The sequence below is a fragment of the Strongylocentrotus purpuratus genome, unplaced genomic scaffold (assembly GCF_000002235.5).
Source record: "Strongylocentrotus purpuratus isolate Spur 01 unplaced genomic scaffold, Spur_5.0 spur5_scaffold_12, whole genome shotgun sequence".
Taxonomy (NCBI): domain Eukaryota; kingdom Metazoa; phylum Echinodermata; class Echinoidea; order Camarodonta; family Strongylocentrotidae; genus Strongylocentrotus; species Strongylocentrotus purpuratus.
In genome coordinates this window covers 31,909,927-32,054,105 of record NW_022145597.1, presented here as the reverse complement: position 1 = coordinate 32,054,105, position 144,179 = coordinate 31,909,927, and the positions used below count along the sequence as shown (strand labels likewise).

Genomic DNA, 144,179 nt, shown 5'->3' with positions numbered 1-144,179 from the left:
TTGGTCTTTATTTTTCTTCTTTCTGTGTATCAGCTCTAAATCAAGACCCATCCTCTGTTCTCCTCTCTCTCCCTCCCTTCCTATCTCTCCCACTTTCCCGCTTACTATTTATGATTATGACTTATCAAATCTACATTTGCTTGTTTGAATAGGATACATAAAATTCGAAGCAAGCATTTTAAGGGCCTTCTCCTCCTACCCCCCCCCTCCTCTATCGGTATCTCCCTCTCTCTCTTCCCCCCCCCTCTCTCTCTCTATATATATATTTATATTTATGATTTAACATTATTTGTTCATGGAATACTGTACATCTGATTTAAATATTGAATAGCTAGTGGAATACTATTGCATATCGCATTAAAAGCAGGAAATGTGATTCCTCCCTTATTTTTCTTTACATTAATTTATTTTTAAATCTAGATTATTCGAATACTGTACCATGAAACAGAAGGGATGAGAACACTTATGTATGTGAACAGCACGCCTAGTCAGGTCCCATAGTTTTCTTTCATTTTAAGACATTAAATTTTATCTTTTTGGGGTATTCATAGTGTAAGGTTAGGTTTTCACTGGCTAGATGATGGTGACATGTTGCACTGTCCCTTAAATTGTGGGCAAACGGCACGCCCACTTTTTTTTTTGGGGGGGGGAGGGTACATTATGGTACTAGGTTAGGACTTTACTGGCTGGGAGATAGTGACCTGTGAATTTTGGTATTTTCGGCGTTTCATTCTTTTTTATGATATTTACGCCCTTCAATTTTTTTTTTTTTTTTTTTTACTTTTTGTAAATTCGTACTCTTCTAAATCATTGTTTTGTTTTGATAATATAATCTCAGATCCACTGGTCAATGTGCTAGTTTCTTTCATTTTAAGATATAACTTCTTTCCTCTTTTTTTTGGGGGGGGGGGGGAGGGGGGGTATTAATGGTATTAGGTTAGGTTTTCACTGGCTGGGAGATGGTGACCTGTGAATGATGAGCCTACTGGGCAGTCATGTTGTTTGTTTTTTGTTTGGTATTATCGGCGTTTCACTTTTTTTTAGGATATTTACGCCCTTAATTTTTTTTTTTTTTTTTTTACTATTTGTAAATTTGTACTCTTCTAAATCATTGTTTTTTGATAATATAATCTCAGATCCACTGGTCCATGTGCTAGTTTTCTTTCATTTTAAGATATTACTTTTTTTTGTTTAGGGGCGGGGGGTATTAATGGTTTTAGGTTAGGTTTTCATTGACTGGGAGATGGTGACCTGTGAATAATGAGCCTACTGGGCACTGCCCCTTAATTGTGGGCGAACGGCACGCCCAGTCATGTGCTAGTTTTCTTTCATTTTAAAATATAACTTTTTTCTTTTTTTGGGGGGGGGGAGGGGGGGATATTAATGGTATTAGGTTAGGTTTTCACTGACTGGGAGATGGTGACCTGTGAATGATGAGCCTACTGGGCAGTCATGTTGTTTGTTTTTTTGTTTGGTATTATCGGCGTTTCACTTTTTTTTAGGATATTTACGCCCTTAATTTTTTTTTTTTTTTTTTTTACTATTTGTAAATTTGTACTCTTCTAAATCATTGTTTTTTTGATAATATAATCTCAGATCCACTGGTCCATGTGCTAGTTTTCTTTCATTTTAAGATATTACTTTTTTTTGTTTAGGGGCGGGGGGTATCAATGGTTTTAGGTTAGGTTTTCATTGACTGGGATTTGGTGACCTGTGAATAATGAGCCTACTGGGCACTGCCCCTTAAATTGTGGGCGAACGGCACGCCCAGTCATGTGCTAGTTTTCTTTCATTTTAGGATATAACTTCTTGCTTCTTTTATTTTATTATTTTTTTTTTTTTGGGGGGGGGGGGGGGGTTAATCATGGTGCTAGGTTAGGTTTTCACTGGCTGGGAGATGGTGACCTGTGAATGATGAGCCTACTGGGCAGTCATGTTGTTTTTTTTTTTTTTTTTTTGGTATTATCGGCGTTTCATTCTTTTTTAGGATATTTACGCCCTTAATTTTTTTTTTTTTTTTTTTTTTTTTTTACTATTTGTAAATTCGTACTCTTCTAAATCATTGTTTTGTTTTGATAATATAATCTCAGATCCACTGGTCAATGTGCTAGTTTCTTTCATTTTAAGATATTACTTCTTTCCTCTTTTTTTTTGGGGGGGAGGAGAGGGTATTAATGGTATTAGGTTAGGTTTTCACTGACTGGGAGATGGTGACCTGTGAATGATGAGCATACTGGGCACTGCCCCTTAAATTGTGGGCGAACGGCACGCCCAGTCATGTGCTAGTTTTCTTTCATTTTAGGATATAACTTCTTGCTTCTTTTATTTATTTATTTTTTTTTGGGGGGGGGGGGGGTAATCATGGTGCTAGGTTAGGTTTTCAATGGCTGTGAGATGGTGACCTGTGAATGATGAGCCTACTGGGCAGTCATGTTGTTTGTTTTTTTGTTTGGTATTATCGGCGTTTCATTCTTTTTAGGATATTTACGCCCTTAATTTTTTTTTTTCTTTTTTTTTACTATTTGTAAATTTGTACTCTTCTAAATCATTGTTTTTTTGATAATATAATCTCAGATCCACTGGTCCATGTGCTAGTTTTCTTTCATTTTAAGATATTACTTTTTTTTGTTTAGGGGCGGGGGGTATTAATGGTTTTAGGTTAGGTTTTCATTGACTGGGAGATGGTGACCTGTGAATAATGAGCCTACTGGGCACTGCCCCTTAAATTGTGGGCGAACGGCACGCCCAGTCATGTGCTAGTTTTCTTTCATTTTAAAATATAACTTTTTTCTTTTTTTTGGGGGGGGGGGGGGAGGGGGGATATTAATGGTATTAGGTTAGGTTTTCACTGACTGGGAGATGGTGACCTGTGAATGATGAGCCTACTGGGCACTGCCCTTAAATTGTGGGCGAACGGCACGCCCAGTCATGTGCTAGTTTTCTTTCATTTTAGGACATAACTTCTTGCTTCTTTTATTTTATTATTTTTTTTTTGGGGGGGGGGTTAATCATGGTGCTAGGTTAGGTTTTCACTGGCTGGGAGATGGTGACCTGTGAATGATGAGCCTACTGGGCAGTCATGTTGTTTGTTTTTTTATTTGGTATTATCGGCGTTTCATTCTTTTTTAGAATATTTACGCCCTTCATTTTTTTTTTTTTTTTTTTTTTTTTTTTTACTTTTTGTCAATTCGTACTCTTCTAAATCATTGTTATTTTTTGATAATATAATCTTAGATCCACTAGTCCATGTGCTAGTTTTCTTTTATTTTAAGACATTAATTTTTTGTTTAGGGGGTGGGGGGTATTAATGGTATTAGGTTAGGTTTTCACTGGCTGGGAGATGGTGACCTGTGAATGATGAGCCTACTGGGCACTGCCCCTTAAATTGTGGGCGAACGGCACGCCCAGTCATGTGCTAGTTTTCTTTCATTTTAGTATACAATTTCTTTCTTCTTTTTTTTCTTTCTTTTTTTTTTTGGGGGGGGGGGGTAATCATGGCGCTAGGTTAGGTCTTCACTGGCTGGGAGATGGTGACCTATAAATTATGAGCGTATTGGGCACTGCCCCTGAAATTGTGGGCGAACGGCACGCCCAGTCATGTCGTTGTTGTTGTTGTTTTGTGTTATCGGCGTTTCATTCTTTTTTAGAATATATACGCCTTCAATTTTTTTTTTCTTTTTTCTTTTTTTTATTTATGTAAATTCGCACTGTTCTAAATTCATTGTTTTTTTTTTAATGATATAATCTCAGATCCACTGGTCTATGTGCTAGTTTTTGTCACTTTTAAGATAAATCCATTTTTTTTTTCTTTTGGGGGGGGGGGGATGGAAATCATGGTGCTAGGTTAGGTTTTCACTGGCTGGGCGATGGTGACCTGTGAATGATGAGCCTACTGGGCAGTCATGTTGTATTTTGTTTTGTTTGGTAACTTCTTTCTCATTTTTTTTTTGGGGGGGGGAGGGGGGGGGGTATTAATGGTATTAGGTTAGGTTTTCACTGACTGGGAGATGGTGACCTGTGAATGATGAGCCTACTGGGCACTGCCCCTTAAATTGTGGGCGAACGGCACGCCCAGTCATGTGCTAGTTTTCTTTCATTTTAGGATATAACTTCTTGCTTCTTTTATTTTATTATTATTATTTTTTTTTTTGGGGGGGGGGGGGGTTAATCATGGTGCTAGGTTAGGTTTTCACTGGCTGGGAGATGGTGACCTGTGAATGATGAGCCTACTGGGCAGTCATGTTGTTTGTTTTTGTTTTTGGTATTATCGGCGTTTCATTCTTTTTTAGGATATTTACGCCCTTAATTTTTTTTTTTTTTTTTTTTTTTACTATTTGTAAATTCGTACTCTTCTAAATCATTGTTTTGTTTTGATAATATAATCTCAGATCCACTGGTCAATGTGCTAGTTTCTTTCATTTTAAGATATAACTTCTTTCCTCTTTTTTTTTGGGGGGGGAGGAGAGGGTATTAATGGTATTAGGTTAGGTTTTCACTGACTGGGAGATGGTGACCTGTGAATGATGAGCATACTGGGCACTGCCCCTTAAATTGTGGGCGAACGGCACGCCCAGTCATGTGCTAGTTTTCTTTCATTTTAGGATATAACTTCTTGCTTCTTTTATTTATTTTTTATTTTTTTTAGGGGGGGGGGTAATCATGGTGCTAGGTTAGGTTTTAACTGGCTGGGAGATGGTGACCTGTGAATGATGAGCCTACTGGGCAGTCATGTTGTGTTTTTTTTTGTTTGGTATTATCGGCGTTTCATTCTTTTTTAGGATATTTACGCCCTTAATTTTTTTTTTTTTTTTTTTTTTTTACTATTTGTAATTGCGTGCTCTTCTAAATCATTGTTTTTTTTGATAATATAATCTCAGATCGACTGGTCCATGTGCTAGTTTTCTTTCATTTTAAGATATTACTTTTTTTTTGTTTAGGGGCGGGGGGTATTAATGGTTTTAGGTTAGGTTTCATTGACTGTGAGATGGTGACCTGTGAATAATGAGCCTACTGGGCACTGTCCCTTAAATTGTGGGCGAACGGCACGTCCAGTCATGTGCTAGTTTTCTTTCATTTTAAGATATAACTTTTTTCTTCTTTTTTTTTTTGGGGGGGGGGGGGGAGGGGGGGTATTAATGGTATTAGGTTAGGTTTTCACTGACTGGGAGATGGTGACCCGTGAATGATGAGCCTACTGGGCACTGCCCCTTAAATTGTGGGCGAACGGCACGCCCAGTCATGTGCTAGTTTCTTTCATTTTAGGATATAACTTCTTGCTTCTTTTAATTTTTTATTTTTTTTTAGGGGGGGGGGGTAATCATGGTGCTAGGTTACGTTTTCACTGGCTGGGAGATGGTGACCTGTGAATGATGAGCCTACTGGGCAGTCATGTTGTGTGTTTTTTTGTTTGGTATTATCGACGTTTCATTCTTTTTTAGGATATTTATGCCCTTAATTTTTTTTTTTTTTTTTTTTTTTTTTTTTTTACTATTTGTAAATTCGTACTCTTCTAAATCATTGTTGTGTTTTGATAATATAATCTCAGATCCACTGGTCAAAGTGCTAGTTTCTTTCATTTTAAGATATTACTTCTTTCTTCTTTTTTTTTGGGGGGGGGGGGGAGGGGGGGGGGTATTAATGGTATTAGGTTAGGTTTTCACTGACTGGGAGATGGTGACCTGTGAATGATGAGCCTACTGGGCACTGTCCCTTAAATTGTGGGCGAACGGCACGCCCAGTCATGTGCTAGTTTTCTTTCATTTTAGGATATAACTTCTTGCTTCTTTTATTTTTTAATTTTTTTTTTAGGGGGGGGAGGGTAATCATGGTGCTAGGTTAGGTTTTCACTGGCTGGGAGATGGTGACCTGTGAATGATGCGCCTACTGGGCAGTCATGTTGTGTTTTTTTTTTTTTGGTATTATCGGCGTTTCATTCTTTTTTAGGATATTTACGCTCTTAATTTTTTTTTTTTTTTTTTTTTTACTATTTGTAAATTCGTACTCTTCTAAATCATTGTTTTGTTTTGATAATATAATCTCAGATCCACTGGTCAATGTGCTAGTTTCTTTCATTTTAAGATATAACTTCTTTCTTCTTTTTTTTTGGGGGGGGGGGGGAGGGGGGGTATTAATGGTATTAGGTTAGGTTTTCACTGACTGGGAGATGGTGACCTGTGAATAATGAGCCTACTGGGCACTGCCCCTTAAATTGTGGGCGAACGGCACGCCCAGTCATGTGCTAGTTTTCTTTCATTTTAGGATATAACTTCTTGCTTCTTTTTTTTTTTTTTTTTTTTTTTTAGGGGGGTGGGTTAATCATGGTGTTAGGTTAGGTTTTCACTGGCTTTGAGATGGTGACCTGTGAATGATGAGCCTACTGGGCAGTCATGTTGTTTGTTTTTTTTGTTTCGTATTATCGGCGTTTCATTCTTTTTAGGATATTTACGCCCTTAATTTTTTTTTTTTTTTTTTTTTTTACTATTTGTAATTGCGTACTCTTCTAAATCATTGTTTTTTTTTATAATATAATCTCAGATCCACTGGTCCATGTGCTAGTTTTCTTTCATTTTAAGATATTACTTTTTTTTGTTTAGGGGCGGGGGGTATTAATGGTTTTAGGTTAGGTTTTCATTGACTGGGAGATGGTGACCTGTGAATAATGAGCCTACTGGGCACTGCCCCTTAAATTGTGGGCGAACGGCACGCCCAGTCATGTGCTAGTTTTCTTTCATTTTAAGATATAACTTTTTTCTTCTTTTTTTTTTAGGGGGGGGGGGAGGGGGGTATTAATGGTATTAGGTTAGGTTTTCACTGACTGGGAGATGGTGACCTGTGAATGATGAGCCTACTGGGCACTGCCCCTTAAATTGTGGGCGAACGGCACGCCCAGTCATGTGCTTGTTTTCTTTCATTTTAGGATATAACTTCTTGCTTCTTTTATTTTTTTATTTTTTTTAGGGGGGGGGGGGTAATCATGGTGCTAGGTTAGGTTTTCACTGGCTGGGAGATGGTGACCTGTGAATGATAAGCCTACTGGGCAGTCATGTTGTGTTTTTTTTTTTGTTTGGTATTATCGGCGTTTCATTCTTTTTTAGGATATTTACGCCCTTAATTTTTTTTTTTTTTTTTTTTTTTTTTACTATTTGTAATTGCGTACTCTTCTAAATCATTGTTTTTTTTGATAATATAATCTCAGATCCACTGGTCCACGTGCTAGTTTTCTTTCATTTTAAGATATTACTTTTTTTTTGTTTAGGGGCGGGGGTATTAATGGTTTTAGGTTAGCTTTTCATTGACTGGGAGATGGTGACCTGTGAATAATGAGCCTACTGGGCACTGCCCCTTAAATTGTGGGCGAACGGCACGCCCAGTCATGTGCTAGTTTTCTTTCATTTTAAGATATAACTTCTTTCTTCTTTTTTTTTTTGGGGGGGGGGGGGGGGGGTATTAATGGTATTAGGTTAGGTTTTCACTGACTGGGAGATGGTGACCTGTGAATGATGAGCCTACTGGGCACTGTCCCTTAAATTGTGGGCGAACGGCACGCCCAGTCATGTGCTAGTTTTCTTTCATTTTAGGATATAACTTCTTGCTTCTTTTATTTATTTATTTTTTTTTTTAGGGGGGGGGGGTAATCATGGTGCTAGGTTAGGTTTTCACTGGCTGGGAGATGGTGACTGTGAATGATGAGCCTACTGGGCAGTCATGTTGTGTGTTTTTTGTTTGGTATTATCGGCGTTTCATTCTTTTTAGGATATTTACGCTCTTAATTTTTTTTAATTTTTTTTTTACTATTTGTAAATTCGTACTCTTCTAAATCATTGTTTTGTTTTGATAATATAATCTCAGATCCACTGGTCAATGTGCTAGTTTCTTTCATTTTAAGATATAACTTCTTTCTTCTTTTTTTTTGGGGGGGGGGGAGGGGGGGGGGGTATTAATGGTATTAGGTTAGGTTTTCACTGACTGGGAGATGGTGACCTGTGAATGATGAGCCTACTGGGCACTGCCCCTTAAATTGTGGGCGAACGGCACGCCCAGTCATGTGCTAGTTTTCTTTCATTTTAGGATATAACTTCTTGCCTCTTTTATTTATTTTTTTTTTTTTTAGGGGGGGGGGGGGGTAATCATGGTGCTAGGTTACGTTTTCACTGGCTGGGAGATGGTGACCTGTGAATGATGAGCCTACTGGACAGTCATGCTTTTTTTCTTTTTTTTTTGTTGGTATTATCGGCGTTTCATTCTTTTTTAGAATATTTACGCCCTTAATTTTTTTTTTTTTTTTAACTATTTGTAAATTCGTACTCTTCTAAATCATTGTTTTTTTTGATAATATAATCTCAGATCCACTGGTCCATGTGCTAGTTTTCTTTCATTATAAGATATTACTTTTTTTTTGTTTAGGGGCGGGGGGTATTAATGGTATTAGGTTAGGTTTTCACTGGCTGGGAGATGGTGACCTGTGAATGATGAGCCTACTGGGCAGTCATGTTGTTTGTTTGTTTTGTTTGGTATTATCGGCGTTTCATTCTTTTTAGGATATTTACGCCCTTCATTTTTTTTTTTTTTTTTTTTTTACTATTTGTAAATTCGTACTCTTCTAAATCATTGTTTTTTTTTATAATATAATCTCAGATCCACTGGTCCATGTGCTAGTTTTCTTTCATTTTAAGATACAACTTCTTTCTCATTCATCTGGGAGATGGTGACCTGTGAATGATGAGCCTACTGGGCAGTCATGTTGTTTGTTTTTTGTTTGGTATTATCGGCGTTTCATTCTTTTTTAGGATATTTACGCCCTTCATTTTTTTTTTTTTTTTTTTTAAAACTATTTGTAAATTCGTACTCTTCTAAATCATTGTTTTTTTTGATAATATAATCTCAGATCCACTGGTCCATGTGCTAGTTTTCTTTCATTATAAGATATTACTTTTTTTTGTTTAGGGGCTGGGGTTTTAATGGTATTAGGTTAGGTTTTCACTGACTGGGAGATGGTGACCTGTGAATGATGAGCCTACTGGGCACTGTCCCTTAAATTGTGGGCGAACGGCACGCCCAGTCATGTGCTAGTTTTCTTTCATTTTAGGATATAACTTCTTGCTTCTTTTATTTATTTTTTTTTTTTTTAGGGGGGGGGGGGGGTAATCATGGTGCTAGGTTAGGTTTTCACTGGCTGGGAGATGGTGACCTGTGAATGATGAGCCTACTGGGCAGTCATGTTGTGTGTTTTTTGTTTGGTATTATCGGCGTTTCATTCTTTTTTAGGATATTTACGCTCTTAATTTTTTTTAATTTTTTTTTTACTATTTGTAAATTCGTACTCTTCTAAATCATTGTTTTGTTTTGATAATATAATCTCAGATCCACTGGTCAATGTGCTAGTTTCTTTCATTTTAAGATATAACTTCTTTCTTCTTTTTTTTTTGGGGGGGGGGGGAGGGGGGGGGGGTATTAATGGTATTAGGTTAGGTTTTCACTGACTGGGAGATGGTGACCTGTGAATGATGAGCCTACTGGGCACTGCCCCTTAAATTGTGGGCGAACGGCACGCCCAGTCATGTGCTAGTTTCTTTCATTTTAGGATATAACTTCTTGCCTCTTTTATTTATTTTTTTTTTTTTTTAGGGGGGGGGGGGTAATCATGGTGCTAGGTTACGTTTTCACTGGCTGGGAGATGGTGACCTGTGAATGATGAGCCTACTGGACAGTCATGCTTTTTTTCTTTTTTTTTTGTTGGTATTATCGGCGTTTCATTCTTTTTTAGAATATTTACGCCCTTAATTTTTTTTTTTTTTTTAACTATTTGTAAATTCGTACTCTTCTAAATCATTGTTTTTTTTGATAATATAATCTCAGATCCACTGGTCCATGTGCTAGTTTTCTTTCATTATAAGATATTACTTTTTTTTGTTTAGGGGCGGGGGGTATTAATGGTATTAGGTTAGGTTTTCACTGGCTGGGAGATGGTGACCTGTGAATGATGAGCCTACTGGGCAGTCATGTTGTTTGTTTGTTTTGTTTGGTATTATCGGCGTTTCATTCTTTTTTAGGATATTTACGCCCTTCATTTTTTTTTTTTTTTTTTTTTTATATTGTAAATTCGTACTCTTCTAAATCATTGTTTTTTTTTATAATATAATCTCAGATCCACTGGTCCATGTGCTAGTTTTCTTTCATTTTAAGATACAACTTCTTTCTCATTCATCTGGGAGATGGTGACCTGTGAATGATGAGCCTACTGGGCAGTCATGTTGTTTGTTTTTTTGTTTGGTATTATCGGCGTTTCATTCTTTTTTAGGATATTTACGCCCTTCATTTTTTTTTTTTTTTTTTTTTAAACTATTTGTAAATTCGTACTCTTCTAAATCATTGTTTTTTTGATAATATAATCTCAGATCCACTGGTCCATGTGCTAGTTTTCTTTCATTATAAGATATTACTTTTTTTTTGTTTAGGGGCTGGGGTTTTAATGGTATTAGGTTAGGTTTTCACTGACTGGGAGATGGTGACCTGTGAATAATGAGCCTACTGGGCACTGCCCCTTAAATTGTGGGCGAACGGCACGCCCAGTCATGTGCTAGTTTTCTTTCATTTTAGGATACAACTTCTTTCTTCTTTTTTTTCTTTTTTTTTTTTTTTTTTTTTTTTGGGGGGGGGGGGGGGGGTAATCATGGCGCTAGGTTAGGTCTTCACTGGCTGGGAGATGGTGACCTATAAATTATGAGCGTATTGGGCACTGCCCCTGAAATTGTGGGCGAACGGCACGCCCAGTCATGTCGTTGTTGTTGTTGTTTTGTGTTATCGGCGTTTCATTCTTTTTTCTTTTTTAGAATATATACGCCTTCATTTTTTTTTTTTTTTTTTTTTTTTACTATTTGTAATTGCGTACTCTTCTAAATCATTGTTTTTTTTGATAATATAATCTCAGATCCACTGGTCCACGTGCTAGTTTTCTTTCATTTTAAGATATTACTTTTTTTTGTTTAGGGGCGGGGGTATTAATGGTTTTAGGTTAGGTTTCATTGACTGGGAGATGGTGACCTGTGAATAATGAGCCTACTGGGCACTGCCCCTTAAATTGTGGGCGAACGGCACGCCCAGTCATGTGCTAGTTTTCTTTCATTTTAAGATATAACTTCTTTCTTCTTTTTTTTGGGGGGGGGGGAGGGGGGGGGTATTAATGGTATTAGGTTAGGTTTTCACTGACTGGGAGATGGTGACCTGTGAATGATGAGCCTACTGGGCACTGTCCCTTAAATTGTGGGCGAACGGCACGCCCAGTCATGTGCTAGTTTTCTTTCATTTTAGGATATAACTTCTTGCTTCTTTTATTTATTTATTTTTTTTTTAGGGGGGGGGGGGGTAATCATGGTGCTAGGTTAGGTTTTCACTGGCTGGGAGATGGTGACCTGTGAATGATGAGCCTACTGGGCAGTCATGTTGTGTGTTTTTTGTTTGGTATTATCGGCGTTTCATTCTTTTTTAGGATATTTACGCTCTTAATTTTTTTTAATTTTTTTTTTACTATTTGTAAATTCGTACTCTTCTAAATCATTGTTTTGTTTTGATAATATAATCTCAGATCCACTGGTCAATGTGCTAGTTTCTTTCATTTTAAGATATAACTTCTTTCTTCTTTTTTTTTGGGGGGGGGGGGGAGGGGGGGGGTATTAATGGTATTAGGTTAGGTTTTCACTGACTGGGAGATGGTGACCTGTGAATGATGAGCCTACTGGGCACTGCCCCTTAAATTGTGGGCGAACGGCACGCCCAGTCATGTGCTAGTTTTCTTTCATTTTAGGATATTACTTCTTGCTTCTTTTATTTTTTTTATTTTTTTTTTAGGGGGGGGGGGGGGGTAATCATGGTGCTAGGTTACGTTTTCACTGGCTGGGAGATGGTGACCTGTGAATGATGAGCCTACTGGACAGTCATGCTTTTTTTCTTTTTTTTTGTTGGTATTATCGGCGTTTCATTCTTTTTTAGAATATTTACGCCCTTAATTTTTTTTTTTTTTTTTAACTATTTGTAAATTCGTACTCTTCTAAATCATTGTTTTTTTTTATAATATAATCTCAGATCCACTGGTCCATGTGCTAGTTTTCTTTCATTATAAGATATTACTTTTTTTTTGTTTAGGGGCGGGGGGTATTAATGGTATTAGGTTAGGTTCTCACTGGCTGGGAGATGGTGACCTGTGAATGATGAGCCTACTGGGCAGTCATGTTGTTTGTTTTTTTGTTTGGTATTATCGGCGTTTCATTCTTTTTTAGGATATTTACGCCCTTCATTTTTTTTTTTTTTTTTTTTTTTTTACTATTTGTAAATTCGTACTCTTCTAAATCATTGTTTTTTTTATAATATAATCTCAGATCCACTGGTCCATGTGCTAGTTTTCTTTCATTTTAAGATACAACTTCTTTCTCATTCATCTGGGAGATGGTGACCTGTGAATGATGAGCCTACTGGGCAGTCATGTTGTTTGTTTTTTTGTTTGGTATTATCGGCGTTTCATTCTTTTTTAGGATATTTACGCCCTTCATTTTTTTTTTTTTTTTTTTTGGAACTATTTGTAAATTCGTACTCTTCTAAATCATTGTTTTTTTTATAATATAATCTCAGATCCACTGGTCCATGTGCTAGTTTTCTTTCATTATAAGATATTACTTTTTTTTTGTTTAGGGGCGGGGGGTATTAATGGTATTAGGTTAGGTTTTCACTGACTGGGAGATGGTGACCTGTGAATAATGAGCCTACTGGGCACTGTCCCTTAAATTGTGGGCGAACGGCACGCCCAGTCATGTGCTAGTTTTCTTTCATTTTAGGATACAACTTCTTTCTTCTTTTTTCTTCTTTTTTTTTTTTTTTTTTTTTTTTTTTGGGGGGGGGGGGTAATCATGGCGCTAGGTTAGGTCTTCACTGGCTGGGAGATGGTGACCTATAAATTATGAGCGTATTGGGCACTGCCCCTGAAATTGTGGGCGAACGGCACGCCCAGTCATGTCGTTGTTGTTGTTGTTTTGTGTTATCGGCGTTTCATTCTTTTTTAGAATATATACGCCTTCATTTTTTTGTTTTTTTTTTTTTTTTTTTTTTTTTTTTTTTTTGTTTTCCTATATGTAAATTCGCACTGTTCTAAATTCATTGGTTTTTTTTTAATTATATAATCTCAGATCCACTGGTCTATGTGCTAATTTTTTTTCATTTTTAAGATAAATCCTTTTTTTTTTTTTTTGGGGGGGGGGGGTGGAATACATGGTGTTAGATTAGGTTTTCACTGGCTGGGAGATGGTGACCTGTGAATGATGAGCCTACTGGGCAGTCATGTTGTATTTTGTTTTGTTTGGTAACTTCTTTCTCATTTTTTTTTTGGGGGGGGGGGGAGGGGGGGGGGTATTAATGGTATTAGGTTAGGTTTCACTGACTGGGAGATGGTGACCTGTGAATGATGAGCCTACTGGGCACTGCCCCTTAAATTGTGGGCGAACGGCACGCCCAGTCATGTGCTAGCTTTCTTTCATTTTAGGATATAACTTCTTGCTTCTTTTATTTTTTTTTTTTTTTTATTTTTTTTTTTTTTACTATTTGTAAATTCGTACTCTTCTAAATCATTGTTGTGTTTTGATAATATAATCTCAGATCCACTGGTCAAAGTGCTAGTTTCTTTCATTTTAAGATATTACTTCTTTCTTCTTTTTTTTGGGGGGGGGGGGAGGGGGGGGGGGGGTATTAATGGTATTAGGTTAGGTTTTCACTGACTGGGAGATGGTGACCTGTGAATGATGAGCCTACTGGGCACTGTCCCTTAAATTGTGGGCGAACGGCACGCCCAGTCATGTGCTAGTTTTCTTTTATTTTAGGATATAACTTCTTGCTTCTTTTATTTTTTTTATTTTTTTTTAGGGGGGGGAGGGTAATCATGGTGCTAGGTTAGGTTTTCACTGGCTGGGAGATGGTGACCTGTGAATGATGAGCCTACTGGGCAGTCATGTTGTGTTTTTTTTTTTTTGGTATTATCGGCGTTTCATTCTTTTTTAGGATATTTACGCTCTTAATTTTTTTTTATTTTTTTTTTTACTATTTGTAAATTCGTACTCTTCTAAATCATTGTTTTGTTTTGATAATATAATCTCAGATCCACTGGTCAATGTGCTAGTTTCTTTCATTTTAAGATATAACTTCTTTCTTCTTTTTTTTTTGGGGGGGGGGGGAGGGGGGGTATTAATGGTATTAGGTTAGGTTTTCACTGACTGGGAGATGGTGACCTGTGAATAATGAGCCTACTGGGCACTGCCCTTAAATTGTGGGCGAACGGCACGCCCAGTCATGTGCTAGTTTTCTTTCATTTTAGGATATAACTTCTTGCTTCTTTTTTTTTTTTTTTTTTTTTTTTTTAGGGGGGTGGGTTAATCATGGTGTTAGGTTAGCTTTTCACTGGCTTTGAGATGGTGACCTGTGAATGATGAGCCTACTGGGCAGTCATGTTGTTTGTTTTTTTTGTTTCGTATTATCGGCGTTTCATTCTTTTTTAGGATATTTACGCCCTTAATTTTTTTTTTTTTTTTTTTTTTACTATTTGTAATTGCGTACTCTTCTAAATCATTGTTTTTTTTATAATATAATCTCAGATCCACTGGTCCATGTGCTAGTTTTCTTTCATTTTAAGATATTACTTTTTTTTGTTTAGGGGCGGGGGGTATTAATGGTTTTAGGTTAGGTTTTCATTGACTGGGAGATGGTGACCTGTGAATAATGAGCCTACTGGGCACTGCCCCTTAAATTGTGGGCGAACGGCACGCCCAGTCATGTGCTAGTTTTCTTTCATTTTAAGATATAACTTTTTTCTTCTTTTTTTTTTAGGGGGGGGGGAGGGGGGTATTAATGGTATTAGGTTAGGTTTTCACTGACTGGGAGATGGTGACCTGTGAATGATGAGCCTACTGGGCACTGCCCCTTAAATTGTGGGCGAACGGCACGCCCAGTCATGTGCTAGTTTTCTTTCATTTTAGGATATAACTGCTTGCTTCTTTTATTTTTTTATTTTTTTTTAGGGGGGGGGGGGGGTAATCATGGTGCTAGGTTAGGTTTTCACTGGCTGGGAGATGGTGACCTGTGAATGATAAGCCTACTGGGCAGTCATGTTGTGTTTTTTTTTTTTTTGGTATTATCGGCGTTTCATTCTTTTTTAGGATATTTACGCCCTTAATTTTTTTTTTTTTTTTTTTTTTTTTTTACTATTTGTAATTGCGTACTCTTCTAAATCATTGTTTTTTTTAATAATATAATCTCAGATCCACTGGTCCACGTGCTAGTTTTTTTCTTTTTTTAAGATATTACTTTTTTTTTGTTTAGGGGCGGGGGTATTAATGGTTTTAGGTTAGGTTTCATTGACTGGGAGATGGTGACCTGTGAATAATGAGCCTACTGGGCACTGCCCCTTAAATTGTGGGTGAACGGCACGCCCAGTCATGTGCTAGTTTTCTTTCATTTAAGATATAACTTCTTTCTTCTTTTTTTTTGGGGGGGGGGGGGAGGGGGGGGGTATAATGGTATTAGGTTAGGTTTTCACTGACTGGGAGATGGTGACCTGTGAATGATGAGCCTACTGGGCACTGTCCCTTAAATTGTGGGCGAACGGCACGCCCAGTCATGTGCTAGTTTTCTTTCATTTTAGGATATAACTTCTTGCTTCTTTTATTTATTTATTTTTTTTTAGGGGGGGGGGGTAATCATGGTGCTAGGTTAGGTTTTCACTGGCTGGGAGATGGTGACCTGTGAATGATGAGCCTACTGGGCAGTCATGTTGTGTGTTTTTTGTTTGGTATTATCGGCGTTTCATTCTTTTTTAGGATATTTACGCTCTTAATTTTTTTTAATTTTTTTTTTACTATTTGTAAATTCGTACTCTTCTAAATCATTGTTTTGTTTTGATAATATAATCTCAGATCCACTGGTCAATGTGCTAGTTTCTTTCATTTTAAGATATAACTTCTTTCTTCTTTTTTTTTTTTGGGGGGGGGAGGGGGGGGGGGGGTATTAATGGTATTAGGTTAGGTTTTCACTGACTGGGAGATGGTGACCTGTGAATGATGAGCCTACTGGGCACTGCCCCTTAAATTGTGGGCGAACGGCACGCCCAGTCATGTGCTAGTTTTCTTTCATTTTAGGATATAACTTCTTGCTTCTTTTATTTTTTTTATTTTTTTTTAGGGGGGGGGGGGTAATCATGGTGCTAGGTTACGTTTTCACTGGCTGGGAGATGGTGACCTGTGAATGATGAGCCTACTGGACAGTCATGCTTTTTTTTCTTTTTTTTTTGTTGGTATTATCGGCGTTTCATTCTTTTTTAGAATATTTACGCCCTTAATTTTTTTTTTTTTTTTAACTATTTGTAAATTCGTACTCTTCTAAATCATTGTTTTTTTGATAATATAATCTCAGATCCACTGGTCCATGTGCTAGTTTTCTTTCATTATAAGATATTACTTTTTTTTTGTTTAGGGGCGGGGGGTATTAATGGTATTAGGTTAGGTTCTCACTGGCTGGGAGATGGTGACCTGTGAATGATGAGCCTACTGGGCAGTCATGTTGTTTGTTTTTTTGTTTGGTATTATCGGCGTTTCATTCTTTTTTAGGATATTTACGCCCTTCATTTTTTTTTTTTTTTTTTTTTTTGCTATTTGTAAATTCGTACTCTTCTAAATCATTGTTTTTTTTTATAATATAATCTCAGATCCACTGGTCCATGTGCTAGTTTTCTTTCATTTTAAGATACAACTTCTTTCTCATTCATCTGGGAGATGGTGACCTGTGAATGATGAGCCTACTGGGCAGTCATGTTGTTTGTTTTTTTGTTTGGTATTATCGGCGTTTCATTCTTTTTTAGGATATTTACGCCCTTCATTTTTTTTTTTTTTTTTTTTTAAACTATTTGTAAATTCGTACTCTTCTAAATCATTGTTTTTTTGATAATATAATCTCAGATCCACTGGTCCATGTGCTAGTTTTCTTTCATTATAAGATATTACTTTTTTTTTGTTTAGGGGCTGGGGTTTTAATGGTATTAGGTTAGGTTTTCACTGACTGGGAGATGGTGACCTGTGAATAATGAGCCTACTGGGCACTGCCCCTTAAATTGTGGGCGAACGGCACGCCCAGTCATGTGCTAGTTTTCTTTCATTTTAGGATACAACTTCTTTCTTCTTTTTTTCTTTCTTTTTTTTTTTTTTTTTTTTTTGGGGGGGGGGGGGGGGTAATCATGGCGCTAGGTTAGGTCTTCACTGGCTGGGAGATGGTGACCTATAAATTATGAGCGTATTGGGCACTGCCCCTGAAATTGTGGGCGAACGGCACGCCCAGTCATGTCGTTGTTGTTGTTGTTTTGTGTTATCGGCGTTTCATTCTTTTTTAGAATATATACGCCTTCATTTTTTTTTTTTTTTTTTTTTTTTTTTTTTTTTTTTTTACTATATGTAAATTCGCACTGTTCTAAATTCATTGGTTTTTTTTTTTAATTATATAATCTCAGATCCACTGGTCTATGTGCTAATTTTTTTTCATTTTTAAGATAAATCCTTTTTTTTTTTCTTTTGGGGGGGGGGGGGTGGAATACATGGTGTTAGATTAGGTTTTCACTGGCTGGGAGATGGTGACCTGTGAATGATGAGCCTACTGGGCAGTCATGTTGTTTGTTTTTTTGTTTGGTATTATCGGCGTTTCATTCTTTTTTAGGATATTTACGCCCTTCATTTTTTTTTTTTTTTTTTTTTTTTGCTATTTGTAAATTCGTACTCTTCTAAATCATTGTTTTTTTTATAATATAATCTCAGATCCACTGGTCCATGTGCTAGTTTTCTTTCATTTTAAGATACAACTTCTTTCTCATTCATCTGGGAGTTGGTGACCTGTGAATGATGAGCCTACTGGGCAGTCATGTTGTTTGTTTTTTTGTTGGTATTATCGGCGTTTCATTCTTTTTTAGGATATTTACGCCCTTCATTTTTTTTTTTTTTTTTTTAAACTATTTGTAAATTCGTACTCTTCTAAATCATTGTTTTTTTTTGATAATATAATCTCAGATCCACTGGTCCATGTGCTAGTTTTCTTTCATATAAGATATTACTTTTTTTTGTTTAGGGGCTGGGGTTTTAATGGTATTAGGTTAGGTTTTCACTGACTGGGAGATGGTGACCTGTGAATAATGAGCCTACTGGGCACTGCCCCTTAAATTGTGGGCGAACGGCACGCCCAGTCATGTGCTAGTTTTCTTTCATTTTAGGATACAACTTCTTTCTTCTTTTTTTTCTTTCTTTTTTTTTTTTTTTTTTTTGGGGGGGGGGGGGGGTAATCATGGCGCTAGGTTAGGTCTTCACTGGCTGGGAGATGGTGACCTATAAATTATGAGCGTATTGGGCACTGCCCCTGAAATTTGGGCGAACGGCACGCCCAGTCATGTCGTTGTTGTTGTTGTTTTGTGTTATCGGCGTTTCATTCTTTTTAGAATATATACGCCTTCATTTTTTTTTTTTTTTTTTTTTTTTTTTTTTTTTTTTTTTACTATATGTAAATTCGCACTGTTCTAAATTCATGGTTTTTTTTAATTATATAATCTCAGATCCACTGGTCTATGTGCTAATTTTTTTCATTTTTAAGATAAATCCTTTTTTTTTTTCTTTTGGGGGGGGGGGGGTGGAATACATGGTGTTAGATTAGGTTTTCACTGGCTGGGAGATGGTGACCTGTGAATGATGAGCCTACTGGGCAGTCATGTTGTATTTTGTTTTGTTTGGTAACTTCTTTCTCATTTTTTTTTTGGGGGGGGGGGAGGGGGGGGGGGGTATTAATGGTATTAGGTTAGGTTTCACTGACTGGGAGATGGTGACCTGTGAATGATGAGCCTACTGGGCACTGCCCCTTAAATTGTGGGCGAACGGCACGCCCAGTCATGTGCTAGCTTTCTTTCATTTTAGGATATAACTTCTTGCTTCTTTATTTTTTTATTTTATTTATTTTTTTTTGGGGGGGGGGGGGGGGTTAATCATGGTGCTAGGTTAGGTTTTCACTGGCTGGGAGATGGTGACCTGTGAATGATGAGCCTACTGGGCAGTCATGTTGTTTTTTTTTTTTTTTTGGTATTATCGGCGTTTCATTCTTTTTTTGGAATATTTACGCCCTAATTTTTTTTTTTTTTTTTTTTTTTTTACTATTTGTAAATTCGTACTCTTCTAAATCATTGTTTTTTTTTATAATATAATCTCAGATCCACTGGTCCATGTGCTAGTTTTTTCATTTTAAGATACAACTTCTTTCTCATTCATTTTGGAGATGGTGACCTGTGAATGATGAGCCTACTGGGCAGTCATGTTGTTTTTTTTTGTTTTTTTTTGTTGGTATTATCGGCGTTTCATTCTTTTTTAGAGTATTTACGCCCTTAATTGTTTTTTTTAATTTTTTTTTTACTATTTGTAAATTCGTACTCTTCTAAATCATTGTTTTTTTGATAATATAATCTCAGATCCACTGGTCCATGTGCTAGTTTTCTTTCATTATAAGATATTACTTTTTTTTTGTTTAGGGGCGGGGGGTATTAATGGTATTAGGTTAGGTTTTCACTGACTGGGAGATGGTGACCTGTGAATAATGAGCCTACTGGGCACTGCCCCTTAAATTGTGGGCGAACGGCACGCCCAGTCATGTGCTAGTTTTATTTCATTTTAGTATATAACTTATTTTATTTATTTATTTATTTATATATTTTTTTTTTTTTGGGGGGGGGGGGGAATCATGTCGCTAGGTTAGGTCTTCACTGGCTGGGAGATGGTGACCTATGAATTTTGAGCGTATTGGGCACTGCCCCCGAAATTGTGGGCGAACGGCACGCCCAGTCATGTCGTTGTGTTGTTGTTGTTGTTGTTTTGTGTTATCGGCGTTTCATTCTTTTTTAGAATATTTACGCCTTTCATTTCTTTTTTCTTTTTTACTATATGTAAATTCGTACTGTCCTAAAATCATTGTTTTGTTTTGATAATATAATCTCAGATCCACTGGTCAATGTGCTAGTTTTTTTTTTATTTTAAGATATAACTTCTTCTTCTTTTTTTTTTTTTTGGGGGGGGGGTATTAATGGTATTAAGTTAGGTTTTCACTGACTGGGAGATGGTGACCTGTAAATTATGAGCCTACTGGGCACTGCCCTTAAATTGTGGGTGAACGGCACGCCCAGTCATGTGCTAGTTTTCTTTCATATTAGGATATAACTTTCTTTTATTTAAACAATTTTTTTTAGGGGGGGGGGGATTAATCACTGTGCTAGGTTAGGTTTTCACTGGCTGGGAGATGGTGACCTGTGAATGATGAGCCTACTGGGCACTGTCCCTTAAATTGTGGGCGAACGGCACGCCCTGTCATGTGCTAGTTTTTTTTTCATTTTAGGATATAACTTCTTTTATTTTTTTTTTTTTTTAGGGGGGGGGGTAATCATGGTGCTAGGTAAGGTTTTCACTGGCTGGGAGATGGTGACCTGTGAATGATGAGCCTACTGGGCAATCATGTTGTAGTTTTTTTTTTTTTTTTGTATTATCGGCGTTTTATTCTTTTTTGGATATTTAGCCTACGTCCTTCATTTTTTTTTTTTTTTTTTTCTATTTGTAAATTCGTACTCTTCTAAATCATTGTTTTTTTTTATAATATAATCTTAGATCCACTGGTCCATGTGCTAGTTTTCTTTCATTTTAAGATATAACTTCTTTCTCATTTTTTTTTTTGGGGGGAGGGGGGTATTAATGGTATTAGGTTAGGTTTTCACTGACTGGGAGATGGTGACCTGTGAATGATGAGCCTACTGGGCACTGCCCCTTAAATTGTGGGCGAACGGCACGCCCAGTCATGTGCTAGTTTTCTTTCATTTTAGGATATAACTTCTTGCTTCTTTATTTTTTTATTTTTTTTTAGGGGGGGGGGGGTAATCATGGTGCTAGGTTAGGTTTTCACTGGCTGGGAGATGGTGACCTGTGAATGATGAGCCTACTGGGCAGTCATGTTGTTTGTTTTTTTGTTTGGTATTATCGGCGTAACATTCTTTTTTAGGATATTAACGCCCTTAATTTTTTTTTTTTTTTTTTTTTTACTATTTGTAAATTCGTACTCTCCTAAATCATTGTTTTTTTTTTATAATATAATCTTAGATCCACTGGTCCATGTGCTAGTTTTCTTTATTTTATGATATTACTTTTTTTTTGTTTAGGGGGTGGGGGGTATTAATGGTATTAGGTTAGGTCTCCACTGGCTGGGAGATGGTGACCTGTGAATGATGAGCCTACTGGGCACTGCCCCTTAAATTGTGGGCGAACGGCACGCCCAGTCATGTGCTAGTTTTATTTCATTTTAGTATATAACTTATTTTATTTATTTTTATTTTTTTTGGGGGGGGGGGGTAATCATGGCGCTAGGTTAGGTCTTCACTGGCTGGGAGATGGTGACCTATGAATTTTGAGCGTATTGGGCAATGCCCCGAAATTGTGCGCGAACGGCACGCCCAGTCATGTCGTTGTTGTTGTTGTTGTTGTTGTTTTGTGCTTTCGGCGTTTTTATTCTTTTTTAGAATATTTACGCCTTTCATTTTTTTTTTCTTCTTTACTATATGTAAATTCGTACTGTCCTAAAATCATTGTTTTGTTTTGATAATATAATCTCAGATCCACTGGTCAATGTGCTAGTTTCTTTCATTTTAAGATAAAACTTCTTTCTTCTTTTTTTTGGGGGGGGGGGGGGAGGGGGGGGGGGTATTAATGGTATTAGGTTAGGTTTTCACTGACTGGGAGATGGTGACCTGTGAATGATGAGCCTACTGGGCACTGTCCCTTAAATTGTGGGCGAACGGCACGCCCAGTCATGTGCTAGTTTTCTTTCATTTTAGGATATAACTTTCTTTTATTTAAAACAATTTTTTTTAGGGGGGGGGGGGTAATCATGGTGCTAGGTTAGGTTTCACTGGCTGGGAGATGGTGACCTGTGAATGATGAGCCTACTGTGCAGTCATGTTGTTTGTTTTTTTATTTGGTATTATCGGCGTTTCATTCTTTTTTAGGATATTTACGCCCTTCATTTTATTATTTTTATTTCTTTTTTACTATTTGTAAATTTGTACTCTTTTAAATCATTTTTTTTTTTTAAATAATATAATCTTAGATCAACTGGTCCATGTGCTAGTTTTCTTTTATTTTAAGATATTCCTTTTTTTTTTCTTTTTTTTTGGGGGGGGGGGTAAATCATGGTGCTAGGTTAGGTCTTCATTGGCTGGGAGATGGTGACCTGTGAATTATGAGCCTACTGGGAAATGCCCCTTTAATTTTGGCGAACGGCACGCCCAGTCATGTTTTTTTGTTTTTGTTGTTTTGTATTATCGGCGTTTCATTCTTTTTTGTTTGTTTTCTATTTTCTAAATTCGTACTCTTCTAAAATAACCGGTCCATGTGCTAGTTTTCTTTTATTTTAAGATATTACTTTTTTGTTGGGGGGGAGGAATTCATGGTGCTAGGTTAGGTAATTACTAGCTGGGAGATGGTGACCTGTGAATTATGAGCCTACTGGGCACTTTCCCTTAAATTGTAGGCTAACGGCACGACTTGTCAGTTGCTAGTTTTCTTTTCGTTAAATTGTAACTGTTTTTGATTTCCATGGTGTTAGTCATTACTGGCCTGGAAATGGTGACCTGTAAATGAATTATGATTTCCCTTTTGATTCTTGTTTGTAAGTTTGTACAAATTACTTTTAGGGTCCGACTGACATGAGCGCTATACAAAAACCCATTATTGTTATTATTATTATTATTATCATTATTATTAATGCCAGATTCAAATCAATTTTTATTATGTTATTGTTTGATATATAATTTAATACAGTGCTGTAAAATGAAGCCAATAGAAATCTGTGTGAATGAGAACCAAATTTGGAAAGATTTTCACTTGACTTTCACCCAGGAATGTTAGAGACCCGTTCCATACCCCATCTTCATCTTAACAAAACTGAAAAGGGTCTGCATAAGTGTTGGGATCTTTATCTTCTCAAAAAATTGATTTCAGAATTTGTTTTCATTTACTAAAAGTTAGTGTTTTAGCATGTTCAGCTATAGTATTTTCTCGGTTTCACAAGAAATCATTATCTCTTTATCGTCATAGTTGTAATTTTACTCTTAATTATTTGCTCGTTTGAATAATTTATATCAGATTGAAAACAAGAATTATTCACTCTTACTCGCTCTAATTTTATTTTTAAGTTATGACTTCATTTAGATTAATTTTTTGTCTGAATAATGTATCATAACTGTGGCATCACTATTCATATTTAATCTGGAGTAATGCACATCGTTGTATTTCTTGTATTCAATATTATTTTATTTGAATTGATGGGGTCTTTATTATTCCTGTAAATTTTCTATTAGAATATCCCGTATTTGTTCCTATTTACCTAGCTTTATGTTAGGTCTGTATCAGATTCATAAGAATTTAATTCCCTTCTCTATTTTTATTTTAAAATGCTGCTATGTATATACTGATGAGCTTATTTTAAAAGTGAACATCAGATTCCCTTCTAAACAATTATTTTGTATAGCTCAGGACATGGATTAAAAGCCCATGACAGGAACTGCAGTGCTTTTTCAAAAGGCTGGGAACCGAAAAGTACATGCAAACGGCTATTTATGTTATTGTTGCAGTTATAGTAGGGGTGAGAGTAGGGTTGCAGTCTCACCTCCCCTTTGGTTCCATAGGCTGTCTGTCTCTTGCTCCATCAGTCGCATTGGCCGTAGTCTTTTTATTTTATAATATACATTTGCTCATTGAAGGCTTCATAATATAAAAGTGATGCAATATTTCCACTTCCAACACAATCGGAACTATAATGGAAAAAAAGAACCTGAGGCAATTTCAAATGTACGTCACCTTTGGAATGCATGAACATTGCAATGACATAGTTGTATCACATAATCTGAACAAGATTTCTATTAGTCAGGTGTCTTAGCGTCCAATTTATAAATTATCGTTATTTGCCGGATAAAAGCGCCATTTTTGGTAAAGGGCTTCCTTAGGACCTACTGAACGATATTATCCTAGGAGCCCTAGGTAAAAAAAATAATTTAAAGGTGTGGGAGCGTTGGCGTCACCCCGAGCCCCTAAATAATATAGGATTTCCCGGCCAAATTCGCGACTTTGTCATTCAAGTTCATTTGTCTTGCGTTCAAATTCGACGGTTTTAGTGCTGTCGGGTATATCTCGGATTTATATTCCTTTTTCTAGATTTCAAATCTATGAAGTTTTCGTTAGAATCTATGTATGTTTCATTCCAATTAATGAACAAATTGCTTCTTTCGCTATTTGGTCATTCGATTTAGCGCAACCTGACATCGCGACGGTGTACTTTTAGCATTCTAATTCATTTGTAGCATTCAAATTAGCACTTTGTGCACTAAAATTAATGGTCAATACACATTTCTCGTTTTTTAAACACTTTTTATAGCTCATTCTTTTAAGATCGTTTTTTCATGTGTATTTCATCCTTTTTTATTTTCTTGCATTTATACTCTTTATATACATTTAGATTTATCAGATATTCATCAGCCTTTAAGTTTGATTGTTAAAAAAAAAACTTACTGTACATCTACGGACTTGATGGTCTCAATATTTGTGTAAATTTTCATGTAAGGAAGTTGTTTGTCTTGTGTTTCATCATAAATTTATCACAATTTCATTATGGAGGAAGGGTACAATATTGTGACTGGGGTAGGTGTTTTCGTGTCCCCACTTTTCCGGGGTATATTTATGAACATGTCCGTTCAGAGATGCCATATCCCTTGATGTCGCCCCTTCTTTACCTAATGTCTGACTACAAACATATGCTTTGTCCTCAAAACTAATACATTGAATAACAGAAAAGACCCCAATAGCAAATCATGTATTTAATTGCATTTTTTTAAAATTGTAAACGTGTGTTGCATTTCTCCCCCCTAACATTCCTAACTTGAATAAACATAATTCGAATACGAATGACAGGTGTTAATTTGAATGATAAAAATGACGCCTCGACAAGTGACGATTAATTTGAATGCTAGTTGAGCAGTTTCTAAATTGAATGACAGATCTATGAAATCCTTCGACCAAAATCCTAAATTAAATACACAATCGGGAAAATTGAATAATAATTGGCATGGCAAAGCAGATCTGCGCTAAATTAAATGCAAAGTAAATGAATTCGAATGACAAACTCGCGAATTTGACCGGGAAATCCTATATATAAAGTAAAATAACACTGATTTGTTGTAGTACGAATGCAATTTTTGTTACAGGGCTATTTAGGACCTTCTGAACGATTTTAGGGTTGGAGCCCCCTCAAAAACATTCATATAGGTGTGATTTGGGGGCGGGGCGTCGTACCGGAGCCCCCATATTGTATATCGTGTATGGTCACATTGGTTTGTGGTAAAACAACAGCCTGTTTTTGTACATGGCTTCCTTAGGACCTATTGAAAGATAGTAGGGTATAACCCCCTGGCAATAAAATCATATGAGGGTGTGGGCGTCGGGGCGTCGTCCCGGATCCCCCAAATAATATTGAAGGTAAAATAACATGGATATTTTTTCTTGTACGAATACAATTTCTGGTACGGGCCTTTTTTGGACCTACTACACGATGTTAGGGTTTGAGCCCCAACAAAACATTTACATAGGTGTGATTTGGGGGCGGGGGCGTCGTACCAGAGCCCGTGTTAGATATTGTGTAAGATCACATTGGTTTGTGGTTATATGACAGCCTGTTTTGGTACAGGCTCTCTTAGAACCTACTGACCGACATAAGCAAGGAGCCCCGGCAAAACAATCGCATAAGTGTGAAGGGGCTCGGGGTGTTTTTCCGGATCCCCGCGTTGATGTTTTATCTTAATACTGTGCACTCTCTGGGGGTATAATGTTGTGAATTGCCAGTAATTAGTCTGCACAACAGAAAACGCTCATGTCAGGTGGCTAAGCGTTACTTTCAACTAATCATAGCCTAGGAGCCCTTCAGAATATTTTGGAAAAAATCAGATGAAAAAATGAATGAGTCTTGGAAGTCAAAACATATATAAATGTTTTGAAGGGGGCTCCAACCCTAACATTGTTCAGAAGGTCCTAAAAAGCCCTATACCAAAAATTACATTCGTACAACAACAAATCGATGTTATTCTACGTTATATACTATCTAGGGGCTCCGGGATGTTCAAAGCAAGAACTATCTCCCTCCATACCTCCTCCCTCTCTATATCTCTTCTTCTTCTTCTGCTTTATATATCAGATTCGAATAACAAGACACATGGCTTCCCCTCTTCTCTTATATTTCATAATTATAACATTGATTTGCTTGTTTGAATACTCCAATACAGTGGTTAGTTACCCCCCCCCTATCTTCTCTCTTTTTCTCCCTCTTTCTCTCTTTATGTTAATGATCATTTCTCAAATTTCTTGATTTTGCTTCTTTGAATACTGTTAATTAGAAAGACAAATTATCCTTGTTTCCAGTTTGGCACTCTATTATTTGTTAGATGAATACCTGTTAAAATATTGTTTATTAGATTCATTACAGGAGGTAGTGTATTCCCATTGTCTCCCACTATTAACTTGTGTAGTTCTTACTTGTAAAATTGATTTACTTTTGTGGATGTTCCATGTCCGGTTTATTTAAAATTATTCCTCTTATCCATTTAAGACATTGATAAGTAGACATAAGACCAAAAAAAATTGTATACATTAGTTTTAATGATTTTGAATTTCGATTTAATCGTTTGAATATTTTCTTTAATAGTACAATCCAGCAGATTAACAGCAAGCTCTTTTCTCATTGTCTTTGATTTGTACAATTTTGGGCTCATTTACCTACTGTTTTCGAACACTGTACAACATATTGAAAGGAACGGCCATCTCTCTATTAAATACTTTAAACTGTTATTTAGGTTTCAGATTAAGTAATAGCCCCCTCCCCCTGTTTCCTCTTACTCTTTGTAATATAGGACTTTTAAATCTAGATATTATATTTTAAAAATTCCTATACATGTAGATTCCATCACAATTATGGCAAGATTGCTAGTACCCCAATGCATGGACTATTTTTGACTCATTAACATCGATTTCCTGTTGAATATTTTATATTATATTCACAGCACCAACCCTCTCTATTTTCCTTTTATTTCTTTGTAATTATAACTCAAATGTCTCGAATTTTTCTATTTTTTTTAAAATTTAGTTACTACATATTTTCTTTATATTTGGGACGTGTATATTACTCGTCGATACTCAATCCAATATATCTGGAATTTGTTTAAAGCATAGCCTTTTCAGTTCCATACATACATACAAATGTATCTTACCAGTACATTATTGCCTAAAGCGATTCAAGTAGTTAATGATGAACAGACAAAACAAATAAAGAAGAAAATACTTTAAAAATCAGTAATCAAATACAGATTTATGCTAGAGCAACCTGCATATTCCTATTGAAAAGAGTACCATTTTGTTCACAGTACACGTTGCATTATTAATGAAAAAAGGGAACAGTTCCTGCCACAATCACCATATCGTAAAATAATCTCTAGCTCTGACATAATTGTGCATTGAGCCAGTTCACAGTTGCAGTCTGAGCATGAGCAGATAAAGGTCATTGCAGAACAAATTGTGAAATACACGAGACGAAATACTGGATAGTTGCTCATGAAAGTTATGTAGTCATTATTCATTCATGCACAAGCAGTGCACTCCATGATACACAGGTGAAAGTTTTCTTTGAAAAGGCGAAACAAATATGTAGCACCTCCATCGCTGTAGGATTGAATATTTCAACATGTACAAAGTGGGACCTCTTCATGTTTTGAAGATCTATGGATATTCGGGGTCGTTTCAGACTTATTGTATTAACCATGAACTGGTCTATTCGGTCACATGGCTGTGACATTTATTGTTTAATAAACCGTTTTGAAATAATCAAAAAAGTGTAAACAAGGCATGAAATTATTAAACCAGATTGATGAGATTGTTTTTAATATGTGATGTTATTTCATGATCACCTCGATAATTATGGTTTATATTTTCCATGTATTCTTTCATTCTATAGTGTAATATTTGTAAATGTAGGTAACTAGTATCAGTGCCATTATATAACTGAACAATTTTTTTCTTACTTTGTAGCAGTAATGCAAAATTCTAGAAATTGATATTCATATGTATGCATTTGTAAAGTTTTTTTGCTAAGGCTATGCAAAGTACATTGAAATGTAAAATGTTCTTTATGAATGTACGAATTTTCTTATTGTACGAAATGTCTTCTTTGTCTTGCATCTAAAGCTTAATCAGTTGATTTTTTTATTATTATTAAGCATCCTACTTGCAATGTTTAAGCAGAGAATTCCAGATAGAGGAATTTAAGGAAAATGAAAAATCACTAATCTGAGAAATTCCATCTCGGGAACGAAGATAGAATTTATTCTTAGTCACTTGTTGCTTATGAGTCTCGCACAATAATATGGAATTATACATGGAAGAACTGTTTGTTGAATTCTCGCTACCCTAAATAGGTACGAAATCTCGAAATCGCGAGACGAGGTAATTTTCACTCTCTCGGGTCGTCACTACAACTTCCGGTATAGAGTCCCATCCACTGGCGCTAGCGCCTGTGTTCGCTGTGCAGAGTTTCACGCACGCTAAAATCGATGCCAATCAGTGTAATTTGTACAATTATAATATGCAATGGAAAGCTTCGGGCAGAATTAGTGACTTTAGCACAAAAGGCCGTTAACTCTACCGTGAAAGAGAGGGTTGTGATCACGAACGCCTGCACAGAAGCTGTAATGTCGAAAAGCTATCCCATAATGCAATGCGCGTTTCAGGATTTTCCCGGATCTCGGCAGAATCGCTATTTGGGGTAGCGAGAATTGCAAACAAAAAACATTTCAAAAACTTTCTTTGTTTCAGCAGGTAATTTAATCCTGAATATGCAATAGGGTGTATGAACCCAGACGTGGGTGAGTAAACTCTTTTGCATCAGCAACTTATTTTTCATTTCCAGACGTGGAAGTGTTAATTAAGTTGGGTAATAAAACCATTACAAAAAATTATAAAATTGTGCATCATTGAGCCATGCTTTAATTCCTAGTATTGTGAGAGAACTAGAAATAAAACCTGCAACACAATATATTCCTGGCATGAAAAGTTTTATTGTACCTTGCAAGTGGGAAATCTAGTATATCTGTTACAACTCGTAAATATAGAAATAATACATTTTGTATCATCAATTTGTATATCATATATTCCAGTATTTGCTCTTGTACAAAAACTGCTCAGATATCTGATACGGTTTATAATTAATATTATGAACCAAGTTAGAGCACTATTTAAGTTGTTATCATCTTTAAGTTGTTACTTTCTGTTCTCCACTGGTTGTCATACTAGTTATCATGCTATACTTGTTACCATAATGTAGATTGATATTTAAAAAGCTGAATCCCTTGTTGTGAAAGAGCTTTGTCATTGTTAATTGTGAATATGAAATGATTAAAAGGCAACAAAAGTGTCCTGTTTGTATATACATGTATTTATATCTTTAAAGGGATGATTGCCATACCTGATATTGTATTAACGACACTTCTAATGTGCCATAGTATGTTGGGAACTCTTCTATCCCATATCATTCTATAATTGTTAGTAAAAATCATACTGTAGTATAATGTGATTATAGGTCCCCACATTCTCCTGTTAACATATCCAGGAGCCCTCATTTCGATGAGGATGGAGGCTCTTGAAGCCTGGCCTAAGCCTGCTTGTGAGCTTGGCTTGGTGTATGTACCATATTCATGGATGCATACGTGTGTACCACTGGTGAGTTAGGAACTGTCACAAGCGTAGCTATATCGCAAATTGCATTCGTTCTTTTAACCATGCCATACAATTTCACGTTCCCACTAAGCAGTCTCATCTGCTTCATCTTGCGGTTTATACCGGGAGATATAACAGGCAAGGTGCCTGTCCATGTAACTGGCAATTTTGTAGTGCTCCTTGTTTTGTTCATCTCAAAACAGATTTTTGCACTATAATGGTGATCATCAGATGGTATAATACCATAGTGTCTACACATCTGCGATGCTTGTAAACACTTTACAGAAATATGATGTATGAGGAACGTGGTTATATAATGGCTAAAAGATTTCATGAATATTTGTTGGTCTCCATGGTTAAAAGAATGTATGACTGGTATAGTGCCATCCACTGTATATTTATAGGAGAGAGTATAGGTTTATTTTTGGTAGACAGTTTCTTACCATACAACAATGTTTGTCGTATTGGTAATGAATATTCTACTATTACAACACATTTTTATGTTCAAGATGTGATTTAAAGATGTTAGCAGAATATTTGGGAGAGGGGAATAGGAGAAATGTATAGTGTTTCCTCAAATTGGTTGATATGTTTTTATCAAGTCAGTCCCCCTCTCTCATTTTACGACAATTAAACTGATGCTTTTTACATAACGATGAAGATACATTAATCTTGTAGCACATACCAGCTTGGTGCAGCCAGGCAAGGTATGTAGCCTGTTCTTCTGCACCTTTTCCCTAACTGGGTTTTGGTGGTTTTAGGATAGAAATATCCTTATCGTTTGCATACAGTGGATGGTTTAGCATTGAAATACCTGCACCTTTTTTCAATTTTTTTTTTTAATTGTTTACTACAGGTGGCAAGCAAGGTATACTGGGATTCTCTTTTACAATATTGGTGCCTTTGCCCTTAGAGGGCTGGGGCGTTTGGTCATAACAACATTTAAAAAAAAATTAATTGAAGGGGGTGAGGATGGGAGAACGGAGCACCCCCATCCTGAGTCAATGGATGATAAAAAAGGCAAAATGTGTCAGAATTTACCCCTCCCCTGTATAACCATTCTTAAACACAACAGATAGGGAGGAGCTTCAATCAATTGCTCCTCTCATTATCTGTTGTAAGCTAGAAGGGGAGGGGAAACGCAGAACATCATCTTCAAATGGGTCCCTCCCCTGCATACCCATGCATACATACTGATAGGGAAGAGCTTCAATCAATTGCTCCTCTCATTATCTGTTGAAAGCTAGAAGGGGAGGGGAAACGCAAAACATCATCTTCAAATGGGTCCCTCCCCTGCATACCCATGCATATATACAGTGACAGGGAGGAGCCTAGCTAGTGGCATATATAAGCAGTGCTCCTACAATGATGGGCTTCTCCAATTATTACACTATGGGGGAGGGGCAACAAAGTACCTATTCCCAAATATGCCACCTTCGACTCATGTGGGAGGGGCAAATACTCACATGAGGAGTATCATCACCTTCCCCCATCATATACCCCCTTATAATTCAATCAATAGATAAATCCTCATCAAAGTCGGTTGATGGTACAAGAATTCGATTTTGAGTTCACAATCTTAAGGATTATTTCCAATTGGTACTAGGATGATGTTTATTTGATTGGGCTTAATGATGGTCATTCTGTCCAACAGTCATCCAACATCTGTACTATTGCATGATAGTGTAGTTATCTATCAAGGTAAATCTACTTGCCACCTGTAACCATGGTAACTGTACTTTATGTGCTTTGTACGACCCACATGACAGGTATGATGGCGAGAGGAGCCATATATCAAATGTCTTCATGACATCTCAAATCACATCGATGTGGGTAGGGCGTCAATCCATCGTTCGGGCAAACATTGCATTATTATGTTCTGTATACAGACACTTCTGAAATTAGTTGCTAACCTTCGGATTGACGCCCCTGTGTAATATCATTATTTGTGTCTCAATACAATACTCATAACTGTGAATTAAGTGATGAATTCTACACTATTTACTGAGACTATTTGTTTGTAAACAATGTCAATGCCATTGAAACTCTCGAAAATGCAAATGTAATATATGCGTCAATAGTGTAATATTTTTATATTTTCCCATGACATATTGCAATAATGTAACAATATGTATAACTCTGTGATCGAATTACCAATTTTGTGAGAAAGAATGTCAATGTAATTCAAAAATAAGAAAATGATTTGTCATTATTACTCTTTGTGATGTAATACAAAATTTAATGCTCAAAGATAAATTGAAATTTTAAAATGTTTACTACTGTCTTTGTTTTTATTTCCAATGAAATAAGCTTCTCAAACGTTTTAAATTTATAATGAGAGCATGTGTGTGTTTGTGTATACGGTGAAAGTCTTTCATCTGCTACCTTCCTCTACATCCCCCTCCATCCACCCTACCCCTTCTCCATTCATCCTACCCCTACCAACCCTCCATCCACCCTACCCTCCAACCACCCTAGCCCTCCTCCATCCATGCACCTACCTCTCCTCCATCCACCCTACCTCTACCTCCCCTCTATCCACCCTAACTCTCCACCTTGCATCTACGTCCCCTCCATCCAACATACCCCCCCCCACGTACCCATCTCTCCTCCCTCCAACCCAACCTCTCCCACCCCTCCATCCAACCTACCTCTCCTCCATCCACCCTACCTCTAACCCCTCCATCCAACCTACCCCCACGTACCCATCTCTCCTCCATCCACCCTACCTCTTCTCCATCCACCCTACCTCTATACCACCCCTTCATCCAACCTACCCCTCACGTACTCATCTCTCCTCCATCCACCCTACCTCTACCAACCCTCCATCCAACCCTACCTCTCCTCCATCCACCCTACCTCTCCTCCATCCACCCTACCTCTTCTCCATCCACCCTACCTCTCTCCCTCTTCTACCTACCCTATTACCCCTCCATCCACCCCAACTTCTACCACCCCTCCATCCAACCTACCTCACGTACCCATCTCTCCTCCTTCCACCCTACCTCTTCTCCATCCACACTACCTCACTCCTCCTTCACCCTACCTCTCTCTTCTCCTACCCTACCTCTCTCCTCCTCCTACCCTACCTCTATTACCCCTCCATCCACCCCAACCTCTACCACCCCTCCATCCACCATACCTCTCCTTTTTCCACCCTACATTTACCACCCCTCCATCCAACTACCCCCACGTACCCATCTCTCCTCGATCCACCCTACCTCTCCTCCATCCACTACCTACCTCTACCACGTACCCCTCCATCCAACCTACCTCCCACGTACCCATCTCTCCTCGATCCACCCTACCTCTCCTCCATCCACCCTACCTCTACCCGTACCCCTCCATCCAACCTACCCCCCACGTACCCATCTCTTCTCCACCCACCCTACCTCTTCGACCCCTCCATCCACCCTACCTCTACCACACCTCCATCCACATACCTCTACCACCCCTCCATCCAACCTACCTCACGTACTCATCTCTCCTCCATCCACCCTACCTCCACCAACCCTCTATCATCCCTACCTCTCCTCCATCCACCCTACCTCTCCTCCATCCACCCTACCTCACTCCTCCTACCCTACCATCACCCCAACCCCAACCTCTACCTCCCCTCCACTCTACCTCTCCTCCATCCACCCTACCTCTACCACCCCTCCATCCACCCTACCTCTCCTTTTTCCACCCTACATTTACCAACCCTCCATCCAACCTACCCCCACATACACATCTCTTCTCCATCCACCCTACCTCTTCGACCCCTCCATCCACCCTACCTCTACCACACCTCCATCCAACATACCTCTACCACCCTCCATCCACCTACCCCTCACGTACTCATCTCTCCTCCATCCACCCTACCTCCACCAACCCTCTATCATCCCTACCTCTCCTCCATCCACCCTACCTCTCCTCCATCCACCCTACCTCACTCCTCCTACCCTACCATCAACCCCAACCCCAACCTCTACCTCCCCTCCACTCTACCTCTCCTCCATCCACCCTACCTCTACCACCCTCCATCCACCCTACATTTACCACCCCTCCCCTCCACCTACCCCCACGTACACATCTCTCGTCCACCCACCCTACCTCTACCACTGCTCCATCCACACTACCTCTCCTCCTTCCACCTTACCTCTCCTCCACCCACCCTACCTCCCATGAACCCATCTTTCCTCCATCCGCCATACCTCTACCACCCCTTCGTCAACCCCAACCTCTACCTCCCCTCCACTCTACCTCTCATCCACCACCCTATCTCTCCTCCATCCATCCCCCCTCTACCACCCTCCATCCACCCTATCTCTCCTCCACCCTACCTCTACCACCCCTCCATCAAACCTACCCCACGTACTCATCTCTCCTCCATCCATCCCCCCTACCACCCCTCCATCCACCCTACCGCTCCTCCTTCCACCCTAACTCTACCACCCCTCCATCCAACCTACCCCCAACGTACACATCTCTCCTCGATCCACCCTACCTCTACCACCCCTCCATCCAACCTACCCCCAACGTACACATCTCTCCTCCTTCCACCCTACCTCTACCAACCCTCCATCCACCCTACCTCTCCTCCATCCACCCTACCTCTACCACCCCTAAATCCAACCTACCCCCACGTACCCATCTCTCCTCCATCCACCCTACCTCTCCTCCTTCCACCCTACCTCTACCACCCCTAAATCCAACCTACCCCCACGTACCCATCTCTCCTCCATCCACCCTACCTCTACCAACCCTCCATCCACCTACCTCTCCTCCATCCACCCTACCTCTACCACCCTCCATCCACCCTATCTCTCCTCCATCCACCTTACCTCTACCATCCCTCCATCCAACCTACCCCCCCCCCCACGTACCTATCTCTCCTCCATTCACCCTTCTCCCCTCCTTCCCTCTTACCTCTCCTCCTTCCACCTTACCTCTCCTCCATCCACCCTATTTCTCCTCATTTCATCCTACTTCTAACTCCTCTCTACCTCTAGGAGTTTATTTTCTCATTATTTTCCCTCTTCCCTATCCATTATCCTCTCTCTGTTGCTTTTCCTTTCTCCCTCTTTTTGTGTTTACTTTCCTTCTCTATCTATAGAGATAAATACAGCTCTTAGCTTAGGAATTTATTTAGTAAATTTCGCACTTATTCTAAGTATTGAATATTGAATACCGGCCCAGGGGTGGCGGAGCGACTTCCAAAGTGAAAGGGCAGCAACAAAGAAGTGAACTTTAAAAAAAGGGCACCTACAAAGGGAAATCTCAAAGCGAAAATATACATTCTTTTAAACTTTAGTATATGCCCCTAATTGTGATTACTTATCAGGGATGATTTCAATATTTGATTATCTTTTCACATTATACAAGATATTGCTTAAGCATCATTCATTGCAGCTGGGTGTGTTTGTTTGAATTTGTGAAGTCGCAGTTCGAAAAAGTACATCTAATAAAGAGACAAAACCCCAATCCTGATGGGGTTATAAGCACATTCTCATAACGGAAGACTGAAAATACCTTTGATAAGTAACATATAATTATCTCATAAGGAACACGTGTCAAAGTACAAAGGAAAATTATCCCAGATGAAAATGGGTCACTTTTTACAACTGAAAGGACGCACTTACAGAGATGAAAAAGGCACTTATGAGAATGGGAAATGGGTGTTTGTCAACAGAAAAGAGGCACCCACCAGATACTGATAGAGGCATTTATAAGAGGTGAAAGGGGCATTTATGAAAAGAGGATATGTCCCCTATTAGAAAGGGGAAAGGGTACACGTCATTGTTAAAAGGAAAATTATCAGAGGTGAAAAGGGGAAGGGGCACTTTTGCAAAATAATAAGGGCTCTTTTCCTACGTAAATATGGGGACTTTGGGGGTACTTAAAAATGTTGGGGGGCACTGTGCCCCACTGTGCCCCACCGCCTGCCCCCTCCCAAACCAAACCAAACCAAGTAAATCATCCCTAACAACAGATCTAAGATCTATTTGTACGAAATTGTAAAACCCACGATGAGACAGATAATGTATGCTCACGAAAGTAGTCACCTTTCATAAAAAAAAATAATATTTGTTCCCACTCAACACCCCTCCCTACCGTAATAAAAAAAAGTAAAAGGTTTAAATTGTAGTTACCAACTTTTGTTAAACACTTTTGTTTGCCAGGGGTGAGGGGCCCGTCTTTTTTTGTTGATTTTTTTTTTTGCCAGGGGGTCGAGCACCGCTCCCCCCGTGGATCCGCGCCTGATGATATGCATAAATTGATTAAATATATAATGAATCTTTACTTATCTCTCATTAATTTTCAGAAATAATCTGATTACCCCTTCTAAAAGTTATCTCCCAATCTTTTTATAAAATATCTTGGATCCGCCCCTTATATAAAAACAAATCTATGGTAATGAAGATCATTGGCGTAGCGTGTATTTAAGGGCAGGCACTTGTGCCATGAGGAAGGGATGGGGAGGGCATTAATGGTACTTAGTAAATGATATGCCAAATGAAAAAAAAATATACTAAGAATATAATGGGATGTCGTATCCACTTTTCACTTTGCCTTCAACCACTCTCTCTCTCTCTATCTATCTCTGTCTCTCTTTCTCTCTCTCTCTCTCTTCCTATTCATCTATCTCTCTCTCTCTCTCTCTCTCTCTGCCTTGTCCTATCACCACATCTTTCACCCGTTCATTAGAGATAGGACACGTAGTATGATTTTAGTCGGAAATGTTTTGTCTCATCACAGGGTGATTGACTTTGAAATGTTTGCAGCAATAATGACTTTAATCGACGACATTTAGAAATATAATCCTTGAACCATCGTGAAAAACAGAATAATACTTATTCAAAGGATCGATGGAACCCGACAATTAACATCCCCAAATGAAGGCAAACGAAACCTTCTTTGAATATATAAAGGACTTAGTTTTACATGCTTTTAATCTTAAAATAGAGATAGATATCGGTTTATTACTCAAAATGAATTCGCAAACCGAAATCGATTTGATAATGACGATTGCTTTTTGGTCTATTTATAAAATGATTATTTTTCTTAATAAGTATGGGTATGAAAATAAAGATTTGAATTCGATATATTTATTTAAGAGAGAAATGACTAACATAATAAAAATAAACGAACATTACAAGTACAAAATATGAAATTTCCTGCGAATTTAATTAGTTATATTTGAACAAATAATTTGTGTATTATTGATGTTCCATTGTTTTGCTAAATTGTAAGCAAAATTATGTTATTGTTTGAATATTGAATAAACACTTCTAAGAGGCAAAGAGAGAAGAAGAAAAAAATCCCCCAAGTTAATAATTGATCGATTGAAAAAAAAAGGGTCTGCTCATCACAATATTCTCATGAAGAGGAATATTTCAGTTGAGAATGAAGGTAACGAACCTAAGTATAAATCAAATGGACTAGGCATGTCCAGTGGCTGGTAGTATCTTTGAGAAGTCAAGATCAACCCATGCGTCATTCATAGCCGCTTTCACAATCTCTTCAGGGAATTGCGGGAAGTAATTCTTATACGCAGCAACGATATCATCTAGTGACTTAAGATAAGATTTTTCAACCCGTCCCTCTTCTTTTTCAACCAATAAAGTCGTGTCTTTAATGCAGATGAATCGACCTTTAGGCCAGGTCATGCACCGAGGGCTTGTAAGATACGGTGGGGTGGATAATTTCTCTGTGTAGAGTGTTGTCATGACCTTATCGAAGTAGGAGATCTTCTGCGGCTTGTCGTAATGGATGTAGATGAAGGAATACCAGCCATCCTTGACTCTGTCTGGCCACAGGGAAGCTCTGGGATCGGTATCGGCATGATGTTGACGGATGATGAGGTCGCCTTCACGGATGAACCGGTAGCGGAGATAGGAATGATGGTACTCGGGGACACGAGCTCAAAATCGAACGGTATGGCCTTGAACGTTGGGTATCCAGTTCCAACATCCTCCATATGGATGCTGCCTTGAGAGGAAGCGTTGTGGACGAGAACCAGGGCGTGGCTGTCTTGGAAGCTGACATCGCACGTCACCAATGAGACGTCGAAACCCAGGGCGCGGAGGATGGCCAAGGTACCCAGAGAGTGATCATAACAGAGACCGCCCATCTTAGAGAACAGATCCTTCTTGATCTCTGCGAAAGATGGGAGATGACGTTCGGGGTGGGGCACAGAGATTGCCCTGATGGACTGGAAGGGAATGTGATGGAGCCATGCCATTGTCATTTCGTCCAAGAAAGCTACCCGATCCTTGTGAATATTGTCTTTCGTAGTCTCCATGCCAAGAACATCTCGCAAGAAGATGAGCGCCTCATCGGTAGTCATGGAAACTTCGTCTGACATCTTGGAGATTAAATGAGCCAGCAATTAGGAGGCTCAGATTAGTTAAGGTTGGTGGAACAGCTTGGCAAATCTGAAAATAGGTGTAATACAAGATCAGAAAACTTCTATTAATTGGCTCTATAGTTTGCATGCACAAACTCTTATGGGGCGTTGCAAGAAGGGTTGGGATATCACTGATTGCAAGTTGCAAAATTTGCAACTGATATTTGCAATCGCTTGCAACTCCCCATTAGTCTCCTTATTTCCTAGGATTTTGTTAAGATTAAAGTTTTAACAATTAAATTAACTACATCTGGCTTTTATGCCCCCCCTCTCTCTCTCTCTCTCTCTCTCTCTCTCTCTTACTAATGGGGCGTTGCAAGAAAGTTGAGTTGCGAACAATTGCAAATTTGCAATTAGTCGCAGGACTTACGCTTGATTTGCGGGATTTGCAATTGATTGTTTGTGACGTATAGTGCATAATAATATGGTCTGAACTTAGAGTTCATTGCATGTGCCATAAAAAGAATATACACCCTATATTTAGACACAGACAGTGTGGAGCTCGCTTAGGCTTCACTCAAGACATGGAAATTACTTTGTTAAAGTGACAAAGTAGACTCTGTTTTGACACAAGGGGATATAAAGGGGTATATGTTACCTCCTTGCTTTTAGGGTTTTTAATTAAATATGAACAGAGAATGGGGCTAGTGTCGGGAGGGGAAAAGGGGGAGGGCATAACAATGTGTTATGGATGGCTACGGGAGGCCAAGGGGGGGGGGGGGTAAGGGGGTATAAAGGGTATATATTAACTCCTTGGTTTTAGGATTTCAATTAAATATGAACAGAGAATGGGGCCAGTGTCGGGAGGGGAGAAGGGGAGGGTATAACAATGTGCTATGGATGGCTTTGGGTAGCCGGAGGGAGGGGGGAGGGGGTGGTAAGGGGTATAAAGGGGTATATGTTACCTCCTTGGTTTTAGGGTTTCAATTAAATATGAACAGAGAATGGGGCTAGTGTCGGGAGGGGAAAAGGGGGAGGGCATAACAATGTGTTATGGATGGCTACGGGAGGCGTAGGGGGTAGGGCTGAATAAGGGATATAAAGGGGTATATGTTACCTCCTTGGTTTTAGGGTTTCAATTAAATATGAACAGAGAATGGGGCTAGTGTCGGGAGGGGAGAAGGGGGAGGGCATAACAATGTCTTATGGATGGCTACGGGAGAGGTAGGGGGGGGGGTAGGGCTGGATAAGGGGATATAAAGGGGTATATGTTACCTCCTTGGTTTTAGGGTTTCAATTAAATATGAACAGAGAATGGGGCTAGTGTCGGGAGGGGAGAAGGGGGAGGGCATAACAATGTGTTATGGATGGCTTCGGGAGGCGTAGGGGGGGGGGGGGTAGGGCTGGATAAGGGGATATAAAGGGGTATATGTTACCTCCTTGGTTTTAGGGTTTCAATTAAATATGAACAGAGAATGGGGCTAGTGTTGGGAGGGGAGAAGGGGGAGGGCATAACAATGTGTTATGGATGGCTACGGGAGGCGTAGGGGGGGGGGGTTGGGCTGGATAAGGGGATATAAAGGGGTATATGGTACCTCCTTGGTTTTAGGGTTTCAATTAAATATGAACAGAGAATGGGGCTAGTGTCGGGAGGGGAGAAGGGGGAGGGCATAACAATGTGTTATGGATGGCTACGGGAGGCGTAGGGGGGGTGGGGTTGGGCTGGATAAGGGGATATAAAGGGGTATATGGTACCTCCTTGGTTTTAGGGTTTCAATTAAATATGAACAGAGAATGGGGCTAGTGTCGGGACGGGAGAAGGGGGAGCGCATAACAATGTGTTATGGATGGCTACGGGAGGCGTAGGGGGGGGGGCCGGGGTAGAGCTGGATAAGGGGATATAAAGGGGTATATGTTTAGAGCACAGAAATAAACAAAATGAAATGAATCAATAGGAGTGATCGAGGGGTGGAAAACAAAAAGGATGGCATCACGGGCATTCAATGTTGCCTTGACTGAACCCCGCCGGCCTATTGGCACATTCAACAGTATTGCATTTAATGGATGTCACGAACAATACACGGATTGACGCTTCCCCTTTGTTCCTCGACCACCCCCCCCCCCCCCCCCCTCTCTCTCTCTCTCTCTCTCTCTCTCTCTCTCTCTCTATTAAACTCGCCGTTCAAGAACCACAAAAGCATGCAATCGAATTAAGGAAGATGGATATGATATGTACAGTTCAGAAATAGACAATATGAAATGAAATAAAGGAATGATCGAGAGGGAGGAAAAAATAGAGGAAAAGAGAAACGAAGGAGATGCATGAATCAAGACAAAAATAATAGAATAGGATCGTGGGAGGGAATTTACTTAAACGATCAACTAAAAATGTGAGGAACAAACAAAGACCAAAAGTCTGTCAAAGTTTTGTCCCCAGATATATGAAATGAATATAATCTAACCAGGCGCGTACGCGGGGGGGTCCTCTTACCCCCCCCCCCCCCACTGAGCGACATTTCGGCTGGCTGAGTCGTTGCGATTTTTTTTTTTGACTCCCCCCCCCCCACCCCCCCCACCAAAAAAATTGTCCTCTACCGCCCCCCCCCCCCCCCCCCCCACCCCCACCCCCCCCACCCCCCCCCCCCCCCTCCCCCCCCCCCCCCCCCCCCCCCACCCCCAGACTCCCCCCCCCCCCCCCCACCCCCCCCCTCCGTGTCGGACATTCCGTGCGCGCCTCAAATGTCCGACGGACAATCTGTGCGGAAGAGGTCTCGCACCAATAGTCCGCCTGCCGCACCGAATGTCCGTACTCTAGTCCACACGTATACATATTCAATACAAGTATAAATATACTTAATGAATGAAACGACTGGATAACCCATATTCAGCTTTGCCAGATGACACTACAGGTCTTCCCGGCGCGGATCAAGGGGGGGGGGAGGGCCTTGACCCCCAACCGCCAACAAAAAATGAAGAGAGAGAGAGAGAGAGAGAGAGAGAGAGAGAGAGAGAGAGAATGTAAAGCGGAAAGTAAGGGAAAGGAAGAAGAGGAAGAAGAAAAGAAAAGGGGGAACAAAGGAGATCGGGGGCGAAAGGCCTTCGCCACCCCCCCCCCCCCCCTCAGCAAAAGAGAGAGAGGGAGAGAGAGAGAGAGAGAAGGAAGGAAATTAAGGGAAAGGGAAAGAAGAGACAAAGGAAAAGGAAGAAGAAGAAGAAAAAGGGAAAAGAAGAAGATCGGGAGGGGGGCGAAAGGGCTTTACCTCCCAGGCTGTTGCCCCAGCAAAAAGAAAGAGAGAAGGAAGAGAAAGGAAAGAAAAACGGGGAAAAGACGAGACAAAGGGAAGAAAAGAAAAGAAGGGGGATATCAGTTGCAGTTTACCCGCCAACAAGTTGGGGATCGGGGGGGGGGGGCAAATGGCTCTTGTCTCCCCCCCCCCCCTTCTACCACAAATTTAAAAGAGAGAGAAAAAGAAGAAAAGGGGAAGGGAAAGAAAAGAAAGGTACGAAGATCAATTGTGATTTTTCCCACCAACGCGGTGTGGATCGGGCGCGAAAGGCCTTCGCCTGCCCTCCCCTGGCCCCTCAGCAAACAAAGAGAGAGAGAGAGAGAGAGAGAGAGAGAGAGAGAGAGAGAGGAAGGAAAAGAAGGGAAAGGGAAAGAAGAGAGAAGAGGAAAGGAAGAAGAAAAGAAAAAGGGGTCCGACAGGGCCTTGCCGCCCATGCTGTTGCCTCCCCCCCCCCCCCGCAAAACAAGAGAGAAGGAAGGAAAGGGAAAGAAACAAAAGAAGAAAAGAAAAGAAGGGATATCACTTGCAATTTTCCTGCAAACAAGATGTGGATCGCGGAGAGAAAGACCTTTGCCTCTGCCCCCCCCCCCCTCCCGAACCACCACCCCACCCCCTCCCCGCCAAAAAAAAGAGAGAAAGAATGGAAAGGGAAAGAGAAGAGCCAAAATGGAATACAAAAGAGGAAGAAGAAAAGAAAAGGGTGAAAAGAGGCAGAGATCAGTTGCGATTAATCCCACCAACATCGTGTGGATCGGAGAGAGGGGGAGGGGGCGAAAGGCCCCTGCCTCCCTCAGCAAACTTAAATGAGAGAGAGAGCGAAGTAAGGGAAGGGAAAAGGGGGGGGGGAGAGGAAGAAGAAAGGTAGGGGAGATCAGTTGCAATTTGTCCCGATTTGTACCCCTACCCCCCCCCCCTCAACAAAGAGAGAGAGAGAGAGAGAGAGAGAGAGAGAGAGAGAGAGAGAGAGAAGGAGAAGGGAAGTGAAAGGGGAAGAGGAGAGAAAGGGACAGAAAACAAAGAGGAAGAAAAGAAAAGGAATTAAGGAAGATCAGTTACGATTTTCATTGGTTCTTCTATCATCATTGTACAACTATCATTGTACAAATGTATTTATATATTCATTTATTTATTCCTGTTTGATAACAAAAATATGAATATAAACTCACAACAGCAACAAAATTAAATGTAGAAGGAAGCTATCTTGCTGGGAGCAAGAAGCGCAAAAAATGATCATGCATTTGCATGTACATGTAAGTGTATCATTAATATCATTCATATTGTTTAATTACATCTTGTGAAATAGTATGCATTCAAGCTTTTGGGATTTTTTTTGGTGTATTTGTATGAAACAAAGCATTTTGAGCTTATAATGCACATGTTGCAATTTCAGGTGCAACTTAGTGTTCAAATATGGGTTACGCACGGCCAGGCATTAGTGTAGGAAATCTTCAAATGTTAAATCAGGTATATGACTAAATTACTTGTCTGTTGCCTTACGAAAAAAATTATATTTAGTTAGGCCTGAATTGAGTCACAAAACAATCATTGTGTTAAAAGGAAAAAAACATATTTGATGACATTCGAAATTCCCAAATAACCAATACGATTGGAGAGCGAGTACTCGTTTGTTTTTCTTCAAAAATTACTCAACTATAAATAGCTGGCCCGGATACTTGAGCCTCTCACAAAACGCAAGTATAGGCCTGATGTGTCGTCAGGGGCGTCGCTAGACCTTTTCAGTGGGGAGGGGGGGGGGGGTATAGAGGCCAACGATTACCGACAAAACAAGCCACCAATTATCGACAAATTTAAATATCCCAATATCTACAAATGTAACCCTATAAACCCGAGGCCAAAGGCTAAATTGTTATGCGCAAATGGTCATTTTCGTCGACGACATAAATATACAAATTATTTCGTCAACTTAGTAAGCATCATAGCTATATATTTCAATGCAGGCGCGTAGGTAGGATCTTATTTAAGGGAGGGGCGGTATTGAGCAAGCGAATCGCTTAAAGAGCACGCAAAGCGCTCCCTAGGTGGGGTAGGGGTGGGTGAAAGGCCTCCCGCGCGAAGCGCGGTAGCTTAGACTTTTCATTAAATTATTATGAAAAGAAGACGATTTGTTGTACCGTTCTCGACTCTCAATCCTTGTCTGAATTCAGTTTCCCCGTCCCACGCGAAGCGCGGAAGCTTAGACGTTTCATTAAATTATTATAGAAAGAAGACGATTTGTTCTATACCGTTCTCTACTCTTAACCCTAATTGCCTGAATTCAGTTTTCCCCCTCTCGCGCGAAGCGCGGGAGCTTCGACGTTTCATTAAATTATTGGAAAAAGAAGACGATTCATTGTACCAATTCTAAATCATTGTCTGAATTTTCAAAAATGTTTCTTTGTCCGGAAAAAAATTGCTGGCCGACCGACATAAAAAAAAAAAATCCCACCGGCTTCAACCTCACCCCCCCCCCCCCCCCCCCCTTTAGCGATGCCCCTGAATGTAGGGTGGCCTGAGCGGGTAGGCACAGGGCGTGGTTCTAAACTTACAGTGACACTTCGATAAAGACACCCTTATTTCATGATTGCGTGTGTTGAACTGCCCTGGGCTTTACAACTTTAAACCTCCAGGGTTTATTTTGCATTTATAGGTATTTACATGTTTATTTATATAATAAAAGGAAATCATGAATATTCAAATATCATAGGTAGCAAATAAGGGATGACTAACAGAGGAATGACAACAAATAGATAGGAGAGGATGATCAAGCATAATGATGTGTACCAATCTATAAATGTGAATTACTAAGTAGCCTGTTCACACTACAGCTCTACAGTAACAAAGCATTTGTAGCCTTAATTTTAAGCAGTTGAAGAAATTAATAAAAGTAGGCCTATTTGAAGAAATCGTTGAATTGTAAGATATTCAGTTTATTTTTATTAAGTAAGACAAAGTACTAGGTGTTAAAATAACACTCATTTAACACCTTTGGAAAAAATAATACTCCAGGAACGTGAAAAACAAAACTTTTATTGTAATGCCTATAAACGGACATATTTGAAAACTGAAATGTGGCACCACCCAAAAAATATAATTCTGAGATCCTCCTTTGTCTTTAATTTGCACCTGGAAATAAATTCTTTGTTCCTCGTCTATGTCATCGCGGCGAAAATTTTCAGACTTTTCTTCTTTTGAGGTGCACATGCAGCCTCAGACAAATGTGCCAAAGAAGTTTTGTCTTCTTGTGTTCCTGGAAACAAAGTTTTGGGCAAACTATAGTCCAGTTTATCTGTACGAGATTTATATATGAGTAATATTAAGCTTTGGTTGAGCTTTCTTTGGGTCATTGTACTTATCAGATAAGTTTTGATCCCTTTCAAGACAGAGAATGTTCTCTCGCAAGTTGTCGTTGTAACCGGGATGGTAAGGTAAATGAGAAGAAGAATGTGTACCTCTGAGAATGATCTCTTATAGATTGGACTGTTGTTGAAAATCTCACAGATTGTTTTAATGTATTTGATAGGTTTCCTCTCATCGTCATACACGTCTTGGAGGTTTGTTAGCTGCCGAGTTAATGCTACAAAGTCAATATCTCCGGCATACACTTCCCTCAACTCATCAGCGCGAACAAAATATTTGGGAGGGGGAGGGGGGGGGGGGGCTCATGATAACCGAGCCCGGCCGAAGTACTGGGGGGGGGGGGGGGGGCTCAATGATATCTGAGCCCCCCAATATATATATATATATACTTTTTTTGGTGGGGGCGGTGCCCCCCAAGCACCCCCGGTTCCTAAGCCTATGTACAGGTCAATGAAGTCTACGTTTTGAAACTTAAAGGGATTGGGTGACTTTGTCTCAGGTTCTGAAACAAAATCCTGGAATGATAGTAAGGGCTAGTTCTGATCGGAAAACGACTCAAATATCGGAGTATAGCTAGCTGCCCCAGGGCCTTGTCCTATATACGGATCAGGGAAAAAAATACTTTAAAAATTTCGGGGGCTACTTTTATGACTTTCGGGGGCTCTTTTTGGCATTTCGGGGGTGATTCACCCCGAGCCCCCGTGTATTTTTCCCCTGATACGGATAAGTGAGCGCCTTGATGGGCCCACTTCTAACTCGTGGTTTTAGCCCTTCTTTCTTTCCTTTTTCCTTTCCTTTCTTTTTTTTTCAAAGAGGGGGGGGGGGGGGCGGGTCCGTCGCCCCCCGTATGTCCGCGCCTGAGTGACACCCACATAAACTAACCTTATTTATTACCGAATAAAAATAAAGAAAGAGCCCCTCGACACCATGGGTCTAAGTAATCAGCCAGTTGCTACTCCTTCATTTTAACTCCTTCATTAAACCTCGAAACGCCCCCAAATACTTGGAGCGGGGCCTCTATGACGAGTATATACTAGTAGTGAGTTGGTTGATGTACGAAGCCACGTACAAAAGTATAATCGATTACAACAGTTGTGGGGCCGATATCACGAGCATGCCTTCATAAAATAAAGGTTCTAAAGAAAATATTCACTTCTACTTTCAAAAGGACTGGCCCATTTGCTTTAAAAAAAAATTAGAGTTATTATTATGTAATTTCTAGAAAAAAAAATGTCAACCACATGATTTGCTATGAGTCTAAATACATTGATTTGCCAAGTTGCTTCCTTTTATCAAATATACACGTAAAACAATGGGGGACAAAATGTGCGGATAGCAAACCGTGCGAGTCCGTGCGAGTCACGGACGATCCGTGCGAGCAGAAAACCCGCATATTATGTCCGACGGACAAACGAAACTGGTAGGACAAACGGCGAGGTCACACCGGCGCGATTTTCAAATTTTCCTTAGTCGTTGCGAAATTTTGGGCCCGATTTTAAACCCCCCCCCCCCCCCCCCTTGAAAAAATCCTGCGTACGCCACTGAATCTAACACATTTACACTGGAACAAAACAAATTTTAAATAAAACAATAACACAACAAAACGAAAGGGCAAAAGAACCTCTCAAACGTTTAGAGATTTTATGAATTATATCAGTAATTGCAATTCTTTTCTAAGCTTGATAAAGAATGGCCTTTTTCTCTAAACTGAAGACAATTCCACAGCTTTGGTAATTATGATTTGATAAAGAACGTAATTAAATGTTGGTATCAGAATATGAGTGGATCGCCAGGTGGAGTACAGATGCAACAAAACAATTTTCTTGAAAACAATCATTTGAAACTTGAAGCCAGGCGCAAATTGCGCAAATACGAGAACATAAAATTAGCTAATTGCAACATGTGCAAGCCTATATCTGGAACTTCAACTGATTAACTAAATAGAAAGATATAGGCACATTACCCACTTTCCCGATTATTACCAAATATGGCATAATAATATCTACGTTTCATTAAAATTGTGATTTAACATGTTTATCGAGCTTCAATGAAGTAAATGCATCGTTTATTATTTTGTGTAAAATGTTCACTGTCAATCATTTGATAGAAGGGCAATTATATACATGTATTTCGTCTTTCCATCACATACTATGTCCATCTTTGGAGAGCATGAACAAAGCCTAGGGGCAACACATATATAATTGGAACCCCTCAGAGCACGATCAAAGCTAGATGGCATCGGTCATATCTTTTGGGACCCCTTCTGAATAATGGGGGCTCCATCGCTATGTTTAGGAGTCCCTCAGAGCATGAATAAAACCTAGGGGCACTGCCCTTATTATGGAGCCCCCTCGGAGCATGATTTATGCCAGGGGCATCCCCCTCACTTTGAGGGCCCTTTTAGAAAACTGGGGGCTCTGCCTATATATTTGGAACCCCTCTGAGCATATCCGAAGCTATATTGCCACATTACAAATGTTGCACATGGTTTTCAAAAGGCTATTTCTTTACAGACTCACGACACAAGGATTAAGCCGGAGTTAAGATTACATAAAAACATGGATTACTATTGAATTGTGATGAAAGAAGATTATCTCCCCTTTTACTCTCATTAAATATGCTGATAGTAATTAAGCGGTGTACGTTACACGGCTCATATTAAACAAAGGATTAGTAGACGTAAGTCCGGTTTGATTTGACTCAGGCACGCGAGCGATAGCCGACAAAGACGATAAGGATTAATCAGTTCCTAATCCCACTTAGCAAGTGTGTACACATTTTTTTCAATGGAAACATATATAAAGCGCATCATGATGATAACGCTGATGTTGATATGGATGAACACAACGATGATGATAATCGGTTGAGCGATGATAGTGATTGATGATGAAGTTGATGCTGATGATAATGATATGATGATGATGACGATGATGTTGATATGGATGAACACAACGATGGTTACCATTGCTACGCAGATGACATCCAAATTTATCTTTCTTTTAAACCTACAATGTCTTCACTGTCCTCAGCCGTTTCAAAACTTGAAAAATGTCTAGAAGAACTGAAATCCTGGTTAGTATCTAATGGCCTTAAGCTGAATGATGATAAATCTGTGTTTTTATTATTAGGTTCCAAGCAGATGTTAGGGAAGGTTGACTATCAATCGTGTCATCTCCATATTGGAAAAACGTGTATCACTCCATCAAAAACAACTCGTAATTTGGGTGTAATATTTGATCAGGAAATGTCCTTTCGTAGTCACATAACACATGTTCAACAGAGTGTAAGGTACCAATTACGTAATCTAAGTTTCATAAGAAAGTGTTTATCTAAACCTGCGGCTGAGATCTTAATTCATGCTTTAATTTCTTCTCGTTTAGATTTTGCAAATTCATTGTTCTGTAACCTTCCAAAAAAAGATGTCACAAAACTGCAACGACTTCAAAATTCTGCAGCCCGCCTATTAACATTCACTAAGAAATCTGATTCCATATCACCAATTCTCCGTTCTCTCCATTGGTTGCCAGTTGAAAAAAGGATTATTTTTAAAATTATGTTACTTGTACATCATTCAGTTTACTCTCTTTCTTCCCCTGCATACCTGAGCAACTCTGTTTCAAAATACAACCCCACACGAAGTCTTCGCTCCTCATCAGACACACTATTACTTAATACACCCAGAATAAAACATGCTTGGGGTGAACGGGCTTTCTCAGCCATGGGTCCAAAACTGTGGAATAAGCTATGTTTAGGAGTCCCTCAGAGCATGAATAAAACCTAGGGGCACTGCCCTTATGTATGGAGCCCCATCGGAGCATGATTTATGCCAGGGGCATCCCCCCTCACTTTGAGGGCCCTTTTAGAAAACTGTGGGCTCTGCCTATATATTTGGAACCCCTCTGAGCATATCCGAAGCTATATTGCCACATTAGATAATTTTCTTACAAATGGTGCACACGGTTTTCAAAAGGCTATTTCTTTACAGACTCACGACACAAGGATTAAGCCGGAGTTAAGATTACATAAAAACATGGATTACTATTGAATTGTGATGAAAGAAGATTATCTCCTCTTGTACTCTCATTAAATATGCGGATAGTAATTAAGCGGTGTACGTTACACGGCTCATATTAAACAAAGGATTAGTAGACGTAAGTCCGGTTTGATTTTACTCAGGCACGCGAGCGGTAGCCGACAAAGACGATAAGGATTTATCAGTTCCTAATCCCATTCTGTCTTCCTCTCCTCCTCCTCATCTTCTTCTCTTCTTATTCTGTCTTTCTCTCCTCCTCCTCATCTTCTCCTCTTCTTATTCTGTCTTTCTCTCCTCCTCCTCCTCATCTTCTCCTCTTCTTATTCTGTCTTTCTCTCCTCCTCCTCATCTTCTCCTCTTCTTATTCTGTCTTTCTCTCCTCCTCCTCCTCATCTTCTTCTCTTCTTATTCTGTCTTCCTCTCCTCCTCCTCCTCATCTTCTTCTTCTTCTCTTCTCTTCTTATTCTGTCTTCCTCTCCTCCTCCTCCTCCTCATCTTCTTCTTCTTCTCTTCTCTTCTTATTCTGTCTTCCTCTCCTCCTCCTCATCTTCTTCTTCTTCTCTTCTCTTCTTATTCTGTCTTTCTCTCCTCCTCCTCCATCTTCTTCTTCTTCTTCTCTTCTCTTCTTATTCTGTCTTTCTCTCCTCCTCCTCCTCATCTTCTTCTCTTCTCTTCTTATTCTGTCTTCCTCTCCTCCTCCTCATCTTCTTCTTCTTCTCTTCTTATTGTCTTCCTTTAAATTCTGTTTCTTCTTCTCCTCCTTCTCCTCTTTGCTTTCTGTCTTCCCCTCGTTATTCTCCCTTCTTATTCTCCTTCTCCCTCCTTCTTCTTTTTCTTCTTCTCACGTTCTTTCTCATTTTCCTCTTCCTCCTTCTTGTATCAAAGGACTTCTCATCCATTTACCAAAATGAACTCAAGATTGCAAGTGGTGTGAGAGGAATTATTACTCCCCAAGCTGTTACAGTAATTTCTGCAAACATATTCAAACAACCAAGGATAAATAACAGATGAAATAATTCGTCACATATCTATATTTTAATTCTTGAATGTTCATCAAATTCTTATATTTAATACAAACGTTAGCCAAATGATATTAGTTTTCTCATTTATCACACTAGGAAAAGGAAAAAACTTTGAGAGATCAATTATGAAATTATGGGAAAGGGAATTACACACAAGCACATCTTTGGGTATAATACAACCCCACACGAAGTCTTCGCTCCTCATCAGACACACTATTTACTTAATACACCCAGAATAAAACATGCTTGGGGTGAACGGGCTTTCTCAGCCATGGGTCCAAAACTGTGGAATAAGCTATGTTTAGGAGTCCCTCAGAGCATGAATAAAACCTAGGGGCACTGCCCTTATGTATGGAGCCCCATCGGAGCATGATTTATGCCAGGGGCATCCCCCCTCACTTTGAGGGCCCTTTTAGAAAACTATGGGCTCTGCCTATATATTTGGAACCCCTCTGAGCATATCCGAAGTCAGTTCCTAATCCCATTCTGTCTTCCTCTCCTCCTCCTCATCTTCTTCTCTTCTTATTCTGTCTTTCTCTCCTCCTCCTCATCTTCTCCTCTTCTTATTCTGTCTTCCTCTCCTCCTCCTCCTCCTCCTCATCTTCTTCTTCTTCTCTTCTCTTCTTATTCTGTCTTCCTCTCCTCCTCCTCATCTTCTTCTTCTTCTTCTCTTCTCTTCTTATTCTGTCTTCCTCTCCTCCTCCTCCTCATCTTCTTCTTCTTCTCTTCTCTTCTTATTCTGTCTTCCTCTCCTCCTCCTCCTCATCTTCTTCTTCTTCTCTTCTCTTCTTATTCTGTCTTCCTCTCCTCCTCCTCATCTTCTTCTTCTTCTCTTCTCTTCTTATTCTGTCTTTCTCTCCTCCTCCTCCATCTTCTTCTTCTTTTCTCTTCTTATTCTGTTCTTCTCTTCTCTTCTTATTCTGTCTTCCTCTCCTCCTCATCTTCTTCTTCTTCTCTTCTTATTGTCTTCCTCTAAATTCTGTTTCTTCTTCTCCTCCTTCTCCTCTTTGCTTTCTGTCTTCCCCTCGTTATTCTCCCTTCTTATTCTCCTTCTCCCTCCTTCTTCTTTTTCTTCTTCTCACGTTCTTTCTCATTTTCCTCTTCCTCCTTCTTGTATCAAAGGACTTCTCATCCATTTACCAAAATGAACTCAAGATTGCAAGTGGTGTGAGAGGAATTATTACTCCCCAAGCTGTTACAGTAATTTCTGCAAACATATTCAAACAACCAAGGATAAATAACAGATGAAATAATTCGTCACATATCTATATTTTAATTCTTGAATGTTCATCAAATTCTTATATTTAATACAAACGTTAGCCAAATGATATTAGTTTTCTCATTTATCACACTAGGAAAAGGAAAAAACTTTGAGAGATCAATTATGAAATTATGGGAAAGGGAATTACACACAAGCACATCTTTGGGTATAAATCAAGTATATATTAATTTTCCCGTTGTCCCTGGTAACTGGCCGCATAAATAAATTTTGCTGAAATATGTGTAAAAAGTTTCTTTGTGAGAGCCCGAATACCGAATACAGTGCTTTTGGCTGCAATTCCTGAATGATCGATAAATTCAGGCAACTTTCCAGCGAAGATTTACATACAGTGTCTTAGATTTGCTGTGATGTTTTAACCAGTCTTTACTCAAGAAAAGGATAACGTAAGAATTCTTTGTAGATTTGTTTTTGAATTCGGTATTTAAAAGATATATGGACTGCTTTAATATTTGAAGCATAGCTGTTTCTATACTGGATCTCGGGGACATTACATCCTGCTAAAACGCTGAGGCGCGCCTATAGAAACAGCAATGCCTCTCATAGCAATCAATATATCAAAAATATATACTACTGGCGTTGGTATAATGCAATATATACTAGGGTATTTGTAAGCGAGTATCCTTTTGGTTGAAAAAGAATCACATGAACCTCAACATTTCCTTATATGTGCATGAGCGTGCAATGTAACAACCTTTTTTTTTTATGGTAAAAAAAGGTTGTTATACAAAAGTGGAATAGACTGCACACCTCTATCCCCTGCGAATGAATGCCCATGGTTTCCATTGTTTTAGCTGTGTGCATTTGTTGCGAGGACAGCCTGAATGCAATCGAGAGGACCCGATGGCCTTGTTACTCCTATTGGAATATTGAACTTGGAAGGGGGGAGACCTCTCGTTGCTCACATTATTTAGGTATATACGTGCAATTAGTTAGTATAGTCAAGGAACATGAAATAATTGGACTAGTACATTTCAATTAATTAAAAGAGGTGGCTTTCAAACTGATTGAATCTGTATCAGAAGATGATGCCTCACTGCCCTTATTTGATACCACAACAAACGTACCTATCCCCAATACTGTGATGGGATCAAAAATAACACCAATGATAATTAGTTAGAGAAATCAGAGAAATGAGAATAAGATTTGCATAATGGTAATACAAGAGGCAAACAATAGGCATCCCAAGAGGGGGAGAATGACCTCTTCCTAAAACTGAAAATCTGGTGCTGTTAGCAGAAAATTTAAATGTTTTGAGCCAGGTTTGCAAATAGATGTATTTTGTTTTCAGGGGAAGGATTTTCTTTTTTTCGCTTATTCACAAACTTGGAGGGGGGCTGGGGGCTATCTTGTCAGCTAATTCAGTACGTCACCCCCTCCCCTACCAGGTCAAAGTGGTCTAGTGATGCCAGTCTGTAATGGTGAATAACGATGTGATGAAGCAAGTCTTGATATAACCAGCTACAGGGAGTAAATAAATATAGTAGCTTAACTTGCTTTCAAATTACGCACAGAATTCACTTGCTTTTACATGCACATGTTGTATAGATAGTGTAAACTCACCTCATGTGAGATACAGAATCAAGACTCACTACACTTGTAAAAGCACCCAACAAAGACACTTAAGCCTTGTTCACATACAACTTATAAACCGTTTAATAGAGCGTTGTGGAAAACTTATACATGTACATATATATATATATATATATATATGTATAGGTATACAAAATTAATAATGTGGGAGGGGGGAGAAAAAAGCTGCAGACCTGCCAACCTCTGGAGTTCAAAAACTGCATTCTTAAATCCCATAAGTTGTATTTTAAATAAACACAGAGTGTTACGCGGATCAATGTCTCTTACAATTCCTACATATAGGAAGAATTTTTTTAATGGAACATTAGTTGAATATGCATGATTTCGATGAACCAATGAACATCTCCAAATTGCTAATGTGAGATGCTTGTAGGATACTTTACAAGAGAGAATGGGCATTTTGCCTTTTTGTTTTGTTTTGTTTTTGAAAATCTTACTGTCGTATTTGCTTTCTAAAAATCGTACTGGTTGGCAGGTCTTTAGCTGGCGCTACAAAGGCATTAATGTAATTTCTCATCTCATCTGTGATGTCTCAGATACTGGTATGTCAAGCGACCAACACCCTGACGTCTTGGTTTTCTTCTCCCCTTTTCTTTTTTGCTGGGTTATTTTTTCTAGGTGGTTTAAAGGTTCTCGATTTCTCAGTCCACTCTTAAAAGTGGACATCACAAGTTTACTCCATTGCAGACTCTTTGGGGCATAAATCTATGCTTCACCACATTCATGAAAAACAAAGAGAATCAATTCTTACCAAACAATCTTACCTTTGTAACATTTAAAACGATATGATGCAAAATCTGACAAAAGTGTAGTGGGCTGATATTAAGACAGGCATTTTCTCAAATTAACTTTGTAGAGAACGACAAGATTCATGGGAGGTTTCTGATTTGCATTCCCAAATGAGAAAACAAATGAAGGAGAGTTTCTTTTAAAATGTGACTTAGTAACCAAGGATCCCGTTGCTTCAACTTTGCAATATTCCACATTAGATTCTCGCTCTATGTATCGACACAAAAAACAAACAAAAAATGTTAAAAAGTACCTCTTAAGGCCTGTTCAGATATGACCAGGGACCTGTTTCACAAAGCCTTTTTTCAATGTCAAATGACAAATATCAGTGACAAATCTGCTGATAACCAATCAGTAGCAAGGATTTCAGTTGCTTATAACAAAAACTGTCATTTGTCACTAATGACAAGTTTTGTGAAACAGGTCCCAGGTAAACCTCCGCAATGAGTAAATAAATGGCAACTGAGTAAAACACATGTTGACTTAGCTCTGCGTTGCAAGATACAGTAATGTGAAGTGTATTACACTTTATGACATCAGAAAAATGAGGGAAAAAATGCTGCGGTGTAACGATGCATATCTGAACAAGACTTACGTTATATATGCCATAAAGACCATTGAAGTGGGGGGTATATTTATCGCAATCATTCTGTCATTTTGGTAAAAAATATAATTATCAATAGTACAATGCCTTCCCTTCCCTCTATTAAATATCTGCAAGTAAATAGTCCCTTTCAAACGATGAGTGACTGTGCAATCAGATGAAAATATAACATCAAAATATTCATCGTCAGTGAAAGTAGAAGAAATAAAATAATCGCTCGCGTTTCTGTTGAATATCCGACAAGATCTCGCAATCCTTTCTGCTTGCTTTGAGCGCAGGTATCCATGAGAGGAGCCAGGCAGGACGAAATTCACCTTGTAAGTCAAGAATTCAATTACAATCAACATTTCACAAATTGTTCTCCATCCAGCACGCTTGTTTTTCTTTCTCTCTTTCCACTATCTAACATTCCCCTTAGGAGGGGATACATTGGTTAGTCTCTGTACAAGTCTTGCAGGGTTTATGCAACGTAGTGATATTGGTTGGGGTTGTCCTTGTCACGCTCCATGTAATCCCGATCGATGAGACTCTCTATTCTCTTCTTTAGATCAGACGGCTGAAAGATAGGAAAGAATAAAAAAGAATAGCGTCAGCAACGTGGCATGATTCTCCCACAAATCTAAGGTGCATTTATGTCTATTGATTACGTCTTTCAAACATTAACGATGTACATATTATTTGTCCAATATCAGTCACACTGAAACAAATCTGCTCCTCTAATTTTCTGACTTTCTTTAGAGCAACCTGTTATTATGGTTGGGTTTCCATATAAAGAGATTGGTTTCAAATATGACAAATTCATCCATGTTGGAATGATTTACCACTTAGAATCAGGCAGTCTCCATCAGTTCTTACAGTACACGCCGAAAATCTCCGCAACACAATTTACACGATTCAAAATTTACACGATTCGACTGCTCGCGGGAATCGTGTAACCATTTATTTTTACACGATTCGTTTTTTGCCAATGAAGCGAAATTTGAATCGTGTAAACGTGTAATCGTGTAAAATTACACGATTCCTCAATTTAGGTCGAATCGTGTAATCGTGTAATCTGCCCGCCGAAAATCTCCGCAACACGATTACACGATTCAAAATTTACACGATTCGATTGCTCGCTGGAATTGTGTTACAATTTATTTTCAGTGGTGATGGTGAGCAGGTTAAGGACGTCTAGTTCAGTAAAAGCAAGAAGTTACTTCTTGGTTGAACGAGGACAACGTGGACGATACGAGGGGATAGCGAAGATTACGCTTTCTTTCTCTTGTATATATTTTTAATTGCAGTGTCTTGTCTCTAGTTTTATTATAGAATGTTTGAAAGTTAAAAAAATCAGTCCACTTCCCGAAAAGCACTCTCGGATTTAATCCTCGGTGAGACAAAAAGAAAAAAGCGATGAACGACGAAGGAAGGGGGGAATTTTGTTATTCCTAAGTTGTAAATAAGTAAAAATGATTACAAAATGTAAAGGAGGGCTAACATAATTAAGTATGTTGTGATACTCTTACATTACAAGGCTGTACCAATTAGAATTACCGTTCACCAGCTCATTCGTTACTATGAATATCGTTATACTTTTTTTATTCAATCATTATCCATTTTACAAACCTGGTTTGTAAAAACGCGTCATATGACGCACGAAAACCAATGTTTGTCGACAAACCTCCTTTGTGAATTCGGGCCTTAGACTTTGATCACTTATTGCTTTTTTAGCGTTCCTCATTTTCGTAAATTACCTTTTACAACATTGCATTATTCAGCTATATGTATAAAGAGCTACGGTCAAGGCTTAAGGGCACACTTCCTGTCACATACAAAAGAAGCTTACTCTGAATGTGGCCTGCCATTGACCCTCGCCGGGGACAAAGCCCGTTGCCCTAGCTACAGGCAGAGATCCTTACATAATACCTATTGTTCAGGGGGTTCCCCTTGAACATAGGATCCCCTTGAACAATAGGTATTACATGTACGTAAGTATGTAAGCCACTGGCTACAGAGTGTAGGGAACAGTTGCAAGCCGAGAATGAATAGAATAAGTGAATGGCCAACTGTCTTTGAGTTACGTTTAGCTAGCGGCACAGTGTCCCCCCACTTTTTCAAGTTCCCCCAAAGTGCCCCTTTGCATGTAGGAAAAGTACCTATTTTACTTTGACAAGTGTCCCTATTAATTTGTAAAAGTGACCCTTCCCCTTTTCAACTCTGATAAGTGCTCCTTTTCTTTTGACACACACCCCTTTTCCTTCGACGAGTTCCTATTTTCCTTTACAATAAGTGTCCATTTTCCATTCTCATTAGTGTCCTTTTAATCTCTAGTAAGTATCCCTCTTTAAGTACGAGAAGTGCCCCTCTTCACTTTTGATAAATGCCCCCATCAACTCCGATAAATGCCCCTATTAAAATCTGATCGGTGCCCCTTTTCTTTCAACTAAAGCTTTTTTTATCTCTCTCTCTCTCTCTCTCTCACTCTCTCTCTCTTTCTTTCAATATCTTTCCATTCCTCCATATCTTTCTCGCCTCTCTTTCCCTCATTATGTTCCCCTCTTACCTTATTAATTTGTCTCTTTTCCTCTCCGTTTCATAGCCTTCTCATTTCTGTTAATTTTACTAGGTTTCGCCCTTCTTTTTTTTATCACTCTATTTCACTCTTTCTTTTCTTCCGGTCAACTTTTTAGTTTTCCCTTTTTTCTCTCTTTTTTTCTGTTTATCTTAATCGTGCCTTTCAACCCTCATTTTCCTTTTATATGTTCCCTTCTCCTCGTAGCTATCTTTTTTCCTTCTATTTCATCTATCATGTCTTCCTGTTTCTGACGTTTTCCTACCTTGTCTCACGGATTAGTATACGATACATGTTAGTGGAAAGTGCTGAGGTTTATACACGAATATAAAGTACAGTAATTAACTGATGTACACTGAAGGTAAGTTGTGTATAAAGCAATTGGTGTAAGCAGGATACGATTTAACTATTGTTGCAGCTTGTCGCATCGTTCTACCAATGCTCTTATAACCCTAATAACTATTTACACGATTACACGATTCAGAGCAACATTCTTCAATCATGTAAATTTACACGATTACACAGTTACACGATTGTTACATCTGGTCGAATCATCCGACCAATGCACTTAACTATTTACACGATTACACGATTCAGAGCGACATTCTTCAATCGTGTAAATTTACACGATTACACAGTTACACGATTCAGGTGAATCGTGTAAACCGTGTAATCCTAAAAATAAATCGTGTAATCGTGTTGCAGAGTTTTTCGGCGTGTACTGTACCTTCAGAAAGGCCTTAAAAACACATCTTTTTTGCAATTTGTAGTTGTAAGACTGTTTTTTTTTTCTTCTAATTATATGTATTTATGTAATTTTTATTTTCATTCACTGTAAGCGCTTTGGGCCTTATGGGAAAAGCGCGGTATAAGTAATAATAATAATAATAATAATAATAATAATAATCCCACCCTAGAAGTAATCCAAACACAGCCCTAAAACCTTGTCAGTGCAACTACCTCTATCTGTACCTCTCATCCACTTCCTCCCTAACCCTCATACCACTCCATCTCTCCCATCTCCCTCTCCCCCCCCCCCCCTAAAAAAAAGACAAGCAAAATCCTAAAGATAACACAGTACATTACCATAAAGATAAACTTGAGTTCTGGTAAAAAAAGAAAATGAATTCCGACAGAATCTAACGAAACTTACACTGAATGTTCAAGATTACAAATAAATGTCATGTGCCAAACAATTTTGGAAGAAAATGTATACTGGCTGAGTAATGAGCATAGAAAGATAAGGAAATCAGGGTAGTACTACCCCGACACCATGTGTGTTGTCCCATATACATCTTTCTGTGTAAGTGATTGTTACTTTACAAAGACTCTGCCAAATTTATGATGATTTTGATGACTCCAGAACCTTGCATTACACACCATTACTTACATGCTACATGATCAACTTTTCTGATCCATTCCACACCTTTTCTTTCACAATGCAATCGCATTACCAGAACTCAAGTTTATCTTTAACTAGTATCCTCAGCTGGTTTTTATCTGTGAACTGTTCCCCTATAGTTATAATATAGGATTAGCTCCATTGCAAACCACAGCTACTTGTACATTTCAGAGACAAGGATGTTTGACTTTTTGTGGTTATACCTTTTCAACTGTTATTTGACCATTTAACTTTGACCTTTGAAATTTGGATTACCTTAACTGGAAACCTCAGCTGGTTATAGAGTTCAGAGACTAGTAGATTATGACTAAGCAACTTTTATTTGACCTTTTAACTTTGACCTTTGAAATTTGGATTACCTTAACTGGAAACCTCAGCTGGTTATAGATTTCTTAGACTAGTAGATTATGACTAAGCAACTTTTATTTGACCTTTTAACTTTGACCTTTGAAATTTGGATTACCTTAACTGGAAACCTCAGCTGGTTATAGAGTTCAGAGACTAGTAGATTATGATTAAGCAACTTTTATTTGACCTTTTAACTTTGACCTTTGAAATCTGGATTACCTTAACTGGAAACCTCAGCTGGTTATAGAGTTCAGAGACTAGTAGATTATGACTAAGCAACTTTTATTCAACCTTTCAACTTTGACCTTTGAAATTTGGATTACCTTAACTGGAAACCTCAGCTGGTTATAGAGTTCAGAGACTAGTAGATTATGACTTAGTGACTTGCGCATCTTCATAATCCTGACGATAGCTGCATCAATCTGGTACTGCCGATCCTGGAACACCCTCTCCTGGGTGGTCACCTGCTCCTCCACCTGTATGACAGACAGAAAGACATTGATGTCTAGTTAAAGGGACTTAGTAACATTGTTCAGATGAGAGAAAATGGTGCTAAGGTAGTGACTTCAATGCTAGATGTACGTTTAAAGATAATCTGAAAGTTTGAGTGAAAACGGACCATTATTAAGGATAAAAATTGGGAAAAACTGATCTGATCGATTCCTTAATTCTCCCAACTATATTATTACAATTTATTTACATTTTAGGTGAATATAAATTGTCAAAAAGCATTGAATTGACTCCATATACCATTCCAGACATTTTAAGTGTTGACAGATTTTTTATAGCCTGTTTTATGACTTATTTTCAAGGAAAAACGGTTGGGAAAATTCAAAAATGGTTGGGAGAATTTACTGTTAATCACTGTAAGAGGGTGTTGACCAGTAACACTTTCATAAAAAAAAAAAAATATCTTTGTGGTTTGAGGATTTTTCTCAGGATTTTTCGCATGTTAGAGGGTAAGTACAGTAGAAGGAATATAATAAGTAACATTTCATACAAAAATTACACATTTTTTTCATCAAAGTGTCAAATTTGAAAGAGCATACACTCTATATGACAAAATCATCTTGGTTAGATCAAAATTGGTGCAGAGACGGCTAAAATACAAAAAAAAAATCACCATTTCCATTATTTGTGGGGCCCAACGAATATTCAATAATTTTGAACCAGCCGTTGATAAAACGAGATAGCGCGTTGTACGTTTTATTCCGGCCAATGCCAATGTTCGCTTTTTTGTGTTGGTTATAATTCTTATTATTCTTTTAAATTTAACATTTCCCAATTCTTTCTTTTCAGTTTTATTAATGCTGACCGTTTCTTTCATCTGGACTTGGTTGATCTTGATCCTGAAGAGTTTGTGCTTGAATTCATTGGCAAAGAGGAACTTGTCACCATCCTCAATCTCTCGACCCTGTAAGGAATAGACATAATCTATGTTAAAACAACCGACAGCAACACAATAAATAGTTTTAAGGACAAAAATGGAGAGTAAAAAAAAGGAGAGAGAGAGAAAAAACAGATGGTTAAGTAAAGGTTGTCAAGTGATGGGGAAAAGAAAGAGAAATAGAGTCAGTCAGAGTAACAGACAGGCTGATAAAAAGAGAGAGAGAGAAAGAGAGAGAGAGAAAGGGAGAGATAGAGGGGGAGAGACATAGAGGGAGAGAGAGGGGCACAGAGAGAGAGGCAGAGAGAGAGAGAGAGAGACAAACAGAGAGAGGGAGAGAGACAGAGAGAAACAGAGAGAGACAAAGAGGAATGGCATACCTTTGGTAGTTTAACAATGACTCTCGCCTTGCCACAGGCTAGCGACTGAAGAGTTCTCCTTAGTTCACTGTCCTCTGTACATTGCAACAAAATTTACATCACATTAATAAAACACATCAATCAAAATCAGTGATTCTTTTTTCTTCAAATCACAAGTCAAATTACCAATTGGCTTCAACATTGAGTTTACCTTATTGTATCTCTGCGTATATACAACAATTTTCCATACTTTGAGGACATATAATTCTTAAAATGACCCCTCTGTAACTCCTGCTTTACTTTGCTTTAGTTGATAGCATCCCTTATCTCCTTGACTGATTTCTTTTCTTTAATCACAAAATATTCAGTGATTTTATTAATTGACAATGATTTCAATTACCAAGTTCAACTAGAATCTACTGTTTTCCATACTTTGAAGCAGATAGAATTCTAAAATTGACCCCTTTCTAATTGCATTACATGAGTTGGTAGCGTGCCTTATCTCCTCTTCTCTTATATCACGAAACAATCAGTGATTTTATCAATCAAAATTAATTTAAAATACCAATTTTGACTAGAATCAACTTTTTTTCCTTCATGTTTTGGATCATGCAAACCTCTAACATTGACCCCTCTTTGACCCCTATATAACCTACCTTCATTCTTCATAGCTTTTTGAACTTCCTCCACTGACCATTAATTCCAAACACCACCGCCAGCTAGAATCAACTCTTTAAAAAAATGTTTTGGATCAATTATAACATTGACCCCTCTTTTTTCACCTCCCTTTGACCCCTCTTGACCCCTGCATGACCCCTCTTTGACCCTAGTATTACCGATGTTGGTAGCCTGTGCGATCTCTTCTAGTGAGTAGTTATCCCCCTCGTTGAAGAGGAGCAGGACTAGTGTTTGGTAGAGTGACACCTGAAGCTCCTTTACCGAAGAGCCCTGTAAGCATAGTAGATAATATTTACAGAGTAAGTCTTCTTTTTTCCTTTACATGAGACACAATACAAGACAGAGAATATTAAAGATAGTCATAGACAGACAATACAGAACACAATGGTGTAGTGAGAATTTGACTCTGGAAGGCACACCTAGCATCCAATATCAAAGGGAAATAATACTTTTGGTAGTGCCGTCCTCACATTAATTTTCTTTGTCGACATGGCTGGTCAATTTCATGTGTGCAAGAGCAATTTAGTGCTAGAGCAGGAAGTCAATTGCAGCCATTGCTTGTGATACCCTGGCCTTTTAACAAGGCCTCGTGACTTGAGCTATTTTCCAATCAGCGGCTGAAACAAGTCTAATCGGCGACAAAGACCAAGAGACCCGGGTGAATGTGCGATAGAGTGGCGTTAGCCATGAGGCCTTTTGGATTCTGGCTTTTACTGCTCTGCATGAATTATTCATAGGTACACATGAGCATGCTAATACGCCAACTTTGGGTATATTGACCAATCAAAACAGGCATTTTCCAGTTGGCTTCATCCATGATTCTTTGATTATCAAACCATGTAAGAAAAGGTAAAAGATGTAAATAAATTTTGCTTATGAGATCCACAGATAAATAATAAATACAAAATATCACATTCAAATCTATTTTACATGTAAAATTACAATAAGATAGAAAGCATTTGATGATTGGAGCTAAAAATAATAAAGACACCTTAATCTTGTAAAAGTATTTTGTTGATTGAACTTGGTAGAATTGATAGCTTCTGAAACAAAGTTAGGTGACAAAACTCTCACCTCTTCTCTGAACTGACCCTTGACGAGGCAGTGACCTAGGCTTGGCTGCCATTGTAGTTTGCGACCACTGTGCTTATCAAGGTAAAACCGTTTGAACTGCTCTTGAAGATTGACCATCTGGAATAGCACAAAAGAAAAGGGTAGTGATTAAAGGGAGATGGTAGTCAGTTTTCATGTGCAGTCGGCATAATTGTACAAGTCTGCACACAGCAAACCCTTTGGACCCATCAAGAAATACCCCCTAGTCTCTCAAGAGTCTTCTGGTGAGGGAAATAGATAATGACTTTTCCATATGGGTCGATTGGTGGATGTTTTTTAAATTTTTTTTCCCCCCAATTTTTAGAAAAAATAAAAATAATTAAAGCATTCAAAACTGAGAAATATCAGCCCAAAGAGAGGAGATAAAAAAATCAATAAAATAAATAATAAAAAAAAAAAAATCCATCGGTTCTAATGATAATGTGATCATAAGCTATTTTTGCATACATAATGAGCCCTGTGACCTTTGACCTTGTGAACCCATAATCGAATCAGTTCATTAGCTCTGCTATATATATATACATGACCTAAGTTTGGCAGGAATCCATCAATTGGTTCTTGATATAACATAATCACAAGCTATTTTTGCATACATAATGAGCCATGTGACCTTTGACCTTTTACCCCGTGACCACAAAATCTAATCAGTTCATTAGCTCTGCCAGATACATACATGGTTTAAGTCTGGCAGGTATCCATCCATCGGTTCTGGAGATAACGCGATCACGAGAATGGGACGTACGGATGGACGGACAGACAACCCGAAAATATAATGCCTCCGGCTACTTCGTAACGGAGGCATAAAAACATTGATTTTCCATGAATTTCCAGGACCCGTACGAGCCCTCATACCGGCCAACATTTGAAAATAAGAATCAGGAGTTTTCAGCACGGTATGCCTTTGAAAATAGGAAATCGCACTTGCAGCGGCAGTGAAACTGCCAATACACGGAAAGTCTGTTCCAAAAAGCGAATAAAACTTCGCTCCTCGATCATGCAGCCATCAACGCACCCAATATGTGAACTCTCAAATCGCGGCACATGCTAAAACAAGCTTAATTTGGCTTTAACACAACAAATTGCATGTCCTAAAAAATCCCCCAAATCAAAATATTCCGGAATATTCAGAAGGGTTGGCAGGTATCAGGGGTGATAGTGAGCACTAAAAAAAAAATAGGTTTTTTGTTTTCCCCTCAACCACGCCCCCCTGAGTAAAAAAAAAAGAAGAGGATTCGCGGGGAAAAAATGGCATCTAACAACATTCCCCCCTTTCAAGTAAGAAAATTGGGGAAAAATAGGGAAGAATAGAGAAAATAAGGAGGAAATCGGAAAAATCAGGATAAAATAGGGAAGGAAAAAAAATCTGGTAAAAAAAAAAAAAAAAAAAAAAAAATCTGGATTTTTTTTTTTTTTATTAAATCCGGAAAAAATCTGGGAAAAATAAAAAAAATCAGGAAACCAATTTAAATCGGGTTTTTATCAGGCCTGAGGTATAAATACTACATTAACAGTATGGATGTAAAAAAAAACTAGATGGAATTTTGACTGCGCGCAGTCGAAAATGATGCCTCCGCCATAGAGCAATTTAAACAAGTTTGGAGTTTAAATCTCCAGTGGTTCTTGAGATATCATGATAACAATCTCAATGTATGGAATTTCATAAGTTGACCTCTGTGACCCTTGACCTTTGACCTACGTGCTCCAAAATCTAATCAGATTGTCTTCCTATGGTGATACACACTATCATTAAGTTTGAAGTTTAAATCTCCAGTGGTTCTTGAGATATTATGATAACAATCTCAATGTATGGAATTTCATAAGTTGACCTCTATGACCCTTGACCTTTGACCTACGTGCTCCAAAATCTAATCAGATCGTCTTCCTATGGTGATACATACTATCCTTAAGTTTGAAGTTTAAATCTCAAATGGTTCTTGAAATATCGCGCTAACAAACTCAATACAAGGAATTTCATAAGTTGACCTCTGTGACCTGTGACCTTTGACCTACGTACTCCAAAATCTAATCAGATCGTCTTCCTATGGTGATAAATACTATTCCCGAGTCTTAAGTTTAAATCTTAAATGGTTCTTGAGATATTGTGATAACGGTCAAACGGGACGGACGGACGGACAACCCGAAAACATGATGCCTCCGGCACCACCTTCGGTGGCGGAGGCATAAAAAACTAGATGGAACTTTGACTGCGCGCAGTCGAAAATGATGCCTCCGTCATAGAGCAATTTTACAAACCAAAACAGAAGAAATTTTTCGAATTCAAGTTCAATTGTAATCCATTAACAGGTTCTCAGAATATTGTGATTACAAGCTATTTTTGCATACATAATGAGCCCATGACCTTTGACCTTATGAACCAAGAATCTACTCAGTTCATTGGCTCTGCAAGAAACATACATGACCTAAGTTGGCAGGAATCCATCAATCGGTTCTTGAGATAACGCGATCACGAGCTGTTTTTGCATACATAATGTGCCCTGTGGCCTTTGACCTTTGACCTTGTGACCCCTACATCTAATCAGTTCATCGGCTCTGCAAGTAACATACATGACCTAAGTTTGGCAGCAATCCATCAATCGGTTCTTCAGATAACGCGATCACAAGCTCGTTTTGCATACATAATAAGCCCTGTGGCCTTTGACCTTTGACCTCGTGACCTCAAAATCTAATCAGTTTTTCGGCTTTGCAAGTAACATACATGACCTAAGTTTGGCAGCAATCCATCAATCGGTTCTTCAGATAACGCGATCACGAGCTCGTTTTGCATACATGAGCCCTGTGACCTTTGACCTTTGACCTCGTGACCCCAAAATCTAATCAGTTCATCGGCTCTACAAGATACATACATGTACATGACCAAAGTTTGGCAGGAATCCATCAACCAGTTCTTCAGATAACGCGATCACGAGCTCGTTTTGCATACATAATGAGCCCTGTGACCTTCGACCTTTGACCTCGTAACCCCAAAATCTAATCAGTTCATCAGCTCTACAAGATACATACATGACCAAAGTTTGGCAGGAATCCATCAACCAGTTCTTCAGATAACGCGATCACGAGCTTGTTTTGCATACATAATGAGCCCTGTGACCTTTGACCTTTGACCTCGTAACCCCAAAATCTAATCAGTTCATCGGCTTTACAAGATACATACATGACCAAAGTTTGGCAGGAATCCATCAACCAGTTCTTCAGATAACGCGATCACGAGAACGGGACGTACGTACGTACAGACGTACGTACGGACGTACGGACGGACGGACAACCCGAAAACATAATGCCTCCGGCTACTTCGTAACGGAGGCATAAAAAGAAAGATTTTACAACAGTGTTGACCGGTGCTGTACCTACAGCATATATGTACCTGCCAACATTTGAAAATAAGAATTAGGAATTTCTAGCATGGTATACCTTTGAAAATAAGAAATCTGTACCTTAAACACGCGTTCACACATGCAGCAGCAGTGTGACTGGCAATACGCCATAAATCTATACAAAAAAGCAGATACAAATTTCGCTGCTCGATGATGCAGCCGTTCAACGCACGCAGTACGTGAACACTCAAATCGCGGCACGTTATAAAAGCTTAGTTTGGCTTCAGCCAACAAAAAAAAAAAAAAAAATAGAGGGAGAGACAGAACTTACAGGATGACAGACAGGGAGCGGACTATTCTCTTCAATCACTGAACTTAGCAATGTGGGAATGCATCCTATGATCTTATGAATCTAGTGAGAGAGAAACTTACAGGGTAACAGACAGGGAGCGGATGACTTTCTTCCATCACTGAACATAGCAGTGTGGGAATGCATCCTATGATTTAATGAATCTAGACAGAGAGAGAGAACTTACAGGTTAACAGACAGGGAACGGATGACTTTCTTCCATCACTGAACTTAGCAGTGTGGGAATGCATCCTATGATCTAATGAATCTAGAGAGAGAGAGAACTTACAGGGTAACAGACAGGGAACGGATGACTTTCTTCCATCACTGAACTTAGCAGTGTGGGAATAAATCCTATTATCTCATGAATCTAGAGAGAGAAAGACAGAAACTTACAGGATGACAGACAGGGAGAGGATGACTCTCTTCCATCACTGAACTTAGCAGTGTGGGAATGATGTTATTACAAGCTATTTTTCATATACATGTTTGACCCTTCGATCTTTGACCTCATGAACCTAAAATCTAATCACTTCATTGGCTCTGCAAGATACATGTTTTGAGTTTGATAGTAATCCATCCGTCAGTTCTGTTGATTATACGTTCACAAGCTAATTTAGCATACGTAATGAGCCCCATATCAGAGCTGCTAAGTTGTATTTTGCATTTTTAGTTTTCTTATCCCCTCAAAATCAGTATTTTGACCAAAGAATCAGTATTTTTTCCGCGTGGAAAAAATATGCATGCATATTGGCCATGTTCGATCACTTATTACATTTTCGTCCCACATGTACCGTTAATCTCTGTGTATAAGACGCACTTTTTTTGCCGCCGAAAAAATTCAAAGTCGGGGGTGCGTATTATACACAGGTTAAAAAAAAAGTTTCCATTTATGCCCCTCCACTTGGCGCTATGCCTGGCAATGTCTTCAAGCTCAGTAATCGGTGTGTTGACTCACCACTCGGAAACTAGAACACTCAAATTTGTCTGTCATCTTGGTTTGAAAGTAATCTTTCTGATAGATCTCAATGAAGTTTAAAATAATAATTCCTCAAATTTTTCTTCTATTACACATGGCGTACCAAAAGGTTATATCCTAGGTCCTTTACTGTTTTTTTTATTTTACATTAATGATCTTACACATTCAACTGCACCTCGAGGTTAACTGAAAGTCCTTCCCACGTTTTTTTTTTTTTTAACACGAACCTGGCTTGCTGCCGACAGAGCCAGCAAAAAAAAAAAATTAAAAAAAAAAAATCTTCCTTATTTAACATGAAAAAACGTACGTCCGTATTTTAAGTTGATTTCTGTACAGAATACAGCCAATCTGTACTACTTGGCAGCTCTGCCATATCCTTCAACATTTGACCTTGTGACCCCAAAATCTAATCAGTTTAATGGCTCTGCAAGATACATACATAACCCAAGTTTGGAGGGAATCCATCAATGGGTTTTTGAGATAATGTGATCACGAGCTTTTTTTGCATACATAATGAGCCCTGTGACTTTTGACATTTGACCTCGTGACCCCAAAATCTAATCACTTCCTTGGCTCTGCAAGATACATACATGACCCAAGTTTGGTTCCTGATATAATGCGATCACGAGAACGAGACGTAAGGACGGACGGACAACCCAAAAACATAATGCCTCCAGCTTCTTTGTAACGAAGGCATAAAAATGTGTATGCTTGTAGGCAAGCAACTGAAGGAAAGAGGATTAATGCCTTAACCAAAGGGCACTAGCGCACCGACTTGGTTTTGAACCCAGGACCTCCCAGTTATGAGACCACTGAGCCATTACACCTCCTGTGTATAACGACCATCTGCCTACAAAGACTGCCATTTGTGTCTTCTTAGGTTGGACTTTCTATACAGGTTTGTCTGTACAGCAATTCAATTCAATTCAAATGAGGTTTTATTCAAGACTTGTCAAAAAGTCCAAAGATTAAAAATGCAAGTTTACATCAAACATACAATCATATAAAACACATTAAAAAACATATATAAAGAAAACATAGCAAGTGAGAAAAAATATATAAAAATGAATAAATGTTTACATCAAAACATCAAAGCAGTTGAACAAAAAAATGAGAAAAAAAAAAATTTAAACAAAATACAAGATATAAATATTGCTAGCAAAAATGAATAATGTTTACATCAAAACAAATAAAATGTATACAGATACGTGAATTCAATTAACTGTGACATAGAAAAAAACTGTGATAAAAGCACTTGCTTACCTCTGATGGTAGATGTATCTCTAGTGGTTTATACGTTGGCCAGTATCCCATGGTTAGAATGTTCACACTGAGATCCATTACAGTTGCATGACACTGATGTTGCATATGCTGCAAGGGACAGAACAGGCAAAGATGAACATGTCAATTTCATAATCAAATGCCACATTCACACATAAGAGGTAAGCTGCCTAAAAAGTAATATGGTTGCAAAATAAGAACTATGTTGGGCGTAAATAATGCATGGATGGGATCAAACTAAACGTTTTCATGGCAGTTTACTGAGCCATGCATGAAAGATGTTAAAGCCCCACTCCACTACTTATAGCTACTTGCGCCCTCTATATAGCAAACAATACCTAATCAGTGCCTGTTGGTCCCCCGTGAGCCTCTTTTTCTTATGTTAATTGAGAGCTGATTTGATGAGACAACCACCTGTCAGTGACCTTGCGGGGAGGTCTAATCCCCCTGGCTAAACTTGTACGGACGGGCTTTAAAGTATACCCATCTTTTACACTAAGATGTGAATAACTAGCAAATATAATCCTGCTTAATTTATCAAATAATTTATGAAATCTGAGTGTGATACCAAATACAATGCATGGCTTACGCCAAAGTGAAATCATCTTTATTTGAGTTCAGTAACATATAAGGCCACTCTCTTGTTTACTTTTTGAATGATTGTCATGTTCTTAAATACCAGGGACGAAATGCAGTGCAGGACTTTTTACAACTGATCATGTTATCCTGTACAAACATATTCATTCAAATAAATAAATAAATAAATAAATACCATAACACATATAATGTGATAAAATGTCCTATCAAGTCGGTGAAACTGCTTTTTCATTTTTGTAAAGACCGACCTGTTTGAAAGCTACCATGATGTGTTTGGATAGCTCCATGTGTTTGAAATGAGAGAGACAAAGAGACGGATAGAGACAGACAGACAGACAGACTGAGAATGAGACATACCTGTTTGAATGCGAACATGATGTCTTTGGAGAGTTCCATGTCTTTGAACATTCCTTCTAGCTTGGATGTGAAGGCACCACCACATTCTGAAGAAAACAAATTAATATAAAAGTTTAGTACAGAATAATAACAAAAAATAATATGACAAGCGATAGCCATTCCAATAATAATAATTATATTCAGTGTTTTTCTAGCGCTAAATACATTGATGATGTCTCAAAGTGCTTTACAGATATATTACTACCATGGTCATCGGATTCAGGCTTGCCTGCAAACAATGTATGCACATTCTCCACTCCCTGGGGAGCATTCCAGCCAGTCGCCATTTTACTGATGCTCACAATACTAAGCAAGCAACATTAACTTTCGTATTCGTTTCGTAGCCCCTTGGCGTATGTACTTATCTTTCTGATATACAATAGAGAAATGAAAGATGCATTATTGTGGTATCCTATTTTGCCACTGCACCTTTTCTTTTGTTTAAAAGGGAAAGCTTGATTACCTTGCTTGAGCTTGGAGAGCATGGACTTCTCTGCATCCACTGAAGCACTCTTGCCAACTAGTAGTCTCTTAGCCAAGTCCTTCTTGTAGAATGCTTCAAATACATCCTTCCCTGTTACATACAGAACAACCATTTAAACAAGTTATGATCATGTTCACGACTGGAAATTCTCTAAGCATGCACTTCATGACCAGAGGGGTGTTTCACAAAGATCCTAAGTTGAACTTCACTCTAAGTTGGACTTAACATTTATGGAGAGCCATTTGTAGCCTTAAAATAAAATATATTCAAAAGCAAAAATTCGAATGTTTTAGACTTTTCATATATCCAACATCAAGAACATGAAATCTCCTTGATAATAGAAAGTATGAATGATTTGAATCAACATTTTATGCCTTTTAAATAACTTTTACAAAATGTTTTCAAAGATGCTAACGGCTTTCCATAATTGTTAAGTCAAACTTAGAGATAAGTTCAACTTAGGATCTTTGTGAAACACCCCCTAGAATCAATCCCTGGGCCCTGTTTCATAAAAAATAGTTATCAATAACAAGCTGTAACAACTGTTATAAGCTACTGTAACCGTGACATTTGATTGGCCGAGGGAAAATTTGTCAAGGAAATTTTACATTTGTTATTGATAACAAGTTTTATGAAACAGGGCCCAGATCCCACGATAGATTGTAGCCATTACCTTTTATATGAAACAAAACTTGGTCAATGGAATTACTGTAAAACCAGTGCATGTGCAAAACATGTTCATGAATTTCATGATTAGAGTGGTTAATATTCATTAAATCTTCATGCAGTGGAATAATTTACTCATAAAGGACGCAGCACTTAATTTTTGCAATTCAAGATATGTTATTGTCGTGAAAGCTGCTCTCATTTACAAATCATGAAAGAATCACTAGTACCGTATCAATCAACAATGAAACATGTGTGAGTGTTTGCAAGAAGATCAGGAACTGATGGTTCATTAAATAAACCTACACTTAACACCTGATCTCTGCTTTGTTTAATTTCCTTTCTGTTTTCCAACTTACTGCCACTGATATTCAAGCAGCAAGTCTTGACCACTAGAAAGGTATCAAAATAATATTGAGCTCCAATAACATTTAAAACTAAATTAGAACCAAAAACAATTATCACCCTGTCCACATATCTAATATACATATACATATAAATAAATAGCCCTTGAAAAATATATCTGAAATAAACTGTGCAGCTACCAAGAAATAAAGCAAAATAAACAAAGCATTCCTTGATGCGTCTGGACTATGACCAGGCAATGCACACTGTTTGTCTGAAGCATTGTTCCATGATTTCACATCCATGTCCATAGTATTTGGGGTTAATGGTTTTTGCCAATTTTTCAACATTTTGTTTACATATGGCTGGCCTTATCTATACCACAACAAAGATTATAACATGGTAACAATTCTCAAGGATTTTTTAAAATGCATGTTCTTAAAATGAAACTTCACTGTGAGTACTCAATATTGGCTTTAAAGCCCGTCTGTACTAGTTTGACCAGGGGGATTAGACCTCCCTGCAAGGACACTGACAGGTGGTAATCAGTCCATAGGGATGTTATCCTATTGACTAGAGGAATCAAGTTGTACATGTGTTTAAGTCTATGAGAGTGTGAGGATTCCAAAGTCAACAGGTTAAAGCCCCTTTGCACTAGTTTGGCTAGGAGGGATAACCTCCCTGCTGTGGTCACTGACAGGTGGTTATCTCATCAAATCAGCTCTCAATTAACATACGATAAAGGGGATCATGGGGGACCAACAGGCACCGATTAGGCATTGTTTGCTATATAGAGGGCGCAAGTAGCTATAAGTAGGGTTTTATGAAGATTCTTGCTGACTCACCGTGGATGAACCTGAATAGAACCATGATCTTGTCCAGGAGTCTCTCAAGCTCTTCCTCCGTAGCTTCCTTGTTACCAGCTCTCAACTTGTTGTCAACATACTTTGCTATATGGGTGAAATGAAAAGAAAGGAGATAAGGCTATAGTAAAACAGTCGGCAAACAGCACATTCAGTTCAGTCCCTTTTTTCAGTCCTTTGTCCTCTCTTTCTTACCCTTTTTTTCAGGTAGTGTTTGGTTTTATTGGATTCCGGGGCAATCAGAGACAACAGCATTCATTTATTTATTGATTGATAATATAACAGTTTAAGTTTATGATTCTCCTGCCTCAAAGGGGGGAAAAGAAGGTCATAGTACATCAGTGGAAAGATTAATTGGGGCTGATGGCATTGTGCCCCCCCCCCCCTGAATCTCTAAAAAAGAGCAGATGTAAATAAAAATGTCCTGTACAAGAGTTTTGTTGATGGGTGGAAAGCAGCGATCCTAGGCAACATGCATGCAACAAAAAGCAGGCACAAAGGCAGGTGATGCACTGACACTTGCTACTTCTCATTCATAATATTTAGAATCTAGATGGATATCTGGGTGGATATTTTGCCAAAGCCCAAAAATTGTATCAACTCAAATCATTGGTCAGTGTGAGGATAGATAACAACAAGCTCTGCTAGTTTGTTGAGCCTTTCATTGATAAGGTTCTTCAAAAGCATCTTGTAGATGAACATTTTTTTACAGATAGGTTTTGATGGATATTTTGTTTCTTGATTTATTGTTGTATCCAAGTTGAGGGCTGCGGGCACGTCAAGCTACTTTGCTTATTTCTGTAGCCCTCCTGCATCTAATGTATGTTAATAATGCACTCTATATTTTTGTTTAATTTCGTTTATTATCTGTATAAAATTATATACACTTAAAATATTGTATCAAACCATATTATGTTCATGAAAATGTATGATGAAAAAAAGAGAAAAGATGCAGAAACCAATAAATCAAATCAAATCAATCAAATCAAGAAATTTACAACCTCTAACCATCAGTTGGTGTGAGGATACTTACCAACAAGTTCTGCTGGTTTGTTGAGCCTTTTGTTGATGAAATTCTCAAAAGAATCTTTCAGAGAGACAGAGAACTTCTCATTCTTGGCGAAGCAGGTCTGGAGGATGTTGTCCAGCTTCTCCTTGAAGTCTAGGAGTTCCTGGACCATAGTTTTGTCCTTCTCTGAGTCTATAACTATAGTAGTGCCTGTTTTCTGTAATAACCGAAGGTTGGAGGAGGGAATAGAAAACAAGAGGAACAACTTTAACAAGATGCACATACTTGATACCACAGTATCACTTGCAGAGGATAAGAAGTGCGTTGACCCCTTGTGAAGTGGTATCAGTGGAAGTTATTCTGAATGGTTCATTATGCCGTAAATAGGAACAATTTTGTGTCACGAGGTTTTGATTTCACAAAAAGTAAACTTTGATTAAATCTTCTTTTTTTTGTGTGGAGAATCAAAGGCATCGGTTAACAATGTTTCCAGTTTCACAAATCTGAGATGCATGGCCATACATGTTATCAGTGTCTGTGATGGGGTGTAATATTGAAGCCCTAAAAAAAATTGCATTTCAAAACGATCGTGAAGTGCCTCAAAAAAGTAAAATTCTTTAAGTAACTGGTTTTACCATATTCATTTTTCCCAATAGACTGTAGTGTTGCATACATGCCAACATTTGAAAATCAGAAATCTGTACAAATTATGCTATTTTCAAAAAAAAGAGGAACAATCCTAACTCTCCTATTCAATACTACAGACAAATTTGTACAGGAAGAGGAAGGCCTGCATTAAAATGATAATTATCTTCTCCCAAAAAGAGGAATGTTCCTCTTTAATCTGAACAGTTGGCATGTATGGTGTTGTAAAAAACGTTGAGAAAAAGGTCTTTGAAATTTCGTTTTTGGACTCATCTAACGCTTTGCTTGAAGATGCCTACAGAGTATCATATCATTGCAATGGGTGGGCTTACCTTGATAAAAGCACTGAAGTACTGACATAAATCATGGAGGCCGTTCTTTGTTCTCTGCAGCAGTCTGTAGAGTAGCGTAAGGTCATCCACCCGATTGGCCTCTAGTAGCCTGTCCAAACCTGAAAAAACAATCACCAAGACCAAATCAGATCTAATCCACATGCTCTTTTTTTTAATATTCCAGATTGTGAAATATGGTGATTAATGCAATGTATGGACATCTCATTTATTAATCTACTTCATCCAAATGTGGAAATTATTGAAATGACCAATGGTTCTTTCAACAACAACAAAAAAGGGTAAAGGGGGGGGGGGGGGGGGGAGTAAATGGGTGTGGGTCTTTCAATGTATATTTGACTACAGTTTATTTATCTATAAAGACTCATTCAGACGATAGGCATTTTGAAACAGTTTGAACTTAATGCTGCTGCAAAATACAACGACACAAGCATGAAACTGATACCTGTATGCTTCACATTCCTGTGCCTAATGGTAATTGGATCAGACAGGATACAGGGAAGTTTATTGAGTGGAGCTTTGTATTTTTACCCCACCCCCACCCCCTACATCCCAACCCGCTATATTTCTATTTGTGATTCATTTAAAATTTAAAAATTGACTGTCTAATTTTTCTAAAAAGTGGTTTACTACATCATCAGGTCTCAATGAGGCTTAAGTAAACTTGAACCTTTCTAAAGGATAGTTCCAATGTGGTCTTCTAGCAGTTGTTTCTCTAAGCAGGCCATTCAAGATTTCCGGTAAGTGTGGTTTAGGTAGTGTAGGATTGTTTGCACTTCTTCCGCAAGACTTACAACATTGCTTCTAGTAATTCATTCACACCAAATAGGTGTCTATTACAATTTTTGAAAAGTGATTTACCATGCTATGTCTGAGAGGGGATCAAATGAAGTCTTACCTTTCTGCAGAATAGTTCCAATGTGGTCTTCCAGCAGTTGTTTCTCTACGCAGGCGATTAGAGGTTTTCGGGTAGTGTGGTCTAAGTAATGTAGAATTCTCTGCGATTCCTCCTCTAGACGTTTGTCGACGTGAGTAAGGTACTCGGGTACCTGTATGTGAACAACAATAAAATAATGATGTCAGTGGTTGATTAGTTGGTATTTGTTTTCTTCCTTGTTCTATCTCCTCCTTTTTTTTGGTCTTCCTTTCTTTTTTTCACTCTCTTTTTATTTTATTTCTACTCTATTTTTATTTATTTTTATTTATTTATTTATTTATTTATTCTTGGGGGGGGGGGGTGGTTTGAGAATGGGGTAATATTTTTAAGGGTGGTGAGCAAATGAAAAAATCCTATAACCTTTAACAACCCTGCTCAGAAGAAAAAAAAGGTTCAAATAATGAAACAAGGCTGTTTCCTGTAATGCACGGAAGACTTGAGTCATCCTGAAAGGAAATTGCTAGAATTTCTTGGCTTTCTGTGACATTGTTACAGTAAATCCCAGAGATCTTTGCAAACAATAAGATTTGCTTCATGTATTGCTTGGGTAATATTATAAGGGCAAAACTGTAGTTTTAAAAGTCTATAATTTGTAATGAATTCCAAATAAATGAATCTATTCTTACTTAGGTTAACTAAATAACACATGTATTCAATTTGTGAAGATGTTCTACAACTATTTGTTTAGATTTGTATCAGCAGTATAACATACTATATACTTATATGCTAGATGATCAACCTTTTCTGATCGATTCCACACTGTTTCTTTCACAATGCAAGCGCATGACCAGAACTTAACTTTATCTTTAAAGGGGGAGATTGTCCTCAGCCTCTGCTGGTTCTTACCTCTCTTTCATGAACAAGCCTCTGTCCCTCTGCACCATAAAGCATCTGTGTAGCCTCCAAGAACCTCTTCTCAAATGCCTCTTCGTAGATCTGAAACATTAAACATACAAACTCACAAATGTAATAAAACTCCGGGGGGGGGGGGGGGGGGGGAGGGTGTTTCACAAAGATCCTAAGTTGAACTTATCTCTCAGTTGGACCAAACAATTATGGAAAGCCATTAGCAACCTTGAAAATATTTTGTAAAATTTATTTCAAAAGGCATAAAATGTTGATTCAAATCATTCATATTTTCTACTATCATGACAGATTTCATGTTCTTGATGTGGAATTTATGAAAAGTATAAAATACTTGAATTTTTGCCTTTGAATACATTTCAAAATAAGGCTACAAATGGCTCTCCATAATATTTAAGTCCAACTTATAGTTAATTTCGACCTCGAGGAACAAGCACTGCATCTATAGAACTCTCTAAGCAATGCATTTTCTTTTCACTCATTTTCTGAAAAATGTTCTCATTTCTTTACAATCATCTCAGGAATTCAGGACCAACATTCAAATTGTACTGATCAAAAAAATCATTTGAATACCTGTGCAATACTCAAAATATAAATAAATTTCCAAACAGAAGACTGACAGACTCATGTCAGTGGATCTTGCAGCATATAAGCCTTGTGATTGAACAGGTGGTCTACCACTGCCACTCTACCACGCAATTACCACCAGCACTACCATAATCATCACTGCAACTACCACTACCACCATAATCACCACTACCACTACCACCAATACCACTACCACCACTACAACCACTACCACTACCACTACTACTACTAGATTACCTGTAGATCTGAGAGCATTCGAAGAAGACTTTTGAGAAGACTATGGTCGACGACATCCCCCGTCCTCTCGCTCTCTATTAGCATCAAGAGGCCCTCTACGGTCCGATTCTGTACAGTCCTGTTGCTAATGATGTGAGAGCGAAAGAGATCTAGTCCCATGTCCCTGCAAAGTAAACAATGAATGCAGAAGTCAGTTTGATGAAAAAATGAATTGGTTAAGCCCCAGTCCCATATAAAGCCGGACCAGCACGGACGAGCACGGACCACTCCGGACCATCCCGGACCATGGTCTGGGGTGATCCGGGATGGTCCGGGATGTTTTGTTCAAAAAAGTGTGATGCTTTAAAAGCTACAGTCCCATATACGTCCCGGACCGTCCCGGACCATCCCGGACCCCATCCGGGGTGATCCAGGATTCGGTCCGTGTTGACACCGTGTTGGCACCGGGGTGGTCCTGGATGGTCCTGGATGGTCCTGGATGGTCCTGGATGGTCCTGGGCGGTCAATAACTCACTCCCGGACTGCCACGGATCAACACGGACCGCCCCGGCGCCACTACGGATGACCCCGGACCCAGCACGGTGGCTACACGGATCACCCCGGATCAAACTATTGTCCCGGACCGTCCCGGACCACCCCGGCAGTTTTTGACCGTCAAAAACATCCGGGGTCGATTCCCGGACCGCCCAGGACCATCCAGGACCATCCAGGACCACCCCGGTGCCAACACGGTGTCAACACGGACCGAATCCCGGATCACCCCGGATGGGGTCCGGGATGGTCCGGGACGGTCCGGGACGTATATGGGACTGTAGCTTTAAGATCTGAAATGAATTCCATGCGAATCATTAGTCTAGATTCACATCTTTTTTCAAAATACATTAAGACAAGATAAACATTGTGTAATCCTTTGATTTCAGCCAGTTTCTGTCAGAAGTTGGACTAAACATATCTCTGCTAAGAATATAAAAATCTCCCCGGAACTTGCCAAAAACCCTCCAAAAACCCTCCAAAAACCCTCAGTGAGATAACATACCCTTGAAATATTTTTAATCGGTATTCTGAGAATCATTTTGTCTCGCTAAGACACGCCAATTTGTGATGCAATAACTTATACAATGACTAAGTAAGTTTCAGGCTTTTGAACACTGTTAAAAGCATCATTTCAAGTATGATATTAGTCAGAAAAAAATCTTGGAAATATATCTCAATAACCCTGTGAGAAAGTTGCTTGAGAAATGTATTCTTACCGTTTTCTTTTACGATTACAGAACTAGCTGCATACTTCATACTGCGTCGGAGAGATAAAATAGCCCTTACCCCATTTTAAATTTTATTTTATCTCTCACGTAAAATAAGATGGAGGATAGCTTTAAGACATGCATTATCATGAGTATAGTCCTAAATGTAGTATCGGTAGGCATGTGAGAAGAGATACAATCTGAGATAAAAAGTGGTCTCAGAATACTGATAATTTTATGAAAAATAAGATAAAATCATGCTTAGAATACAACCCCTGGGCCCCATTTCACAAAACTGTCATCAGTGACAAATGACAGTTTTTGTTATAAGCTAGTGAAATCCTTGTTTCTGATTGGTTATCAGCAGACTTGTTACTGATTTTTGTCATTTGTAAAACGGGTCCCTGGTCTGTAAATCTGTTAACGTTATTTCAACCACCCAAACACTTCCAGAAAAGGATACTGACTTGCTAAAATACAGGCAATAACTAGATGGAATTCGACTGCGCGCAGTCGAAAATGATGCCTCCGTTATAGAGCAATTTTACAAACCAAAACAGAAAAAAAAAATTGAATTCACATTCAATGGTAATCCATTGACAGGTTCTCAGAATATTGTGATTACAAGCAATTTCTCATATACATATATGACCCTTTGATCTTTGACCTCATGACCATAAAATCTACTCAGTTCATTGGCTCTGCAAGATGTTCTGAGTTAAATAGTAATCCATCTGTCAGTTCTAATGAGAATGCGTTCACAAGCTATTTTTGCATACATAATGGGCCCATGACCTTTGACCTTTGACCTTATGAACCAAGAATCTACTCAGTTCATTGGCTCTGCAAGTAACAAACATGACCTAATTTTGGCATGAATCCATCAATCGGTTCTTGAGATAACGCGATCACAAGCTGTTTTTGCATTCATAATGTGCGCTGTGGCCTTTGACCTTTGACCTACGTGCTCCAAAATCTAATCAGATTGTCTTCCTATGGTGATACACACTATCGTTAAGTTTGAAGTTTTTACATCTCCAGTGGTTCTTGAGATATCATGATAACAATCTCAATGTATGGAATTTCATAAGTTGACCTCTGTGACCCTTGACCTTTGACCTACGTGCTCCAAAATCTAATCAGATTGTTTTCCTATAGTGATACACACTATCACTAAGTTTGAAGTTTAAATCTCCAGTGGTTCTTGAGATATCATGATAACAATCTCAATGTATGGAATTTCATAAGTTGACCTCTGTGACCCTTGACCTTTGACATACGTGCTCCAAAATCTAATCAGATTGTTTTCCTATAGTGATACACACTATCACTAAGTTTGAAGTTTAAATCTCCAGTGGTTCTTGAGATATCATGATAACAATCTCAATGTATGGAATTTCATAAGTTGACCTCTGTGACCCTTGACCTTTGACATACGTGCTCCAAAATCTAATCAGATCGTCTTCCTATGTTGATACATACTATCCTTAAGTTTGAAGTTTAAATCTCAAATGGTTCTTGAGATATCGCGCTAACAAACTCAATACAAGGAATTTCATAAGTTGACCTCTGTGACCTGTGACCTTTGACCTACGTACTCCAAAATCTAATCAGATCGTCTTCCTATGGTGATAAATACTATTCCCGAGTCTTAAGTTTAAATCTTAAATGGTTCTTGAGATATTGTGATAACGGTCAAACGGGACGGACGTACGGACGGACGTACGGACGGACGGACGGACGTACGGACGGACGGACGGACGGACGTACGGACGGACAACCCGAAAACATGATGCCTCCGGCACCACCTTCGGTGGCGGAGGCATAAAAACAAAACATGAACTTACCATAGAGAAGATACTAGTGAATTCTGTAGTACATAGGTCCTATCCAGAAACAGAAATATACTCCTGATCATGATCTGCAAACAAAATCAAAATGAGATAACGCAAAAATTAAATAAAAATACATGGAAGGCTCAATTAACTTGGAAACAGGAAATTTTATGCATGAACTTGAACAAAATATATTTCTGAATCTATAGCACAACTTTCAATGATGTAAAGACATTGGCTGGAAAATCTTATGATCATATACAATTAATGACTAAATTTGTCATACCCTTATAAAGTTTTATAATTGTTCAAGTATAAGAAATATTAATTTGTCCTAATCTATGTTTCTTGAGAATGTGAATTATTAAAGCTTACATCTAAAGGTATTTAACAAAGGCCCTAAACAAACCAGACAACCTTTCATTCTTGAGTTACAGAAAAAACAAAAACAAAAATCAAATTCACAAAGCCGAAAGGGTATGAATAGTTGGGTATGAATAATTTAATCGTTAACTGTAGGTTGTATCATCCATTTTAAAATTTATTCAGGTTTTCCCTGGGATATTGCCAAGTTACTTGTATATATAATATGTCAACTCTTGTGTAAATGTTTTCACCGTCTTCATAAGTGTGCTCCTGTGAAATATCTCATTTTCAACCTTCTTTCTCAAATGTTTTTAAAACACAACAAAGAAGTATTTGTATAAAATATTGGAACAAACCTTGGGGATGTTTCACAAAGATCTTAAGTTGAACTTATCTCTCAGTTCGACTAAACAATTATGGAAAGTCGTTTCCATCATTGAAAATATTTTGTAAAAGTTATTTTAAAAGGCATAAAATGTTGATTCAAATCATTCATATTGTATATTATCAAGGAGATTTCATGTTCTTGATGTGGAATTTCTGATAAGTCTAAAATATTTGAATTTTTGCTTTTGAATATATTTCATTTAAAGGTAAAGACCAGTTATGGTCATGCGATTGCATTGTGAAAGAAACGTTGTGGAATCGATCAGAAAAGGTTGATCATCTAGCATCTAGCATCTGCAAGGTTCTGGAATCATCAAAATGATAAGAAATTTGGCCCATTCTTCGTAAAGTTACAAGCACTATACACAGAAAGATGTATATGGGACTACCCTATATCTCTCACAGACCATGAGAGAAACAAATTTACCAAATATATGAATTAGTAGGCGGTTTCCCGGCAAATTTTTTATCATCATGTATTAGTCAAAACATATTCTTTCACATGATTGGTAATGAGAGCTTCCATTTCATTTTTTGAAATTGGGGCGTTTCCAATACTGGTCTTTACCTTTAAAGGCTACAAATGGCTCTCCATAATATTCAAGTCCAACTTACAGTTAAGTTCGACTTGGGATCTTTGTGAAACACCTCCCTTGTAAATAAAAGAAATAACTTACCATCTGCCTACAGTGATCTTGCCAGCAGGTGTTAAGTTGCTTCAAGTACGTCAGACTGTCTGTCATTTCAGTGCTAAGAAGTCAAGGCTATAAATTCTACAATTCTCTCAAATCACCTAAAGTCCCACTGCACTACTTATAGCTACTTGCGGCCTCTATATAGCAAACAATGCCTAATTGGTGACCATTGGTCCCCCATGATCCAAAAGAAAGCAGATTCCCAAACCTTTACTTCTCATCTCTTTAACTTTGACTTCCTTTCATAAAAGTACACCTTTCTCCCTCCACCAAAGATGGACTGATTCAAGAAAGACGTCAAGAAGTTTTTAAAATACAAAATTGTAATCATTACTGGTACATATGATAATTTTCTACAATTACTTTACTTTTCACTTTTAATCTACATTTTCATTTTTAATCACACTGAAAGAAAATACTTTGGTATTGCTGAAAATGCAAATTTTCATCAATATTTTATAAACATCAGGTCCTGCAATTTATTGTTTAAATAAGTATAGTGAAAATAAGCTACCATCTAGTCCGTAAAAGATCATAACTGTTTTCATCTGTGGACATTTACATCTGAGGTACAAGAAGTAGATTTCTCTCATGCGACTTTCTCTCCAAGCAGATATTGCTTGTACAACGGTTATGTAATAATAAAGGATATCTAGTAAACTGTCCAGTCTGTGAAGCCACATGCTGTTCACAGACTTCTTTGAGCTGGTCATACAGGGAGGCAGACATCTTGTGCGAGCACATGTTTTCGACCGCCTGATACAGCTCCTCTAGACTGTACTTGATGGGCCTGCTCTTGTGGATGGCTTGGACGGCCTCCTTCAGTCTGTCCCATGTCTGCTGTTGGTAGTTGGCTGGGAGGACAGGCTTGACTGTTCAAAATGAATAGCAAATAAGGAGTTATTTGGATGTCTTTTTTTTTCATTTTTAAACTTTTTTTTCTGGGAGGGGTTACCCTGTATCAGTGCCATACATGTATTTAGCTATTCTGCTGATGCTGATTTTAATCAATAGTATTTTCAAATTGATTGCCCTGGAAGGGGGGGGGGGGGGGTTGGTGTTACAGCAAATCTGTATTCCTTAAATATACATCAATGAGATGATTTGTGTTCTTGAAAGATTTTTCTCAACTCCTGTTGGCTGCTGACAAATTTCACATTCGGAGGACAATTCCCATTTCTTGTTTAATACTGATCTCAAAATAATTTGAATACAATTATTGAGTTTGTAATATTTGGTGAACTCAAGACTATCAGGGAGAAGAGCAGCCAAGACTAAGCCTTAGCAATTCCAACAGATTTTTTTTTAAAGTAATTTTTTGGAAAACTGCAATTATTTAAATGAGTAACGAATAAAAAAGAGTGAAAGTTGTACTATGCAGGAATAAGTGATGCGATACACTGCAAAATTTGTGGATGTAGATTAAACCATAGAATTACTTCTAAAATACAATTGTGAGTATTTCATTTCATGACCGATAAATCAGTTTTTTATTTGAGAAGGGTGACCCCCAGATATTTTCATTTAATAGTTTATAAAAATACACCCTTATATTATTCTTAGTAAAAATACGATGTTATGAAAGTTTTGCCGATGTTTTAGGCTACAGCACAATATTAAGATGTCAAAACTTCAACATTCCAAAAGTTTAAACACATGTATGTTTTAAACTATTCAGTTTACACATTTGAAGATATATGTAGGTCTAGAATTTAACTCAAAATCAATGTAGATCTGAAAACTAGAGAATACACTTCTAACTTTACTTCTAACTATGGCTTGCCTGAAGGAAAAAAAGAAAACAAAGGAAAAAAAGAAAACAAAGAAAAAAAAAGAAGAAAAAACTATGGCTTGCCTGCCTTGGCATATTCCCCATCCCTTTGAGGATTTTACAATGTGGAAATAAACGTGTACATTGTATAATCCGTTTAGTTAAGAGGAAAAAGTCGTAAGTTAAATATAAACATGGCATATTTTTAAAAGATTTTCATGTAGGTCTATAAAAAACGATAACTCCCAGTTTAAGATAATGTGAGAAAGATCTAGATCTAATTCATAGCTGGAGGATTTCTTTTCCTTTTTTGCCAGATAAAATCTACCCAATAAATGACATGTGATGGCCCTGCCCAGGCTGCCCATCAACTAAAAGTTTATGACAGAGAAATGACAATGTTGGAAGGGTCATTTCATAACTACCTAGTCAGGTTGTTGATCTTGGCAAAAAGGGCTTTGTGAAACACGTAGTGACGTAGCGGACAAGCACATGTAGCTCACTAACGCTGATTTAGTCCCGATACGCCCCAGCAAGTAAGATACAGATGTAAAAAGACCATGGTGCAAGACTCGGAAACTGGGACATCCCCCCCCCCCCTTGAAGTTAGACCTGGAAGCTTAGCAGCTGGAGACGGCTTTCTTCCAGGGGCCCGTTCCTAGAAACCGTCACAAGTCCTATTGAAACGTGTGTTATAGAAATAACACACGTTTCAATGGAATAGTCAAGAAGTACGACGATTTCTATTCTAGGAACGGGCCCCACGGCCACCCCAGAAGCTTTCAAGGTATTCAAGGTAGACCTATAAGAAGTTATTAAAATTATGAAGGTTTCAAGAAGCGGGCCCCTGAAAGATTCTAGTTTCTGTGCCTTTAGAATCCATTTCAGACCCCCCCCCCCCCTTCTTTCACTCAGACTCAGAGTCTCTCTTTCTCTACTTGTCCCATTTTCCCGTCTCATTCATCCGTTCATGTCCATGATCAACATCCATCGCAAATTTTCATTCTCCCCTAAATTCAAACTATTCCTCTCAACTTAATATCACCTATTTCTACTCTACTGTCATTTCACTTAATCTTAGACATTCTTTGTCTCCTTGCCTGGCCTGCTTGCCATCTTTATTTTTTCATGTCGACATGTTGTTCGACTTTTTAATTTTTTTTTATTAAATTAGATCTAGGTCTAGATCTAAAGGAAACTTTCCATTTTTGTTTTCAACTAGATTTGATAACATACCTTTGAAATTCTTTATAACAAGCTTTTTCGAGGTCCCTGGTTTGTTATTTACAAGAGGTGATGACCTGCTGTTGAACCCGTTATTTGACGGGTTTAACGCAGAAAAGTTTGCTCTTTTGGGCGTCGCTTCGCCCATATTTTTGGCTTCCGACTGCCTGTGTTCGCCGGTGCCGAGATCGTCCCTGGCTCTCTTCGTATGAAGGTGATTATTATCAGACGCTCTACGCTTTCGCGTGTTCGCCTCCAGGGTGGTCTTGCATGAGGCAATCTTTTCTTTGCTTGAGAGAGGCATGCATCACTTTCGAAATTACAATTTAGAGACAAAAGTTGAGCGAATCCCTCTTTGTTTTCACTTTCAGAATATGAAGTTTTGTCAGTGTGTATTGCAATATGGCTACACGTACGGAACTCTGGGAAGACAAGTACATGTCAAATGTCGACTTATATCACATCCGCACGTCGAGCGCATGCAAAAGAGACTGCATTCGAACGAATCTTCGTAGGAGCTCCTCATCTATGCGGTGTGCTATCACAGGCTATGTTTTTTGGAAGAAATTGTACCAGCTCGTAAAAAGGTCATTGACCCTGACTTAACAATTTCCAGTGTTTTTTACGAAGAAAGGCGTATTGAAATTCACCTTCTCCAAAATGTAAGGGGCATATTTCCTTTAAAGTTTATGAATCTCAACAGTTTTTTCCTTTTGTTTGAGCATGATTCGTTGAATGAAAATTAATTTGCTTGTAACTGTGTGTATGAGTGATGTTTTTGCATTATAAATGTAATCTTAGTGTGTCTTTAGTCCCATAAATTAATATTGCCGTCTGTAAAAAAAAAAATTTAGTAATACACAGCAAATCAATGCAGCTGCAGATCGGAGGTGGGAGGGCCGAGGGGGGCGGAGGGGAGAAACTGGGAGTTCTGGGACGCGCTTGGTGGCAGGTTGGAGTTAGCCTAAATGGCAAGACATGATTTTGATATCACTAACTTAGATCTAGATCTAGTCTCTACTCCTCTAGACTTTTTTAGCCTTAATTTGCGCTGGTCAGAGAATAAGGATCGTCCGCATTTTTGCTGATGAATTTGATTGCTGATCTGGGTGTAATTTAACTTGGTGATGCGAAAAACGAATTATGCAATGAATCTCTTGATGAATTTCACATTGACTTGGTACAGAGACTTTCACGTTACGAGCGATAAATCCTCGGGAGTCGGGAAGACGGACAACCCATAAAAGTAGACGGTGAAGTGGTGGTATTCTATAACGCTGAATCCGTTTTCACATTGCCAGCACTCGTATCGGAAACACAAAACCTGCAGAGCGCCGAACTGGCCGAAGATCAAAATCCTTATTTTTTGGGACGCCTTTTGTCCGCGTTTAAAAGGATATCGTCGTTTATGCAGATGATTCTCATTCTTGGAACAATGCCCTTATTGCTAACATTTGGACTTCTTAGATTTTTGTCTATCTAATCAGCTCAACTTGTCAGTTAAGTGGACTTGGTCTTTAAGTATGAGTGTAACAAATTTAGATATATTGTTGTTTTGGGACTAAATGTTATCACTTTTTAAGCCTCCATTACGAAGTAGCCGGAGGCATTACGTTTTCGGGTTGTCCGTCCATACGTACGTACATCTGTACATTTGTATGTCCCGTTCTCGTGATCGCGTTAGCTCAAGAACCGAATGATAGACTCCTGCCAAATTTAGGTCATGTATGTATCTTGCAGAGCCAATGAATTGATTAGATTTTGGGGTCACGAGGTCAAAGGTCACAGTGCTCATTATGTATGCAAAAATAGCTTGTGACTACATCATTAGATCCGATGGACAGATTACAATCAAACCCAGGACATTTATGTATATTGCTGAGCCAATGAACTGATGTAGATTTTAGGGTCATGGGGTCAAAGATAAAAGCGTCATACATGTATGAAAAATAGCTTGTAATAACAATATTCTGAGAATCTGAATTTGAAAAACTGCTTCTGTTTTGATTTGTGAATTCGCTCTTTGGCGGAGGCATCATTTTCAACTGCGCGCATTCTAAGTTCCATCTAGTTATTATTCTCTTTCTCTCTCTCTTTTGCAGGATGTATGGAAGTGCTTTGCTACCATGAAGTAGAAGAGAATGTCATCCGAAGGGATAGATGTAGATAAAACCCAACATAAACCCAGCTCATGTCTTGGTCAACAGACGACATCATTAGCAAGATGTTTGGGACGACAAAGATAGCCACTGTTGATTTCAACTCCAACAAGAACTGTTTCCTGGTTCTACCCAATTCATGGGCCCAGGAGTTCAGAAGAAAAGAGGTAAGATGGAAATGGGATATCTGTCTTTTATGGAAAGTTTGCCATGGATCGTTATCTGGTGTCACTAGCACTACCAGACTGCATGTAGCATTGGTGCAGGAGACATAAAGTCGGACGATACGTCTTGGTATTATATTTTATCCCAGGGTTAGCAGCCTCTGGCCTGCAAAGATACAATGTACATGTAGATGCACCATACCAGATTGAATACTATCATCGGTTTTATAATCATCCACTACCCAATTAAGCCATATTTACATTATCATCACCATCATCATCAACAAACTTCCCAGACAATGACTAATTATTACCCTTTGTGGTCATTCAAAAGCCGCTCCAAAGCCCCCATTGTATTGGCAACTATTTTGTGCAAGCTGGCCTTAGGCGATATTTAAAATATATTTGAAGTTTACCGGGAGCACCGGTAATTTTGATTTATTCAATTTCTCGAAAGCAGAAGTGTAGGAGCTAAATTTTCTAGTGCTTATAATACATTCACAGGGGCATCCAAATATATCAAAATTTCAAAGAATCACTATCCATCCAATTTTCAAATTTTCCCAAAACTTGCATTACCTTTAAAGCCCCACTGTCCTACTTGTAGCTACTTGCTCCCTCTATATAGAAAACTACCCCAATCGGTGCCTGTTGGTCCCCCATGATCCTCTTTTTCTTATGTTAGTTGAGCCGAGTTGATGAGATAGCCACCTATCAGTGACCTGGCTGGGTGGTCTAATCCCTTCTGGCCCAGTAGTATTGACGGTCTTTAATGATAAATCTGTTTCTTCTCTTCACCTCATTTGATCTCTATTTACATTTGCTTCATACAGGTGTCTGCCTTTGAGCTGCAATGGGGAGATAGCGGCAAGGGTTACCTTAGCTGGTCTGGTGAGATCAGCCGAGCCTCGCTGGGTGCCAGTAATAGCGATGTCTCCATCCAAATCAATGGCCTTCTGGGAAACAAACTTGGTCTGAGACATGGGCAAGAGGTCAGTGCCCTTCCAACCACTCTCTAAACTCCTGTAGTGCATGGCCACCTGTAAAGGGAGACGGTAGTCAGTGTGTAGTAGGTCATTATTCACTGACACTAGATTTGGTGGGAATACCATTAATGGGTGTTCAAGTCTCACACAGCAAACCTGTTGTCCCATCAAGATAGAGATACACCCCCTAGTCTCTCGGAGAGTCTTCGGGTGAGGGATTCTAAGATAATGACTTTTCCATGTGGGGCGATTGGTGGAAAATGCAGAGCTTTACGTAAGTACTATTGGTCATCAAACTGAAGGCTAATCCTTGTGATTGACAGCACCTGTTACAGAGTAAACCCCTCATGATGTCCCCCATGAGAGCCCACTTCTATGCGTCTTTAAGGGAAACCCAACTATCATAACCAGTTGCACTGAATTCAATCAGAAAAATCATAAAAGCATATATATATATATATATATATATTGGTAAAAACTTTACTGTAATCAGACAAGCATTTAGAAAGTTATGAATCTTTGATGTTGTAATCACTATTCACATGGATATTTCAAGTAGGCCGAATCGGTATTGTTTTTGTAATAAAGTAGTGGACAACTTTCCCATCTGCTTCAACTCACAAAACGATTACAATGATTGAATTATAAACTTGTGTGAACAAAAATAGAATCTTGTTATACCTACATGTACATTGTTTTGGGTTGTTTTGACCTGCTGTAGGTCCTGATGAAGCAAGTGACGTCCGTCTGGTCTTGCTACAAAGTGACTGTAGAACCTGCCTCGGTAGATGACTGGGAAATACTGGTAAATATCTATGCATTATTATTTTCCTCTGCCCACAAGCATCGTTATTTTCTCTGCTTGTGGACCACGTGCTGTGTCATTCAATTTGAACTTGTAAACGTATAAACAATAGGTTGATGATATGCTTTAAGAAACACAGCTTCATTGCCATCTTGTGAAGTTTAACAAAACCATGAGATGGTAGTAATATCTACTGTGGAACTGTGTATGGCATTGGAAATGTCTGATTGTGAAAGCTACAAATCATATATAATGATAGGTGCATTTGTGTAATACATGTAATGTTTCAATACTGTAAAACTTCGTGAAATAATCACAATGTGTGCTTTTTAAACATATACCTGGTAGGTACATTATGTAAGAAGTATAAATATAGCGTTATTGTCCATTTGGAAATTCTTCTTCCACTGGTTAATAAAACCCTAGTGGTAGTCACCACTGAGCAAACAGTGGTGGTAATGGTGATTATTTTACCTGACTGCTAAGAAAACATAAATGCTTGTAAGTAAGCAATCCAACGGCTTTAGGTCCTCTCCGAGGGACCTGGTAATGAGGATTACTGCCTTACCAAAGGGCACTAGCGCATCGCCTTGGTTTCATACCCGGGTCACCTGATTAAGAGACCACTGCTCTACCAACTGAGCTATCGCGCCTCCTCAAATGAGTAGAAAACCTTTCTTTATATTACACTTATGTCATATGTTGATGTGTACATCTCCTGTTCGAGGTTGAGTGGTTTAAGGCGCTTGACCGGAGATGCGAAGGTCGAGGGTTTGAATCCCGACACGGCACTAATATCCTTTGTCAAGATATTAACCTGCACTTGCTACACTCCACCCAGGTGTTAAATGAGTACCCGGTATAGGATGCCACCGTCATTGTTGGTCAAACAGTGTTTGAGCGTCATGTAACGCCTGGCTGGAATGCTCCCCAGGGAGTGGAGATTGTGCGTACAGTGTGTGCGGGCAAGCACTGAATCCAATGACTGATGTAATGGTATATTTGTAAAGCGCTTAGAGACATTTGTATTAAGCGCTATATAAAAACTAAATATTATTATTATTATTCTACCTTTGCTAGGAGTTGAACTCATCGTACATAGAAACTCGTCTCTTGGACCAAGTGCGTGTCGTCTGGTCAGGGCAGGTGATCCCTGTCTGGATCGATAAGATGTGCATCTTTATCAAAATAGGTAAGCAAGCACATTATTTATTTAATAAACTTTAGTAAGAGAGAAGGCTGAGTGCCGGTTTAAACTAAATTTTATGAGCCTTGTTAAAAAAAAAATTATAAAAAATCATACATAGCTGTACAGAGTCACATGGAAGGCATTGTGTTTGAAATGCCCTCATATTTGAGATATGTCGAGAAATAGCTTAAATCTTTGAACCATAATTGTATGCCACTTGTATGTGTGTAGTCCTATACTTGTTTGTGTGCAGTGCTTTTCACCATGAGTGATTCTAGTGAGATTTAGTCAATTTCTTATCATTTTACCTCTTTCACAATGCAGTCACATGATGCGTACTCAACTCTATCTTTCATAACTTTATTTGATTTTTTTTTCTATGTCAAGCGGGGAAGGCAATATTTGCACATTGTTATTACAGTACATGTAATGTTCTTGGAGTACTTGGTGAAAGAATACACATCTGATGAAGAAGAAGAAAAATGAGGAAAGTTCTGACTTAACGCACTAAGATTTATCATAATTAACTACATACCAGGTTGTAAAGTGGGAGTGTACTGTTGTTGGTACAAGTACTCTTTCTTTCCAGTCACTTAACTCATATCCTGCCTTAAGGCTGCTTGCACGCTACCGTTATAGTGCTTTGTACATGCGAGCGCGCTATCGATTGGTTGCTTCATTCATGCAAGCGAGCTACCGCTTATCTGCTTTGTGCATGCATGCTCGCATTCGTAATAGCAGTTATTGTTCATGCCCATTGCACTTTGCCTAGTGTTTCGCACATGCTATTGATAGTACCATCTGGGTTAATCAGATTACCTCAAAATTAACTTGGCACAGGGGGATTTGAGGCTTGGCACAATGGGAATTAACCCTGTGGCATTAGGCTGTATTCATTATGGCAGGATAAGAGTTAATTGAGTCAATGTAATAAATGTGATAGACTGTCTGCTGTGACACAGAGGTATGTGTCCATGATATTTAAGCTCAATGTTTGTGATATCTCAATTGTTTATATTGATGTTACAGCTTCTACTGAACCTGAAGCCCCATGCGTCCGTTTAGAGCAAAACACAGAGATGATCATAACCCCCAAGAACCGTCTTCCACAATCGGCCCCACCTACTCCATCAAGACAAGACATCCATCCAGGACATGGGTTATTACAGACCAAAAGTCGTTCGGATTCGGGTTCAGGCAGCTCCTCATCCGAGCTTAGTGGGAACAGTTCAGTGTCGGGTTACATCAGTGATTTTGACTCGATGAGCTCACTTTCCAGCGGTTTTGATAACCATGTGTGGAGTTACGACACGAGCCGTGTCTCTAAACCAGAGGAAGGAGAGACCAACATTCCCAGCATGCCCTGGGAGGTTGACCCTGTTGATGTAGAGGGCGCTATTCCGTGGTCATATAAGATCTGGAGGAAGCTGCTGTCCTTTGTGTCCAGAGAGGCAGACGCAAACAGAGTACGACAGGACTGTGCAAACGAGGAAGATGCCAGAAGGAAGATGGCAGCCGAATTCTGGAAGGACGTTAGAATTGTTGCAAGGGTCCAACCCATGTTCAATCACAAGAAAAGCCTGAAGACCTCTAGGAGACAACGGGAGGGGTCGACCAGCACAAGCAGTGAAAGCTCTGAGGACCAGAAAAAGGATGTTTCTTCTCCTGAGAGATCCCACAGGAAGACTAGCAATAGATTCACCAGACAGATGTCCTTGACCTCTCACGTAGTGAAACCTCGCGAGCCATTGGGCTCAAGATCAACTGATAGCCCACCCTTGCCAGGGGAAGCGGACTCTCTGTCCAACCTCATGCAACCCACCACTGTCTACCTGAGCTCAGTAGGGGACTCTGAGTTCTTATGGCAATACGCAGCCAACACGAAAGAGGAGGGAAGTACGCCCCCTTCAGAATATGTCACCTTCCTTGCCACCATGACCAAGCAGCCGTCTCCCAAAGAACGCAACGAGGAAATCAAACGAAAGCTCCTGCAGGAGTCGAAGAAGGAGCAGAACAACACGACTTCATTGAACAATGCGAGTAACAACTCGGATGGAAACGATGGGCCTCAAATTGGCGCTGGTGAATCTGTAGAGACAAGAGATGGCAAGTCTTCCTGCATTGTCAGGATCATCGTCCATTGCCACGAGCTCAAGTCCCACTGCAAGAAGGACTCTGTCAACCCATATTCCTCCACAGTCTTCCAGGACAAACCCACCCAGTGGTACATACAGATCCCTGATATCCTTAGGAGGCAGATGGGACTGGAGTTATCCGCTGGTGTCCAGCTCAAACCGGTTGTCAGTCCACCCTCGCCCATCCAGAGCATGATCCTTGCTCCACTTTTTGACTTGGTAAGATATGGATACCTATCTTATCCATTCTTGGAATTTGTAGAGTGCCCTTATCTTTTTGTAACATGTGTTGAAAAAACAAATCAACTTTGAGTTTGATTGTCATATTTAAAAGTGATGCAATTAGAACATTGTGAAGATATGATTATTATTACATGTACATAAATTAGTCTTTTTGTTAATCATCCACCTATAAAAGGAATAATCTCCCTTTGAATATTAATGCAAACATTGCACAACACCAGAATCTAGACTTCAATGTACAGTTGAATACTAAAGTGAATTTTAACATAATAATGGCTCATTCATAAAATTGTTATGTCCTCACTATCTTTAGGTTCAATCTTTGAAACTGCTGAGTTTTATTTCAGTTTCTGCTATCAATAAATAATGATGAGTGATTTCAATTTTGGGGTTGATTAGATGAATCTCCAAGGAATTCGGTTCAGTTACAATTGCAGCAAGGTACTGTTTTGTGATGAATTGCTGTATTTATATCCCTAGATTTTTACCATTTACTTCATGTTATCATGTCTTCTAACTCTCTTTTCAGAAGGATAATATGAATGAGACTATGATTCTACGAGCCTTCAACCAATGGCTGACCTGTGTTAGCTGTATGATCTCTCCGATACCCATTGTACAATCTGGAAACCTTTTCAGCTTCCCAATCACACCAGGTATGTAACGGCACCTATCGGATTAAAGATAAAGTTGAGTTCTGGTCATGCGATTGCATTATGAAAGAAACGGTGTGGAACCGACCAGAAAAGGTTGATCATCTAGCATATAAGTATTTGTGTGTATTGCAAGGTTCTGGAATCATCAAAAGGATAAGAAATTTGGCCAAGTCTTGGTAAAGTTACAAGCACTGTACACAGAAGGATGTATATGGGACTACACGAACACATGGCGCAAATATCCGTCCCGATTTTTGCGATGTTAGATGCCATATTTATAATATGAAGGCATTTGAAGAGCCATGTTTTTCAGGGAACATGTGTTATCTCATGTTCTTCCACCCTTGCATAATAACAATGATAACGCTCACAAATTATTTTTCACCTCTTCCCAGAACTCAACCTTCTCTTTAAAGGGGAGTCTAACCCTAAAGAAACGACTCTAAAAGAAAGCAGGAAAAAATCAGAGGAGTAAACTGGTGCGGGTTTGAACAAAATCAGATATAATATAAGGAAGTCATGAATTTTTGAAAGTTTTAATCACTGTACGTATGGGAATTTCAAATCAGCTAATAATGTCACTGAGATGTACTGCCTAACAACTTTCCCACGTGTTCTAACACAAAAAAAATGACCAAATGTTAAATGTGTCTCTAATTTTTAAGTTTTTGTGGTTATTTTTTGATAATGTGGGTAAGGGATAAAATAAACAAATTGTGCCTACCCTTCTTTTTTTTTAACTGAAAATTAATTTGTGTACAGTTACATGTAGAATGCATAAATTTATCCCCCAAAACTTAGCCTAGCATTCTATAGGTCAATGGAAAAGAGCCTGGAAAAAAATAAAGGACAACAAGAAAAAAAACATTAAAGTTGCTCACTGACTGACTGTGTATTTAAACTATAAAATCTCTTTGTAGAAGTAATAATTGAAGCTTATACTTTGAATACAGTATAGTGACAGGGTCCCTCTTACATCAAGAGCAAAACATGTTTTAGTGATTAGTACAATTTAAGTTTTATAGAACATTTAAAAAAAAAGAAGGAAATTGCAGAAATAGATAAATAGTCCCCCCCCCCCCAAACAAAAAGAAGATCACTGGTCATTTGTGACTTTTTCGCTATCATGTATGCCCCAAATTGTGTCAGAATCAATGTTTTCTGTGTGTACAATAGAGAGAAAATATGTGTTATACAAAATAAGAAAGTCTAGGAATTTTGTTTTTGTATACGTTAAGCGAGAAAGCAGGGGGTAGGAAGGGAGAGAGAGAGATATAGAGATGGATAAAACGCCAAAGGCCTATATTTTCCAAAGCCTTGACCAGACACCCAATTTCACCATTTCTTTTTTATCTTTTCTGTTAAATTTGTGGACAAGTTCCTTCTATCAGTCAATCATGATGCAATGTAATTCTGTGAGAGTTTTAAGTTTAAGGAGAGAGTTGAGAGACTGATAGGCAGAGAGATAAGAGGGTTTGTGGGATTAAGACCTAAATTGGACCTTTTAAACAATTGTTTTCCTCTTTTGTCATGCTATCTAGACTTTACATGTGAATTCCTTCTATCAGTCAATCATGATGCAATGTAATTCTGTGAGAGTTTTAAGTTTAAGGAGAGAGTTAAGAGACTGAGATAGAGAGGGTTTGTGGAATAAGACCTGACTTTAATACTCCTCTCTAACAATTGTTTTCTTCCTTGTCATGCTATCTAGACTTTACAGGTGAATTCCTTCTATCAGTCAATCATGATGTGATGTAATTCTGTGAGAGTTTTAAGTTTAAGGAGAGAGTTAAGAGACTTGAGACACAGATGGGCAGAGGGGATAGAGAGGGTTTGTGGAATAAGACCTGACTTACCCCTCTCTAACAATTGTTTTCGTCTTTTGTCATGCTATCTAGACTTTACAGGTGAATTCCTTCTATCAGTCAATCATGATGTGAAAGAATCCACAAAGGAATCCTACTTTCTTCTGCATCCCTTCGTGACGCGGAAGGCAGAGACCTCCCTCGGCCAGAAGCCCAAGAGGGAGAAGGTGGCTGATGAGATGGTAAAAGAACTTCCTGTGAGGAGTGTGGAGGAGCTAGATGACATCACAAAGGGATTCAGACTCAGAGAGCTTGGGTATGTGTAATATTTATTATTATAAGATGATGATGTTGATCCTTATCAAATGATTGGTTGAGAGCATACACATGACCAGGCATTTATTTTGCCTAACGCGTAATTTGGATAATGACTGGTCATTATCCAACGGTAATGACCGGTCATTAGTGAAATCATGTTATAAAACATCATTTGTATATTCTTTCCTTGTGCTCCATCTTCAAGACGATTTTTACAAGTTTGTTCCAAAATTGTCTTGATGAGTGAACCCCTGACTTGGCAACCTAAATTGATCATCAGACCCCTGTTGCGGATGGGTGCTGTTGCCAGTGCAGTACGACGATGTGGTAGAATGCAATTGAATGTTGAAGGGAGAGTATCTTGGCCAAGTCCTTATTCACTTTGAAAGTGCACAGAGACATCCGCAATAATGTGATATGCACTATACACGATCGTGATACCTTTGTTGTTGTTGTTATTACATATTGTATTATTATTATTAAAGGGATCGTTTAACAATGTTCAATCTGAGATGCACGGCCCTACGTGTCTGTGATATGGTGTTATATTGAAGCCCTAACAAAATTGCGCTTCGAAATGATCAAGAAGTGCCTCAAAAAATTAAAATCTTAGAGTGACCGGTTTTACCATACTTGTTTTCCCCAATAGACTACTGTTATGAAAACCGTTTGGCAAACGCAAAATTTGAATTTCGATTTTCGATCATAAATATCTTGATAATTAGACAGGTGATCGGCTAGTAAAAGTCATGGGGTTCTTGATTTTAAAAGGATTTAAATGTAAGACAAAGTTACCGGATCCCTTTAATCACATTTGTTTTATAATTTGTTATCGGTAGACCAATGGCAACTCTTGGTAGTGGAGCCCTCGAGCACATCACCGCAACTTTGACCTCACGACCTCTAGGTCGCCAGCTGTGTGCCTCGGTTCCCGGTCAGAGACACGGAGGGGTGTTGATCTGTGGCGGGCGTGGCTCTGGGAAGACCACCGTGGCCAAGGCGGTGTGTCAGGAGGCCTCGGAGTGGCCCCTTCTAGCCTACGTCAAAGTGGTAGAGTGCCACGCCTTGAAAGGTACACTTTTACATCATTATTAGACAAAATGATGGTTTGACAAATAGTTTATTGAACAATGTTGATGGACAGAATGATGTCAGACCTAATGGCAATTCAGCCTCACAAGTAATGAAGAATTTCACTTCTTTTCATTTTGTATGACGACTGAAAAAGGGTAACATAATAATAATAATAAAGAAGGATTTTACAAATATCTTGGTTTTGGGGGCAACTGAAAATCAAGTCAATGAAGTCAATACAAATACTTTCCTGACGTGGTGTGAAAATAATGTTTCGCCTTTAGATACGAAAATCAGCTTTTTTAATCTTGCCGTTTATTAACCTAATGTGAAAGCCACTTACTTTTGCAAGTTTTAAGAATTGTGAGGTTGCAAATGTAACAATACTCCAAAACGAGCTGGCAGTAAATGTGTGAATATATGTTATAATTAATATAATGATTATATTGGAGATTAAATATTACTCCGGCTCTTCTAGGCTACAATTTTCAATGCTCACAGCATTCAAGGAATTCCTTCTTACTGGTACCCGTTTAACATGTGGGTGGAGAGTAGCAAATGCAGATAAATGTCTTGCCAAAAGGACATTAGTGTCGTAGCAGGACTCAAACTGCAAACCATATGATCCACAGTCAAATGATGTATCCCCCAGACCACAACACCTCTATGTAGCCTGTGTTCATCTTTGCGAAAACAAAAAATTACCCCTCAAAATGTGTCCATGTCATCAGCAAAGATATCTTACCATGAAAGTTTGGCTTGTACTGCACAATACCTCTGCTATATCAATTTTAGGGGAATTGCCAAAACACAACAGGGGCTTTGACAGTATGTATCATCTTAAAGCCATCGTTTAACAATGTTAAATCTGAGATGCATGGCCCAAGGTATGTTCAGTGTCTGTGATATTGTGTAATACTGAAGCCCTACAAATTTGCAGTTCTAAAATGATCATGAAGTGCCTCAAAAAAGTAAAAATCTTTGAGTGACCAGTTTTACCATACTCATTTTCCCCAATAGACTGTAGTGTTATAAAAACCATTAGGAAAACGCAAAATTCGATTTTGATTTCCAATCATAAATATCTTGATAATCAGACAGGCGATCAGCTTGTAAAAATCATGGGATTCCTGACCGACTTAAATGTTCATAATTATCACGCAAGGCTATGGTATTTTCTCAATGTCTAGGTAAGGGAGTCGATACGATCAGGAAGATCTGGGAGGAGGCCTTTGATGAAGCAGCTTGGCGTCAACCTTCCGTCATCTTATTGGATGATCTAGACCATGTGACCTCAGCTCCTCTGGGGCCGGAACAAGAGATGGGGCCAGAAGCCACCTACAATTCTCGTCTTGCCCAAGGTACAAAGAGGATTTGTTCTAAAAGAACACTTATGGGACTTTGCAAGAAAGTTGCGACTAATTGCAAGTTGCAAAATTTGCAACTGATATTTGCAATCGATTGCAACTCAATTTTCTTGCAATGCCCCACTAGTCTCCTAAATTTCCTAGGATTTTGTTAGGATTAAAGTTTTAACAATTAAATTAGATTAACTATATCTAGCTTTTATCCCCCCCCCCCTCTCTCTCTCTCTCTCTCTCTTACTAATGCGATAAATTGCAAATTTACAATTAATGGCAAGACTTATGCTTGATTTTGGGGATTTGTTGTTGCCTGCAACTTTCTCGCAAGGCCCCATTAGAAGTGAGATGAAAGGTATTCAAGTCAACCACAGAAGACTGAGCAGCAGGCTTTTCAAAAAGTGTTTTCAAAATCTACTTGTACCAAGTTTGGGCTGAAACAATGATTAAATGTGGGTCAAAAATCCTAACGTATTGTTATTTTAGTCCAAATATAAACACTGACTAATTCACATTGATTTTTTAAGGATTTGAATATAAAATGTGACATTGTCAACTCATAAAAGTGAAATTTATGAGAGAAGAAGTTAGTAAGCTGTTTAAGTTAATTTGAGGTTATCTTTTAGATTGAAACAAGTTCCTGTTGAAGCTAATAGATACATTGGTTCACTTTAAATAACTAAGCACTGAAGCATGAAGCAGAATTTCACTTTTAAAACAATCTAAGACCAATGTAACATGCATATGGGCCGACTCACGTTTAGTGGCATCAGCCCAAAATTGGTATGAGGAGATTGAGACAGAATTTTAAAAAAATCTGGTGTTCAGTCATCCGTGGCAGAAAAATTATGAATATGGTGTCATTAGACAGAAAACAAGTACAGTGTATATCTTTACCATGAAATGACCTTAAAGGTCACATTGATGACACTTTTTAATTCTAAGCTACCAATGATGGGTATACTTTATTTTTGAAATGCACTGTAGTACCCTTTGATTTAAACCAAGACCGATTTGTTTTCCTTGCACCTGTCTAGTTCTGAAGGATCTGGTAACCAATGAGATCAACGAGGGGAGTCGCATCGCTCTCCTAGCAACCTGCTCCTCTAAGAAATCCATCCACCAGTCTCTTCTGTCTTCAAGGGGTCTTCATCTCTTCCAGTCTTGCTTAGAGATCAGTCCCCTCTCAAAGGTGAGCGAAGAGTAATATTGAAAATATGTGAACACAGTAAGGAAGGAGATGCAGAAATGGTAGAAGTGGTGGTGGTGGTGGTGGTGGTGGTGGTGGTGGTGGTGGTGGTGGTGGTGGTGGTGGTGGTGATAGAGACGATGATGTAGGTAGAGGTAGTGATGATGATGACGATGATTATATGGATAATGGTGATGATGTAATAATAGTTCTGATTATGGAGTATCATGGTCGAGTGGTGTAAGGCGCTTGACTGGAGATGCGAAGGTTGAGGGTTCGAATCCCGACACGGCACTAATATCCTTTAGCAAGATATTTACCTGCACTTGCTACTTTCTACCAAGGTGTTAAATTGGTACCCGGTAGGATGCGAAAGTTCATGTGGTTGGACGGGCAAGTGTGTGCTTGTAAAATGGCGACTGGCTGGAATACTCCCCAGTTAGGGGAAAATGTGCATACATCATGTGCGGGTGAGCCTGAATCCGATGAACGGGGTAATAATATATCTGTAAAGCGCATAGGCACATCGTTGGATCGATTTATTGAGTGCTATATAAACACGGAGTATTACTATTATTATTATTATTATTAATAAAAGGAATATGCCAATGGTAAAATTTTCCAGTAGTGAAATATTCCAGTCGCAGTCAAATACACAAGGTAAAGAGATTTGGGTCACATTGACAACTCATTTTTATCCCCATTACCCTACACAGTAATCAGGGAATAATTGATAATGCAAGGCTTTATTGCAAGTGCATGTTATTATTCTTCTCACTAGCCGGACCGTGCATCCCTCCTCTCCTCCGTCATCCACTCCAAGGTGGAGATTAACCTTCAAACTCTGACCCAGGTCGACGCCAACCTGCTGAGCGCAAAAATGGATGGCTTTGTGGCCTCTGACCTGGTAACTGTCACAGAGAGGGCGGTGCATGCAGGGAGTTCAAGAGAAATATCCCTAGGGCTTCATGCCTCTCGCATTCATGGTAAGTGCATTAAAGGTATTGCAAAGTTTGGGAAAATTTTGAAAATTGGATGGACAGTAATTTTTAAAGTTTTTATATATTTGGATGCCCCTGTGGATGTATTATAAGCACCAGAAAATTTAGCCCCTAAAATATTTCTGCTTTCAAGTAATTTAATGATAAAAAATGTATCGGTGCTCCCAGTAAATTTCAAATATTACAAATAGCGCCTAAGTCCATTCCATGGTAGCTGCGACCATGAAAATCTCAGAATATGCAGTTCTGATATATCGTTTCCAAACGGGAATAGCAAATCGGTTGATTTTAGTCAAGAAACATAGTTTAAAAGCTAAAGTAACATCAGTCTTGAGAGGAAACTGTACGACATAAAGAGTATATTTACAAGTTCATCAATAAAGACTCGATTTCGACCGCAACAACGATCATGGAATATTGTAAAATCGCATATGCTTTCAATAATTTTCATTTAAGCTAAATTCATGACCCAATACCAAAACTTTGTATTACCTTTAAGGAAAAGATCAATCTGCAATTGATGAGAGCAAGACAAATGTGGTTTTGTAGTTTGTCCAAACTCTCTGCATGTTCCCATTGTTGTTTCGTTTCATTTGTGAATATGGTACTGTAAACGCGAAAATTTTCGCGGATTTGGGGCTAAGATCGGCAAGAGCAAGTTTTATAACTCGCGAAAATATAAGTATGACTTCTTATGTGTGTTTTGAACGGGCTGATTTTTTGCGTGCATCGCGAATTTAAGAACCAGCGAATATGTTTTAGGGTCGCTCAGCACGAAAGATTAATCATGCGAAAATTACAGCGTTTACAGTATTACAAGAAACAGAAAACATCTCAATAAAATGGCTTGTACACTTGGTATATTTGTGTACATCCTGGCCTTTTGAAAGTCAGATTTATTAGAGACAACATATTGCTGTTTCCTGTAGAAAAACTTTTACCACTCCAGTACACCAGTTATACCCATTGAGCTTTTGAAAAGTGCCCTAGGGCGCTTTTCAAAAGACTATTGACTGGTAGGTGGGGCATGGCTAAAATCATGACTCCAATTTCGACCAATCAGATAGCTAGATTTCTAAAGTAAGGTATATAATTCTCTCCATTGCATACAATATATTTCATAGACTTGATTGTCACTTTTTGTTATTATCATTACAATATTTTCCCTCTCAGGGCCTGATGGTGACCACCCCTGTAATGAGATTCTTCTGTGCCAGGAGGACTTTGAGGCTGCATTACAGAGCTACTCCCCTGCAGCTCTACGGGATGTTCCACTCCACAGTGCGGGGGAGTTGGGCTGGGAGGATGTGGGCGGGCTGAATGGAGTCAAGCAGGACCTTGTGGAGACTCTACAGCTTCCAGCCAAGGTATGTCATTCATAAACTCTAATCAAACTTTCAAACTCTTTTATTTGCTGAGGATCTAACTCCAAGACTGACACTTTTTTTGTCAGGTTTACCTCTCTCTCTCTCTCTCTCTCTCTCTCTAAGTGCCACATTGATTGACTTTGGCGATCATGCTGTTCCACAACCCTCGGTTCCTAGCCTTCTCCATTAGGACTATTATTATATATATTACAATTTTACATACACCAGACCAGGGACCCGTTTCACAAAGCCTTTTTTCGATGACAAATGACAAAAATCAGTGACAAATCTGTTGATAAGCAATCAGAAGCAAGGATTTCAGTAGCTTATAACAAAAACTGTCATTTGTCACTGATGACAAGTTTTGTGAAACGCCCCCCTGATAATTTCTTGATTGTTTTCTTCTCCCTATTGTTTTTCTATTTTTTAAATGATTATTTTTTTCCTCCAAAAATGGATAGTCCCTGAGATGTCAATCCGGTTTAAAGTTAAGGTGGTGAGGTGCCATTTTTTCGTGACTAGGGGGATTTATAAAACCTCTTCTTTTTTTTTTTTTACTCCCACTAATACCTTTTTTTCCTTTTAACTCTCAACATCACCCCTGATACACACTGCACATGTGGCAAAAGATAACTTTTAATGCCGAAAATGTTAAAGTTTGGGCTATCAAATGCTAAAGAAACATGCATAGCTGGGATTATTTTGTCATTTAGAGTTGTTGTAGACCGTGTTTGTTGATATTAAGTGCCTATTCATGACTTTGAAATTGATAATATTAGTCTTAGAATAGAGGCCAACCATGCGAGCAGCCAGCTATCCATTTTATGGAATGCAGAAAAGAGAGTAGAAACCTTCTGCATTGAAGCCTACCTGCCAGCCCTTACAAATAATCCGGCTAAAGCCAAATTAAGGTTGTATTATCATGTGCTGCGATTTGAGAGTTCACCTATTGTGTACGTTGAATTGCTGCATGATCGAGCAGCGAATTTGTATTCGCTTTTTGGTACAGATTTACCGGGTATTGCCAGTTACACTGCCGCTGCAAGTGCGATTTTTTTTCTCGAAAGCATAACATGCTAAAAATTCCTAATTCTTATTTTCAAATGTTGGCAGGTATGTTGAAGTAGCCATCTTGATTGTAACTATTTAACTGGATTTCTTGCTTTTGCTCCCAACCTGACATCCGCAGTACCCTGAACTGTTTGCAAGCTGCCCTCTAAGACTACGGTCAGGCCTGCTTCTCTATGGACCTCCTGGCACCGGCAAGACTCTGCTGGGGGGCGTGGTTGCTAAGGAGTGCGGACTAAACTTCATCAGTATAAAGGTTAGTCTCATCAGGGTCGCTATGACCTTTAATTACAAGTTTGGGCCTTTTTTTCATGGGGGAAAAAGCCATGGGAATCATATTGTGGGAAATCAAATATGGATCCCAGGAGTAATTTGTGTTTCAATTCATTAGGAGGTTGTAGTATAAGTGCACATTGTGCAGCTCTCCACAGAGCTCCTATTTTAGTGTATGAATGATTTGGGGCGTACCTCAACATAGGGTAGGGTATTCTCATCACGGTTGACACAATATCACAAATGGCAGGTCATGAACCCTGTTCCAAGAGGGGGGGGGGGGGGGGGGCATAAAGTATGGTATGGATAATGGTACCCCAAAGTCACAGGTAAGGAATCTTGTCAGCCTTCCCAAGTCTTTAGGAGAATTATTTAAGGATTTATTCACACCCAGGGCAGTTTTTATACTGTACCACCTTGATTGTTAATTTTTATTTGTATTGGTTTTTTTTTTTTTTTTTGTGGGGGGGGGGGGGGGGGGGGGGTTATTGTGTCAAAATAAAAGTGGGGCGTTAGGGAATAGGGAGTAGCTTGTTAGAAAGTGCATGGTCATTGAATAATGTTACAACTTACATTGTATTCATTCATTAAACTCTTAATATTTGCACAGGGTCCTGAGTTATTGAGTAAGTACATAGGAGCAAGTGAGCAGTCAGTTCGGGATCTCTTCACCAGAGCCATGAGCGCCAAACCATGTATCCTCTTCTTTGATGAGTTTGATTCATTAGCACCGAGGTGAGTCATTATTTCTTCTGCTTCGTCGTCTTCTTCTTCTCCTCTATCTTCTTCTTCTTCATTGTCATCTTCTTGGTCATCTCCATCTTCTTCTTCCCCCCTCCTCTTCTCCTCAATCTTCTTCTTTGTCTACGTCTCTGTCTTCATCTCCGTCTTATTCTTCTTTTTCTTCTGCTGCTGCTGCTTCTGCTTCCTCCTCTTCTTCTTTGCCATCTTCTTCTCCATCTTCTTCTTCCCCTCCTCCTCTTCTCCATCTTCTTCTTCTTCATCTTCTCTCTCTTCTTCTTCTCCGTCTTAGTCTTCTTTGTCTTCTTCTTCTTTTACTGCTGCCGCTGCTTCTTCTTCCTCCTCTTCTTTTTCTCATTTCTTTTCCTCTTTTTATAGAAATGATATATGAAATGGCATTTCCCTCTGACAAATTTATTTTCGAGCCGTGCTTTAGTATGGAAGGGTTCAACTTTTTGTCAACTCTCAAAAATTCATTTTCAACCCTACTTATTAGTGGGAAAGGTTAATTGTATTGATATTTTATTGATATTTTATCACATGATTTTGATGATCTCTTCTATATCTTTTTTCTTTCTTTCTACTCTGTATTTATATATTGTTTTGTTTTGCTTAATTTCACTGTATACTTGAATAATGTACATGTTCCTTTTTTTTAAATCAAGTGAATAAACTTTGAACTTCGAACTTTAACCATTTTGCCTGTTCATTTATTTTCAGACGAGGTCATGACAGTACAGGGGTCACTGACCGAGTGGTCAATCAACTTTTGACCCAGTTAGATGGAGTAGAGGGACTAGAAGGTAAACAAAAAGCAAGAATATGAAATATGCATCATGGTTAAATAAATCATAGTATGATGTCAAAGACAATTAAATGAGTAGGCTAAGATATATATAAAAAACAAATCGCATTCATCTAGTTTGTCTGCTGTCGTAACCAGTGACACAAGTAGATTACAGATTTATTGTATGACCTGGGGGGTGTTTCATAAAGCTGTTCGTAAATTTACGCATGACTTTACGAACGACTTGTATATGAAGTGCCAGATAGGATGCCCAAAGTTTTTTCTGATATTTTCAATAACCTCAATTAAATTATGGCAAAAAATATACTTTGCATTAAAAATGTTTATTATCCTAAGAATGTTAATCTACATCTGCACAGTTCAACTTTAGTTGCTGTATTTAATAATGATTGAGCATCCCATTTGGCTTTTCATATTTGTAAATAAGTCTACCATCTTCCTTAGGCTAAATGATATCAAAACAGTCCTCCTGTTTCACTAAGTCACATGTTTAATTTCATATTATACAAATATTGAATGCTCTAGAGTTCAATATTACAAAATAAAAGAACTGACAAATTGATAATTTCCCCGAGCGATGTTAAATTTCTCTGATGCTGCATATGCCAATACATTCACTAACTTACCTGTGTGTAAAGAGATGAAATACAGTCAAACCTGCTTTAGCAACCACCTGTATAGAAATACCACCCGTCTATAAGACCACAGTTTTTTGTCTTCCTTGAATAGAGGAACCTGCACTTAGAGACCACCTGCTTAGAAAGGCCACGTTTGGTCTTTCTATATCTGATCATGTAGTTAATGTTTTGGATTGTCTTTATTTGCCAGTACATTCTGTAAACTACCTCAATAAAACTGAATAAAGAGATGAAATACAGTCAAACCTGCTTCAGAGACCACTTTTATAGAAAGACCACTTGTTTGTCTCCCTTGAATAGAGATTTACATTGACACTTGTATTAAATCTGTTTGTTGTATGATAGGTGTGTATGTGATAGGTGCTACAAGTCGCCCTGATCTGATAGATCCAGCCCTCTTGAGACCGGGTCGGTTGGACAAGTGCCTCTTCTGCCCAATCCCCACAGCTGTAAGTTATTTTTACATATATTGAGGGTTCAGTGACACACAGACGTACATATTTTGCCAAAATGAGTATTTGATATCAAAATGTTCAGAAAAATGTGGGCTTTCCAGGAAACAAAGACTTAACTCCACCCAACACCCCATTGAAGTCAATGGCTAGTGAAACATAGACTTAACTCCTTAAGGCCCAAGTTCTCAGTGACACATAAACCATTTTTTCTTCAAAATGGCCAAAATGGAGTTAGTCTTTGTGTCACTGACCCCTCGATATATTGCTTGGTGGATTTGTTTGTTTTACCTGACTGCTAAGAAAGCATAAATGCTTGTAAGTAAGCAACCAGATGGCCGACGGCTTTAGGTCCTTTCCGAGGGACCTGGTAATAAGGATTAATGCCTTACCAAAGGGCACTAGTGCATCACCTCGGTTTCGAACCCGGGTCACTGGATTATGAGACCACTGCTCTATCGACTGAGCTATCGCGCCTCACATTTTTTACTTTACTAAACCCAAACTAAAGAACATCAGCAGCAGTGCAATATCTATTGCATATTTGTGACAATCTTGTTTTTGTATTTCTATCCTGATCGTGTAACCTGAAGTCATAATTCTGGTTTATATTTTAGGAGGAAAGAGTAGAGATCTTGCAGGCCCTAGCCAGGAAAATGACATTACGTTCTAACGTTGACCTCGCTGCCATCGCCAAAAAGCTTGACCACTTCACCGGAGCGGATCTCAAAGCCCTGCTCTACAACGCCCAGCTGGAGGCCATTCATAGCACCCTCATGCAGTCTGACCGACGCGATTCAAACCTAGGGCTCCCTCTCACGAGCTCACTACACAACTGCAGCATGGAGGCCGACGAGTGGAAGCTGACTTTCTTGGAGACGTTCTCAGAGAGCGATCACGGGCCGTACTTGGATGAAGCCTCCACCATGAACCAACGTCTGGCTAGCCTCTCAGAGGCAGAGAGGGCGCTAGCAACGACCATGAAGCTGACGGGGGACATCGACGACGAGATGGACGGTGGCGAGGAGGAGGACATCGATGAGGAAGGGTTGAGGAGAAGGAGAAGGGAGCTGAGGCTGGACTTGGCAGGTGGACTGACTAGGTCTGATCTGAATGGTAACATGGATGGAGCTGGAGCCATGTCAAAAATGCTGCTGACAGAACTCATGAGAGAAGGTAAGAGGTCATCCAAATGTTGTTCATCAGTACACGAATAAAACACAGCAGTGAGGGCATTAGTAAGAATTACCCAAACGAGGTACCTTTGAACAGTCTAACACGCCCGAGGCGATAGCCGAGGGTGTTGGGACTTTTTTTAAGGTACCGAGTGTGGGTAATTTTACTAATGCCCGAACAAAATTATGTGTATTATTTGTTTTATAAGAAGATTATGTTTCATTTGTTTTATATAATTATGTTTTGTAACATGATTTTGATAATGACCGGCCATTACGATTGGATAATGACCGGTCATTATCCAAATTACGCGTTAGGCAAAATAAATGCCTGGTCACGTGTACGCTTTCAACCAATCATTTGATTAGGATCCAAGTCATCATCTTATAAAATCGTATAAAGGTCTAAATTAATCATCTGAGCCTTTTCAAATCGGCTCCTATTTTATTATCTGTTACTCTTACGTAAATGAAATGATATGAATATATAATTATATATATTAAGAGGTGTTGTGGTCTAGTGGATGAGTCACCCGACTGCAGATCGCAAGGTACGGGGTTCAAGTCCCGCCGCAGCACTGATGTCCTTTGGCAAGAAGTTAATCTACATTTGCCACTCTCCACCCATGTGGTAATGGGTACCTGATATGCTTGAGCGCTAGTTACTTTGGCAGCTTGGCTATTTAGCAGGGTAATATGTGTAAAGTGCCATGAGCATCAGAGCCTGGCTGATACCTGCGCTATATAAATATCCATATCATTATAGTGAGCCAATGTTAATGAAAATTTACATGTATGTACCTCACCATTGAGGTATGGGGTATGCAATACAAAGGAAATTTGTATTGAATCATGGAATTAGTAATTCAAATTTGTTCTCTTCTCCCAGAATCAAAATTGACAAAGCATCATGAGACGCATCCCGCTAGAATTTTGTTATTGTTGTTGGTTTAGTTTTTAATAGGAGTTGGGTAAGTATGTGCTTGTTCTTAAAAGAACTTTGTAATTAAATGATTCAAATTCATTCAATTTTTAATTTGTTCCTTTCTCCCAGACTCTGAATCGATGGGGCAAGACGAGACCCCGTCCCCACCAGAGGGGAGCGTCTTTGATACCACCATGACCCCAGCGACCCCATCTCTGCCCCCTGACACGCCCTTGGCTCCTCCTCCCCCGCAGCAGAGGGTGGTATACATGCCCACCTTGAGGGATGGCGTGGTCGACCCCACCCCTGAGACAAGGGAGATCATTGGAAATGAGGTAAGCCAAGTTTTATTGTTGGAAGAATTTTTAAAAGCTCCAATACTATTTAATCAAGAATTTCAAAATATTCTAGGAAATGTAGTTATCATGATGATAATTTAATTTGAAATCAATCACTCTTATCAATTGAAGAAAAGTTGTTAAAGTTAGAATACCACTTACCGGTAATCAAATAATTGACCATGCTTTGACAGGTTTTTCCCAAACAGCATGCTCAGAAACGGTTTGTACAAAGGATGGCATGCAAATGAGTTAATTATGTGAAGGTCTCTATCCCTCTTCCCTCCCCCTTGTTAGCTCAAATTCTCTCGCTCTTACATTGGTCCTTCTTTCTCCTCTCCCCTTTTTCTATGCCCCCCCCCCCCCCGCACTCTCTTTACGTCTCTGCATTTGACCCTCTCTCTCTCTCTCTCCCTCACTCTTTTTTGTTTTTCTATCTCTCAACCCCCCCTCCCCCCTTTTTTTTCCTCCTCTCGCTCTCTGTCTCTCTCTCTTTCTCTCTCTATCTATATCTCTCCTTCCTCTTTCATCACCCTCTGAAAGTCCAGAACACTTTCAAGTAAGATGATGTTATTGCCCTAAATCTATTTAATAATGAGTTGTTAACATCATATTTTTCCAACTTCAGGTGGATGTCATTGTTGAGAATTACACAAGAAAGATGGCTGGTGAAAGTGTGGTAAGTTTTCATGGATACTTGTTGACAGTATTCTTCTAATTTGATTTTCATAGTTCTTTACAAGCACGAAACATCCTGTATGCTCTCAATATGAAATATCCCCATGACTGATTTTTGTAAGTTTGTGAGTTAATGATAATTGGTGTTTTATTAATTGAGAATCCCAAATCTTTTCAATTGTAGTTCTGACTTGTCATGTAAGTCTGATATTTTTCGAGTGTATATACAGAAACTTGAGATGTGTGCCATGTGTATCATTTTGTCATACAACCATATTAGTTTGAGGATCAAAACAATCCAGCATATTTTACATCTACATCTATTATGTTGAACCAGAAATATACTTTAGTGTAAGACTTGTATCAATATTTTGTATGACTTCAACTGTTCTGATTGTAATAATGAATATCATCGATTCTATCATATGTTAATACCAGGGTGGGCCAACGGATGACACAGTCACAGAAGATGTGTCTGTGATCAGAGTGAGTCAAAACCATCTCTTGAGGGCAGCACAGGGAATGAAGCCATCCGTGTCGGCGTCGGAGAGACAAAAGTATCGGCAGATGTAAGATCCCAAGCCCTCCTATTCCATTCATAAAATTTGTTGCAGTGCAATTTCTTGTCCATATTTTGTTTCACCTTTTATTGAAATTCTTAAAATCTTGATATGTCATGTATATTTATATGTTACATTATCTCTGGCTGTAATGTGCATGTATGTATCTTCAAAATATGAATGAATTCTCAAACTGGTTCGTAGACAAGTTTCTTATTCTGGGTTATATCAACATGTTTCTCCTGTTCTTTCGCCCCTCGTCCTTCTCCAACCCTATGGCCCGAATTCACAAAGCAAGGTTTGAGCTCAAACCTCCTTTTGTTCTTTACAAACCAGGTTTGTAAAAAACGCGTAAGACGCGTCATATGACATACAAAAACCAAGGTTTGTCGACAAACCTCCTTTCTGAATTCGGGCCTATTTGTTTTCTCAGAGTTTCAATCTTTAACTCCTTCTCTGCTACCGAACTTGTTAACATTGTTAAAAATGAACTTTCAAGAATCAATTTTGCCTTACAATGCTTACTTCAGTTTGAAATGGGCGCAACACACCATCCTTTGGAATAAACTTCAACAGGGAACAGGCTAAATTTGTCCTTGATTACGGAGCCTAATATAATCAAATTGCTCATATTTTTTCTTCTCTCACAACAGTTACAAGTCTTTTGTGAAATCAAGAGGAGGCGAGTTCCCCCAAGGCCAGTCTGCAGAAGCTACCCAGAAAGTTACCCTTGCCTGAGGAATCCTGCTTTGGACTTGCCAAAATCAAAGATGAATCCCACCTGGCTGTAACATTGGGTGGAATTTATGAATTGTTATCTTTTTTGTTTAATAACTACTAGAATAATGTTAATTATTGTTGTGCAAGTCACTTCTAGATTCTAATCTAATGATTAGTCGAACACACTCCTGATCACACTTTTTTCACGAAAAAGCGTGCAATAGTTTCCAGTACTATCTAATAAATTTCAAGTACATGTACTTGATGGGCATCAGTGCGTGTTGAGGTCAATGAACTTTTACTGTGTGTGCGTAGCATTGAGGCGTGTAGAGATAAGTGCAGTTATCTTTGTGTGCGTGCTATGGTAAGCCTATTAAACGTGAGGTTCATTATTTGTCAGCGATAATGACATTTAACAATCTTGAAAGGAATTCTTTTTACCTCAAATAACAAGGATCTAGGCATTTTGTTTACTAAAACAAATGATGCATGTTTTCCTTCATTGATTGCAGGACCTTTCCGCTCTTGTTGAGGCTATCTGTGCACCTATTGTCATTGGTCTGACAGTTTCGTACGATAAATGCATACAGCCTATAAGATCGTAGAATGAACTCATTCGCGTGCATCGTTTGTATATTATAAATGAAAATTCATTAGTGATTAGTTAATGTCTGCACAAAGCTAGCCACATTTGGGTTTAATTCATAAGAGCACAAGCACCAACTAGGAATTGTAAATTTGCCAAATACCAGGTTGTTATAACAATGTAAATCATTTTCCTTAGCATAAAAGATAACACAGTTTTCAGGATTCGACCCAGCATGAACTTGCCTTGGTCAGGGGAGGATGTATATGCCTTTTGAACAGCTCCCGGACTGGTACTGTGAGGATATTTGTAATTCTTTGAATAGTCGTATTGTAAGTTGGTTATCGATACTCACATCATGGAATCTTAGGTTATCACTACTAACTGGTTTTGTTGCCTATGGGTCGTGTAGTTTGAAATTAATTATTGATCAGCAGAGGAAAATAAAGTCCGTAGTAGCCCAAACCAACTCATTTCCGTCAATCTGAAACTGCAATCAGTGCAAATCCCCATTGCTTTGGGCTGCTACTTTAAAGCAGAGTGTTTGTTTTTCTGCCTTCCAACTCGAACTTGTACCTTTTCCTCTGATCATATAATTTACCAGTATTGGGAAGCAACTTGTGGTTTGACTGTGAGACTTTGCAGTTTTGTTTTTTGAATGTTTTTCTGTCAACTGAATCAATACATCAGTGAATTTAGTTGAGAGTCCTTTCCTTTTTGTTTTATTTTATTTTTAAGTCAATGATTTGTAATTATTTGCCTGGAGAAGGTGTTGTCTGTTCCGTGTCACTAGGACTTAGATATCTGATCTTCTCATTTAGAACCGAAACCAATTTAGGGATCAACTACAAGTTGTAGTTATTCTTGCATATGTGTGATAGGACAACCGGCCACCGAATTGTACTGTAAATTGTGTGTGATATATTTCTGAAACCTATTTGTACTTGTTCATAGTCGCATGTTGTTGGAGTATCAACATAATTGTGTTGCGTTATCTGTGGTATACCAATATGGGATTATGGGTATCTTGTATGATTTTCTTACTTTAACCACATGCATCTTCGTTACAGAAAAGGATATTGCTATATTTGTAGACAAAAAACTTATGTTGCTTAATATCTGTGTAATAATGGAGGAAGAAAGTATGCGAAAGCTTCTAAGAAAATTTATCATTCTTTTCTTTTTCCTTCTTAGGCTTATTGCCGTGTTTTGTAGACAACAAATTCAAGCTGCTTGATCAACTTGTGTATTTGATTAATAATGACAACAATGATAATTACGATCATAATCATAATTACAATAATAACAGTAATGGGTTCTTGTATAGTGCTCATGTCTGTCACACTTGACACTACTTGTGTTCTAGTATTGTTAACTCAGCTTCAATATGACAGCTGTTATGGCGACCTAAAATTTAAAAAGGGACAAATACCTGCCAGGCTCCCATTTACCTCACCTGGATCGAGTGGGACATATGTAGATTAATGTCTTGCCAAAGGATGAAAAAGAACATGAGACCTAATCAATGTGTAGACATGATGATCGATGATGAAATGCAAATTGGAATCTGCTATGCAGTACTGAAATCAATTAACAAGTACCTACCAGTATGTTGTAAATACAGTTATGGATGATGTATGTATTGTTTGAAATAAGTAAGTTTCTCCACTATATGAAACAGCTAGCTTTTAAGTTTATAATGTGATTGTGCAATGATGATTTGATTTTTTGACAAAAATGCATGCAATATGATTATTTGCACGTTATGTTATGTTAGTGTTTTACTCTCTCCTAACCCCCCCCCCCCCCCTCCCTGATAGTCTATCATGTGTATATTTAATAATAATAATAATGAACGTTATTTGTATAGCGCATATCACTAACACAAAGAAAGTCCCTATGCGCTTAGAAAAGAAGGAAAAGGGTGGAATAGAAATGAACATTTATGCCTGATACATGAAAATAATTAATTACAAACAACAATAATGATACACAATTCCTATATAGCTTACATGTTATAGGGTAATTCAGGTAATACAAATTTAAACACGAAAATTAATTGAAAATTGAATTAAATATTAAATATGTACATGATACTATAACCAAATAAGTCACTAAAAAGCTGGAACAAAATTAACAAGTTACGAAAAGATATATATGATATAGTTGTCTTCCATCATGCTTCTCACCCTCTAGTGATTCTTTTTTTACGTATAATTATATTCAAGGAAGTAAATCAGCAGGATACATGTATTGCAGTAATGCAGAATGGTTATCAGAAAATGTGTCAGTAATATTTTATTGACAAACACATTCTTTTTTCTAACCTTAGATAGCGAGTTATCATTGGATCCAATTATGTATTTGCCAACATAAGTTATTAATTTTCAAAATTGTTTAAGAATCACTTTCAACAAACAGGGAAGTTGGAGGAAGTTTATGTTTTTTAGCTAGGTTGTAATTTTGATATGTAATTATCTCAGTACTGTGTAATATGGCAAAGTCCACCCTTATGTTTGGTTGGTTTGACTAAAATAATATATTTGACAATTTTTTTTTATTTAAGAAATAAATAAATTACAGAGCATATAGTAGAGGACCTCGTAAGATGAGTCACAACTTTTTTATATTTATATGATTTTGCTCAAATTTTCACTGATCTGTTTCTTTCCTTTTTCTGCTTTGTAATAAAACCAACTTAAGTTAGGGCGGAATTCACCTTTGACTTGTATGCTCTCTTGATTTCATTTTTGAAAATCATGAAATCATTCTGTTTCTAGCAGCTATAATAATGCAGGGATTGTAGTTGAATTTTTTTTTTAAATTGATTTAGTCATCTGTTCATTTGGGTGATGTTAGTTGTAACTATCTGTATTGTTATGTAATCATCTTGCATGAGATATTATTTGTTTGATAAAATTTGATATGGTGGCAATATATCGTCTATAAAATGTATTTGTAATGCATGAAAATACTGGATTAAATAAATCAAATCTATTGACGTATGTGATAAAATTCATGAATGAAATCTAAATTTTGTGAAGCATTGATAAAATGTAAATGAGAGAAGTCCATGTACATGTATGTACATGCATTTGTTTGGAATTGAGAGTAAAAGAGAGAAGAAAGAGAGAAACCGAATTTGAGTTTAAGAGCCATGTTTGGGTGAGAGGCAAGGGAAATTATTTACTCATTGCAAACTACAGTTGAGTTGATGAGCATAGGCCATGCATGGTAGGTCTCCTTTTTGTCAGTGCAATCTAAGCACCACATTTTCATTAAAATTAAAAAATTGGGCCGAATATTTTTTTTATTTTTTTAAATCAATCTCTGTTCTCATTTCTTTTATTGCCCCAATGACTGATAGATGCTAGCTCTGCTTGCATGGACATTTAATTACTTTCTCTCTTTTTTTAATTCTTTATTTTCTCTTTTCCTTTCTTCCTCTTCTTCTTCTTCTTTTTCTTTTTCTTGTACTTCTTCTTCCAACGTTTAAGCAATTTTCTCTTTTCTAACTCTTCTCTGCTCCTTTAAATTCTTCTTTTATTTTATTATATTTTGTTTAGTTTCTTTGGCTTGTCATATGCGTCGGGATGTTACGGAACGCGAACTGTGCCACACATTTGTCGGTACAACATTTTTCTGTGTCTTTCACTGTAAAAATAATACCAAATATGTCAACTAATATTGCTCCAACTATTGAAAAAGGCGCTAAAACAGTAAGAAAATCTAAAGGAAAGGGAAAAACTGCGAAGACTATCACTAGAAGTGCCCTAACGTCTCCGTATGCCATTGAATGGTAAGTTTAAATTCAGTACGTAGTCCGATACGCTGTGATTTACGTTGTAGTATTAGTATTACATCATGTACCATCATGTATCATTTTCCAAGTGCAGTGCAGTGTCGTCACGTTTTGAGCACACATAGGTGCATTACTATCCTGGCTGTGTATTAAAAGCTGTGCTATTGATTTCCAATATTTCAAACACCACTGTACTAAACTCAACTGATTTCACTCAAAATCGTCTACTTTAGTGACGATTGATGACACCTATAGATCTAAATAGCAGTAAAATACAATTTTTTCAACTTTACCGATGTTAAAAAGAATAATTTAAAAATTCAAATTGTGAGTCCACTGTCAAACTTGCCGATCAACCGCATCGGCATGATAGTGTGCATCTGTGTGTTATGAGTGTATTGACTAGACCTAGATCTATTCATGTATTTAAATGCTGCCTATGTAGTGCATTGCTAGAGGTCAATACGCATTAGCGTTGACTCTCTATGCTTTGCTGGAGTGGTTTTGAGTTACCAGTAGACCAAAAATTTCTGTCTCTTTCGTTCGTTAGCCTCTTATTTGGGTAGGGTCGGCTCCTCTCTTTAGTTTAGAGACAGAATACTCAATTTTAGCGGATTAATTCATATCCGAATCCGATGGCGATGCATTTATTTTTTTTAATTAGGCCTAGGCTAATATACATCGGTTCTACTTACCAGATCAACTGTATCTTGTATGATTTGTTTAAGGGTCTTTTTTCCAGAATTTCTTTGCCAAAATTGAGCTCCGTGTTGAAATTCTTGCAGCCGTATTTTGTTTACTTCCCTTCCTACTTTAGTTTTTCTCCTTTATTATCTTTCATGTTCTCTATGACCTTTTCTTAGTGTGTAATCCATGTTTTTTCCTTTCCTGGGATGGACCCTGAATAAATTTAATACCAATGTCCTTATCTTGAATCTTCAAAATAAATGCAAAAGATTTTTTTTTTTTTATAGATGTTGTTGTTTGATAATATTTACTTGGATAAAAATAATCAGCTGGTACGGGGAATTCTTTAATGTGAGGCAGTCTGTGGAGCCAGACATCTCAGTCTCGAATGGCAAAGCTTGGTTCTAATATTTACTGTGTTGTGTTATTGACTGTCATACTAATCCTTTCTTGATTTTATTTGCTGCAGGCCGCCGCTCCCAAGTGGCGTCACTCCAGATATTTTATCTGAAATCCAGAGGTAAGAGAGCAAATTTACATATTTTCTTTTGATCTGCTAACTCTTGACGTCTCTCTTTCTTTGCTCAGAGGCACAGTCCCTTGCTCAGTCTTGGTCTCTGTATGCAAGTCCTTAATACACTTATATGCAGGAAAACTTACAACATCATTAATAATAATGATAACGGGTTCTTGACAATTTCTTGTATAGTGCTCATGTCTGTCAAACTACACTCCTGGCACTCCACAAATATTACACCAGCTTAAGCATGGCTGCCATTATGGCGCTCTAGCTTTTCAACAAATTTCAAGTTATTAATTCCTGCCATTCACCTCATCTGGGTCAAGTGTGACAACTGTACAAACGTAACCTTTGGTTCACAGTCTGGCAAATTCTCTACCAGATCACAACTCAAGTATAATGATTATGTTGATTATATATTGAATATGTGATGATAATTTTTTTCATTTTTTTAGTGGGCTTTCAAAAAACTCTGGGGTGTGGTTGTGTAGTGAGCTTAGGTGTAGACAGAGTTGGCCATAATTAGGATTTTCTTCATCACTAAAGTACTATTTTATTCATGGACATAATGTAGATAATTAATATTGAATGCATTTAATAAAACAGATGGAACATGTGTGAACATATACAATAAGTATCCAAAGAGTTTCATTCAAATTTTCTTTTCTTTTTGCCATCAAAACTCAATATTGCAATTCAATTGTAGATTGGCTTTGTAAAAAAAATATATATCATTTAGACCAAATATGATGAAAATTCTTTACAATGTAAATTTATTCCAGCAAAAGAAAAAAGTGAAATTTGATTGTTATTTCAGAACATTTCAGCCTTTGCAATGCCTGCTTGGAAAACGAAGATGCAAGAATCGGAAACAGACCAAGAAACGAAAGGCAGAGATGGAGAGCAACCCAGAGAGGAAGGAAGAAGAACAGAGGAGATCGGCCTTGAGGTAAATTCCCATCCCAACAAGGAAGATTTCATCGTCTAATACTTACTTACTACCTATAAAACTTCTCTTTTTTTAATCAAGTTAAAAATATGGTAAAGAAGTTTCATTTGATACCAATAACACCTTTAAATTTCAAAAACTTTTGGTTTGACATCAATTTTTGTCCTGCCTGCATAGCAAAAGCGAGAGATAGGCATTGCTTTTCCGGCGACGGCAGCAGCGTCAACATCAAATATTTAACCAATAATATAATTTTGAAAGTATAAGTTCTTATTCAATGAAACTAATACAGCCTATAAAACCTTGTCTTCCCTTGATGCACTTCAATTGACAATTTCAACCTTATGTTCTTCATTTATTTTTTAATCAAGTGAAAAATATGGTAAAGAAGGTCCATTTGATACCAATAATACCTTTCAATTTGTTGAATTCCGTCTTTTTCTTAAAGGTCACAACTTGCTTTTGGGGTCAATGAGGTCACCAGATCGTTAGAGAAAGATCAGCTCCAGCTAGTCTTGGTTTGTCGCTCAGCTAAGCCTGACCTTATGACCTGTCATCTCCCGACCCTCAGTGCAACTCGAGGTTGCCCTGCCATGGCAGTCTTCCATCTCAGTAATACCTTATCTCCTCTCTTGAACATGAAGACCGTCCTAGCCATAGGTTTCAAGGTAAAATAAACAGATCTACGAGCTTGACCTCATGACCTCTCACCTCCTGACCCACATTTAAGGGTAGTCCTACCATGGTAATGATCCCTTGCTCCTTTCTCATACACATACTTTTACAAAACCCTGATGGCTTGCCTGAGGCTTGCCTGACATAGCAACAAGTAATGTGGATTCTGGATTCCAAGTATTGTAGCTCATTCATTTATAATAGGTTAATGGAATAACTCGTCACTAGGTCCTGAGGAAAGTAACATCCATAAATAATAATAGGTTCATAAACTGGTATATTTATAGGAATACCATTTCTGACATCACCACTTCATATAAAAAAATTATGGCACATTTTCTCGCTCAAAAATGTCTTCTAAATGCACATTGTGTTTCATGTCTCACGCAGAAACCTTCTAATGGAGCCAACCAAGACTTTGCAGGCATTGTGTCATATGTCAGTGGGAAGTGTCCTGCAATCAAGGTTCCTTGGATGGACCTCAAGCACCTACCCCTTGAGGAACTGGCTGCAGAATTGTCCAAGGGAGTCTTCAGCTATCAGAGGAACTCTGTGATTGATGCAGCTGTCAAGGAAACACAGCAGGGCAAGAAAAATGAGTCAGATACTACAAGTGCAGCTACAGAGACCAGTGAGACCGATGCAGGTGCTTCTGAGGAAACAGTTCTCAAAGACTCACAAAGGGAAGAAGAAGAACCTCAGCAGGGAACGACTGAAAGGACGGATGGTAATGGCCTCTGCAGAGATGGCGGAAGCATGATGGATGAAAATGCAGGAACGACCAAGGAGAGAGTTGGGGGGACTGAGGATAAACTGTGCCAAAATGAGGACTCTGATGATGAGCTCAAGGGTACCGATAGACAGCCACAAGCGACAAAGAAGAGAAAGCTATCCAAAATATCCACCTCTCCTGGCAAAGATGATACCAAGAGCAAGAGGAACAAGACTGCAAAGATGCCTTTCCAGTCTACCAGTGTTATGCATGTCAAGATTATCAGTAAAGACTTGAAAGGAAAGAAGGGCAAGGGTAAAAGAGGTAAAAAGAAGTGAATGAACAATAATGGCAACAGTCATCCAACTACGATGGAAAACGCAATAAAAACCATAAAAGATGCTTTCTGCTGGATTCAGCCAAACGTTCACTGTGAAGAAATTGTCCAGGGTTATTGAAAAGGATCTGTTTACCTTTGATCCCCATTTACAAAGGTAAAAGAGGTAAAAACAAGTGAATGAACAATAGTGGCAACAGTCATCCAACTACGATGGAAAACGCCATACAAACCAACAACAATAACAACAGTACATAAGATGCTTCCTGCTGGGTTCAGCCAATATTGTCCAGGGTTATTGGGAAGGATCTGTTTACCTTTGATCCCCATTTACAACAGCTTTACAGCTTCCAAGAGGGTTGGTGAATGAGGAGTTGAGGACCAAAGCAACTTTGCATATATGGAAAGTATGCATTGAAAGATTTATTACCCTTTTGGGTAACTTTATCTGGGAACAATAGCCAACAGTAATTTAAAAGAATGACACTATCTTATTTTAAAGAAAGAAGAGTTTGATATCTTTGCATACAATACCACTGCTTACCAGTGCATTTTGCAACTTTCACTTTTGATTCGGCCCCTGATGTACTGCTCATCCCATGGCTGCAAAATCATAACAAATATGGTATCATTTAAAAAATGAATAAACACACTTTCTATTGATACTAAACAAAGCGATGCTCATTGAGTTTCCAAACTTTTATGAGGGGCTTATATCTTTCCGATGACTCAATGTTATACAAGTTTTAACAAAGTATTATTTGAATAAACTTCATCGAGCTTCTTTTATGTAGTTAGATTTGGCTTAATTGCTACACCTAATTTTCAACCATATGCTTACTTTAAAGATACTATGTCACTTTTGCAGCCAACCTCAAATTCTGTAGAACTTATGAATAGAACTGCGGGAATTATGGATATGTCATGTATGTCCTATATGTGCAATTTAAACATTAGCAGTGTCCTAGTATTCAAATTATGCAAGGCAACTGTTTACCTCACTGTCAGACATTATTGAATGACTGAATGACATCTTTCTTTCTTATGAAATGAGCTGTAACAGGTACATGAGCATTTGTCCACATCGATAACCTACTACTTGTAATGGCCAAAATTAAACTGATTGTAAATCTTTGTGCAGCACAAAATGTACAGATATGTGTATTTTGTCTATTATAGCTGTGGATTTGAGTATGCCATAACAAGAAAATGGCTTCAGTTTTTCTAATATTTTGGAAGCAGACCCCAAAAACTCTAGAAGCCTAGGTGCTCCTCTACCCATTCATAGTCTACAAGCACAGACTCCAATATAAGACACTTCACCTCGCCTAGGTGCTCCTCTACCCATTCATAGTCTACAAGCACAGACTCCAATATAAGACACTTCACCTCAAATCCACATTCCTAAAGCCTTCATAGTCTACAAGCACAGACTCCAATATAAGACACTTCACCTCAAATCCACATTCCTAAAGCCTTCATAGTCTACAAGCACAGACTCCAATACAAGACACTTCAACTCAAATCCACACTCCTAAAGCCTTCATAGTCTACAAGCACAGACTCCAATATAAGACACTTCACCTCAAATCCACATTCCTAAAGCCTTCATAGTCTACAAGCACAGACTCCAATATAAGACACTTCACCTCAAATCCACACTCCTAAAGCCTTGAGCAGAGCCTAATCCTGTCAGTTTCTTGCTGTGTCAAGCTTAAGTACAGAGCGAATTGTAGTCTCATTTTGCAGATACTTTTACACTCAACTGACAAATGTTTATGCTTCACGCACAACACACACACACACACACGCACGCACACACACAATCAATTATTCCCCTTTGTATCATCCTTTTCCTCTCTGCTGCCCTCTCTCCATCTCAAATGCTCTTCAAGTGCATATTGCTTGCGTCTCCTTTGTCACCCCCCCCCCCCCCCCTCTCTCTCTCTCTCTCTCTCTCTCTCTCTCACGCTCACTTTCGCATTCTTTCACTCTCCTCTCCCTGCTCTCCCGTATGTGCTCCCCCTCCATCTTTTCTCTCTCTTCATTCCCTTTTCACTTTGTTTAATTTTTGCCTCTCACACTTTTTCTCATCAAAAGTGTTGTTGTTTTTCGTATTTTCCCTGTATGCCAACAGTATTCTATCAATCATACACTACCCAATGTATAGCATATAACAAAATATCCCAAACAAGCTATGGTTTGCAAGTTCATGTGATTTTATTATCAGCATTATTACCAAGACTATTAGTTATTCCCCTTATACCATGCTTACATTGTCTTGTTGGTGGTACTTTTCTTTAGGAAAAAAAAGCAAAACAGAGAGAACATTTTTAATTTGAAGCTTATGATGAAAAGATGTATTATTGTGCTAGATTTTAAGGTTGGTGTACAGTTAGCCCTCAATATATTTGAAAGATGTATAATGAATAAAAACATGGAAGAAACAGAAATATGTGTTATTAATGAAAACCACTCGCCATTATTTCATTTTAGAAGATTAACAAGGTTTAAAGACTTAACAAATACAGAAGTGGTAAAGAAGATTCTAATTATAGAAAAGTTGCAAATACACGATGGAAGATAACAATTTCTTGCTTTTATTTCATTGTTTCTTGAGGAAGGATCGACATCAAGCGTCCCGGATGTTGTGTCACGATCCCTTCCTATGTGAGAAATAAAGGAAGACGATCTATTTTGGTTAAAAATATAATGAGGAAATTGTGGAGAAAAGGGAGTCAGAGAAAGACGGGAGGGGAGAGAGAGAGAGAGAGAGAGAGAGAGAGAGAGAGAGAGAGAGAGAGAGAGTGAGTGGAGACAGAGAGGGAGGGGGAGAGAGGGGGAGAAAGAATGGAAAAGGTATAGGGAAGGAGAGAAAGGGAGAGGGGGCACGGTGAGAAGAAGGAAACATATAGACCTGTACATGTATATTGTATTTCTTATTAGAATATAATTTCATAAATGACTCCATGTTTATCAATATTGATACACAGCGTTACCGAATTAAAGATTGTAATCGGCAACAATTCCGAAACTGATACTGCTGGAACATCTAAATTGAGAGAAGTATCTTTTTCAATGTCGGGGTAAGAACGGAAGTACATATGTATGAACATGTCACAGTCTCCTATATAGGCCTTCAATGTTATAGTCTTAAACATTGCTTACTTGAGACTTGACAGGAATTTAAATTGTTAAAGCAAAATACATGTAAAAGGTTTATAAGTGGTTGATTGTTTTAATACTCATTTTACAGTTTTTATTTGCCTGCTTGCCACCACCCCCCCCCCCCCCACATTAAAAAAAAATTGATTGAGTCTAATTTGAAAATTTGATGATTATCAAGCAGCTCCATACTGTGAGTGGACAATCAGTGGTTGAACATCTGCACTACAATAATATTGTTTCATGTTAATATTGTTCAAAAATACGTACCGAGTCTAACGGCCACGGCCACGGCCACGGCCACGGCCACGGCCACGGCCACGGCCACGGCCACGGCCACGGGCATGTGAACGGCCACGGGCATGTGAACGGCCACGGGCATGTGCACGGCCACGGGCATGTGAACTGCCAAGGGCATGTGCACCAGCGCAGATCGATTTAAGATACTCTTCGGTGAGATCCTCCTCTTTCATCTCTGGGAACGCAGTCAGAATTTTAACGCCTAAGATGTACATGAAATTTGAAAATATGATGAAAGGGGAGGGGGGACTGGTTAGAAAAAATATTCCAAAAAAAAATCATGTTTAGCGTCCCCGCGCCGCCCGCTCCCTTTTTTTTTTAAGGCCGCCTGTTTTGTCTTGTTTTTTTGTTTTTTTAATGAAAACAACGAAAAAACATGCTGCTAAAAGGATGTTTTTTCGGTGGAAAAAATAAACATAAAAGCTATAGCGGCAATCATGAAAAAAAGCCCGGCCGGATGAATTGGAAGATGTGCCGGGCAGCTATTATGAAAATAAATAAAAGGGCCTTATTGTTCTTTTTAGGGGGGCCTTAAAACACTCACTGGAGAATCTAAGGTTGTGAGTTCAACAGACGACAAGGCACATTATGTCCCTAAGCAAGGCATTTTATTTTCATTGTTTCTCCCCACCAAGGATTGAAATGGGTACGGTGGTACGATCGATGTCTCGGTGGCAGCACCAATAAACCCTTTGGGCTAGTTCCCAGCTGTCTCCACATTCATATGACTTTTTTGCTGTTGTATTTAATTTAATTGTTGTATTAACTTGTAGGCCTACACTGTTGTATTTGATATGTTTTTTATGATTTTTTTATGATGAATGAAATAAAGATCAATTACTTCTAAGAATGCGAGCGTTAATTTGACTGGCTATTAGGAAAGGCTCGACACTAACAGACTCCGGGACACATGGATGTCCACAATTTAAGTCTGAACCCCTGGATTAGCACATAGCGCTTATAAAATTGTGCCTGTCAGTGTCAGGAATATGTGTACTCCCCAGGGAGTGGAACATGTACAATATTACGTGCGGAGTAGCAATGGAATCCAGCGAACGAGATAATACTGTGGTAATCACAATGTGACAATTATCTTTAACAACAAATGTCCTTGTTTCCGTCTAATGAGTTAAGGGCCCCATCTTACAAAGAGTTGCGATCTTGCGATTGATCCAAATCAATCGCAAGTCCTCCAATCAATCGCAAGTTTGCAGTCTCCTATCTCTTATGTACATAGTTGCGATTGATAATATCAACTCTTTGTAAGACAGGGCCCTGTACTTCAAAATATTGGATATGTTGGATTACATATACATTAAACTTTGTCCAAACGTTTGAATTATTTCCAGTAATAATAATAATGATGAAATAATGATAGTATCATCAGGCGCGGATCCAGGGGGGGGGGGCCAAGCGGGCCTTGCCCCCCCCCCCCCCCCCCAAAAAAAAAAAAAAAAAAAAAAAGAGAGAAGAAAGGAAAAGAAGGGAAAGGGAAGAGGAGAGAAAGGGAAAGAAAGAAGAGGAAGAAGAAAAGAAAAGGGGGAAGAAGGAGATCGGGGGGCCGAAAGGGCCTTGCCTCCCAGGCTGTTGACCCCCCCCCCCCCCCCCCCCCAATCAAAAAAAATGACGAATTCCTAAACTTACAGCCAGACAAGAAATATGATTCTTGAGATCCCTACATGTCAGGGCCCGAGGTACGGATCGAGGGGATCGGGAGCCTCGAGCTCCCTCCCCCCCCCCCCCCCACATTTTTGAAAAAGTATATTAAAGAGAAATAAAATAGAATGAGAGCAAGAAAGAAAGAATAGTTAACTGGCAGTGTTAAAAAATAATGAGGCATCAAAATATGCTCATCTGACCGTGATTACATGCCTAAAACACCTAAGCTTCCGGGGGCTCTGCCCCCTGGATTCCACCTAGGACCCTACGGCGGGCCCTTAGATGCTCATCTGACGGTAATTTAATGCCTAAAACCCCTGATTTTGGGGGCTCCGCCCCTGGACCCCACGCCAAATAGTGACCTACCAGTGTCACAAAATAATAAGATATAACAAAAAATATGCTCATCTGACCTTAATTAAACGCCTAAATCCCCTGAGCTTCCGGGGCCGGCTCCGCCGATTCGACCCCACCAGAGGCCCTAAGGCGGGCCCCTGAATGCGTATCTGACCGTAATTTATTGCCTTAAACCCCTGAGCTTGCGGGATCGGACAAGGTATCAAAATGTGTTTATCTGACCGCAGGCGCGTAGCCAGGGGGGGGGGGGGGGTTGGCGGCCCCCCTCCCCAAATCGGAAGAGGACGTAGGAAGAATAAGGAGCAGACAAAGAACATCTTTGAAGTTCAGACAAGGATTCAGAGTATGATAGAGAACGGTACAACGCATCGTCTTCTTTCTCTCATAATCTAATAAAACGTCAAAGCTTCCGCGCTTCGCGCGGGAGGGAGAACCTGAATTCAGACGTGGATTCAGAGGCGAGAACGGTAATACGAATCTGTAATGATTTAATGAAACTTAAAAGCTTCCGCGCTTCGCGCGGGATGGAGGGGGAACTTAATTCCGACGAGGATTATTTTCGAGAACGGTACAACGAATCTTTTTCTTTCTCTAATGATTTAATGAAAATTAAAAGCTTCCGCGCTTCGCGCGGGAGGGGGGGGGGGGACCTGAATTCAGACGAGGATGAAGAGTCGAAAACTGTACAACGAATCATATTCTTTCTTTAAAGATTTTAATGAAACGTAAAAGCTTTCGCGCTTTGCGCGGGAGGGGGGGGGGGACTGAATTCAGACAAGAATTAATAGTCGAGAACGGTACAACGAAATGTCTTCTTTCTCTAATGATTTAATGAATCGTAAAAGCTTCCACGCTTCACGCGGAAGTGGGAAAATTGAATTCAGACGAGGATTAAAAGTCGAGAACTCTACAACGAATCGTCTTCTTTAATTCTCTAATAATTTAATAAATCGTAAAATTTTTCGCGCTTCGCGCGGGATGGGATAAACTAAATTCATACGAGAATTATTTTCGAGAACGGGACAACGAATCGTCTGCTTTCTTTAATAGTTTAACGAAACGTCAAAGCTTCCGCGCTTCGCCCAGGAGGGGGAGGGGAGGGGGGGGGGGGACTGAATTTAGACAAGAATTAATAGTCGAGAACGGTACAACGAAATGTCTTCTTTCTCTAATGATTTAATGAATCGTAAAATTTTCCGCGCTTTGCGCGGGAGGGGAAAAACTAAATTCATCCGAGAATTATTTTCGAGAACGGTACAACGAATCGTCTTCTTTCTCTAATAATTAAATAAATCGTAAAATTTTCCGCGCTTCGCGCGGGAGGGGAAAAACTAAATTCATACGAAAATTATTTTCGAGAACGGTACAACGAATCGTCTTCTTTCTCTAATAATTTAATGAAACGTCAAAGCTTCCGCGTTTCGCGGAGGAGGGAGGGGGAAACTCACCCCTCCCTGCACCGACCCCCCCCCCCGCATTACGTACCAATATTTGGCTCGCATAATTTCAAATTTGGGCCCCCCCCCCTAAGAAATCCTGGATCCGCGCCTGAGTATCATCATTATTGATGATCAATGATGATGATGATAATGCCAATATTGATGATTATTTACGAAATATTATTATTAATTACCATTATCATCATTGCCATTATTGTTATTGTTATTCTTTGTTCATAATTATATTTCTGTGGCAGTCTTCTTTAATTCTCTAATAATTTAATAAATCGTAAAATTTTTCGCGCTTCGCGCGGGATGGGATAAACTAAATTCATACGAGAATTATTTTCGAGAACGGGACAACGAATCGTCTGCTTTCTTTAATAGTTTAACGAAACGTCAAAGCTTCCGCGCTTCGCCCAGGAGGGGGAGGGGAGGGGGGGGGGGACTGAATTTAGACAAGAATTAATAGTCGAGAACGGTACAACGAAATGTCTTCTTTCTCTAATGATTTAATGAATCGTAAAATTTTCCGCGCTTTGCGCGGGAGGGGAAAAACTAAATTCATCCGAGAATTATTTTCGAGAACGGTACAACGAATCGTCTTCTTTCTCTAATAATTAAATAAATCGTAAAATTTTCCGCGCTTCGCGCGGGAGGGGAAAAACTAAATTCATACGAAAATTATTTTCGAGAACGGTACAACGAATCGTCTTCTTTCTCTAATAATTTAATGAAACGTCAAAGCTTCCGCGTTTCGCGGAGGAGGGAGGGGGAAACTCACCCCTCCCTGCACCGACCCCCCCCCCCCCGCATTACGTACCAATATTTGGCTCGCATAATTTCAAATTTGGGCCCCCCCCCCTAAGAAATCCTGGATCCGCGCCTGAGTATCATCATTATTGATGATCAATGATGATGATGATAATGCCAATATTGATGATTATTTACGAAATATTATTATTAATTACCATTATCATCATTGCCATTATTGTTATTGTTATTCTTTGTTCATAATTATATTTCTGTGGCAGTCTTCTTTAATTCTCTAATAATTTAATAAATCGTAAAATTTTTCGCGCTTCGCGCGGGATGGGATAAACTAAATTCATACGAGAATTATTTTCGAGAACGGGACAACGAATCGTCTGCTTTCTTTAATAGTTTAACGAAACGTCAAAGCTTCCGCGCTTCGCCCAGGAGGGGGAGGGGAGGGGGGGGGGACTGAATTTAGACAAGAATTAATAGTCGAGAACGGTACAACGAAATGTCTTCTTTCTCTAATGATTTAATGAATCGTAAAATTTTCCGCGCTTTGCGCGGGAGGGGAAAACTAAATTCATCCGAGAATTATTTTCGAGAACGGTACAACGAATCGTCTTCTTTCTCTAATAATTAAATAAATCGTAAAATTTTCCGCGCTTCGCGCGGGAGGGGAAAAACTAAATTCATACGAAAATTATTTTCGAGAACGGTACAACGAATCGTCTTCTTTCTCTAATAATTTAATGAAACGTCAAAGCTTCCGCGTTTCGCGGAGGAGGGAGGGGGAAACTCACCCCTCCCTGCACCGACCCCCCCCCCCCCCCCGCATTACGTACCAATATTTGGCTCGCATAATTTCAAATTTGGGCCCCCCCCCCTAAGAAATCCTGGATCCGCGCCTGAGTATCATCATTATTGATGATCAATGATGATGATGATAATGCCAATATTGATGATTATTTACGAAATATTATTATTAATTACCATTATCATCATTGCCATTATTGTTATTGTTATTCTTTGTTCATAATTATATTTCTGTGGCTACTTACGAGCTTCTTCTGGAGGATAACCGAGAGCCGAGCACCCGCGCTGTCCAGCGTGGATGCCACTCTTAACTGCATGACTGACTTTATGAAACGCCTTCTTCCAGTGTCTCCAGCCTTGCAAGGCTACAGCGTCATCAGGAGATGCAACCTCCTCTGAGAGCATCATATTCAGCACTGCATGGTTGCCATAGAAACGAGATTTAATGAAAATAAAGCAAATATATATTGCTGTAGACACATTCGCGACCAAAACAGTTTCTGCTGGTTAAGGCGAGTAACGCATTAGGAGTCAAATAGGCAAAAATGAAGGGGGGGTGAAGGAAAGTATGTTGTGTTTGTTGAAACGCATTTAGAGTACCCTTGCCTAGACATTGTGCTGTCAATATCAATAATAGTTATTTAAAGCAATTTTTAAGGGGTTAATAATATCTTCTTAAAGGTACTAGGCCTATGTCCCATTTGCAATCAACATCAAATTATGAAGAACTTTGCAGAAACTATGAATATGTCACGTATGTCTTATCTGTGAGATGTAAACGTTAGCAGTGTCATATTATTCAAATTATGCAAGGGAACCCGTTTATTTTCTAGATTTTACTGTCAGACACTATTGAGTGACTGATTGACTTCTCTTTTTTTCTTTGGTAATAACATACATAAAATGAGCTGTAAAGGTACATGAGAATTTGTCTACATCAATAACCCACTTCTTGTAATGGCCACAATTAAACTGATTGAACCTTTGCACAGCACAAAACGTACGTCCATTCGGTACAAGGGTCTGAAAATCAGACTATAACTAAAATGATTGCAATCACTAAAGTCGATTCGACTACTAATGCTCGTTATTTTCCAACTAAAAGAAATTTTCAAGCACCTTTCGTTTCGAGGGAAGTTCTAAATTAATATTATCTTTCAAATGCCGTTGGAAACATTAACCTTTTCATGTTTTGGCCTGCAAATTGGACATAATACCTTTAAGAGGTACGTATAGTGGGGAAATTTTCGGGAAAAAAATTCGAAAGGGTAAGTTTTGAAGAGTAGATAAAACTTGTTTCGGGGAGGGGATGGAAAACCTGTGGTCATGTGTACCAATTATATTCTTACTGCCTCCCCCCCCCCCCCGAGTAAAAGAGAATCGTACGACAATATTATGTGTTAACGAAATGTCTTAGTTTCACAGTTTTTCTGCCAATAGCTATAGGGATTTTATGACAGTTTTCCTGAAAGGGCGATCAAATCTTTTCAAGCATTGGTGTCCCTGGCTGACTTATATACTTACAAGTGTCCAATGCATCTTGCTCTTCAAAATCCTTGGCGCACACCATACTGGTTGCCACAATAGCACAGAGCACAAGAGCTACTTTGATCATCATCTTGACTAGTTTAGCTTCTGTTTGTTTAAAAAAAGGAAGAATAAAGGAAACGAGAATTGGGAATTATTCCAATTTTTCCTGGTTCCGTATTTCTCGAAAATGCTCGTCCTTATTATACTGCTAGAATATATAAATGAAGAATTGAATAGAATAGCATTTTTTTATTTTCAAATTTTTCCCCATGTATTAACGCTGAAGAAATCGCGTTTCGAATGGTGAAAATGCAAATTTTGCATGACTTTAATTTATAATAAAAGAAGCCTATCCCGTTAGGATTCTTTTCCATTGGAACTACTTCAACAGAATGTGCCAATTTATAGATTTTTCAGACTGACATGAGTATCAAACTTAAGAAAGTTGTCCACAAATTAGTGTAATTCTATTCATATTCCAACACGATTTTCTGAAGATTCGCTTTCACGCGTTATCGCATGAAGGTATTTCCTTTTTATTTTGACGGTCTTTTTCATCTAATGCAAATTTAGTTAGGCCTAATATTTAATGAATAAAATCAATCAATCAATTTCACCACAATGGTCGCTTTTCCTCCCTCGCTTAGATAACTCCTAGACTTTACACGCTTTGGGTTTAATACCGATTCCTGGATTAAATGCGTTAAAAAAATCAATACATTGCTATAATACGATATGAACGAGAAATGAACTTGCAATTGTGAGTATTTTGAGCTCATAACTTTTGGATAGGGGCGGCACAAATTTTTCATTTGCCCAGGTTGCCATTAAAAAAAATTAAAAATCCTATACTCTGCTGACTTTAGAGATAAATTGAATGGGTGATGCTAACAGTATATAAGATTGCAAATACCTTCGCAATATCCAACTGAAAAGCTATTTCAATAGACTTGTCTTTTTTTAAATGTGCGAATATAACAACGATGCATTAGGTAACAATAATTCGGTCTTGATTGACTCTTCCACAGGACCACATCACCTCTACATAATTGATATCTTCATACACTGATACACGATTGTAGTCCGAAGACTAATAATATCATCATTATAATATACAATGGAAAACATAACGAATCAAGCGTAAACATTAGACATCAAAGATATAAATTAAAAGTAAATAAACCTATAAGGCATATTTTAGAATATATTATGCATCGTATTGGTGAACAATTGAAGAAAAAAAAAAGTCATATGCCATTTGAACGAAACAAGATTTAGAAATGGGCCAAAATACATATCATCGAAAAATCGGTTTGGAAGAAAAGTTCTGTAATTATAGTCTACAAAGTAGAAAATAGATGCTTACCAATCTGGTGAGAAGGTTCTGAAGGCAGCTTGTTGCGGGTGAGATGAGCTCCTGAATTGATGACTCGAACCGATTATGGCTTCCCTTTTATGGAATTATTCCTCGCCACTTTCTTCACCTGAGCCTCTTTGATCATTTTTGTTCGTGTGTAATGATTGATAGGACCGCTGGGGTTGGCCAGATGTTTTGATAACTGATAACTTTATTTTGATTTGAGAGACTTTGTATTCAATGAGAAAAAGAAATAAAGATATATAGGCGGATCATTGGCAAGTAGAATTAATCAATCTATCTCGTTTTCAAACTATACTATATGAATACACGCACTTAGAAGTCATCAAGATCGGTTACATGTCTTTTTCCCCAAAGATTCATATTTGCGAAGGTCAGTAAGTCCCAAAATGTATTAATCTGAAGGTGTTTTATTCCAAATGATTGTTATTTAAAAGGTTTGTAATTCCAAAAATGAAAAGGGGTTCATCATTCTGAAGGTTCATAATCCCGAAAACGAGAGAGAACCCTATTCCTAATTTTCGAAATTATGAACCTAATTATGGCAGATTTAACGAACCTTCGGAAATCTTAGCGTTAAATTCCGTATCATATGCGAGGGAGCGTAGCGACCGGGGGAGTATGTTAAAATAATTATGCACATACAGCAAGATAGAGTGAGAGACAGAGGCGAGAAGGAGAGAAGGGGAGAGTTAAAGAGCGAGATGAAAGAGAGGAGAAAGAAGAGGAAGAAAAGAGGCAGAGGAGTGAGAAAAATTGAGTTCTTTTTGAGATTGGAATAATTGAAATTGTATCCTATAATTAAATTAATTTTCCAGCTTATTTCTTTAGAAAGAAGAAAATCAATGTGAATAACGGATGACGAGACATGCAAAAGTCATAGAATGCAATAATAGATTTTTAGTCAAGACAATAACATTGTAAAAATAAAGGGGCGGCAGAGCCTGTTTTTTTTTCAAAGTGAGGGGGGAGTGCCACCATTTAAAAACGGCACTATTTGAAAGAAAAAAGGCACCTACAAAGGGTAACATCAAAGCGAAATATTTAAATATCCTAAAGCGTAATCATTACATTGTAAGGATGATTTTCAAGATTTACTCTTTACTTGGTCAAAGATATTGCTTCAGCATCATACTCTGTTGTTGTGTGTGATGGTCTAAATATTCCTTTGCGAGCGAGCGAAGCAAGGGACGAAACGTTGTAAGGTGTTTTGAGGTCACATTACGAACGATTACTTTTCATTATTAGACGAACCTATCCAGATGGGGTTTTAAGCACAATCTCATAATGAAATAATAAATAAGACCTTCAATGTGCTTCTTAATGAGATAAACTATAAATGTAAGCGAGCGTAGCGAGCGAGTTTTGGAGGAGATTTGAAGGGGGAAAATGCTCTCAGTCGCTTTAAATTGAGGGAAAATGTTAGGGAGGCTATGAGAAGTCTCTTGTTTCTGGGAAGATGAGGGATAATAACAACGTTTTTCATATAACACGTATCGTAATTATGTCTCAGTCTTTTTAACATGAATGACATTTGGTAATGGAAATGCATTTGAGTTGAGTTTGAAAAATCAAACGTGGTCTCAAACTTTATATTTTTTAACAAAGGTCAATTGATTACCTTGGCTTAGGCAAGGGACGTTTTATAGCTTTTATAGCTTTTTTATGAAATGTGGGACATTGTGCCCACTGCCCTTCTCCCGGCTCCGCTACCTTTCTTGTAGTAGAAGAAAAAAGTTTCCAGTTATTACACAAAGCTGCTCCGATTCTTTGAAACTAGAAGGTTCATGAATTGGCTCAGTAGGGTTCGAAACAAGGTCGATGCGCTAGTGCCTTTTGTTAAGGCATTAGTCCTTACAACCAAGTCCCTCGGAGATGATGACTTAGAGCCATCGCCCCCTGATAACGTTAAAACCAACCAACTAGATATGGGACTTTAGATGATCGCAAAAGGGCACAATTTGTAAGCGGCAGTGAGAAATGTAGGTAAGACAATTGATGGGCACTCACATCAAAGGCCAATCACATCAAAAGTAATAAGGAAAACTAATCAGATGTGAAAAGTGGCATTTATTAGAAGGGGAAAGGGGCAGTTATTAAAAAGTGGAAATGGGCACTATCAGAAGGGAATAGGACATTTCTCATACCTAAAAGAGGAACTCATCAGAGGTGGAAAGGGGCAGTTCTTTGTTGGTAAAATGCACTTATTACAAATGAAAAAAGGCACTTGTCAAAGTAAAGGGGAGAACTTATCATATCTGGATCGGGGTACTTATCGGAGTTGAAAAGACGACATTTATAAGAAAGGGAAAGGGACACTTTTTACAAAAAGAAAAGGGGTACTTATCGAAGAGAAAGGGTCAGTTAATGGAAAAGAAGATGGGCGCGTGTTAAAGTAAAATATACACTTTTCAGAGGTTAAAAGGGGGCACATCTTACACCTGAAGAGGGGCACTTATAAGAAGGGAAAAAGGACATTGATTAAAGAGAAAAAGGGGAATCGGTTAGATAAAATGTCAAATTAATAATGTATACACTTATGACCTCGACAAAATAATGACTATTATTTCAGTTTAAGTTCTCCCTTTACAGCGGCGCCAGTCATCCATCAACATACAACCTGCATACGATCTTTCCTACGACTTGGCCAGACAAAATGATGAATGCCTATGCGTGCGAAAGTCCTCCCGTCCGGGCCTCCTTTTACCGCGGCGCCAGCCATCCATCATCAAACAACCCGCATACGATCTTTCCTCCGACTTTGCAGGACAAAACGATCAATGCCTATGCGTGCGACTTTGAGAATATATCCGGCTCCACAAACGGGTAGACCCGGGTGGGGTTTCAAATTTTTTCGTACTCGGATTTCATCAAAGCAATCTATTGTTTATTTTATATATATCAATGATCTTCCTAGTGTGTTGAGATTTTTAAAATCAATTTTATTTGCCGACGATACAAGCATTTTTTTTATCCCATCAAAAGTTACAATCACTTCAAGATATATTTAATCGAGAAATTAAGTTAATAAACACATGGTTTTCTGTAAATAAATTGTCAGTTAATATAAGTAAGACACATTATATGATTTTTACTAATAAAAAATGTGACACTGATTCTATTATTATTCGTTTGTGTAATACAGAAATTAAACAGGTCTCTTCACTTAAATTGTTTGGCATAACCATTGATAACAAGATGAAATGGACTGATCATGCATGTAAATGGTGTTTGAAATCTACAGGATGAGTCAGAAAGAATGTCCCACTTTTTAAAAGTTGTATTGTTTGAAGTATGAATATTTAATTAGGTATTTAATGATATGTCTTGATAGAGTTATCCTCCCAGTACATTTAGGTACCATTTTCATTTGAATCCGTTCACGCATGACTGAACATCAGACAATTATTACAAGACTGCCAGATTTCACTTGCGCCAACTTACTGGGTGTAAATAAAACAGTGCATTGAACAAAGACAGGCAGACAGACACACACACAGACACACACATGCACACGCTCAAACACATACACACATACGCACACGCACACACACACAAGCACACACACACAAACACACACACACACGCACACAGACAACACACACGGTTACAAATGTCTCAGAATTTTTTCTTCTTTTTTCTTTTCTGATTAAGCATTGATTTGTATGGGTCCTCTTGATACTTATCTATGTTGGTTATAGTCTAGCTTTATATTGCTCATTTTAAGCTTCATAAGAAAAAGACAACTTTAATTTGTAGGTCATGGAATGTATTTTGTTTTAATATTTTGTGTATATTATTTCATTTGCTTATGCAATTCTGAATACATAATACAAATTAAAATACGTTGAAAGATAATTTATATGAAGAAATATAAAATTATTTCAATTAGAACTGTGTCCTGTTTTTTTTTAATGAATTGTTATTGTAATATTTTTCCAACTTCCGGATGAGGCCATTGTTGAGAATTACACACAAGAAAGTTGGCTGATGAATTTTTGGAAAATTTTCCTGAACATTTTAGACAGTAATCTTATAATTTGAATTGCGGCCTCAAGATTTTCATGGTTCTGTATAAGCACAAAATGTCTTGCCGCCTTCTCTCAAAATTGAATTTCCCCATGGACTGTATTTTCGTAAGTTAATAAATTTATGATAATTGGTTTTCCAAATCTTTTGAATTGTTGGTCTGATTTGTTAGTTAAGTCTGAACTAGTATTAGTGTAGATACTGAAACTGGGTGCCTTGTGTATCTTTAAGTTTGAGGATTAAAACAATCCAGCATAATCTACTTGTACATCTATTATGTATAACATCTATTATACCAGATATATACTTTAGTGTAACTAATATCAATATTTGCTATAATTTAAATACCTCTAATTGTAATAAGGCCAAGTATAACAAATTACGTATTTCTCATCCCCGCCCGCACTCCTTATTTGTTTTTGTTTTTAAATAGAAGTCATAGTTATATTTGAAGTCAGCGTTACATCAGGGCATTAAAAACAAAATTGTTATTGTCGGGTATAGAAATGTGTGCTTCTAAAATGTAAGTGTGCAGCAGTAAGTGGTTTTTACACCTTGTTTTTAGAAAAAGAAAAAAGCTGTGGGTTTATATTATAAATGCTTTGGTGCTACTTTATTTATCTAATTTATATGTATTTTTTCTTATAAAAAAGGGGAAACATCCTACATACAGTCCTATGAGCAGTAATTGCAAAAACTAACAAATGAATTTCAAACTCGCATTAATATGAAGAAAGTATTTTTTAATTTAACTCAGGTTTGCTTGATACTACATAATACAAATGTGGTTGATCAGTATACGGCTACGCCTTTAAACGGCCATATCCTAGGCCACTGAAAACTAAAATGTACTAAAAGTTTTGATACAGATCTGCATGTCTTTAAAGTTATTGCGAGAATGTTTAACTTTTCACATGTCAGTATTTAAAAGAGTAAACTAGCAGTTGTAAAATCATTACATTTGTCTCAGTGTGCCCAAACCAAGCTTATTTAGCGCTCTCTTTAAGATTAAGGGCCTCCCTCACTGATGTTTTTTTTTAAGTCCAGACGAGAAACATGTTAATAGGTATAGCACACCAAAAATAATTACAACAAACACATGTTATTTGATGGTTGCAAATGATCAAGCTTTATGAAAGCTTCAAAAAACAAAAAACAGAATTGAAATCGGTCAATGCGTTGTGATTTTATACAATTTTTTTGATATCGCAAAATTACCGAAAAACCAGCCAGAAAATAATGGTCAAATTGTCAAAAATGGCATAATTCGACAAAGTTGACAACTTAATTTATCACTTTCTTGGACACAAATAATAAATTAAATTATCAGACACTAAAATATCATCTTTATGGTAAAAAATACAAAAAATAAAATTCATATATCTATTACCGTTTTGAAAACAGAAGCCAACAAAATAAGTCATTTTTGCCATTTTTGCGAATCTGCAGATATAAAAAAGTTGTGAAAATAACTAAGTCCACCTGATTAATATGCGCATATGTAATCAAATCAAAACCGAACATGATACATCAGTGAAACCTATGTATATCAGACAGGTATGGAAATATATTTCATTTGTAATAAAATAAAATCATGAATATTCATCAAATATGCAAATTAGGTAATTTCAGCTAATTATATATTCGCGCACTCATTATGCAAATTAGGAAAGTCAAACTGTTTATTTTGGGGGCATTTTTAAAATTATATATTCATAGATCATATTTACACCAAATATTGACCTTAAATTAGTAATATTTTTGCAATGCCAATACAATATGGCGATGGAAATTACTTGGATCACCGTCACAGCTATTTCCCCATGTGTTTCACAAATAATTCAGAAAAACCGATCATATGATAAGAATTTGTAGACTTTCAGCTACATCACAGTATATGTTTTTTTTTTTAAGATGTCAGATTCGAGGATTTATGACGATTTTCCGAGATACCATTCAATCTTTGGGCATGATGGTAACCCTCTTGGCCATAACATTCTACAGGGACTGAATTTCAGAAAAAAAACAAAATTTGGTAATCCCAGTACAGTTGTCGCTACCTTGAGCGTAAAAAACAAATTGATTCAATGAGTGAAACACATGAGGATATTGCATTTTTGTAGGAGAGTTTTATACATTGAGGTGCATTTTTTCACCACGCAGAATAGCAGCGCGAGTCAACGGGCGATCAGCGGGCCATGTCACACATGGCTGAAAAGACAATATTCTAATTCAATAATTAACATATTTCCCACATAACTATAACAATGAAACTACACAGAAATGTAGTTAAAGGTATGCTTGAAATATATGTGAAATAAAGATTTAAAAATATTGTTTAGTTTTTTTTTAATACATTTACAAAAATTGCTATTTCTACCAACTGACTGCTGTTGTGTGTGTGTGTTCGCGGGGCAGACTGTTTGCACAGGCAGTGTGATCACCCTAATGTTAATTGTTTTACTTAAACTAATGCATACCGTTAATTCATTGTTAATACCAGGGTGCGAAATCAGACAACACAGTCACAGAATATGTGTCTGGCTATCTGTGATGTGTGATTAGGGTTAAGGAAATATAACTGTGTGCATTTTCTTGGCCCTCACATTTGTGAATTCGAGTATGCAATTACAAACAAAAAAAATGCTTTCACTTTTTCATATATTTAGGGATCAGACCCCTAAAACCCTAAAAGCCTACGTGCTCCTTTTCCCCCTCATAGGGCCTTAAAAATTAACTTTTTTTTTAAATCCCTCTTTGGGCTTATATTACTCAGTTTTAAATGCTTTAATACACTTTTTCCCTCCAAACTTTTGGGTCAAACTTAAATACAGGTCTCATTTTGCAGATAATTTTACACACACCAACTGAGAAATGTGTGTGCCTCACATATTTTTAAATATTTTTTTAACAATTTTGTTTTATTTCTCCAAATGTGCAATACAAACCATAACATACAATTGAATAAAATAAACGTGTTCAATATTGATGCTTTTACATAAACATAATTAAACACAAACTTATTTGCAGTATATATAACTTAGCAACAAAGTAAACGTATAAGTACCTAAACATAATATGTCAATTGTAAATGTTATTCACTTATTTACAAACAAAAAAAACTTAAACAAATCTGGAGGTAATTTTACTGGAACAATCCTGCCCCCTCCCTGCCCCCTCCATCACACAAACATACTCACTCACCCACCCACCCCCCCCCTCCCCCCACACACACACATACTACTCACTCAGTGGATGTCTGCTAACATTCTCAACTCAAGAAAAATATACTAAATAAGTTATCCAGGCCGCAAAATAGAGTTACCCTTTTAACAGGCTCACGGTGGAGAAGAACAAAACAATCTTAATTAATCTTAAGCTGCTCCCACTTTAAGAAATGTGATCCCAGCTTTCCCATTTTAATTGTTATTTTCTTTTCCTCATCCCTATACTTAAACAAAAAAAAATCATCTTTTCTAAAGTTGGTACTCGCCCCCCCCCCCCCGATCTTGACATAAATGTAACATACTTCACCATGAAAATGATAGTATTACACATTTTTATTCTATATGAACTACCTACCAACCCAACAAATATATCTCGCCATTCTAAATCTTTAATTTCATCTAACTCAAAAAGTTGTATTAAAGCCTGCCATATCCTTTGAACGTTCCCGCAATATAAAAATAAATGTTTCTATGTTTCTATTTCCTGCTTACAAAACGAACATAAATTATCACCTACAAAACCAAATCTATGAAGATGCTCATTAGTGTATATGGCTCCATGCAATAATTTAAATTGAAATTCTCGTTGTTTTCTAATGAGTATAGTAATTTTTGGTCTAACAAAATAATATTTCTTTTAATTCTTTATCTATAAAATCATAATAATTTTGCCCATCCCTTACCTGCAAATCATACGTTTGTTGCAGTGCTTTGATAAAATAATCATAAATTGTTCTTGAACCCACATTCACAAACTGTATTTTTTTACTAGAAATATGGAAATAAGTATTAAAGCTTATCAAATCAACCTCGAGGAATTGTATTAACCCTGAATCATCCTTCCATAACCTGGGTATCGCATCATAAATATCAATAATCATAAGCAAATTATTACCTTTCATACCGAGGTTCATAAAATATTTAACAGACTTAACATGGCCTTTCTCAACCAAGTGATTCAGTTGAACAATCCCTCTTTCAAACAAGTATCTATCAAATATACTTTTTCCATGTATACATATATTCCGATTATTAAAAATAATTGGATTAATATAACCCTCCAAATATCTTAAATTACTTGTCTCTTGCCATGCTTGCAACATTTCACATATACACACACACGCACACACACGCACCTACACACACACACAACATCCATTACTCCCCTTCATTTTTATCCTTTTCTCCTCTGTTCCCCTCTCTCTTCTCTCCATCTTAAATATCAGAAGGCGGTGACTATCATTGGATCAAAGAAAGAATCACGTTGAATGTCCATCCGTAATAGGTCCATGGTCAAAGTACAGAGCGTATTGTTGTCTCATTTTTCAGATACTTTTATACAGACCAACTGAGTAATGTGTGTGCCTTACACACACACACGCACACGCGTGCGCACACGCACTCACACTCTTTGCTCCCCTCTCTCTTCTCTCCGCTTAAGTGCTCCTCAATTGCATATTTATTGCTTCTCCTCTGTCACTACATCTCTCGCTCTTTCTCTCTCTTTCATTCTTTCCCTTTCTGCCTTTAGTTGTTACTTCTGTTATCACTCCTCTTTCTCCTTTCCCCGCTTTCCTTACCTCACTTCCTCTCTCTCTCTCTCACACACTTTCTATTATTTTCGCGCTCTTCTCTCTGCTCTCCCGTGCCCCCTCTCTTCTCTATCTATCTTTATTCTTCTATTCAACCTTTATACTTTGTTTTATTTTTGCCTCTCTCACTTTTTCGTATCGAAGTGTTGTTTTTCGTATTTTCCATGTATGCCAACATTATTCTATTAATCATACACTACTGGCTTTATAGCATATAACAAAATACCCAAAACAAACACGCTAGGTATGTTTTTCATGTTCATGTGATTTGATTATCGGCATTATTTCTAATACTATTAGTTATTCCCCTAATACCATGCTTACAATGTCTTATTGTTTTTTAGGGCGAAAAAAGAGCAAAACCGAGAGAAGATTTTTAACTTGAAGCTTATGATGAAAAGATGTATTATTATGCTAAATTTTAAGAATGGTTGTACTTGTAACCCTACATATTTGTATACACCTTGTAAAGATGTATAATGAACGGATACATGGAAGTAAAGGCAAAATATGTATTAATAATGAAAACCACTCACCATCATTTCGTTTAAGAGGATTAACAAGGTTTAAGGATTTAAACAATACAGAAGTGATAAAGAAGATTCTAATTATATTAGGAAGTTGCAAAAACACGATGGAAGGTGACAATTTCATGCTTTTATTTCATTGTTTCTTCAGGAAGAATCAACATCAAGTGTCCCGGATGTTGCCTCATGGTCCCTTCCTATGTGAGAAATAAAAGAAGACAATATATTTTGTTTGAAAAATAATGAGGAAATTATGGAGAAAAGGGAGTCAGAGATAGACGGGAGAGGGGAGAGAGAGGGGGAGACAGAGAGAGAGGGGGGCACAGAGAAAGTGGGAGAAAAGGAGACAGAGAAAGGTGGAGAGAGAGAGGGGGTGAAAGAGAGAGAGGGGAGACAGATAAATGGGGAGAGAGAGAGGGGAAAGAGAGAGGGGGACAGAGGGGGAGAAAGGGAGACAGAGATACAATGGGAAAGGGAGAGGGGGCACGGTGAGAAGAAAGAAGCATATATAGACCTATACATATATATTGTATTTCTTATTAGAAGATAGTTTTATAAATGACTCTATGTTTATCACTATTGATCACAGCGTTTCAGAATTATAGATTGTAATCAGCAACAATTTAAAAACTGATACTGCTGAACATCTAAATTGAGAGAAGTATCTTTTTCAATGTCAGAGTAAGAACGCAAGTATGCTCATGTCAGGGTCGGATCCAGCCGGCGGCAGGGGAGGGGACAAAGAGGGGGCCCAATTCGTGAGAAAATATTTAGCGGCGAAAAAGCCAGCCGGTGAATAAGCGGGGGGGGGGGGGGTATTGAGCACTAAAAAAAAAAGTCCCTCGAAAATTTGAAAATTGCACCCCCCCCCCCCCCCCCCCACCTTTAGCACCAGGGGAGGGGCCCGTCTCCAAATAAAGGTAAAATTAACGTGTTTTTACTCCCTGTATCCGACACTTGCTCATGTCCACAATCTCGTATAGGCCCATAATATTATAGTCTTAAACAAAGCTTACTTGAGACTTGACAGGTATTTAAACTATTGAGTCTAATTTGAAATGTTGATGATTATTTTGCGGCTCTGTATATATATATACTATGAGTGGACAATCAATGGTTGAACATATGCACTACAATTATCTTGTTTCATGTTGAAGTTCAAAACTACGTACCGAGTCTAACGGCCAAAGTAGTGACCAGCACACATCGATCGAAAATACTCTTCGCTGAGATCCTCTTCTTTCATCTCCGGGATCGCAGCCAGAACTTTAGCACCTAAGATGAACATGAAATTTGAAAGTATGATGAAACGAGGAGGGGGGACTGGTTAGGCGAAATAAAATAAAAATTATGTTAAGCCTCCCCGCATCGCCCGTTTCCTTTTTTGAGGCGGACTTTTTTTCTTCTTTTTTTTAAAGGAAAGAAAAACAAGCTGCTAAAATTATTTGTTTCGGGGAAAAAAAAAGAGAATGAGATATGAGAGCTGGCGGCCATCATGAAAAATAGCCCGGTCGAACGTCTTGGAAAATGTGCCGGGCGGCCTTTTTGAGAAAAAATGGCCTCCCTCATTTTTTCCAAAAATGCAGGACGCCAAAGATTGTTGTTGTTTTTTTTTCTTGGGGTTGGACTCAAAATACTTACAGGAGATGCGAAGGTTCTGGGAGGGGTTAACCCCCCCCCCCCAATTTTTCTGTTAGTGTAAAAAAAAAAGTGCGCCCCCCCCTCCCCCCCCCCCCTTGAGCGAAATATCGGTCGGCGCGATTTTCAAATTTCGGGGGGGGGGGGCAAAAAGAAATAAATTAGTGTGGCTACTTACGAGCTTCTTCTGGAGAATGAGCAAACCTCCTGCATACATTCCGTACAACATGGAGGCCTCGGTGCAATCCATAATGGTGTATGAAACGACGGTGTATGACCCATCTCTGCAAGGCTACGGCGTCATCAGGGGATGCAGCCTCCTCCGAAAGCACTGGTTGCCATAGAAACGAGATGAAACAAATACACTCGCGATCAAAAAAGTTTCGGCTGGTTAAGACGAGTTACGCATTTAGGGTGTCAAATAGGAAAACAAATGTGGGGGAATTGTCGGGTTTATTAAGGTAGCTGTGCGAAGATTTTAAAAAACTAACTTTATTTTCATTATTGCAAAGGTGAAACTTTGATTGGACAATTTTATCAAAATTCAATGCTTGGAAACATTCGAATTAATGATTATTATAAATTACAAAACGATACAGCCCTGGCATACCCAGGCGCGGATCCAAGATTTCTTAGGGGGGGGGGGGCCATATTTGAAATTATGCGAGTCAAATATTGGTACGTAATGGTGACACCGGCAGTGGCAAAAACTTTTTTTTTTGGGGGGGGGTAGAAAAAAAAAACACTCTTACATGCAGGCCCTGTTGAACGTTTCTCGGCGGGGGTCAAGGGGTATAGGCATTTAATTAATGTCAGATGAGAATATTTTGATACCTTATTAATTTGTTACACTGGCAGGACACAACTTGGTGTGGGGTCAAGGGGGCAGAGCCCCTAGAAGCTCAGGGGTGTTATACATTAAATTACTGTCAGATGAGCATATTTTGATACCTTATTTGTGACACTGGCCGGTCACGGCCCCCCCCCCCCTGGATCCGTCACTGGGCAAAGCACCTGGAGAGCGAACGCTGTTGAGATGCGTGACATCACAGGTTAGGCACGATTTGCACAAACGGACGACATCCCATACAGAATGAACATAATTGCAATTATAATTATAATTTCTCAAATTATAATGGTTAAGTGAATATAAATGTGATGGCATTTCGAACCATTCAAAAGTATTTTTAAGGGATTATTACCTTGTTATTAAAGAGGACATGTTCTAGGGTTAAACTTGTTTAGTGGGTAAATTTTCGAGAAATACTTGGAAAGGGTGATTTTGAACAGTAAATATAACAGGGAGGTGACAAAAAACCTGTGGTCATGCATGTTTACACGCTTTTCAAGCATTGACGCCCCTGGCTGACTTATATACTTACAAGTGTCCAATGCATCTTGCTCTTCAAAATCCTTGGCGCACACCATACTGGTTGCCACAATAGCACAGAGAACAACAGCTACTTTGATCATCATCTTGACTATAGTTTAGCTTGGGAAGCAGCCTGCAATATGTGAAAGGCTATTCTGTTTGGTTATTAAAAAGGAAGAACAAAGGAAACGAGAAGTGGCAGTTATTCCTGTTCTGATTTCTATAGAGTAGCATTTTTCTATTTTCAAACTCTGAAACACCGTCGGTCGGAATTTTTTCCCCACAACTGTAAAACGCTTAAGAAATCGCGTTCTGAATGGTAAAATGCAAATTTTGCATGAATTTAATTTTGAATTAAAAAAAGAGCCTGTCCCGTTCGTATTCTCGCTTTATTGGAAATACTTTAAAAGAATGTGCCAATCTACAGATTTTTCAAACTGACATAAGTATCAAACTTAAGAAAGTTATCAAAAAATCAGTGTAATTCTATTCATATCTCAACACGATTTTCTGAAGATTCGCTTTCACGTGCTATCACATGAAGGTATTTCTTTTCTATTTTGTATTTTTCATCTAATGCAAATTTACTTAGCCTTATGTTTAACAAATAAAATCAAATAATCTTTGGGTTACCAATTTCAGGATTAAACACGTTTAAATTATTTTCACTTATTTGCTATAATTTCTGAATGATGTGATTGAGAAGTAAGCTTGTTTGTATTTTGAATTCGTATGTTTGAACAGGGGCGGCGCAAATTCAATATTTGCCCTGGGTGCCATACAAAAAGAAACTCACGCCGCTGACTGTAGAGACAGATAGATGGGTGATGATAACGGTGTATACGATTGCAAAGACCTTCGCAAAATCAAACTGAAAAGCGATTTCAATAGACTTGTCCAACACCTATTAAAATGTGCAAACATTATAACGATGCATTACGTAATCCGGACTTGATTTGACTCATCCACAGGACCGCATCACCTCTACATAATTGATATCTTCATACACTGAAACACGATTGTAGTCCAAAGACTAATAATATCATCATTATAATATTTAATGGGAAACATAACGAATCAAGCGTAAACATTAGACATGAAAGATATAAATTAATGGTAAATAAACCTATAAGGCATATTTTAGAATATATTATGCATCGTATTGGTGAACAATTAAAATAAAAAATAAAAAAAGTCATATGCCATTTGAACGAAACAAGATTTAGAAATGGGCCAAAATACATATCATCGAAAAATCGGTTCGGAAGAAAAGTTCTGTAATTATAGTCTGCGAAGTAGAAAATAGATGCTTACCAATCTGGTGAGAAGGTTCTGAAGGCAGCTTGTTGCGGGTGAGATCAGCTCCTGAATTGAAGACTCGAACCGATTATGGCTTCCCTTTTATGGAATTATTCCTCGCCACTTTCTTCATCTGAGCCTCTTTGATCATTTTTGTTCGTGTGTAATGATTGATAGGTACGCTGGGGATGGCCAGATGTTTTGATAACTGATAACTTTATTTTGATTATTATTATGAACCTGATTATGGCAGATTTAACGAACCTTCGGAAATCTTAGCGTTAAATTTCGTATCATATGCGAGGGAGCGTAGCGACCGGGGGAGTATGTTAAAATAATTATGCACATACAGAAAGATAGAGTGAGAGACAGAGGCGAGAAGGAGAGAGGGGGAGAGTGAAAGAGCGAGATGAGAGAGAGGAGAAAGAAGAGGAAGAAAAGAGGCAGAGGAGTGAGAAAAATTGAGTACTTTTGAGATTGGAATAATTGAAATTGTATCTTATAATTAAATTAATTTTCCAGCTTATTTCTTTAGAAAGAAGAAAATCAATGTGGATAACGGATGACGAGACATGCACAAATCATAGAATGCAATAATAGATTTTTAGTCAAGACAATAACATTGTAAAAATAAAGGGGCGGCAGAGCCTGTTTTTTTTTTCAAAGTGAGGGGGGGGGGGAGTGCCACCAATAAAAAACGGCACTATTTGAAAGAAAAAAGGCACCTACAAAGGGTAACATCAAAGCGAAATATTTAAATATCCTAAAGCGTAATCATTACATTGTAAGGATGATTTTCAAGATTTACTCTTTACTTGGTCAAAGATATTGCTTCAGCATCATACTCTGCTGTTGTGTGTGATGGTCTAAATATTTCTTTGCGAGCGAGCGAAGCAAGGGACGAAACGTTGTAAGGTTTTTTGAGGTCACATTACGAACGATTAATTTTTATTATTAGACGAACCTATCCAGATGGGGTTTTAAGCACAATCTCATAATGAAATAATAAATAAGACCTTCAATGTGCTTCTTAATGAGATAAACTATAAATGTAAGCGAGCGTAGCGAGCGAGTTTTGGAGGAGATTTGAAGGGGGAAATGCTCTCAGTCGCTTTAAATTAGGGGAAAATGTTGGGTGGCTATGAGAAGTCTCTTGTTTCTGGGAAGATGAGGGATAATAACAACGTCTTGTCATATAACACGTATCGTAAGTATGTCTCAGTCTTTTTAACATGAATGACATTTGGTAATGGAAAATGCATTTGAGTTCAGTTTGAAAAATCAAACGTGGTCTCAAACTATATATTTTTTAACAAAGGTCAATTGATTACCTTGGCTTAGGCAAGGGACGTTTTATAGCTTTAGAAAAGGAACACGGTTGTTTTTCTAAAAGGGGCACACTTTGTTCTTATGAAATGTGGGACATTGTGCCCCCTGACCTTCTCCCGGCTCCACTACCTTTCTTGTAGTAGAAGAAAAAAGTTTCCAGTTATTACACAAAGCTGCTCCGATTATTTAAAACTAGAAGGTTCATGAATTGACTCAGTAGGTTTCAAAACCAGGTCGATGCGGTAGTGCCCTTTGATAAGGCATTATTCCTTACTACCAAATCCCTCGGAGATGATGACTTTAAAGCCGTCGCCCCCTGGTAACGTTAAAACCAACCAACCAACTAGATATGGGACTTTAGATGATCGCAAAAGGGCACAATTTTTAAGCGGCAGTGGGAAATGAAGGTAAAACAAATGATGGGCACTCACATCAAAAGCCAATCACATCAAAAGTAATAAGGAAAACTAATCAGATGTGAAAAGTGACATTTATTAGAAGGGAAAAGGGGCAGTTATTAAAAAGGGAAAATGGGCACTATCAGAAGGGAATAGGACATTTCTCATACCTAAAAGAGGCACTTATCAGAGCTGGAAAGGGGCAGTTCTCTAATGGTAAAATGCACTTATTACAAATGAAAAAGGGCACTTGTCAAAGTAAAGGAGAGAACTTATCAGATCTGGATCGGGGTACTTATCGGAGTTGAAAAGACGATATATAAGAAAGGGGAAGGGACACTTTTAACAAAAAGAAAAGGGGTACTTATCGAAGAGAAAGGGTCAGTTATTGAAACAGAAGATGGGCGCGTGTGAAAGTAAAATATACACTTTTCAGAGGTAAAGAGGGGGTACATCTTACACCTGAAGAGGGGCACTTATAAGAAGGGAAAAGAGACATTGATTAAAGAGAAAAAGGGGCACTTGTCAAAGTAAAAGGGGCATGGTTTAGATTAAAATATCAAATTAATTATGTATACACTTATAACCTTGACAAAATAATGACTATTATTTTTGTTTAAGTTCTCCATTAACAGCGGCGCCAGTTATCCATCATCAAACAACCTGCATACGATCTTTGCTACGGCTTGGCCTCACAAAATGATGAATGCCTATGCGTGCGAAAGTCCTCCCGTCCGGGCCTCCCTTTACAACGGCGCCAGCCATCCATCAACAAACAACCCGCATACGATCTTTAGTCCGACTTGGCC

The 144,179-nt window shown here is 38.4% G+C and overlaps 6 protein-coding genes and 1 long non-coding RNA gene across 7 annotated transcripts; 3 read left to right on the top strand and 4 right to left on the bottom strand.

Moving 5' to 3' along the window:
• Positions 1-37,593: 37,593 nt before the first annotated feature.
• On the bottom strand, positions 37,594-38,235 carry LOC115922523. The gene has a single exon (XM_030981494.1). It carries the CDS (start codon positions 38,233-38,235, stop codon positions 37,594-37,596), a length of 642 nt encoding a protein of 213 aa, XP_030837354.1.
• A 15,155-nt stretch (positions 38,236-53,390) lies between these two features.
• LOC592454 (cullin-4A) lies at positions 53,391-83,951 on the bottom strand. Its single transcript, XM_030982445.1, has 19 exons — positions 83,476-83,951; positions 81,121-81,340; positions 80,451-80,520; positions 79,033-79,106; positions 75,945-76,107; positions 75,102-75,191; positions 74,217-74,367; positions 73,301-73,419; positions 72,348-72,540; positions 71,297-71,401; positions 69,420-69,530; positions 68,918-69,003; positions 67,946-68,053; positions 61,984-62,100; positions 61,068-61,179; positions 60,253-60,326; positions 59,801-59,899; positions 58,809-58,961; positions 53,391-54,737 (listed from the first exon to the last, which is right to left on the bottom strand). The coding sequence occupies exons 1-19, from the start codon at positions 83,765-83,767 to the stop codon at positions 54,642-54,644; spliced, it is 2,433 nt and encodes an 810-aa protein (XP_030838305.1). The 5' UTR covers positions 83,768-83,951; the 3' UTR covers positions 53,391-54,641.
• A 46-nt stretch (positions 83,952-83,997) lies between these two features.
• On the top strand, positions 83,998-111,892 carry LOC592476 (peroxisome biogenesis factor 1). The gene is made up of 22 exons (XM_030982444.1): positions 83,998-84,125; positions 85,566-85,789; positions 86,620-86,778; positions 87,494-87,577; positions 88,658-88,769; positions 89,796-91,120; positions 91,674-91,800; positions 93,699-93,921; positions 94,763-94,995; positions 96,188-96,358; positions 97,396-97,550; positions 98,329-98,533; positions 99,722-99,915; positions 101,105-101,239; positions 101,867-101,991; positions 102,718-102,800; positions 103,789-103,892; positions 104,513-105,071; positions 106,125-106,330; positions 106,962-107,012; positions 107,450-107,580; positions 108,225-111,892. The coding sequence occupies exons 2-22, from the start codon at positions 85,655-85,657 to the stop codon at positions 108,307-108,309; spliced, it is 4,602 nt and encodes a 1,533-aa protein (XP_030838304.1). The 5' UTR covers positions 83,998-84,125; positions 85,566-85,654; the 3' UTR covers positions 108,310-111,892.
• A 483-nt stretch (positions 111,893-112,375) lies between these two features.
• Positions 112,376-117,563, top strand: LOC576331 (ribonuclease P protein subunit p38). The gene is made up of 5 exons (XM_776649.5): positions 112,376-112,676; positions 113,836-113,886; positions 114,704-114,835; positions 115,284-115,503; positions 115,901-117,563. Exons 1-5 carry the CDS (start codon positions 112,471-112,473, stop codon positions 116,558-116,560), a joined length of 1,269 nt encoding a protein of 422 aa, XP_781742.3. The 5' UTR covers positions 112,376-112,470; the 3' UTR covers positions 116,561-117,563.
• Positions 117,564-117,779: 216 nt separating this feature from the next.
• Positions 117,780-119,012, top strand: LOC105443187. The gene is made up of 2 exons (XR_972666.2): positions 117,780-117,825; positions 117,892-119,012. It is a non-coding gene; the product is annotated as an uncharacterized LOC105443187 (long non-coding RNA).
• Positions 119,013-119,999: 987 nt separating this feature from the next.
• On the bottom strand, positions 120,000-128,031 carry LOC115918199 (centrocin 1-like). Its single transcript, XM_030981493.1, has 4 exons — positions 127,948-128,031; positions 126,576-126,686; positions 125,297-125,467; positions 120,000-120,226 (listed from the first exon to the last, which is right to left on the bottom strand). Exons 2-4 carry the CDS (start codon positions 126,667-126,669, stop codon positions 120,000-120,002), a joined length of 492 nt encoding a protein of 163 aa, XP_030837353.1. The 5' UTR covers positions 126,670-126,686; positions 127,948-128,031.
• A 10,480-nt stretch (positions 128,032-138,511) lies between these two features.
• Positions 138,512-141,713, bottom strand: LOC105438426 (centrocin 2-like). Its single transcript, XM_030981492.1, has 4 exons — positions 141,659-141,713; positions 140,355-140,499; positions 139,151-139,303; positions 138,512-138,609 (listed from the first exon to the last, which is right to left on the bottom strand). The coding sequence occupies exons 2-4, from the start codon at positions 140,446-140,448 to the stop codon at positions 138,512-138,514; spliced, it is 345 nt and encodes a 114-aa protein (XP_030837352.1). The 5' UTR covers positions 140,449-140,499; positions 141,659-141,713.
• Between the last annotated feature and the right edge of the window lie 2,466 nt (positions 141,714-144,179).

Coding starts and splice junctions, on each gene's coding strand:
- LOC115922523 (XM_030981494.1), bottom strand. CDS start 38,235: ATGTCAGACGAAGTTTCCATGACTACCGATGAGGCGCTCATCTTCTTG.
- LOC592454 (XM_030982445.1), bottom strand. CDS start 83,767: ATGCCTCTCTCAAGCAAAGAAAAGATTGCCTCATGCAAGACCACCCTG. Junction 81,341..83,475: donor TGTTATAAAGAATTTCAAAG/GTATGTTATCAA, acceptor CATTTTGAACAG/TCAAGCCTGTCCTCCCAGCC. Junction 74,368..75,101: donor GGCTTGTTCATGAAAGAGAG/GTAAGAACCAGC, acceptor GTTCACATACAG/GTACCCGAGTACCTTACTCA.
- LOC592476 (XM_030982444.1), top strand. CDS start 85,655: ATGTCTTGGTCAACAGACGACATCATTAGCAAGATGTTTGGGACGACA. Junction 91,801..93,698: donor CAGCTTCCCAATCACACCAG/GTATGTAACGGC, acceptor CATGCTATCTAG/ACTTTACAGGTGAATTCCTT. Junction 105,072..106,124: donor GACAGAACTCATGAGAGAAG/GTAAGAGGTCAT, acceptor CCTTTCTCCCAG/ACTCTGAATCGATGGGGCAA.
- LOC576331 (XM_776649.5), top strand. CDS start 112,471: ATGTTACGGAACGCGAACTGTGCCACACATTTGTCGGTACAACATTTT. Junction 112,677..113,835: donor TCTCCGTATGCCATTGAATG/GTAAGTTTAAAT, acceptor TATTTGCTGCAG/GCCGCCGCTCCCAAGTGGCG. Junction 115,504..115,900: donor TCCTAGCCATAGGTTTCAAG/GTAAAATAAACA, acceptor TGTCTCACGCAG/AAACCTTCTAATGGAGCCAA.
- LOC115918199 (XM_030981493.1), bottom strand. CDS start 126,669: ATGATGATCAAAGTAGCTCTTGTGCTCTGTGCTATTGTGGCAACCAGT. Junction 125,468..126,575: donor GCAAGATGCATTGGACACTT/GTAAGTATATAA, acceptor GCAACCATGCAG/TGCTGAATATGATGCTCTCA. Junction 120,227..125,296: donor TTATCCTCCAGAAGAAGCTC/GTAAGTAGCCAC, acceptor TGTACATCTTAG/GCGTTAAAATTCTGACTGCG.
- LOC105438426 (XM_030981492.1), bottom strand. CDS start 140,448: ATGATGATCAAAGTAGCTGTTGTTCTCTGTGCTATTGTGGCAACCAGT. Junction 139,304..140,354: donor GCAAGATGCATTGGACACTT/GTAAGTATATAA, acceptor TATGGCAACCAG/TGCTTTCGGAGGAGGCTGCA. Junction 138,610..139,150: donor TCATTCTCCAGAAGAAGCTC/GTAAGTAGCCAC, acceptor TGTTCATCTTAG/GTGCTAAAGTTCTGGCTGCG.